This window comes from Chelonoidis abingdonii, chromosome 2, assembly GCF_003597395.2.
Source record: "Chelonoidis abingdonii isolate Lonesome George chromosome 2, CheloAbing_2.0, whole genome shotgun sequence".
NCBI lineage: Eukaryota > Metazoa > Chordata > Testudines > Testudinidae > Chelonoidis > Chelonoidis abingdonii.
Genome location: NC_133770.1, coordinates 177,762,385 through 177,888,960, shown reverse-complemented (window position 1 = coordinate 177,888,960; position 126,576 = coordinate 177,762,385). Strand labels below are relative to the sequence as shown.

Below are 126,576 nucleotides of genomic sequence, written 5' to 3'. Positions count from 1 at the left end.
CTTTCCTGACGTTATCATATCTAGGGTCCTCTGCCTGGTCCCTCCTGAAAGTCTCTCTCCCAGGACTTAACCTGCCTGAGCTCCCAGGGGGGCCAGCTTCTGTTTCTTCAACGCTCATCACCATCATGGCTGGGGCCAGCCTCCGGCTCACCTTCCGTGTTGGTAGTTTCTCTGATGGCTGCTCGTGTCCATTCTGCCTACTAGCGCGGTCTTCTGGCCCTGGTCAGGATCCGGGTTCCCAAGCCTTCGCGGCCTTCTTTCCTTTTGTCTTCCGGGCCTTTGGGGGGCTGAGAATAGATCCTGAGAAAAACTCTGAAAACATTGGGGGTTGACATTCCCAACGATGAGTCGTTGCCAACAGGGTCCCCATCTCCTCCAGCCTCTCTAGGGGAGTAAATTATCAAACCCTGGATAGTCCCTCCCAATGACTACAGGATATGGGAGTTAGGAACTACGCCCACTGTCACCTCAATGGGGTTCCCCTGAACCTCTATCTCCACTGGGATGGTGGGTAATGACTCACGGCCCAAGCACGCATGTCACTGCTACGCGTTTGGCTTGTAGCAGCTGGCTACTTTTTTTACCAGCTTACCCGATATAAGGGTGATAGCACTCCCCGAGTCCACAAGTGCTGTAGTCTCTACTCCATTTATCTTCACCGGCCTGGTGTAGTTATGGCGGGGCTAATGCGATGCCCGCAAGTGTGGATAAGGAGCATGGACTTGCCAATCCCCCAAGTTGCATTGCATAGGCTCCTCGGTGCTGGGACACTGTGCTGCTATGTGTCCCCACTCCCCACATGCATAACATCTATAATTGTTTCTAATCATCCCCTATCATGTGGGTTAGGGGGTTTAGTCTCAGGGTTTCCCCACTCAGGGCCAATCCCTTCCTTCTGGGGTCTCCGCTGGTTTCGGCCCCCCTCTTCCTCCACCTAGGACTCCCCAGGGTTTGGCTGTCCCACATTCCAGGGCTGGGGTTGGGTGTTTGCTACGAAGGGGCTTTCCTTGGGTAGTCGGGTCAATTCCCTGGCTGTCATGCGTCTTTTCTTTCTACCAGCGTGATCATCTCATCATAGGTGGACAGATCGTTCTGACCTAACCCATTTGCGGAGATCTGGTGGCAGTGCCCTCATGTACCGGTCGATGACCAGAACCTCTAGTATCTCTTCCGGACTCCGGACTCTGTTTGCAACCACTTTCGTGCAAGATGTATGAGGTCATACAGTTGGGGACGCAGGGGTTTTGTCTTCCTGGTACCTCCACTCGTGATACCGCTGGGCCCGCACTGCAGTTGTTACCCAGATCTGGCCAGGATCTTGCTTTCAGCTGGGGTAGTCTGCTGCAGCCTCTTCAGGCAGATCATGGTAGGCCTTCTGGGCCTCCCCACCATAGGAATGGGGCAAGGATGCCAGACCACTGATCTCTAGGCCAGGCCTCCCGTAGGCTGTCCTCTCAAAGCCAGAAGGTATGCCTCTACATCATCCTCCCTGTCATTTTCTGCAGCCAGTGGCTGGCCTGTATGAGCCGCGTCCCATCATGGCCACGGTTCAGCTCTGTAAGGGTCTTTACCTGGTTTACCAGTCCCGCAACATAGCTCGGTTTGAGAAGCCTGGGTCCTGCGCTTATTGGCGGATTTGTTCACCTCAGTGATCTTCCCTCTTGTGGAACCCACAGTCTGGGTCAGCTCCTCCTGTGTCTGATCAGGAGTTGGGAGTTTGGGGGAACCCAGGCCCTGCCCTCTACTCCGGGTTCCAGCCCAGGGCCCTGTGGATCGCAGCTGTCTATAGTGCCTCCTGTAACAGCTGCATGACAGCTACAACTCCCTGGGCTACTTCCCCATGGCCTCCTCCAAACACCTTCTTTATCCTCACCACAGGACCTTCCTCCTGGTGTCTGATAACGCTTGTCCTCCTCAATCCTCCAGCAGTACACTCTCTCACTCTCAGCTCCTTGCTTCTTCTTGCTCCCAGCTCCTCACACACGCTCCTTCTCCTCTGGCTCCTCCCTGCCTGACTGGAGTGAGCTCCTTTTTAAACCCAGGTGCCCTGATTAGCCTGCCTTGATTGGCTGCAGGTGTTCTAATTAAAGTAGCTATCTCTACTGCTTCTAGAAAGATCTTAATTGGCTCCAGGTGCCTTGATTAACCTGGAGCAACTGCCATTTGGTTACCAGGGTACTAGGGATTTGTTTAGCCTGGGGCTAACATACCTGTTTCTCAGTACTTTACTGTAGCCATATGGCCTTGCCCCATCACATCAGTCATATCATGTATGTCACATAGCCACAGTATATCACCTGTAGCAAAAAGGAAAAGATCTCCATCATCCAAAAACAACCATAGATAAGTTTGTGATAAGAATCAGCAGATTACAAAGAAGTAAAATTGATGAAAAAATTGCCTTATTTATGCAACAAACTCTCGTTTCCATATGATCGAGAACCCACACTTCATTAACATGGTTCAGTCATTAAGACCAGCATACAGTCCACCCACAGAGCAGATGTCGCAGGCAAATTGCTGGATAAAGTGTATGAAAGAGAAATTGAGCAGTGTGCAAAAGGTCTAGAGGGTGAAATTGTTAACCTCAATCTTGATGGGTGGAGCACTCTCCACAATGATCCTGTTGTATGTGCTTGTGTGACAACAGAAGAAGGGAATGTCTTCTTTACAGAAACTTACAGGAAATGTGCACACAGCAGAATACTTACAAGAAGCAACAGTAAAAGCTATAACAAACTGAAAAAAAATTTAAATGTCTAGTATGCAGCTTGATCACAGACAATGCTGCAAATGTATCCAAGAGAGAGTGAAGAGAGTCCCAAGCTAACAACATACAGTTGCAATGCTCATTTGATGCACCTCCTAGCCTACCTCAGTGTTCCAGAAATAAAGGCTAATGTTGAAATTGCAAAATGCTTCTGTAACAACCACTTTGCAGCAGCTGCTCTGAAAAAAGTGTGAGGAACCAAGACATGCAAAGTGTACTGTTTTGAGCACTATATCAAGAACTGGCCTAATCTGATGACAGTTTGTGAACAAAATCGTGAAAAAATAGTGGCAATGTCACAACCAAAGTTCTCAACATTCGGCTTAAGAGAAATGTTGAACACTTGCTGAGTACCCTGAAGTCTATTTCTGTAGCCTTGAAAAAATGCAGGGAAATAGCTGTTTTATTGCTGACACTGTTGAAATTTGGAAGGAACTCAGTGAGATCTTAAAAAGAAAAATATGCAATTCCAGAGTTAAATTACAAGCATTAAAAAAATGAATGGGACAAGTACTATCTCCAGCTCATTTTCTTGCAGATATTCTCAGTACTCGGTACTAGGGTCAAACCTTAATTGCTGAAGAAGAGGAGTTGGCTATGACAGGGACATCTAGCAATCATCCCTCCATAATGTCAGCTATAATAAACTTCAGAGCTAATGGTGAACCATTCAAGAAATATATGTTTGCTGCCCATGTTTTAAAGAAAGTCACACCAGTGAACTGGCAGAAGTCACTTAAGCAGTTGGATTCAGAGACTGCAGAAGTGATCATCTCACTTTTAACAGCAGTAGCTTCTTCTGCCAGTGTAGAAGGAGTATTCTCTTCCTTTGGACTAATTCATTCCAAATTGAGAAATTGTTTGGGACCTGAAGAAGCAGGAAAACTTGTTTTTCTTTTCCAGATTATGAACAAACAGGAAAATGAAGGTGAAGACAACTGAGTTAGCTGCAGAAGCCAGTGTTTTAAGTTTCTCATGTTGACCTGGCTGACATAGTTGATTTAAATGATATATTTTTTAAAAAATTAACTATTTGTTAAAAGCAAACAAAAACAAACCTGATTTTAAAAAACTTGAATGTTTAAATTCAAATGCTTGTTTTGTTAAATTATTATATGTTTGCTGTTGATGAAAAAAATCCTGAATACGTAATTGTTGTTTTATAAATAAAAATTTAAATGTCTGTCTAGTGATCTCCTCCTAATGCAGCATAGCAAGAAAATCCTCCAAATATTAATGATTAACTTGTTAAATTGGTGATAGTTCACCTCCCAGTAACTTCATAAATATCTGCTTCAGTTACCTTTGGTAAATGAAATAACCAAACAATCATTCATTTTCTGATATAGCTGTAAAACTAATCTGAAAAGTTTTCAAAATAAAATCACTTAAAAATGTATAGTGTTACTGTCTAAAAATGAAACCATCTATCTCTGAGTTGTGAAGAATATGTATTAAGGTTATAACAACCAACAAGAATGCACTTTTATGTAGAAATCCAAGATTAAATAATCAAATCCACCCTGTTTTATAGTTTCAAAAGGATTAATTATTCTTCACTTCCTGCCCAAACCTGCATAGTATTGTTGTTTAATGTTAAGCTGTTGTAGCACATTTCATTGTGGGTGAAGTGATTTGTGTGTAAAAATAAACAAACACTCCATTTTTCAAGTACCTCGGAGGTATTTGTTGAAAGGTGCTCTATAAATGCTATCAAGCCTTTCCTTTAAAAATCTAATACACATCTACAAAAACCCTTTTTTGTTTCACTTTTCAGATCCAAGAATCACTGTCTTCAGATTCATGATTTACTGTACACCAAATGTGCAGATACCTCTCAACATGCATGCAATATTTATATCTTAAACATATGTGACTGCATGAATCAGGGTATTAGTAATGAAGCAGTTTCTCAAATTTTAAGGCCTAGCAAATCACGTCTAAAACTCAAAATACTTGGCATATCACCTGTGTAATTTTAATCAGTGTAGTTCTTTATTCGAATACACTTTCAACCAACCTGCATGACATCTGATTGTGGCTCACCTACCATCAGCAGTAAACGTAATAGTTTGAGAACTACTGAAGTGGCAAGATATGGAACTGTTCATCTTTAGTTTATCAATTAAAATCTACCCTGGGTCAATAGTAACCACTTAGTTGATGGTGTTCGTTCAGTTCGTAGTGAACAGGTATTCACATCACAACATGTATTAACTCTCATGAAAATGTTAGACAAAGTGAAAAACAGATTGCTATTTAGATGTCTATAGTATATCACAAAACACTACTTCTTCTTCTTTGAGTGCTTGCTCATATCAATTCCAATTAGGTGTGCGCGTGCTGCGTGCACGTTCGTTGGAAGATTTTTACCCTTGCAACACTCGGTGGGTCAGCTGGGCGCCCCCTGGAGTGGCGCCACTACGGCACCAAATATATACCCCTGCTGACCCACCCGCTCCCCGGTTCCTTCTTACCACCCGTGTCGTTGGAACAGTGGAGCGCGGCTTAGCTGATCTCCACCTCCCTAGCTATTCACTCGTTTCTAATACTTATTGTGTATATAGTTAATTCTCTATAGTTCTAGTTAATAGTTTTAATAGTTTCGTAAACATAGTTAGTGTATATAGTTCAGAGGGGTTCGGGATTAGCCCCTTTCCCTCACCCAGTGCCCGGGCCCATGCCTGGCTTACCAGGTTTCAAACCATGCTCAGCTTGCCACAGGCCGATGCCCACCGGAGACCCTCACGACTCCTGCCTCAAGTGCTTGGGGGAATCCCACCTCGCAGACAAGTGCCAGATCTGCAAAGCCTTCAAGCCACGGACGAAAAAGGAGCGGGACTTTCGCCTCAAGCAGCTCCTAATGGAGGCAGCCCTCACTCCTCCACCTTTGGCACTGAGTGCCGGACAGTCCGCACCAGGGAGAAGCGGCTTGTCAGCACCGGAGCACGCCGGCACCACGAAGTCCCCTCGGCACCAGCCGTCACTGGCCCAGAAACCTGCCCGGCACCGCTCCCTCTCCCCACGAGCCAAGAAGCTTAAGGCTTCTGCAGCTCTTGTATCTACACTGCAGTCTGAGCACCAGCCTAAGTCGGACCGCCCACCACCAATAACTGCCGCGGCACCGACAATCTCAGCATCGTTGATTCCGGCCTCGCAAGAGCCATCGAGTCCGGTGCCTGACATCTCCCCGGCGCACGCCACGGTAGAGCTCATAGTTCCCACCATGCTGGAGACATTCTCTACGGCAAGGGAACTGATTGCCTTAACAGAGCCCATGCTGCCTCAACCCCTGGCACCACCGGTGTGGGTTGTTCAGTCAACAGGCAAACCTGCCCTGATCAGACCATCCTCGATCGGCATCGCCAAGAGACACCACTCAAGAGCGAGGTCCCGCCAGCATTCTTAATCCCGTCACCGATCCCGGTCTCGACGCCGCTCGCAGTCCCGGTACTGCTCTCCTTCTCGGTACCGGTCGTACTCGCGGCATCGCTCGAGATCCTGCTCGCCGGCCCAATACTCTAGGCACCGATCTAGCTTCCAGCACCGTTCGCGCCGCAGCCGCTCTCATCATAGAGCTTCAAGATCCCGGTCGACCTCCTGGCACCACACCAGTCGCAGGTCCTGGTCCTACTCCCGGTACCGGTACGGAACCCGGTACTGCTCTCCAGTGCGGCACGGAGAAAGGTTTGCTGGATACAGGGATCCTCCCCAAGCGGTCTCCGCTCTGCCATGGCCATCGCAGCATGGTTCTGTGTCATTGCACGCCGATAGTGCCTCCTACGGGGATTCAGAGGTACACAGCCGAGTCCTCCATGAGACCCAAGGTCCAGACCAAGGTCCTCAACAGTGGTCCTTTTGGACGCCTTGGGCATATCACCAAGCCCAAGGTGAACCCATGGTACCATCACGCTCTGCCCCATCGGAACACTGCGCACCGGAGGCCACAGTCAGCCGCCCCCCTCCAGCGGGTACAGAGGAAGCTTCTTTGGCACCGGACTCTCAGGTCCCCCCGGACCCTGACATCCCTCCTGACCACGAGTCCATACATGAGCTACTCGTCCCGGGTCTGTTGTCTTCCTCTTCCCCAGACGAGGCGGTAGCCGAGACATCCTTATCGGGCCCGCCCCCTATTGACCTCCGATCTCACCAGGACCTTCTGAGGCGAGTCGCCCTAAATGTCAACCTCCAGGTAGAGGAAGTCCCAGAGGTTGAAGACCCGGTAATAGACATACTGTCGGCGGATGCGCCAACTCGAGTGGCTTTACTATTCATCCGCTCCATACAAGCCAAAGCGGATACCATTTGGCAATCCCCGGCATCTATCCCTCCCACAGCCAGAGGGGTGGAATGGAAGTACATGGTGCCCTCCAAGGGGTACGAGTACTTATATGTCCACCTTCCTCCATGCTCTCTGGTGGTTCAATCCGTGAACGAACGGGAGCGCCATGGCCAGCAAGCCCCCGCCCCAAAATCAAGGGAGGCTAGACGTATGGACCTGTTGGGACGTAAAGTCTACTCTGCGGGGGGCCTCCAACTCAGGGTGGCGAACCAACAGGCCCTGCTTAGCAGGTATAATTATAATACCTGGGAGGCGGTGGGCAAGTTCACTGAACTGGTCCCACAGGACTCCCACCAGGAATTTGCGGCCCTTCTGGAGGAAGGGAAGAAAGTCGCACAGACCTCCCTCCAGGCCTCACTAGATGCTGCCGATTTGGCAGCCAGAACCGTGGTCTCCGGAATCACGTTGAGACGGATATTGTGGCTGCAAGTGTCAGCCCTGCCTCCTGAATTGCAACACACCATCCAAGACCTGCCATTTGAAGGCCAGGGCCTCTTCTCTCAGAAAACAGACCCTAGGCTGCAGAGTCTAAAGGACAATCGGGTGATTATGCGTTCCCTTGGGATGCATACCCCACAGACCCAACGAAGGTCCTTCTGTAGCCAGCCTCAGCGCCCTTATCCCCCACCCAGGCCAAGATAAGACTGTGGCAGAAGGCACGGTCGTGGTAACTGCAGGCGGAAGTCTGGAACCCAAGGGGGCCACAATAACGGTCCCACCAAACTGACAGGCCCCAAACCGAACTTTTGAAGGTGTGCCCGAGAGCAGAGCACCAGTCCTTCCCCAGGATCCTTTTCAGTTTTGCAACCACCTTTCCTCCTTCCTCCCTGTATGGACCCAATTAACCTCGGATTGTTGGGTCCCACGCACGGTAGAATTTGGATACCACCTCCAATTCATTTCTCCCCCTCCCTTCCACCCCCCTTCCCCGTCCCTCTTCAGGGACCCCTCTCATGAGCAACTCTTCTGGCAAGAGGTTCAAACGCTCCTCTCGATCGGGGCTATAGAGGAGGTACTGGAGGAATTAAGGGGCAAGGGATTTTATTCCTGATATTTCCTAATCCCCAAGGCAAAAGGAGGCCTCCGGCCCATCCTGGACCTGCGAGGACTCAACATGTTCATGAAAAAGTTCAAGTTCCGCCTGGTATCCCTGGGGACCATCATCCCATCCCTGGATCCCGGAGACTGGTACGCTGCTCTCGACATGAAGGACGCATATTTCCACATCGCCATTTACTCTCCGCACAGACGGTACCTACAGTTTATGGTGAACCGCCAACATTTTCAATTTGCGGTCCTTCCGTTCGGCCTCTCCACTGCCCCTCGCGTGTTCACGAAGTGTATGGCTGTAGTGGCCGCCTCCCTCTGTCGTCGTTGAATACGTCTTTTCTTACCTAAATGACTGGCTTATTCGAGGGACCTCCGAGGCCCAAGCCACCAGGCACGTGTGTATCGTCAAGGACCTATTCAGGCGATTCAGGCGAATCTAGAGAAATCTATTCTAGTGCCCGCACAAAGAATAGAGTTCATTGGGGCCATTCTAGACTCCAAACTCGCAAGAGCCTGCTTACCACTACCCCGATTTCAGGCAATAGTTTCAATTATAAAAAGTCTCCAAAGCTTTCCGATGACCTCGGCTCGCAACTGTCTCAGCCTCCTCGGTCACATGGCCGCATGCACCTTTGTAACCAAACATGCCAAACTACGCCTGCATCCCCTTCAAACCTGGCTCGCTTCAGTTTACTGTCCAGGCAGAAATGCCATAGACATGGTGGTCACCATTCCTCAGAGCATTTTAGGCTCCCTCGACTGGTGGCTAACACCCTCCCTGGTGTGTGCAGGACTGCCGTTCCATCCGATGCAGCCCTCAGTGTCCCTAATGATGGACGCATCATCTCTCGGCTGGGGGGCTCACCTAGGCCATTTTCGTGCGTAAGGCCTCTGGTCATCTCAAGAGCTGGCATTGCACATAAACGTCCGAGAACTGAGAGCAGTCCGCCCGGCATGCCAGACATTCCAGCAACATCTGCAGGGTCGTTGTGTTTCAGTGCTTACGGACAACACAACGGCGATGCACTACATAAACAAGCAGGAGGGACTCGATCCTCCCCCCTTTGTCAGGAGGTGATCCAATTGTGGGAATTTTGCATAGCCCACACAATAGACCTTGTAGCGTCTTTTCTCCCAGGGGTTCGGAACACTCTGGCAGATCAACTCAGCAGATCTTTTCTGTCTCACGAGTGGTCGATTCGTCTGGACATTATACATTCTGTTTTCTAGAAGTGGGGTTTTCCCCACATAGAGCTCTTCACTTCTCACGAGAACAGGAAATGCCAGAGGTTCTGCTCCTTCCAAGGTCTCGCCCTGGGCTCAGTATCGGACGCCTTCCTAATCCCATGGAGGAGCCAGCTGCTTTACGCCTTTCAACCCTTCCCACTGGTGCACAAGGTTCTGCTAAAGCTCCGCAGGGACAGGACTCGCCTGATCCTGGTCGCCCCTGCGTGGCCCCGGCAACACTGGTACACCACGTTGGTGGACCTCTCGATAGTTACCCCGATCTCCCTGCCTCTTCATCAAGATCTTATAACTCAGGACCATGGCAGGCTTCACCACCCAGACCTGCAATCCCTTCATCTCACAGCGTGGCTGCTGCATGGTTAACTCAATCAGTTACGCTGCTCTGCCCCAGTGCAACAAGTACTCCTGGGTAGCAGAAAACCTTCCACTCGATCTACATACTTAGCCAAGTGAAAGCGATTTTCCTGCTGGTGTGAAACACTGAATGTCCCGCCCACGGAGGTCCCCATCCCCACTATATTGGACTACTTTTGGTGTCTTAAACAGCAAGGCCTCACTATCTCATCATTGCGAGTGCACTTGGCGACTATTTCTACTTTCCCCCCAGGCGAAGGTAGTCACTCCGTCTTCTCCCACCCTATGGTTTCAAGGTTCCTCAAGGGTTTGGAGCGTGTATACCCCCTAGTATGCCGCCCCGCCCCTTCCTGGGACCTCAACCTGGTCCTGACGAGGCTTACGTCTCCTCCATTTGAGCCATTGGCAACCTGCTCGCTCTTATACCTGTCATGGAAAACAGCTTTCCTTGTAGCCGTCACATCGGCTAGACGAGTCTCTGAGCTCCGGGCTCTGATGGTGGACCCACCGTATACGGTGTTCCACAAAGACAAGGTGCAGTTGCGTCCACACCCAGCGTTCCTCCCAAAAGTAGTATCGGCCTTCCATCTCAATCAGGACATATTCCTCCCGGTCTTCTTTCCCAAACCACATGCATCTCAACGAGAGCAGCAGTTACATTCCCTCGACGTCTGTAAGCTGGTGAAGAATGTGGTGGCTTACTTGTTAATTGGAGTTTCTGACTCAAACACATGAAATTGGTTCTCTGTATTGGCTGTCTGTAATTGCCAGGTGAAATTTAAGGTCTTGGTATTGACCTGTCAGTTTTTAAATGGGTTGGAGCTGCCTACTTGAGACCATCTCTCTCTCTAGGTGATACCAGTGGTGCAGTTTTCATTAGAAGTGGTTGAGCTGAAGGTCCCTCTGTTTATAAGAGGAGGGAGCTGCTGGAAGGGCATTGTCTGTGAAGGGCCTTGAACTTCAGAATTTATTTCAGCCTTGACCTTGGGTCAAAAATCCCCTGAGAGGAGATGGGGAGGCCTTTCATCCAGTCCGCCACTGCAACGAAGAGTTGGGGCGATCTGCGGAAGGGTTTCATCCGGTCGATATAAAAGGCAAGCAGCCAGGGTGTGGTTGGGGGCTGGGGGCGGGGCCAGGAGCTGGGGCTGGGGACACGGTGGGGCTCCCTCCCCATCCCCAATGGGGCTGGCCTGGGCCCCACTACACCCCTCTGAACATTCCTTCGCACCCCCTAGGGGATACACCCCACAGTTTGGGGACCTCTGAAATAGAGAAACAGAGAAACCAGCACAGGGCAGAGTTATGGAAGCCAAGGGAGGACAAGATTTTAAGAAAGGCATGGTCAACAGTATCTAAGGCAGCTGACAGGTCCAGGAGGACGAGGATGAAGTGAAGGCTAGGAAAAGGTCATTAGAGACTTTAGTGAGTGCTTTCAGTGGAGTGCAAGACACTGGATTGGAGAGTCAAAGATGAAACTGGAGGAAAAATGCCAGAAAAAGATAGTAAAGAGCACATGCAATGAGCTTAGAGATGAAAGAGAGAATGGGTGTTAGTTGGAGAGGCAAGTGGGGTTAAGTGTGGGATTTTTTTTAAGATGGGAGAGACTACAGCATGCTTGTGTTCTGATGGGAAAGAGCCAGAGTAGAGTTTGATATTAAGGGGTGAGGGAGGATATGAGAGTAAGTGCGAGGAAGATGGAGCTTACTGAGGCAAGTGGAGATGTTAAGAGGAGGGAAGGCAAGCTGAGGGGAGGGGGAAGGTCATGTCGTATTTTGTCAATTCAGGGCTCCAGGCCAAATATTAGAGATATAAGCATTCTAGTACAGTAACTCCTCACTTAACGTTGTAGTTATGTTCCTGAAAAATGCGACTTTAAGCAAAACGATATTAAGTGAATCCAATTTCCCCATAAGAATTAATGTAAATGAGGGGGTTAGGTTCCAGGGAAATTTTTTTCACCAGACAAAAAACTATATATTATATAGATATATACACACAGTATACGTTTTAAACAAACAATTTAATACTGTTTACAGCTATAATGATTGTGAAGCTTGGTTGGGGTGGTGAAGTTAGAGGATGGAAGAGGGTGGGATATTTCCTAGGGAATGCCTTGCTGCTAAATCAGTGGTTCTCAAACTTTTGTACTGGTGACCCCTTCTACACAGCAAGTCTCTGAGTGCAACCCCCCCATATAAATTAAAAATACTTTTTTATATATTTAACACCATTATAAATGCTGGAGGCAAAGCCGGGTTTGGGATGGAGGCTAACAGCTCATGACCCCCTATGTAACAACCTCATGACCCCCAGTTTGAGAACGCCTATGCTAAATGATGAACTAGCACTCGGTTGAGCCCTCAAGGGTTAACATGTTGTTGTTAATGTAGCCTCTCATTCTACAAAACAGCAGGAATGGAGAGGAGGGGAGATAGCATAGCAGACAGAGACAGACACACACCCTGTGTGTGGGAGAGAGAAATGCACACTGCCCCTTTAAGTAAGCTGACCCACTCTTAAGTGCATTGTCTTTTGAAGTTGATCAGGAAGTTGAGACAGCACCTGGGGCAACAGCTGCTTTCTGTCTCTCTCCCTCCGTGTCCCCTCCCTGCTCTATATGGAAAAGAAGGGGTAAGCGGGGTGTAGGAGCAGCGGGGAGGGGGACACCCTGACATTAGCCCCCCCAACTCCCACCCCGCACAGCAAGCAAGAGTCTCTGAGAGCAGCTCCAAGGCAGAGGGCAGGAGCAGCACATGGTATTGGGGGAAGGGAGACAAAAGCTAGCTTGCTGGGCAGCTGCAGCACAGGGAACTTAGGGGGGCTGCCGCTCCACCCTAGTTCCAAGCCCCCACCAGCTAGCTGCAAGGGGGCTTCTCTTCCTGCAAGCAGTGGACAAAGCAGGCGGCTGCCAAACGACATTAGAAGGGAGCACTGGAACTTTAAATGAGCATGTTCCCTAACTGATCAACGTAACAACCAAACAACATTAACCGGGACGACTAAGTGAGGAGTTACTGTACAGTCAAAAATAAATACAGACTCATCAAAATTAGGAAGTGGGGAAAAAGTCCACCCTAGCTGCAAACACCATCCATTTGCAAGTAGATTCCAGTCCAGACTGCACACTTCCTCCTCAAATGCCTCAAAATGTTTTTTTGCAACATGCCCTGAAGATCATCAGATTTGGGTGATTTTTGACCCAAGGTCAAGGCTGAAATAAATTCTGAAGTTCAAGGCCCTTCACAGACAATGCCCTTCCAGCAGCTCCCTCCTCTTATAAACAGAGGGACCTTCAGCTCAACCACTTCTAATGAAAACTGCACCACTGGTATCACCTAGAGAGAGAGATGGTCTCAAGTAGGCAGCTCCAACCCATTTAAAAACTGACCGGTCAATACCAAGACCTTAAATTTCACCTGGCAATTACAGGCAGCCAATACAGAGAACCAATTTCATGTGTTTGAGTCAGAAACTCCAATTAACAAGTAAGCCACCACATTCTTCACCAGCTTTACTTTTAAGTTGATTTAAGGTATTGTCCCATCTAGATTACATTGCTTTAGCGTAACCTCAAAGTGACATGGTGAATAAGATCTGCAACCAAGAGAGTTCGAACTTCTTGGCTAGATGAAGACAGTCAGCCATCCTGTCCAAGAAGCTAGTGAATCAACAATACACTTAAAAACAAATGGCAAGCACAACCCCTGAATCAGAGGCAACATAATCCTCACCATTTCATCAGGCTGCTTTTCCCATCCTACTATCTTCATGCTCTTATCCTGATTAAGCTACAGCCATCAATCTTAGTCACTAACATGGTCCCCATGAGAGTAATATAAATGTTAATGTGTTTATCCTCACAAAATCCTGTGCACTATTACCCTATTTTACAGATGGGGAACTGAGGCACAGAGACTAAATGACTCTTGCCCAACGTCACAAAGAAAGTGTGTGATGGAGCAGGTAACTGAATACCTCTGGTACCCCAGTTGTTGATACTGGCCTAAACTCTAGCAGAGAAAACGGAATCTGAAGCACTACATTGGCATGTTATGATTTAGTGCAGAGGTGGGCAAACTATGGCTCGCGGGCCCCTCCTGCCCGGCCCTTGAGCTCCTGTCCTGGGAGGTTAGCTCCCAGCCCCATTGCTGCTATTCCTGCTCCCCAGAGTCTCTGCTCACCCTACCGCCGCCATGATGCTCTGGGTAGTGGGACTGTGAACTCCTGGGTCAACGCAGCTGCAGAGCCCGGCCTGACCTGGTGCTCTGTGCTGTGCGGTGGCATGGCTGTCGCTCTGCTAGCCACCAGTGCTCCAGGCAGCGTAGTAAGGGGGCAGGGAGGGTTGGATAGAGGGCAGGGGAGTTTGAGGTGGTGGTCAGGGAACAGGATTGTGGATAATGGTCAGGGCAGTCAGAGGGCGGGAAATGGGGTGGGGGTTGAATGGGGGCAGGGGTTCTGGGGAGGCAGTCAGGAAGGAGAGGAGGGGTTGGATGGGGCAACGGAGGTCTGGGAGCAGTCAGGGGACAGGAAGCGGGGGAGTGTGGCAGGGAGGGTTGGATAGAGGGCAGGGGAGTTTGAGGTGGTGGTCAGGGAACAGGATTTTGGATAATGGTCAGGGCAGTCAGAGGGCGGGAAATGGGGTGATCCTGATTAAGCTACAGCCATCAATCTTAGTCACTAACATGGTCCCCATGAGAGTAATATAAATGTTAATGTGTTTATCCTCACAAAATCCTGTTCCCTATTACCCTATTTTACAGATGGGGAACTGNAGGGGGTTGAATGGGGTGGCAGGGGGGCAGTCAGGGGCTGGGCTTCCAGGGGCTGTCAGGGACAGGGAACGGGGGTTGGATGGGGCAGGAGTCCCAGGGGGGACTGTCAGGGGACGAGAAGCAGGAAGGGTCAGTTGGGGGTGGGGCTGGGCCATGCCTGGCTGTTTGGGGAGGCATAGCCTCCGCTAACCGGCCCTCCATACAATTTTGGAAACCTGATGTGGCCCTCAGGCCTAAAAGTTTGCCCTTGATTTAGTGTATGCAAATATTTGAAAAAAGTATTTAAAAGCTTTATATTATCAACTTTATAAACAGAGCAAAAGTAAAAAACACAAGATGCAAATAACTTCCAAAATCTTATTTTATTAACTTGAAGCAATTGCCACTTTGAACATTTGCTGCTATAACGATGAGTTACAGTTGGTGACTTAATACACTGTAGAAGATTACGTTATATCTCCTGTATTCTCACAGAATGATCAGCCTTCTGTGTATGGATCAATATATTCAAAGGTTCTTCAGAGGTTTACTGCCACTTACCCTGTATATGGACAGAAAAACATTATTAAAAAATGTAATGATTCAAAATCAAAATTCATTTAACAAATTTATTTTAAAATGGTTTTAAATTTTGTCAACCTATATGTATTCACCTAAGCAACATACATAACAAATATAAGTAGTAAAGAGATTTTTTAGTATACATCTCCAGTGCATTTAATTCGCATCTGGGGGTCCAGATTCAAAAGCACTTTCAGTTTGTTTTTTGTTGATTTTCAGTCACCATGAGACACAGATCATGGGTTAAATGCTTGGGTTCAGCCAAGTTTCACTTGGCACCAGACCCGAGGTGTGGAGGCAGCAAAAACAGCTGCAAACCACCCTCATCCAAAAGCCAACTGCGAATGGCAGCTTCAGAGATTCTTCTATTTTGTACCAGTTTGCCACAGCTGGGAATCAGCAGAGTTCAGCATCACTCCATTCACACATCCAACTCTCCCCTACACCAAGGGTTGAGAGGGAGAGGGGAGGCAAACAGGTAATTATGTCTCTACGCCACTCAGGAATCTTCCATGCTGGGGGAACCATTTGGCTTGATGTTCAAGCCAGAATTACAACTCCTTTGTTCTGCCAGAAAAGCACAAAGGGAGCTGGAGGAGGGCCAAGGACCAGGATCCACTTGTTTTTCAACAATTTCTCATAACCCACCCCCCTAGTTACAATGTTTGGTCTGTTGGCTAAAGGTAAGTAAGAGATAGTATTAGCATTTATAATGCACTTGCTACAATAAAATATGGGAACAAAATTTTATATCCTCTGCTAGTAAAATCATAAAAACGTCAGTGATGCTAAAATATATATTTTTTACTGACAAATTTGGTTGACTCTTTCCTAAAGGAAAAGTATCACCCCCAATATTTCTCTTATTAGAAAAAAGTTACAGATACCGTATTGTGTATCTTCCTACATTTGATCACAACAAAATCACATTGACCAGAAATGAAACAAGCACATCATGAATATAAATACCATCACAACAGGACTATTCTTAGAATTACCAATAGTGCTAATGAATGCTGTAAACAGAAAGATTAGACAGAAAACATGAAAAATATTTTCATATCTTTTATAGGACAGAAACCTTTGTTCATGTCTTCTGATGGTCGTCATCTTCTTTTGAGCTGCACCTACAACACAAAGAACAAGTAAACGAGCAACTTTATTCTTCTTTAGAATAGTTTTTAAAAGTTCTGTAGGTATAAGGTGCATTGTTTCTATTGGAGCTGACAACTCATTTCACGATTCTTAAATAGGGATACAAAATAATGGTCAAAATCAACAGAAACAATAGGATTTCACTACATCTGTGTAAAATTGCCACCAGAACTGCTGAATATGTTATAGGCATCACCATAACAGTGCAAATTTCTTTGTGTGAAATTAGCTAACAAGTATCTATCTAGTTCTTCATTTCAGTAGGAGTGAAATCTGCATTCTATTTCCTGTATGAACAAGAAACTTAATACGTTGAAGTAGGAACAGATTTACTTTTCATCAAAAATTAAAATAAAAACTGAGAAAAGACAGGTTGAAGGTTCAAAATAGGCATGTAACATCACCCATCACCTGCCTGCTTTGTAGTTCATTACATCTCCTTGGTGGGGAACACCCCACCAGCAGAATGACTGCTTAGTCTCATTTTCCATCCTTGATTGCACTAAGTGTGCATGTTTGTGCCTAGATGGATAAAGAAGTCCTATTTACAATTTGAAAAGGGTATTACAAAAAAACTCTAAATCCCTGTTTTTTCTATACCTTTTATGCAAATAATAAATGGAAATAAAAAGATGCATTTTTTACTGTCTCAAACTATATTTAAAACAGCAGTATGGATTGGGAAAATTTGATTCTGGATTCTTCATGTTGCATAGCTCACTCAAATGTTTCAAACTATTTTTAACTTGTTGCTAAATGTTTATCTACACATGCTGTCAGAAATAACCTTGTTAGGAAGGTGAAGTTGGTGTCTCATCAAATCAGACCCATGGAGTAGGCGTAGAGTGGCCTGTGCCTCGCTTTCCTTTCTCTCTTTCAGCACCATCAAAAGGAAAAGTGAGAAAAATAGCACAAACATTAGTTAAAGCCTGAATTCAATCATACATCCTACAGGAATAATTTCATAACAATGAAAGCAGATAGACAGTATCTGTAGGTTTTTGGTTTGTTTTCTTTTACAATGATGATAATTACAGATCTAATTAATATCGCCTTCCAAAGATCATAACTTTTAATAATCCCTTTAATTAAAGGATTTACAGAAAAATGAAGGGTTTCTTCTTATGTATTACCTGATTTACCAGCACTGAAGACAAAATCTTTTAAAAATGGCTACAAATGCCTTGTTCACAAAAGACTTTATTATCTAATGATGCATACTGAAAACATACAGAAATCTGCATGGTCCACTTTACATGCAGCAGAACAATCTTCACTTTACAATAAGTGAGTGTCAACTGTTTTATGCAAGAGACAACACTGTCACATTTCTTAAAGAAAAGCTTCATTTACAAAAGAAATAAAAGGTAAAGAAGCAATTACCGCTTTTAAAAAGCAGCTGCTTTGTTCAAGAGTGGAAGGTTTATGCCTGTATTGAAAGACAACATGATCACAAATAATGAAAACAATGAACAAATGAAACACTTTTAGCATAAAGCAGTACATTTTCAAAATGACATACAAATAGTTAAAAATTTCATTATATTGTCTATCTATCCTTTAGATATAAGGTCTTTCAGAATCAGATCCCAACATATGTAATTAGTAAATGAAAACTTTTCTGTTAAGTATTGGTTCTATGTCATAGTGAACTATATTTAACAAAATGTATACCAAGTCTATAGCAAGTTGATTAAAAAAATTAAAGTAATAAGAACAGTACACTGAAGGCGCTCTATCCATCAAGTGCGCATTCTCCAAATTTTAAATGTGATGAACTGAACAGAAGTCGTAACTATGCCACAGTTGCAATGCCAGAAAATAAAACATCATTTATCAAACATGCAGGGAATTCTGCCATAAAGCTATTGTCTCTCATTTGTCAGTTGTTCCAGTAAAATAACATCTTAAACACCGGTGATGTTGATGGTTTAGCTTACCTTCAGTGTACTGAAAGTTGTACACAACCTGCTTTAAAAGAGGAGACCATCCCTGCAGGCAGGCTCAAGAAGGAACAGACCCCCTTCGGCACTGACTACACCAAGGGCATGCTGCTGTGGCCTGCACACACACACCTAGGAAAACGTGAATATAAACAGCATTTATGCTGGCCATTTTTTAAAGACAAAAATGAAGCCAAGTCTGTTAAGAACAAATCAACCACCCAGTATTACTGTTCTTTTATAACAAGCTTTTTTTTTTTTTTTTTTTTATAATATATGAACTGCAACCATATACATTAGCATTGTACTTGTGTGCAGTCTTGGCAATTAAAACAGTTCTACAGTGAAAATTTTCACATAAGACACAAACAGAATTACTCTACCATTTCTAAAAGAAATATCAGCCTTGGTGTTAATTCAAATATATCATTCTTCCTCAACTTTGCAGGGGGAAATATATATGTTTATATACATTAATAAACTGCTGTGAAATTTCTTCAGTCTTTGTATCTTAACTACTCAAACCCTTTGGACTTCTTCATCTGATTTAAATTTTTTCCTGGATGAAGGCGTGTTGCAGAGCCTGGTTGATGCTAATCCGTTTGGCTGGGTCTAACATTAGGATCTGGTCCAACAAGTCCTTTAGCTGATGTACTTTTTTCCGCTGGTCTTCAGGGAGTCGTTGGCACCCAATCAAGTCTGCTAACAGGTCCTTGGTTGGATTAATGGTGCTCATGACAGTAACTTTTTCCTAATATAAAAAGAGCAACCAACATTTACTTCTATATAAATTAGCACTGTTAATAAAACCACTATGAGCACAATAAGAAGCACATATTCCAGTTAAAGAACTCTCTCTCTCTCCACTGTTATTCCTCCTAAATTTACTGCTGTTCAACACATATTTAGTGTTGTAACTCTTATTACTGTAAATGTTATTTAAAGAAATACTGAAAACTGAAGACTAATAAATGTGCTTTATGCCAAATGCATTCATTTTCTTGCACATCTCATTTAAGACCTGCTTCTCTACATTTGAGACTCAGTGGATTAGTATACTGAGAATTCTAAGTGAGAGAGCATGTTCTATATTTGCCAATTTGATGCATTTTTACGGTGCACTCTACTGTTCAATGGTACACATTATAATCCCTAAGAGGAGAGCTACCCTAGAAAATTACATTGGTCTAAGTTGCGTTGGCATATAGCCACCACAGTCATTTAATTGTTTTTGCAGTCCACACTACGCTCCTTGTGTTGATGGTGCATGTCCTCACCAGAAGCGCTTCTACTGACTGTATTGTCAGTGTGGAGCACTGTGGGATGGCTTCTGAAAGCCAGTAACAGTCAATGTAAACAACACAGTGTTTATATTGACACTGCATCGATCTAACATCAATACTGACTCTATGGGTATGTCTACACGTGGGTAGCGATCCGTTTATCGGGGATCGATATATCGCATCTCATCTAGACGTGATATATCGATCCCCGAATGCGCGCCCGTCGACTCCGGAACTCCACCAGGGCGTGCGGCGGTAGTGGAGTCGACAGGGTGAGCTGTGGCTGTTGATCCCATGCTGTGAGGACGGGAGGTAAGTCGGAATAAGATACTTCGACTTCAGCTACGCTATTCCCGTAGCTGAAGTTGCGTATCTCTTATTGACCTCGCCCCCTAGTGTAGACCAGGCCTACGCCTCTTGTGGAGATGGAGTTTTTAAGTCAGCATAGTGGAGCAGTTATGTTGATGGGAGCAAAATTCTAGCATAGACACTTACGTAGTTAGATTGACATAAGCTGCCTTGCGTCGACCTAACTTTGTAGTGTAGACCAGGCTTAAGGGAATATTATATAACAAACATTTCACATAAGAGATGCACATTTTCTAATTTTAACAAAACAAAGGAATGCAGCAGCATTCAGATTTATTCATAATTTCAAGTTAAATTTATACAAGGTTAAATTATATGAAGGAGTGTACTCAGTTTATGATTGAGAATAACCAGATTTTTTTTTTAAACAAATGCAAAACCATAGGGAAATTCCTTGTTGCTAGAACATTATTTAACCTATCACAATAAACTGTCTGCATTCTGCAGGAAAAAAAATATTTTCAACAGCCTTCACAATGTATCCTGGTACTAGTTAGAACATTAATTAATAGGCCATTAATTACTGAATTTCATAACTAAAACATTATTACAGTTAAACAACTTTTTAAAAAATTACAGTTCAGTTACTTCATTTAAGACTTACCCTTTCTGTTACTTTGTCTACTTCTATATACATGAAGTTGAGATTTTGATCAAAGTGTTGATCTTTGAATACACCTTTTCGGATCATCTGAAAATAAAACAGGGGCAGGAGTTTTGTAAAGTTCTTTGACTTGAAAACTTCAGATTTTAGACTTATCATAATGGAAGATTATATGTACTGACTTACAGTAATATGAATTACTTAATACTTTTAACAGTCTTTCAGAGACCAGTAAGAAATTACTAGAACGTAGGAACAGCCATACTGAATCAGACCGATGGTCCATCCAGCTCAGTATCCTGTCTTCTGACAGTGGCCAATGTCAGGTGTTTCAGCTGAACAGAACAGGTAATCATCAAGTGATCCATCCCCTGTCGCCCATTCCTAGCTTCTGGCAAGACTAGACTGAATAAAATGTCACTCAAACCAGTTGGTAACACACACAGTTATCTTCCATTTACTTACGTGTTTTATTTTTTCAGGTCAGTGTCTAAAAGAGGTTTCTGCTTTCACTTAACACTTAGTCTATGAAAAAGAAGTCATGTACTTTCACGTCATAGAATTTATAATCAATACAAATTCTACAGTCAAAAGGTTGTTGGCTGTTAAGACATCAGACCAAATTCAGTGTTTACTATGATGCCCATTACTGCAATTTCATATGAGATTTTAAACAGTTTACACATTTCTTACCTTGTTTGGCATCTTTCCTTTGAGGTCCATGGCAAGTTTCAGCATATGGTTATTGGTTTTGCCAGGAAACAGTATTTTTCCTGTATAAAGTTCATATAACGTGCAGCCTACTGACCACATATCTATACCATAATCATAGATTTTGCCTATAACTGAAACAGAAGAGTTTTTTGATTACATCAGTTAATACCACAAAAGCAGGCATAAACATAAAAGACTACAAGAGTAAACAGATACTGTAAACCCTGATTTAGGAGCTACCTTAAAACTCATATTCCAAAGAAGAGTAAAGTACCAAAGAAAGAGAATGAAAGTCTTTCCATTTTCCCATGACAGTGTGCTTTAACTGTAACTTGCCCTGGCCACCACAAAATAAAAAATAGTGAAAACTGTCAACCGAAATTCCCTCTCCCCTCCCCCCCAGAAAGGTCATATGAACTTCTGATCAGCAAAGTCTGTCTCTTCTGCCTTTGCAACATCCCAAATCCCTACTCCACTAGGACCAAACAATGAGCATCTCAAGCTCTCTTTCACCAAATACTAGTGTGTTCTGCTACTGACATACCATGGGACTGGCTACATTAAGATTATTGTTTTAACTTTGATTTTAGTTTTCAGATTATCTATGAAGCATCAATATTCCGAATACATATGGACATGTATGATAATTACCAGTCAAGTATTTACATAATTTAAATACAGAGAGAAATACCTCAGATAAACTTACTAATTTCAGGAGCTCGATAAAATCTACTGACAAGATATGGTGTGATGTCATTATCTGCAACATGTGAAGCTGATCCAAAATCACAAAGCTTTAATATGGTTTTAGATTCATTCACCTGCAAATTAAATAAAAACGTTACTGGCACAGTGACAGTACACAGATTGTCAAAGATGCTGTGATAGTACACAAACTGTCATACACCAGTAACAAGACAATATCAAATCATCCAATAATCCCCTTAACTAACTTTAATATTTATTCCTCTCACTCTATCTTGGTTCCTTGTATTCTAATAAAACTATAATATCCTCTTAAACTGGAAATGACAATGAATTGCACAATGTCATAAAAACGACTGAATTTAAAATTCATTTTTAACTGATCAATTTGACTAATTTTAGTTTGTCTATAAACTGAGAGACCGTTAAATAACATTTCCAAATTTATATTGTCTCTCTACTTATATCAAATGCATGTGTTACTAGCCCAGCAAAAATAATGAGTTAACATGACTGACAAAAAAAATTAAAACCATGGACAAATATGTCAAAGAACTGTGTGTTCATTTTTATTTTTATTTTTTAAAGATTCTTTTATGTACACAGTTAAGAATGACACCTGGTAAGAAAGGCTGGAATCTGCTCCCCAGGCTGCCATTCATGAGCCCAAACAATGTGCAGGATTAATAAGTGAAGACTATTTACATTCCAATGTGTCTTTCCCCTTCAAAAGAAACACATACACAAATTCTGAGCTGAGGCAAACTCAGAGTGCACCTCCCCCAAATACAGAACCAATACACATTTCAAGTAGTAGCAGAGTCCTTGTCACTCTTCCCCCAGTCATCAAAGAAATGGCTCTTTGCCATATCTGGCTTGATCAAAAGTTGGCCATATAAAAGGTCCTGAGGATCTGCTAAATCTTCCCCAATCTACTTCTCTAGAGCAAAGTTCCTCAAACTGGGGGTCCCAACCCAAAAGGAGTTCACAAGGCTACTGTGGAAGGGGGTCACAAGATCACCTTTTCCCTTGACTCACAGCTAGGCAGCCAAAAGCAGTGGCTGCTTGCTGGCCGCCCAGCTCTAAAGGCAGTGCTGCTGCCAGCAGCAGTGCAGAAGTAAGTGGGGGAATGGTATGGTCACTTAGCTCTATAGGGATATCCAGTAAAAGTTATGTCCAGTACCAAGAGTAGGGTGGCAAGGGTAATCACAGCCTGAAATATTTTCAAAGGGAGGCCCTGCAAAAAAAAGTTTGAGAATCCCTGCTCCACAGAATTAGACAGGGTAGCAGCCTGCACAGAACTAGACAACATTCCCTGTCTGAAGATCAGTCCAGAATGTGCATGTAATGAAGGCACATCATTTTCCACTCAGAGCCCGAGTGAGTCACCTCTGCAATGCAGCCAAGTTCCAATGATTCCAAGGAAAGAGCAACCAAAAGTCACTTCCATACCTGGATAGTATGAGCTGCAGCACTCGGCTCTATTGCCAAACCAGAGAGCTGGCTAAAATTCTCACTCTCTAAATCTGGTATTCATACATCTACTTCCTGTGTCGGTAATAGCAGCAGAGAATCCTGTGGCACCTTATAGACTAACAGAAGTTTTGGAGCGTGAGCTTTTGTCGGTGAATACCCACTTCGTCAGACGCAGGTAGTGGAAATTTCCAGGGTAGGTATATATATGCTAGCAAGCAAGCTAGAGATAACGAGATTAGTTCAATCAGGGAGGATGGGGCCCTGTTCTAGCAGTAGAGGTGTGAAAACCAAGGGAGGAGAAACTGGTTCTGTAATTGGCAAGCCATTCAAGTCTTCACACGGACTCCTCCTGAGGTTGAAATGACAGTCTGGACCATACATTGAATGCTTCCGCGACGTGCACCGCAGAAATCGTGGAAAACAACAGCGCTTGCGCTCATAACCTAAGTCTTGCAGAACGAATGCCATCCACAGCCTCAGAAACCAACCTGACAGTTATCATCAAAGAGCTGATAAGGATGGTGCTGTTGTAATCATGACAGGTCTGATCTACCAAAAGGAGGCGCCAGACAATCTCTCATTACCAAATTCTACAAGGCCACTCCTCAGATCCCGACTGAGGAATACACTAAGGAACTGGCACCATCTACTACAGGAACTCCTCTACACTAACACAGAACAACTCAGCATACCCTTAGAGCCCCGCCAAGGGTATTCTATCTACTGACCCAGATCTCACAAACCTGATCTGGACGCCCCCATCATGCTCGGCATTGCAACTCTCCACTGAGGACTGTCTGGAAAATATGTGGACTCTCTACTACAGACCCTATGCACCAGCACTCCCCAGCTATCTCCGTGACACCACTGATATTCACTGGGACTACAAGTCATTGGTCACCTCCCAGAAACACCATCCTAGCCACCATCGGTATTAGAGCGCTCCTCCTACCAACATCCACAGCACAGAGGAATAGACAAGCGGTCACGAAACAGTATCCTGATATGCCAACAGCACAAAACTGCTGCTGAGCTCTGTGCCTTTATACTCACACACAACTCATTCAAGTTTGATACAATATATATATCCAGATCAGTGCACTGCTATGGGCACCCGCTATTGGCCCCAACAATACGCGCAATATTTTTATGGCGACGCTGGAACAGACGCTTCCTAGCTCTCGTCCACTCATGCCCTTCTCTACCTACGCTACATTGATGACATCTTCATCATCTGGACCATGAAGAATGAGACTCTAGAAAAATTCCACCACATTTCAACATACTTCCACCCACCATCAACCTCAGCCCTGGACCATCTACACAGGAGGTCCACTTCTAGACACATGTGCAAAAAGTGATGGTCACATTAAACAACGCCCAATATCAAAAACCTTGACCGTATGCCTACTTCATGCCCAGCTCCATCCCGCACATCACACGATCCATTGTCCTACAGCCCACGCACTGAGGTACACCGCATCTTGCTCACCCCTCAGACCAGAGACCACCCTAAAAATTCACACCAAGCATTCTCAAACTACAACACCCGCACGAGCGCGCAACATCAGCAATCACCAAGCCGAGTGTACCCAGGACCTCCTATGCAAACAAATACCCAAGAAAGAAACCAACAGGACTCCACTGGCATCACAACACCCCCAGCCTAAAACCCATCCAACGCACCATCAGGGATCTACAACCCAATCCTGGACGATGATCACAACTTCCACCAGGTCTTGGGTGGCAGGCCAATCCTTGACCGACAACAACTGCCACCTGAAAATGTATTCTCACCAGCACCCTGCACACCATACCATAGTAACCTCTACCTCAGGAACTAATTCCATGCTACAAGAAAAAACTCGGAATGGCCAACTGCTGCCCACATATCTAAACCAGCACACCAATCACAGGACCCTAAACAGATACCCATACCATCACACTGGTTTCATTCACATTAAGCACGTCCCACCAATGTAATAATACGGCCATCATATGCCAGCAATGCCCTCTGCTATGTACAAATAAATTGCCAAAACGGAACAGTCACTTACGGAAAAGGAAAATGACAGACAAATAGATAATCAAGAGAATGGAATGGCAATATACAAAAAACCCTGTAGTTAGAAGGCATACTTCAAACCTTCCCTCGATCTCCTGGCCATACCCCACCCGTTTATAGCAGAGCCTTCAAGGTGGTCCAAATAAACCTACTGTGTGCAGCAAAAAAATTCAGACCAGAACGTTCAAAGAGAAACTGCTGAGATTCAGTTCATCTGTAATTTGGACAAGAACCATCAGCTCTGGACTAAACAAGAACTGTGAAGGCTGCCAATTAACAGACCAGTTTCTCGCTCACTCCCTTGGTTTTCACACCTCTACGCTAGACAACAGGGCCCCATCCTATTCCTGATTGACTATCGTTATCTCTAGCTTGCTTGCTAGCATATATATACCTGCCCCTGGAAATTTCCACTACCTGCGTCTGACGAAGTGGGTATTCACCCACGAAAGCTCACGCTCCAAAACTTCTGTTAGTCTATAAGGTGCCACAGGATTCTCTGCTGCTTTTACAGATCCAGACTAACACGGCTACCCCTCCGATACTTGTGTCAGTAATAACCATGCACATCGGAATTAGTAGTTATTAGCTAATTAATATTACATAGTTCATGTCATTTTTTGGGCAAATATTCTTATAGCTGGAAACATATAGCCTCTATTAGATTACCACACCACCAATAAGTCTTAAATACCTCATACGCAAATAAAATGAATCAACTATAAGCACTGGCCAAAAAAAGAAATATTCTAGAAAGTTCTACACTGTTTGGAATAGAATTCATGCCGCCAATATGAAGTTAGAACATTTGCTGAAGTCGTTTATGAACATAAATATTCATTTTGTATATACTGTAATAAAATTTAGAATCTTTAATATGAAAAAATATTCTAGTAGGACATATGTTCAAGTAGTCAGAAAACATGTTATTTTATTATTTGTTATATTATTCAGCTTTCACAAGTTGAACAGCCAGTTGCTAAGATTAAATCAATGCACTTCAGTACTTTTCACACATGTTTAAGTGTGAGACCTCACTGTACTCCAGAGCTTAACTTTAAGTCACTTGCCTCTGGAATTTTTTGATGGCGGGATTTTTCTAAGAAAAAAGGAGTAGGGTTGCATGTGCACGTAGTTTCTGTTTGTAGAATGAACGGAAAAGTGAAAACTAACTCATACACTGAAAAAAGCAAAATTCTAAATTGAGCCAGAACTTCTAGTATGACTAATGCAAAAAACACCAAAGGGGAAGAGCATACAAGAATTTTTCAAGTTGTATTCAGAAATATTTGCAAAAGCTGGAGAAGACCCTGAATAAACTGAAGATATCATTATAAAGGTGAGAACTTTATTTTTCTATTAGAACATATTGTCCTACATGTGTGTAAATGGCTAGATGCCATAGAGAATTCCTTTTATCAAAATGAGGATCACATTGATGGCTTGGATCACTGTAGTTGTAGGAAAGCTGTAATTTCTAGGGGTTGCTGACAACTCAAAAAAGGACATTACATTTTTTTTTTTTTAAATGATACTTGGATGTGAATTGAGGCCTTAAGATCTTTCACAGTTTGATTTCCTTTTTTAAAAAGAGTGCACTTAAGGCTTCTTGGGCAGAAGAACTGAAAGACAGAATGCTTATTTTAGGATTCCTTACATAAAGCCTTTGTTTTTCACAACGAGATTTAAAGATTAGCTTTAAAGTATTTGGACAACAGTATTCTTACTCTCGTGAGCAATTTTTAAAACTCAGTATTTTAACTATGTTATAGGTGGAAATCTCTTTTAGTCATTGTGTAAATAGGAACTTTTAGAAATAGAAAAAGTCTTATGATCTTGCCTGCTCACTTTTTTCAGACATCTATTTGGTTAAAATTATACTATATTGTCTGTTAAATTTATTACAGATTATTTCAACTATACTAATAAGAAGAGATATAATCATCTTGGGGAAAAAATCTATTCTCATTCTGTGGTTGAACAGACCACAAATCAGTTAAGCCAAGCTCAAACTTTGTAGGGAACATAGAAGAAAGTCCTGATTGAATCTTAGAATGTATAATATAACCTGTCAATCTAAGCACTTGAATTGGTTTCTGGATATTTGTGTGGAGAGCTAGAGTAGGTGTTTTTGGACCTATTCCATTTAACTTAATCCTCTTCATTATTTCAAGTCTTTATAATCCTTTATAATACTATTATAAATCATGCTTCTAAGCACGGAAATTATTTCTTAGTTGATACTTTCAAGAGAACAGAGGGAAGCCATCCATCAGTTCAAATTAGTCAGACTTCTCACCTTAGATAACATTAAGGGAACAATTCAGATTTCCTTCAGGGGATTCTAACTCAATATATTTGATTTTTAAAAATGTATTTAAGAAAAGCTAAGTTATTTTAACACAGTTCAGCCAGAGAGAGATATATCATAGCTATATAGTCGGGTTAGAAAAGAATCTCTTTGAATAGTCACATTAAACAGGATACTTAGGCAAACTGGATTTTCCATTTATGCAAACTTCAGAACTGGGATGGGAGAACCAAGTTAACACCAGCTGTGCCTTAAGGCTTGTCTACACTTATAGCACTGCTCTAGCGCTTAGTGAAGACGCTATCTATGCTGACGGGAGAGAGCTTCTCCCATCAGCATAGGTACTCCACCTCCCTAAGTGGCGGTAGATATGTTGACCAGAAAAGCCCTGCCATCGACACTGCGCTGTCTACACTGGGGGCTAGTTTGGTATAACTACATAACTTGGGTGTGGATTTTCCACGCCTCTGAATGACATAGTAATATCAACAAAAGTTTGTGGTGTAGACCAGTGGTTTTCAACCTGTGGTCCATGGACCCTGTGAGAGGATCCTCACAGAATACATTTAAGGTTTCCAAAGGGGTCTGGCACCTCCATTTGAAATTTGTGAGGGGTCTGCAAATGAAAAGAGGTTGAAAACCACTGCTGCAGACCAAGCCTAAGTTAACTTGACCATTAAAAACAGGTTTTAACGTGTTTTTATAGAATCTGAGCCAAATTTGTTACTGGAGGCTTCAAAGGAGTTATACACTACATATGAATTTGCCCCTCCCCCCCACCTTCTCTCTTTAAAAAAAAAAAAAAAGGGCCAGGGTATACATTTAAGACTATATAAGGGCCCTCAAGCCAGTGATTTGCATAAAGCTCAAGGGTAGAATATGGTTTTTACTTATTAAACTTTCAGGTATTCTCTATTATTTCTTCAGTATCTTATTGTTCTACTCAGCATCCCTCGATGAAAAAATAAGCTCACATTTAAAACTACTTCTTTCTGCCCTTTGTGGCTTGCTTAATTTTGTTTCTCTACTTTCCCATTCTTTTATTCTCCTTCTTTCTACCCTCTGCATTTCTTTCCCTACAGCAATTCCAAATTCCTGCTTTGTGAGTTTCACTTCCACCCCCCTTCCATCCACTAAAGTAATCAGCACTTAAATAGTTAATGTTAATATTTAAAATATCATGATTATGCTTTAGAGAAGCAATTCTCAAACTGAGTATGGACCCCAAAGTGGGTTGCAACCCTGTTTTAATGGGGTTTCCAGGGTTGGCGTTAGACTTGCTGGGGCCCAGCGCCGAAGTCCCAGCCCAAAGCCTGAGCCCAAGGGCTTCAGCCCTGGGTGGCGGGGCTCAGGTTACAGACCCTGCTGCCTGGGGCTGAAGTCCTGGGGCTTTTGCTTTGGCCCCTGCACCTAGTGCAGTGGGGCTCACGAGAGCTCAGGCTTTAGTCCTCCCTCCTGGAGTCGTGTAGTAATTTTTGTTGTCAGAAGAGGGTCGTGGTGCAATGAAGTTTGAGAACCTCTGCTTTAGAGTTAACACCCCAATACGATTAATGAAGGAGAACAGAGGGAGTTAATGGATCTCAGATATTGTTTCAAACTGGTGCACACTCAAAAGACAGTTCATTGCTTACACTAGGTTCATATTTAGGTTATTTTCACAACCAGGAAGACTAGAAACTTACATTTTTAAGTAACTGAAAGCTCAGATTCTCTAGTATTTGAATCTGTCACGTGGCCCACAAATACATCAAGTGAACCAGAAGCAACCTGCGTTCTGGTGTTTCACTCCCATGATGCCTTACCTATCCTCTGCTGCAAGGGTACAGCAAAGAGAGTTTAAGGAGTTCTTCTTACTGCCCTCAAACAAAAGGAACCCTCTCAATTTAGCTAGCTTATTTGCTTATTAGCTTAATGCCAGCTACCATGTTTGGTTCTTGCAGCAGACATGTCTTTGCTAGCACCCTCACAAAAAGGGAGCATTTGCTACCAATATCTCAAAAGAAGTCAAAATCTTTCTTCTTGGAAAGAGTGCTTCCTTACTTTGCAATACTGAAGCCCTTTTTTTAGAAGAAGTATGAGTGGAACATGAACGGAGATCTGGGCAGTTGCTGTGTTGGTTTAAAGGATAAAATCACAGGTTACTAGGTTACGTTTAGTGTTAAAAGTTTTTTAATTGGAAGCAGAAAATATTTGATTGAATTACAGTTGTTTTCTTATTTATTATTTGTACCATGATAATTAAATTTTGTCCTCATGCAAAATGAAAAGCTATTTTTTTTTTTTTTTTTTTTTTTTTTTTTTTTTTGGAGTAAAATGTGACAAAATTTGGACTTTAAAATTCAGATAATACCCTTTTCAAACATATATGTATTTTGTACAGGCTGTCTTACAGTGTTAAATATTACTTACCAATATATTGTCTGGTTTAATATCAGCATGTAGGATGTTACATCTTTTAAGTAGTTTTAATGCCAGGAACAATTGCTGGCTGTAAGACCGTACAGCTTTAATGTGGAGACCGACATCCTTTCCATACTTTTTCAGTACCTCTCGTAAATTCATACTATTTATGTATATAAAAAGTATAGGAAAAATATTAAACAAAGAATAGCATGTTCATATTTTAAACATCAATTTTAACATACAGAAACTAATTCTCTTTTAGGCAATAGGAAAAAAAATCACGTAAACCAGACCAATTTGAAATAGATTCCTTGTCATCAGGCCTTATACTGAAATAGAAGCTCAGCCAATCAGAGCAAGAGATGTTATACAATTACTGACATGACTGTGCTTATCTAACAGTTATGCAACTTCATTAGGATTCACTGAAGGTCTCGTGTGTAAAAACTATGATAGTTTCTCAACAGCTGTATGGTCTTTGTGTAAATTTTCTCAAGGAGCAAAATAGGGCAGAAAAACATTGACAAGACTGGGACTTGGGAAGGAGAAATACAGAAGTTGAGGTGGCCATGTTGGTTGTTGGCATAGGCAAACAGATTGGCTAATGTTTATAAAACTAGCAGAGCAAAAGGACAATCTCTGAATGTATCCTGTGTGGTTGTATACACAGGTAACATGTTCCCAAACATACTTAGCAAATGTAATGATGCATTCTGAACCTCTGAAACCATTCCAGCTGAAGAAGAAACTATGATTATTAGGAAAGAAAAATATAGCGGTAAAAAGAATTGCCAATTGTCAGGATGACTCAGGGCAGGAATACTAACAAACTATTTTTAATTCATGTTATTGTAATGGACCAGATGTCACCCTGACATTGTCATTTTAATTAGATTAAAATAGTGTGGCACTCCTCTGTATATTTGTGAAGTGTTTTTTGAACTGATTGCCTTAAGTAAGTTTACTGACATATTAAGAGCAGAATGTAAAAGAAGTCCAAATGTAAAGAAATTTTTCAAGTTAAGAGTAAAAAAGATTAAAATGCACTTAAATCTACTTTCATTTTTATACACAGTTTAGTACATATTCATTTTACCTGAGTGGTTCAAATACCAGACAGAGGTGCTGTTTGTGATAAAAATGTCTGAACAATCGCAGACAATGAAATTTGTCATCAGGATCTGCATCATTGAGCTTCTTCAAAAATTCCAGTTCTTTGAGACCAGTTTTTTGCCTAAAAACAAAGAAATACATTTTTGGCCCAGAACTTATTGAAATTCTACACATGACATTCAACATGAGCATTAAGTTGGCTGGCTCTCAAAAAGTTAGGAAGGCAGTAACAGTCTTATGTTTAACACAGCCCTAATAGTCAAAAGATCTAGGATTTAGTCTCAACATCTATTGTCTTTGGCAAATGACTTGACCTTTTTGTGTTTCATATGTCCATATAAAACCCCTCTTTGCCTTTTCCCATATGTAAAATGGAGGTAAGATTTCGTCATACCACACAGAGTTGTGAGGTTTGACTCAAATACTGGGTTTTGAGAGAGTTGCTGTTTATAAATAAATAAATAAATAAATAAATAAAATCTATCCAGTATCTATTTAACAAACTGTACTATACTTATTAGCAAATCTTTTGCTGAATGGGTTGCACATGATATAGAGAGTTCACTTAATATTATTTAAATTCACATACAGATTCACATTTAAATATAATCTGTGAGCTAATCGAAGTATCACTGTCACTATTTTATTTTAGAGAATTTTTAAGAGTCTTGATTCAGTACAATCACTTATTTTAATTAATGAAATAACAAAATAAGACATTTAAAACCCCCTAGTTAAAATAGATAAAGGAGGTTTACATTGGAAATCCTCTTCATGGAGAAAGGAAAGGAAATGACACAAGCAGTGAACTTTAAATTCACAGTATTGCAATAAGACTGGATAATACTGTTTACTGTAACATTTACACTACTCAACAAGGGACTCTAGGTCTCAAAACAGCTGTAAATAATTTTCTTTCCACATAGGAGTAAGACTCTGCCTCTGCTACCAAATATTCATTAAAATGTATAATTACGTATAGTAATCAATTGGATGTTGATTGCTATTGACTATAATAGACCTAAGATTATTTCACTTGAAACATCAAGTGGGAATAAAACCAAGTACTGGAAAATTTTATAGAAAAAAATTTCAATACAGATAATTAATAAGATTATTATTAGCCCCACCTTTATGACTAGATTATTAGTGCAGTAAATCTCATTATTTTACTATTTAACAAAACATGACTTACATAAGTTCATTGTTCCTGATTATTTTGACTGCCACTTCTTGGTTTGCTCTGGCCATATCTCTGGCTCGCACTACGTTACTGAAAACTCCCTGGCCAGTGTAACCATAAACATTGTAACGTTTATCTAGAACTTCACCTATGTTAACACCTAGGAAAGAAAATGAAGAGGGAAATAAGATAAATTCTGAGCTAAGCACACACAAGTAGAATAACTCACAAAAAGAAACTTTTCTGTGTAGTTCTGAAAGAAACAAAGATACACAGTGCAGTCACTTAATTATTGTGTCAAGTCTACAGTGCTTTGTAGCTAGGTTTGCGGAAATTGTGGGGAACTGAAACTGTGCTTCCTTTGGTCAGGAGTCTTTTCATAAACAATATTAGAAGCTGCATGCCCATTTCACCCCATTACAAGAAACGTTTCTGTTGGTCTTTATTAATTGCTGCTGAGTTTAACATTTAGTAGTGAAGAAATGTGCTCACTGAAGCGCTTCCATTCTGAGTCCTGGGTGACAACTACAGCACGATGGGCATCAAGGTTCTTTGCATGCTGTTTTTCTTGGTTTCAGATCATGGCAAGCGTGCTGACGTAACCCTTCCTTCTGGAGGGAGATCTCATGGCTGTAAATAACTTTGGATAGGTTTTAATTTTACTTTGACTATTAGATTCTGTGACACACCTGAGAGCAGTCTGACAGAGCACTATAGTGCAGGAACATGCAGCTGCTTTGGGTGAGCCACACTTTAAGTGATGGCACTGTGGTATGCAATTTCAAAATAATTTTGCAAATCTTTTTAATAAGGTGCTTTTACATTTAACAACCCTATTTTAGACAACAATTTAAATTAAGTTAGCAAAAAAATACTTACGATAATAGCCTTCTGCATCAGTCCAGTTATCCCTGAGATTGGGGTTTTCTTTGAAGTCTTTTCCAAAGCCAGCAGCCCTAAGACGAGCACTCTGAAATAAAGCGAAGAATTAGCTTTTCTATTATATTCGAAATACATTTTTGTATATAACCGTGATTTTTCATTACACTTGCTTATGAAAACTAGAAATCCATTCAGTTATTTATCATCTCATTCCCAACAATATTCTTCTATTTCTACAGTTCAAATAATAAATTGACAAAATATCCCTTAAGCATCAATGTATGAGAATTATGAGATAAAAATCAATAGAACTACTACGAAATAGTACAGATACATAAAGCTTTCATTGCTACCATAAGTAAAATTTAGTAAGTTATTAATGTACGCTCCTAGTAACACACAAGATTTGTGGTCTCTCTCCCCCAGCTTCTTGGGAAGTGTTAAAAGCAAAATACTATGGGATCATATTATTTAGAGTTCAATATTTTTTCCAAAAATACAACAATATATTTATCAGTAAATTATTGATTATAAATAAAACTAAAATATAATTGTCAAAATTAGAAAAGGATATTCTGAGGTGGTGATATGCTTGAATTTTTTTTGTGAAATTGCTTCTTACTTCACAGAATAAATTAATCATTCCTAATGGATATTACTATCAATACTGTGAATTTTTTTTTTTTTTTTTTTTTTTAGCAAGAGACAACTACAAGCAATATATAGCCATCAATATCAGCATGACAAATTTAAAAAATATATACAAAACTAAAAAAGCACTTTCAATTGAGTTTTAAATGGAACAATATCAACTACTTTTCTATTTTTTATTCTTTATTTCTGTTGTTTACATCATGGTTGTAAAAGCTTGAAAATAAAAATATTTTCCCAACAATTTTACCTTTTTTCCATTTTAAAGGGTTTTCCTTTACTGTTAATGGAATGCCACTACAGTGGCTTTTTGTTATCCCTTTGTTTGTGGTGACATCACTTATAATTAAAGAATTACATTTGGTAAGAATCATTAATTCCATGATTTTTAGGTTTTGTTTCCTTAAAAGAAAAATCCATCCTTGACACATTTTGGGATGTTTGCATGTAAATAAGCAGGTCATTGAATGTACATGCAAACATGATGCTTTCCAAGTCCCAAATATCCCACTAGATTGCATGTATGTATTTCAGTTATTCAGTGAAAATAGTGCAGAAATGACAACACTAAGGACTAGACTGATGTTTGCTATATGGGAGGCTGTGACAGAGTGCTGGGAGGGTAAGTTAAGCAGTAATTGGCTGCCACGCCTCCCAAAGGGAGGAGTGGCATATTTAATTATTTGATCAGACTTGGGGAGTGGAGAAGCTCATGAGCTAAGAAGCTAATTATCCCATTAGTTAAGAGGACAGTTAAAAAGCACTGGAAAAAAATAAGTGAAAGAGGAGAAGGCTAGCAGAGCCCAGAGGACATAAGATCCATGTGGTCAGATATCTTTCTCTCCCTCCCCCTGGAGAAAGGGCTAAGGACAGGAGAAAACTGTAGACACATTTGATACACAGGATCATGATGGCAGTTTTGTGGAGATAATATAAATAAAACTCACAGTGGTGCTAACAGGTTTCATAGTAGCAGCCGTGTTAGTCTGTATCCACAAAAAGAACAGGCGTACTTATGGCACCTGAGGGTACGTCTACACTGCACGATTATTTCGAATTAGCTTAAACCGATATTACAAAACAGATCTAATAAAATCGGTTTAGCGTGTCCACAGTGGGATCCCGAAATCGATTGTTGCGGTCCACGGTCCAAAGCTACCATCTATTCAGGAGCAGTGCACTGTGGGTAGCTGTTCCTCAGCTATCCATAGTTCCCACTTCCGTGTTGAGAGCACAGTGCCTGATGGGCAGAGAAACATTGCCCAGGTGGTGCGGGACAGCCTCACGCCCCTTGTGAAGGCAGCAGACAACCCTTGGCCCTTTTTCGCGGAGTGCATTGAGCAACGCCTAGTACACAGCAATCTTGTCCTTTTTTCCGGGTTGGTGGGGGGATAAACTGAGGAGCTGTTCCCTGAACCCGCCGACACTGTGTTTGAACCTACAGACATGGGAGCTCTGCAAAATGCAAAAATTTTCAGAGACTGCTGTGGACTGTGGGATAGCTGGAGTCTCAGTACCCCTCCCTCCCTTCATGAGCGTCCATTTGAGTCTCTGGTTCCCGTTACGCTTGTCACGCAGCGCTGTGTATCCTGGAGTTTTTATTACGCTTTGGCATTTCGTGTTCTGTAACGGAGCTGGATACAACAGATTTGTCTCCCCATACAGCGATCAGACCTAGTATCTCCCGTACAGTCTATGCTGGAACTCTTTTCGATTTCAGACTGCATCGCCAGCGGTGCTGATCAGAGCTCCACGCTGGGCAAGCAGGAAATGTAATTCAAAAGTTCGCGGGCTTTTCTGTTTACCTGCCCACTGCATCCGAGTTCAGATTGCTGTCCAGAGCGGTCAGTGCTGCACTCTGGGATGCCGCCCGGAGGCCAATAACGTCGATTTCCGTCCACACGAACCCTAATCGAGTTATCACTATCGGAATTTAGCGCTACTCCTCTCGTTTGGGAGGAGTTCCGAAATCGATTTAAGGATGCCGTTAACTCGATATTAATGACGACGTCGTGTGAACGGATACAGCGTTAAATCGGTATATCGGCCATTAAACCGATTTAAAGTCGCAGTGTAGACCTGGCCTTAGAGACTAACAAATGTATCTGAGCAAAAACTTTTGTGCGCTACAGCCCACTTCTTCAGATGCACAGAATGGAACACAGAATATGGAGATATAAATACATACAGAACATGAAAAGGTGGATGTAGCCATATCAACTCTAAGACGCTAATTAATTAATATTAGCAATTATCAGCAGGAGAAAAAAAACTTTTAGGGTGATAATCAAGATGGCCCATTCCAGACAGTTGACAAGAGATGTGAGGATTCTTAACACAGGTAAAAGATTCAAACTGTGTAACGACTCAGCCATTCCCAGTCTCTATTCAAGCCTAAGTTAATGGTATCTAGTTTGCATATTAATTCAAGTTCAGCAGTTTCTCGTTGGAGTCTGTTTTTGAAGCTTTTCTGTTGCAAAATGGCTGAGTAGCCCACGAAAGCTTATGCTCAAATATATTCGTTAGTCTCTAAGGTGCCGCAAGTACTCCTGTTCTTTTTGTGGTGCTAAAGAACAGAAAGCATCAAACATTGTGGGGGATCTCGGGTTAGGAGAGGAGCCTGCCCTGTTACAGAGGCACACCTCTCCCCTTTCAAATACTAAACCACCAGGGTAGTCCAAGACAACAGCATATATGAAAGGAGGCAGGATGATAAGTGCCGCCTAAAATATGTCATGAAGATTTTGAGAAAATAAAGCATCCTGAACCTATAAGAAGAACCAAGTAATTGTAGATTTAACTAAATCCTACAGCATCTTTCCAAAGGCAATGTTGTAACTACAGAACTGGTCTGTGACTAACAATCCTGTCACCCTTTTTTTGAGGTGTGATGATGCCCACTGCATTTCCCAATTATGACGACAAACTTACAGTCCTATTTATGACATTTTTGTACAAATTCTGGGAGCAACTTTTTTGTTTTTTCTTATATTACTTTGTGCTTCCTCTGCAAAGACAATGCACAAAAGCCACTGCAGGTCTTGCATGAAAAAATAGGCAAAATCCCCCAGTATTTATCCAGGGAAAACTTCCATTGACTTCAGTGAGAGATTTCCTGGATGGTACTTATAAGAAAGTCCAGATCTGGCTCAATGGACTTTTGTTAAAGTTTTCAGAAGATATTATCCACCTGATTTTACAAATATTAGTGAGTCAAATTCAGGCATACATGACTTGATAGTATCCCTTTAATAACACAGCAACGAGCAAATAACGTGTATAAATTATCCTTCTAAAATTACCTACATCAAAGTATGCAGCAAACATATCATCCGATTCCGTGAACATGTCAGGAGCTAATAGCTTCTTCTGAGCTGAGCCTGAAAAGAAAATTTATATTACTCAACTTGAAAATGAAGTAACAAACTAAAAGCACAGATTACCAATAAACAGAGGTATTCTGGTGTGTTAGCAGTCATCTTCTCTATATTAAGAATCTACATTATATAGCATTAAACTTATTTACTAGTTATACAAGACTGCAACCAGGCACTTCTATTACCATTTCTCTTATATTATGTTGGTTTATGGTATATTCTCTTATATAATTAACCTGTTAAAAAATGCAACACAGAGCTTAAAATCTTTCATTTGCTTAAAAAAAAAAAAAAAAAAAAAAAGGCAAATATCTCAATTGAAGACTTAACTATAATGGTTTTCCCATCATTCACATAATAGGAAAAAAATTCTGTATTCCACACATTCCTATGGATAACCTGTAGACTGAGTGCATAACTTAGAATAATTTTTTTGCCAATAATATGACGTACTTTATTAAAATTTTTAAACTCCCAAAACTCTTTTCCTGGAAGTTTTTCTCACGCAGTCAGAAAAAAAATCTTCTTGACAGGACAGATAAAATAGCTGATGGTACTTTTAATTGTTCTATTGAAAAGAAACGTTTTAAAATGCAGGCAAGATTACCCCTCTCTCATCATTTAATCATCTTTAATGTCCCAAAGACATTTTATAGGGTTGATAATGTAAAAGGAATGTAAATTAAGGGTACATATTAATGAAGACAGAACTGGAATTATTTCATAACATATTAAAGTAGAATAATTTTAATATTTTGGAGTAAGTTACATGCATCCCAGAGTATTGAGGAACCCACTTCCCCCAGCGTTACACCCCAAAATCCTGCACTTTCAAGGCCCATATGACAGCTACCAGCCTCCTTATGATAGATGACTGGACTGGAATCATTTGAAACAATGTAGGTCCCTTAATCAAGAAGAGAGCGCCGTTAAGAGTCAGAGGGCACTTCGCTATACTTCTCATTTTAGTCCCAAAGTTACCTACATTCCACAGAATTTAGTGTTCCCCTACACTTCTACTCTTTAACAATATTTACATCAGAAATAAAGGAGAATGAAACTAAGATTATACAAAAGCTGTTTATGCAAAATGATGAATCCAAAATATTAAGTTTTCTTCATATATAATTTTTGGAGCCCCTTTCATTCAGTTTCCCTCCCGCGCCCCCTACTCGCCCCATGCACATATCGCATCCTACATTTGAACTCTGGCCAGTTGCTAGTCTCCTGATGGCAGATCATACTGCCTCCACAGGAGGTCACAACACAGATCAAACTTGGCTCTGACAAGCAGCAGGGCAATCTTTTAAAATTGGCTTTCCTTTTATGTTTCTATTTATTGTAATATCCACCCCTAAAATCCTAGAACAAAATTATTTATCGCTTTTTAATTGTAAGTACTACTACTTTGACTTTCTCTAACTGTATTTTCTTCAGTTATTATATTGTGCATTTTGTATTTTAATTATTTAGTATTTTAATTGTGTAGCACACAAAAGTGTGCTTTGGCAGGGTGCTTTCTAAATACTATTATTTTTATTTATATACAATATATTTCTTATATTAGCTTTTCAGTTTATCAAACTGATGATTTGGTGTATTTTTCAGAGTTGAGACAAGATTATTCTTTCTATATAACCCTACCACAATCAGCAATATTTGACAGAATTGCACACAGCTCTATTATAAAACCAGCAAGGAAGCACTACATGCTGGAAATGACTGAGCTAAATTCTGCCATCTAGTCCCTCTTTTACAAATATAAAAGAGGAGGAAGCCAGTTTGTTGGGGTGAGAGAGTGTTCCCTAAACACACTAACAATAGGACAAGATCTTTTCAGAATATTCAATGGAGCGCTAGGCTAGACTACCAACCTCAATGATGTGCATCCCTAAGAGGTGTGCGGTCTGTAAGGCAAAGGGTGCACCTAGCCTCTAAACCAGCTAGTACAACTGCTGCATGCAATAGCAGGTAGAACTGCACTCTGATCTTGCTCAAAAGAACAAAGTGTGCTCCACAGCCCTAGTTAACATGCTACTCCTGAGGGAATTCTTTGCCAAAAAAATATAAATTCTGCAAAATTCCACACATTTTATGTGACAATAAATAAATGCGGAGGCTCCAGCATGGCTGTGGGGAGCACAGGCCACTGGCTGCAGGGAGATGGGAGATCACCATGCATACGTCCCCCACAGGACACAGACTTAATGGTGAGGCTGGACCTGATCTCAACACCGCGCAAGGGATGGGCCTGCCCCAAAAACACCCGAGGCCATGCCCCTTTGTGCCAGACGCACCAAGGTAGCAAGCGAGAGGGACAGAATCTTGCACGCACAACGAACCCTGACCCCCAGTGCAGCTGTGGAGCAGGCAAACTAAGCCTGGAAGGATTCAAGTGTGGAGGGCTTGGTGTGGGAGGATCCAGGTGTGGGATGGGAGGATTCTGTGTGGGGAAATCTGGGTGCAGTTAGCTTGATGGAGGGTCTGGATGCGGGGTGGGTCTGACTGCACAGGGGCTTGTTGGGGGGGTTCCAGGTGCAGGGGGAATGGGACTAGCAGGGCGTCCAAATGAAGATGGTTGGGGCTCAGCAGAGAGGGTCCAGGTACTGGATGGCAGGGCTCATTTCGGTGGGCGTTTGAGTGAAGGAGGCTCAGCAGGAAACAGTCTGTGTCCAGAGGTGGGGGGTCTGGAAGCAGGGGGCAGGTGCTTAGCGGGAGTCTGGATGCAGGAAGGTGAGGCTCGGTGGTGGGGGTCTGGGTGCAGGGGGACTCCGGATGCAAGAGATGAAGCTCAGTGGGGCTCTGAATGCACGGGGTTGGGCAGATGTGGGAGCAGCTCCCCATACAGTGACCCCTCCCTCCAAGGCCGATGAGTGATGGGGGCAGGAAGCAAGGGGAAGGGGGGTGGGGCATCGGCAGGGTGCAGAGCTTCCTGGGGATGGGTCTGACCTGGCTCTCGCCCAGCCACTCCGTGCAGGGGAAGAGGAAGTCCCATCCTCCCCCACGCCCAGCCAGAACTAGCAGCTAAGCCTGGTGTGCAAGGTAGCAGTCACCACCCAGGATGTCACCAGCCAAGCCCTGGCCCCCTGCAGTGATTTACCTCTCTACCAGCTGCTCCAGGTGCCTGAAATGACAAGCCTGTGCTGCTGATGAGGGGCATGTGACTGTTCTTGCAGTTTCCCTTTGCTTCCCTATCAGAAGTAATTTTTCTGTGGTGAAGCTAAGAAATCTGCGGAGGACATGAATTCTGTGTGCGTGCAGTGGTGCAGAATTCCTCCAGGAGTAACACACTTTCAATAGCACAGGCTGTACCAGACAGATGCTCTTTGTTTCTCTTGCTGAAGCAGCCATGGCAAGCTTTGATTCTATATTTATAAAATATATATACAATATTTATAAAATATATTTCTTCACACAATGCACAGTCAACCTGTGGAACTCTTTGCCAGAGAATGTTGTGAAGGCCAAGACCATAACAGGGTTCAAAAAAGAACTAGATAAATTCATGGAGGATAGGTCCATCAACGGCTATTAGCCAGGATGGGCAGGAATGGTGTCCCTAGCCTTTGTCTGCCAGAAGCTGGGAATGGGCAACAGGGGATAGATCACTTGATGATTACCTGTTTTGTTCATTCCCCCTGGGGCACCTGGCTGGCACTGGCCGCTGTCAGAAGACAGGATACTGGGCTAGACAGACCTTTGGTATTACCCAGTAGGACCATTCTTATGTTCTTATATTATTTTAAAGCCAACATTACTTTGCTATGAATTTTTTCGGGAACAAAACAAATCCTTCCACCCATAAAAGCCATTTTTTGTGTAGCAAAGCACAAGTTTCTTCTGGCTTTGTGGCAGCAATTAAAACATTCACAGATCTGTGCACATTCCTCGATGACAATGACTAAGATGAAAATAAGTCAAGGTTTGCCAAACAGAAACAGGAAGGAAAAAAAAAAAAAAATCAGCAGAATAACAATTTGCGATCTTCCAAGAACGTGTCACATATCATGGAGATTTAAAAATATATTAAACTAAACTAAATCGACAGTTCCTTCTTAAATATAAAGGAAGGCATTAATGTCTATTCTTCCTAATTTGCAGCACTGACTGCTTAACTGGTAATTAGGAACCCTGAAAACAAACTCACATTCACACCACCATTCCTGAGAAAGTGTTTTATTTTAACAGTTCCATTCTATAACTTTCTGGGGGGAAATTTTCAACACTGTCTAAGAATTAACTCTCTTCACAAGTCTGAAATTATGATATTAAGAAATCTGAACAAAATATGCCTGCAAAGCAGATTAGGCATTTCATTTCAAATTGCATAATGAAATTTCAGATTCTTACCATTATTCTGTTCAACTGTCATGAGGTTGTGTTTGGCTTTTACAGAGGCCTCAAATGTATCAACGTTTTCCCGTTCATACTCTTTAACATCAGCAGCTACACGTTCCAGAATGTCATCTGGTGAATTTGAACGACTACGTGTGCTGCTCTGAGGACTGCTTGGTTCAGATGGCACAGACATATTACTGTCTTCAGTCAGGTACTTGTATTTCTGCAAAGAAACTTTATAAAGTTATTCTCAGCATGACTTGTCCCAATCTAATTCTATTGTGTATTTTGGGGAAAACTTTTTCTTCAATCTAACTGGCTCATTCTAGAGCTTAATCTGTATCTTTTCTTTACACATTATCTGAAACACTAATAAAATTGTGCAGCATGCTAGTTGTGGGATACAGAAAGAAACATGTCTTGTCAAAATATACCGAGACAAGACTTTATTATCCAAATCTTCAAGTTTGATTTATAATATTTCAAAAATACCTTTTTAGACAATTAGATTTATTGATAAAACCTTTGTAACAACTGATTTACTGGTGAAGAAAGCAAGGCAAGAAGGATAGCACTTGACCATGTGTGGCAAAACGGCAGCACTGAGAAGTCCATTACTAATATTCTGACTTATAAGAAGTGAACTCATGCTTCAAGGAAAAAACAAGAGCTTTGAGTCTTGCAACCTAAATATTTACTATTCTGTATTAGTTTGAAAATGTAGAAATCTCAAGTGTTATTTGAAATTTTAGTATTTGAATTGGAGGATCTCAGTTAGTTACCTGTATTCATCTTAAGTTATTCAGTGCTTGTATAAAAATGTATCATAAAAATAAAATTTTGTAAATTATTTTTGCTGCTCTGAATAATATGGAGCCCAATTATTTGACTGATTTCCTTTTATTCTATCCCCTGTCCCAGAAGTTAAAAACAATTTAGGGGAATCTTGGTGTCAGATCCTGAGGTTATACTCTCGAGGATTAGCAGCACGGCTCTTTCAGTTAAGGGCACTAACCTTTGGAATTTGCTTCCCTTGGTGGGCCATGAGAATCTGAGTTGAGTGATCCTTTGAGTATAGTGGAAGGTATTTTTACTCCATTTTCTCTGATTTGGGGGGTTTGGCCAGTAACATTTCTCAGGTACCATCAGTGCATCTTTACATGTAACCACACAGGATGGTAACATTATTAATTATTATTCAACACCTATTGTCATTATTGCTTATTTTAAGGGTTTAAAATATAAACAACAGTATGCTAAGAATATCAGATAATCGCATACACAATATGTAACAGTTTCACAACGGGCAAAAATCACACCAATTCTGCTCAGCTTTCTGAATGCTTACATAGATGACAAACCTTTCATTTCAAATGAAACTGACTGATCAGATTACAATCAATATTTCTGAGCCTTAACCTCCATTCTACTGTCATTGTGGTATCAGCAAAATACCAGTGAAGACAATAAATGTATGATTTATCCTTTGATGCAATTATTACATAATTTTATAGTCTTTTAAGTTATACAAAAATCTAAAAAAAGCCAACTGTCACAAAAATGACTCATTTGGTGTAGGTTGCTTAAGTTTTTAAAGAACATTGTTGTGCCAAAAATGTAAGTTTCAAGGCACACAATATTTGTACAACCACATTGAAAAATGAGTGATAGCTTGTGACAGCCTTAGCTTTATTAATGTAAGCGTCCACTTGAAAAATGTCACTGTCTCCAATCTTATTTTAAAAGAAATAGTAAGACAAAAAAGGTTTTTACTCTACATGCACAGACGTCGTCAGTAGTCTGAGGGTTTTAATACAGTCGCATACCTGAACAATTGCTTGTCTCTGTAGTCTTCTCTGCTCTATCAGGGCTTCTTCATCTTCTTCTTCTACATCAAAGTCTTCAAGGCTGTGAATCATTAATTATTAATATTTGTATAGCACCATAAAAATATATGGCTCTTTATAGAACTTAGAAAAGATGTAGTCCCTGCCCCAGAGAGTTTACAATGTGAAATTAAGAGTAATTACACTTTGCCTCAAAATATTTGGAAACAAGAACACAGATTCTTTTGAAGCATATGAACAACTATAAAATTCACTCCTCTGTAGTCTTACTACAGGTTCAACTGTCTGAGGTAAAGCAAAGGAAATCCCCAAATTAGTTTTCTGAACCTCCTTTATGAGAAAACATATGCTCTTCAGTGTGTGGTAATTCTCCAAAAACAGCCATATTTTTGGAGTTTAATGTACCCTCCTTACATATACCCACATCATATATGATTTGAAAACTTATTGTATACATACTTAGGTGAGGTAAAAGGTGGACTTGTCAAGTGGTGCTGTAAACCTGTAGGTGAGGTGAAACAATGGTATCCAAAACGAAAGCCATTTTTTGCTCAATTCCAGAAACACTACAACATGACTAGGACTACAATTTTTAATCTGTACATTAATTATAATATCTTAACGGATATCTTATAATATCCTTTTAATCACAGCTACCAAATGACAATATATTAAAAAGATTTTATTGGTTTTGCTGGGGAAGCATTATTTTTTTCAGAAATGATGAAGGCTGTGCACTTGTAGTGGTAGATTGCATGTCTCTAATTTGTACTGCACAGTGAGTAGATATAAATGCATGCAAATTCCTAACATAATTCTTCTCCATTTGTAAGCTTTTTTACATAAGATGAAGCATCTAGTGTGCCTGGTAGAATGTTTTAATTTGTACTGCCTATGCATGCAGTACAAGCCTTTGAAATATTCCAGAAACTAGTTTTTTAATTCAGTGACACTTCGGCACAGGTCAGATTAGTGTTATAGATGACAATATACAGTTTCATATTATGAATATGCAAAAGCTATGAGAGAAAGAAATGGCTTAACAAGAAGTAGTGAAGACAAAGTCCACAAACAACTCCTTGCCTCTGCACTGAAGAGGGACGAAGAGCACGTTACAGCTCTTACCAACCATGTCATCAACAATATGACAAACCTATTTGACCCTGACTCACATCCAGAGGCACTTATCAACATATCTACTGGACTGCATGTAACATGAGATGTTCAAGAGTCTCTACTGAGAATAGCAAAGGGTGGTGAAGAACAAATGGAGAGATCTGTGATTCTGATGGGACATGCAGCTTTTTCAGCCTAGTCAAGAAATCTGGCATCAAAACATTTGCTGACATGGACAAGCAGGCGAAGTTTAAATCTGGCAAGGCAGGGACAACAACAGCCGCGATCAGTCCAGAAATTGCTTTCTGAAGAGCCCCCTCCTTAGCAAGATGCGCAGATGATATTTCAACACTAACTGTTCTTCATCCAATAAGAACCTGGGCCTATGTCCCTCTTCCATGCCGATGGAAACATAAGAACAGACAAAGCTGAATTAGGGTAACAGCTGGAAGCTCAACCTAAAAGAATCCATCAGCTAACAGCATCCAACAAAGAAACCATGGTGTACATCAGAGATGTCCTGGCTGTGAAACAAATAATGGCTGGAGACAAATTCCACACATCTGATTAACTGGATGCTAGGTACTTGAAGCAGGCCCTAAAAAGATTTGACAACGCTAATTCTATAATCAAAGTCTTTGAGAAAGATGAGAATAACTCTGTGAAAACTACAGAAAGACAGTGTCAGACAGGATCTAAGGTTGGATGCCAAGAAATACCAGGTGATTGGTGAGCATCCTGTACCTCCATGGAAAAAGTTTCTAAATACAGGACCCAACAGCCAGTAACCTGTAAAATTCCTCTATGAATATCATTCAAAATGCTCATGAGTGTGTAGGAGTACACCCAACACAAATACTCCCTATTGGGGGCTTTTCCAAAGGTGAAGTAGCAAAGTCCATCACCAGTAGAGGTGTTGAAAAATGCCCAAGACTTGTACAGTACTCACGAGGAAGCAGACACAAGGATGCTTCTGCATCCTGTATGTGGCAATATGGCTTTGGGGCTTGGAATATGTATACATTGCAATATAAGCCCAGGGTTAGTAGAACTCAAGTTAGCAGACCCTGGATTTGTTAATCTAGGGCTTGAGCATCTAACACTCATTTGTCACCCCAGGTTAGGAATTGCTGAACCCTGCAGCCCAACCTGAAGCTCCAACATCTACATTGCATTATTGTGGTCCAAAGTCCAACCACACATTTTCCAGACTTCCCAGCACCCTCCCAAAATGTGGCCGCTCTAGCCCTTTATTCTTGGTGACGTGTGGGAAAACTTGACTGTCCAGAAAACAAAAAGTTGGCCCTAGAGATTCTTTTGGCAGCCTCCCAGAGCATGAGTCTAGTGGGGCCATGTCTGCACTGCAAACTAATAGGGCTTGAACCCTAGGTCCCAGTTTGACTCAGGCTTGGACTCTCCACTCCCCTGGGGTCTGGGACCAGGCCACGGGTTAATGCAATGTGTGTGTAGACGGAAATGGGGTTAGGTTTGCGCCTCAGTTCAAACCCTGGGCTTACACTGCATTGTATATATATTTTTAGTGTCAAAGGAACCACAGTAATTAGGTCACCTGGTATAGATGTTTTAGTCCTTGCTGTACACTACTTTCCAAAAATAGAATACAGCTAACATGTGGATTGAAACAGGGACCATTACCAGCACAACTGACAAATGTTGCTTCATACGTGTGCATTCCTGTCCTGACTTCTGCAACATAATTGTGGCTGTAGACACATTAACAGGATGTGACAGTCATCCCTGTTTGGTACTGGGGGAAGAAAATCTGTGATAAATGTTGTCAAAACAAAAGGTGCTTACTGCTTCAGAGATCTTTCCAAAATTGGGAGAGAGACAGATAACCTGCTATTTCTGTGGCAAGGAGACTGGTAGCAGTGCTATATGACCAAAGCAAGAAAGAAACAGAGACCCACAGAGACCTGAATTTCTTGCACCTCAATCTAGCCACCAAAAATGGCAAGTCACTTGCCCAAACTCTCATCATGTGAGGACAGTCTGGAAGAGCATGTAAAAAGAACATCTTGACACACAAAGATTTAGATGTTTTCATACACAATACACCAGATATTGGATCACTATTGCAACATGGATGGAAAAATGTGGATGATGAACTACTTCCTGTATTCTTCAAAAGTCCAATAGTATCAGAGCTCCTACAAGTCCTTATCTGCATCTGCACCAATAGAGATTGCTGCACTATCAACTATGTCTGTAGCCAGAACAATCTTCCCTGCACAGAACTGTGTACATGCCGAGGACCAGGCAATGAAGACGGTGGTAACCTATGCACTCTCAACAGAGATCATAATGATGAACAAGATGCTAATGATGTTGACTAGAAATTTAAATGGTGCTATTACATTTCAGTGATACCTGTACAAATGTATTATCAGAATCTGATTTACCCTTTAGATTGTGGTTGTGACACTTCAGCTCACAAAAAAATCCAGCATTACGTCTTGAAATGATACACAGTCATTAAACTAATAGAAATGAATATAAATATTTCAAAGTGGTCATTTTAACCTATTTATCAAGCTACTGCTTATCTTTCCTCTTCTCTCCCCACCCCCCCAGCCCTATTTCTATGCTAACAACAGTCCTGGACAATTCCACATCATCTCTCATTTTAAACTAGACATAATAAACTTTCAAATGATGTATTATGTGCATGTGTGTAGAGAGGGTATATTAAGTTGACCAAATTGGTGGTGTCTGCTGCCCATCTATCTGCTATCATGTTATACATAGAGCTGGAAGGGACTCCCTGCATCACTGAGTACAATGTCCTGCTCTCAGAGGCAACCACATCACATAATCCCATTAATCCCAAACTTATCAAGATTCACCTTAAAACTAGTTAGGTTGTTTGCCCCCACTATTACTGGAAGGCTGTCCAGAACATGACTCCGCTGATGGTTAGAAATCTTCCTCTAATTTCCAGCCTAAATTCATTCATGATCAATTTACACCCATTTGTATTTGCATCAATATTGTCATTTAGCATAAATAGCTGTTCTCCCTCTGTGACATTTACCTCCAATATATTTACACAGAGCAATCATATCCCCGCTAAGTCTTCATTTTCTAGCCTAACAAACCAAGCTCTTTTAGTCTCCTCTTGTAAAATTAGTTCTCCATTTCCCTTATCACCTTACTAGCCCTTCTCGGTACCTGTTCCAGTTTGAATTCATCTTTCTTAACAACATGAGATCAGCCATAATGGGTCAGACCAACCATCCATCTAGCCCAGCATCCTGTCTTCTGACAGTGGCCAATGCCAGGTACTTCAGAGGGAATGAACAGAACAGGGAGCCATTGAGTGATCCATCCCATCATTCTCTCCGAGCTTTCTGCAGTCAGAAGGTAGAGGCACCCAGAGCATGGATTTGCATCCCTGACCATCGTGGATAATAGCCACTGATGGACCTATCCTCCATGAACTTACCTCTTTTTTGCACCGTGTCATTGTTTTGGCCTTCACAACATCCCTTTGCAACTGTGTGTTGTGTGAAGAAGTACTTCCTTTTGCTTTAAACCTGCTGCCTATTAATTTCATTGGGTGACCCTGGGTTCTTGTTTTAGGTGAAGGGATAAATAATACTTCTTTATCCACTTTGTCCATTCATGATTGTACAGACCTCTATCCTATCCCCCCCATACTCATCTCTTTTCCAAGCTGAACAGTCCCAGTCTTATTAATCTTTCCTCAAACAGAAGCTGTTCCATACCCGTAATCATTTTGTTGCTCTTCTCTGTACCTTTTCCCAACCAGAACTGCATACAGCACATCATGGATGTATATAATGGGAATATCATGGATGTATATAGTGGTATTATGATATCCTCTGTCTTATTATCTATCGCCTTCCCAATGGTTCCTAACATTCTGTTAGCTTTTTTGACTGCTGCACACTGAGCAGATGTTTTCAGAGAACTATCCATAATGACTTCAAGATCTCTTTCTTGAGTAGTAACGGTAAATGTAGACCCCATCATTTTGCAGATACAGTTGGGATTACATTTTCCAATGTGCACTACTTGCATTTATCAATACTCAATTTCAGCCTCTGGAAACGTGCCCTAATCCCCTTAAGTCAAGTGGCTACTCTTGTCATTGTTTTGAACTCCTGTAGGAATGTGGAAATGCCCCTTTCAAAGCTCTATTTATGACAGCCAGCATGCAAGCAGTTACTGTGCAATGCTGTGTGTGAGAGAGAGAGGTGGGGGGGGAGGGGGAGGTCTGCTGCTGTCTGAACTTACAAGACAGCATGCTGCTATGCTCTCAGCCCCCCCAAAACCCACTCTCTCTCCCCCTACATACACACAACACACTCCCTGTCACACTCCACCCCACCCGTGCCATTTTAAAAGCACGTTGCAGTCACTTGAATGCTGCGATAGCTACCCATAATGAACCGCTGCAAGTGCTGCAAATGTGGCCACGCCAGTGCACTTAAAGCTGTCAGCGTGGACAGACTGCAGCACTTTCCCTATTGCACTCTACGAAGGCTGGTTTAACTCTAAGCGCTGTACATCTGCAAGTGTAGCCATGCCCTGAGGCCATATCTACACGAGCACTTTTGTCAATAAACTTTGTCCGTCAGGTGTGTGAAAAAATACACTCTGACTGACATAAGTCTCACCAACAAAAGCGCCAGTATGGACTACACTATGTTGACGGGAGATGCTCTCCCTCTGACATAGCTACTGCCACTTGTTGGGGGTGGTTTAATTATGACAATGGGAGAGCTCTCCCCTGTCACAGAGTGGCTACATGGGAGCTGTGCTGCTGTAAGGTCTCTACTGTAGACATAGCCTAAGTCATTTGCCCAAGATACACAGCAACTCAGGATTGGGAACATGGCCCTCTCCTGCCCACTCTATAATTATGCAAAAAGATTATGATCACCACAAAACCGGTTTACCACAGAGATTAGTACTGAAATGATATAAGAGTCAGGGCCTTGGCTAACATGAAAGAATAGGTCATTATACTGGTTTTGCTTAAATGGACACAATACAAAGCTTTCAATAATTAATTCTCCCCATTAATGGAACCAAATCTTTACTTGTTAGGAAATATTAGAAATTCATTCTTACTTCTCATCTGATGAGGATTCCTGCTCAGCTTTCATGCCTTCAGAAAGACTTCCTTTAAATTTATCTTCCTTAACTTTGCTTCTACTGCTATGTCTACGACCACCCCGTGACCTAGACCTCCTCCGAAGCCGAGATCTACTCCTCCGACCTCTATCCCTGTTGAACAGAAGAAAAAAACAGGAAGAAAGGGAAAAATAGTATATGATTTAATTTGCTTATGATTAGTTTAGTGTTGATTTATGGCCAAATAATATTTAGTTGATATTGAAATATATAAATAGGCACACCAAACAACCCTTTATAATAGTAAGCTTTAACAATGAAACTAACATTACTCTGAAAGAGGCTAAGATGAGTGAAAGAATGTGCTAATGTATAACTTTTGGGGGCAGGGAGGATATACGCATGACAGAGCTGTTATGAATGAGATAATAAAAAAAAAATTTTTCTATCCAATTTGAATAATGGACCTGTATTTAAACAATACTGAAAAGAAAAGTTCCACTGCAAGATGTTTCTACCTCCTCCGAGGAGACCTGCTTCTCCTTCTTGGAGACCGGCTACGTCGGAGTGGTGAACGAGATCTCCTTCGGATGGGAGACCTAGATCTTCTTCTGGATGGTGACCATCTCAGTGGGCTGGCTTCTTTTGATCTCTCACGTCTAGAGAGAATATCATCTCTAGGTCGGGTTCTTGAAATAAAAAAAGAAGAGAAAGACACTAGTATCAGGGACAAACTGAAAACAAAAATTCACAATTCCCTCTTAAAGCTCACTTTAAAAGCTTACTGCAAGTGAGACTCCACCAGAGGGGTAAGTATACTTCAGCGCTGCCAGTCTACTTTGCATGTCTCCCAGCCCTGGAAATATCTGCCCAAACACAGGCCTAATTCAGCACAACTCTTGCAATAAAATTTGTTAATTACCATCACAGAGCTAGAATAAGTAAAAGAAAATTTTTGTTTAGGTATTGTAGATAGTGGCCTATTTTAAGTTAATGTGCAAAAGTGTTGAAATGAATATATACATAAAATAAAAACTGAATCCAGAGGATCTTCTCCACAACATTAGAAGTAATAGCTCAAATCTGGGCTTAAACTCCTTAGCTGTAATCACTGTAGAGTCAATTTTAATTTAGAAAACAGATGTGGCCAGCTGTGATTTAATTAACATTATGTGGTTACTATTGTAGCAGGAGCGTTCGCGATTCTGTGGGAGGCATCTTTTCACTTGGGACATTACTGAACCAGTTCCATACCGTTGGTAAGGGCCACAGTTTTATAAGTAACCATTTCAAATAAGCTTTAGTATTTTTACAATATATACCAACAATTCTACATGAATGGCAAGTGAATAGTTATGCAGTGTTTGCATGACAGATGCAACACAATGAAGGCATAAGATCTCAGCACATCCCTTGGCCCGCGCCGCTTCCCGCCACCCCCATTGGCCTGGAGCAGTGGGAGCCGCGATCGGCCGAACGTGCCAACACAGCAGGTAAACAAACTGGCCCGGCCCACCAGGTGCTTACCCTGGCAAGCTGCGTGCCATAGGTTGCCGACCTCTACTTTAAGATGATAGTACAAAATTCTGAAGCCTTCTGATTTTTGCACTTACTTGAGAATCTTTGGTGTTTCTTAATATTTTAAAGTTACCTGGGAGAAGAAAGACGCCTCCTTTCTGATTCTCTTCGTTTCCTTTCTGCTGATCTGCTCTTTGCTCTTCTACCAGGAGATTGAGTTCGAGAGGGTGATTTACTCTGTTTTGATCTGCGATCGTTAAGAAGAGGCGATCTGCTTCTTCGTAATTTGTCACGTTTTGGAGATAAGCTTCTTCCTTTAGGGCTACGGCCAGGTCTTCTACTAGGAGACCTGTTTTCTTTCCCTGAAGAAGCATCTTTTGAAGGAGATTTAATTTGCTTCTTCTCTTTGTCAGTCTCCGATCTCCTTGATTTCCTGTCTTTTGATCGTGACCTTCTGTCTTTGGATTTGCTTCTTAATTCTATTGGAGATTTGGATTTCTTGCCACGATCTCGACTTTTGCTTTCATTTACAACTGGAGACCTTCTGCGATCTCTTGCTTTACTCTTATCATCTGCTTTATTCTTATCCTCTGGAGGAGACTTAGACTTTCTGTTTTTCTCCTGAGACCGCCTTTTAAGGGTTGGTGACTTTGATTTCCTTGTTTGATCTTGAGATTTAGTTCTTTTAGATGGGCTTTTTGATTTTCTCCTCTCTTTTGATTTGCTTCTAGTTGTTTTCTCTTTCACTCCATCAATTCCTATCTTGCTTTTCTTTTTATCAGATCTGTGCCTAGTCCGTTCCTTTGATTCATTCTTACTTGCTTTTTTGGAACTTGTTTTATTGTCCACAAGCTCTAATTTCCCCTTAGTGTTTGATGATTTAGTTGAAGACCTATTGCCATTTCGCACCTTTTCATTGATTTCTCCCTCTTCTTCAGAACCTGACTCATAACCTTGTAATATTAACCCCATCCCAGACTGAACTTTTCCTTCCATTAACTCATTCTCAAGTTCAGCTTTCAATAATGCTCTTTGTTTTTCCAAATCTTCTAGAGGAGCTAAGAAATCAATTTTAGTTCTTTTTGCTGGTCCATCTTCTTTGTCAGAGGCATCAACAACCTCTTTCCGTTTATGTTTCTTATGTTTGTGCCTGTGTTTATGTTTTTTGTCCTTGTCTTCTTCTGAAGAATGTTTGTGTTTCTTGTGTTTACTTCGGTGTTTGTGTTTCTTTTTTTTGTGTCGGCTGTGCTTATTCTGAGGTTGTTCTCCTTCTGATATTTCACCATTTTCTTCATTGACACTTCTCTCAGAAATTTCTGCATCTTCAATTCTGCAAGTACATTAAAATGTACATCAGCAAATATCAAATACTTCTACTTACTATGTTCTTATACTTCTATCATCCTGACATAATTTCATTTACATGAGACTTGTAAAAACTTTCCAAAAATCAAGAAATCTAGACTACACTCCGATTTCAGGATATTGAGAAGTTATTTTCTGTCTATGGAATCATACTTGGGTGCATCATACAACCAAGTTGTAATGGCAAGTAAACCTCCCGCCCATTCACGTTATTTTGATGTCTAAATGATACTGATGATGGGAGATCCAGCAAGTATATTAGCAGATATATATCATACATGTTTATAATGCCATATTGTGTCAGTTTTCAAGCTTAACGTTTATAATAGCACCTCATGTTAGCATTACACATCTGTGCTGCAAAGTATTTTTATGTACCACCTTAATCTTATCTTTATTAAGCTCTTACTACTACTGAGGGAATTCTGCACCACTGCACAAGTGCAGAATTTATTGTCCCCCCAGAGATTATTTCCCTCCCCTGCAGAATAACTGATTCTGATAGGGAAGTGAAGGGAAGTTGCAATTACATCTTTCACTCATCAGGGACTGATGTGCTGCCAAAGAGAGGGCAGCTGGCTCACGGGCCAGAGCAGCCAGCCACAAAGAGGGAGGGGGCAGAGGCTGCCTTCCTCAAAGGGCCCTGCCTGTGGGGCCAAGTAAGGAGGCATGGGATATGGGGGCATGGACAGAGCAGGGCATATAAGGCTGCTGGGTGGAGAAAATAACAGACTGGAGTTCAGAAGTGTTATGGGGGAAGAGGGAGGACAGACCAGGGCAGGAGCACAGGAGCTAGTGAGGTGACAACATTGAGCCAGGGGCTGAATGGGAGTGGGGGTGCAGGGCCATCTGAGGAGGGGGAAGGGGACGGTACTATGCCTGACTGAGTAGGGGCCAGCTATGCTGGCAGAGTGGGGGGGCAGTGATACACAGAGACCAGGGCAGCTATGCTTGGCTGACGGAGGGTGCAGAGACACATGGGGACATGTGCAGATATGCCTGGCTGAATGGAGAGTGGGGATGCAGGGACACATGGGGTCAGGGTCATATGTGCCTGACTGAATGGGAGAGTCTAGGGGTCTGCATGGATGAGGATCCCGACAATCCCTCCCCCAACAAAAGAAACCTGTTCCATCCGTCTCCCATCTATACCCAAACACCTCTCCAGAATAGTTATATCTGTTGCAGCAATCATTAGAAGGGATGCCAGGCTCAGTTTGACTTTTGTTACATTTGTGATGCTACTTGTTCTCACGTTTGGCTTGACTATGTCATGAAACGTCTAAATTTGAACCGTCTAATAACTGTCACCATCCTGTCAACATTGCTTCATTTTTTTTTTTTTTTACAATTGTGTCAATATGGCAAATTTTGAACATTACTACACATTGTATTATGATAGTTATAGTGTTTTATAACTGTTTTCCCACAAGCTTCTTATATAACCTTACACAATTTTATACTCTTCACATCCTGAGTCTGATAAAACTCTGGAAGACAGTTTTTCCCCCCATTTTATTCTATTTAGAAGCTGAAATGGGTTCATTCTTGATTTTTATATATTATTTATTAATTGCAATCCTATCCCTCAACAATCACGAATGCAACATTAAGGTTACATTGTTAAAATTTAGAAGTCAGAAAACAAAGATTAAAAAAGAAACAGTAACTCTGACATACTGCATATATCATTATACTGTATATGTTTTTATTACATATATACTAAGGCCTTGGCTACACTGGCGCTTTACAGCGCTGCAACTTTCTCACTCAGGGGTGTGAAAAACACACCCCTGAGCACTGCAAGATACAGTGTAAACAGTGCTTACACTGTAAGTGCCAGTATAAACAGTGTGCGGCTCCCAGCGCTGCAAGCTAATCCCCATGAGGAGGTGGAGTAACATTTAACCAGGAAGCTGTATTATGCACATTGTGAAAGTTAAAATATTTGTTGGGTAACTTAAGATTTACATGTCTTGTCTTTAACTGTGCAAATGTAACACTTTAATTACTACATTTATTAATTTTGCAATTTACAAAAATACATGCCCTAACAATAAGACTAGTATTTACCCACAGTAAGTCATTCTGAAGCAATATATACCCTAACTATTTTCTAGCAAGGCCATTTAAACATACCCAAGCTAGCACTGCTATTCTGTAGTTGTTTTTAAACTACGTATTAGACTTAGGCTGTAGTATATTTTAGAAAGCAATAAATAAAAGTAGACCTGAAAAATCCATATACCCACTCGTCCCAGCAAGGGAAGGAACCTACATTATCCCATTCTGCAGAATCTAAACTTATTTAAAAATAAAGTAGACTTTATGACTGGCAAAGATAACTTTCCACCAATGTCTTGTCTAGATGAGGCTAAAAGGTGTTTCTAAAAAATGATGTTAGCTAACACAGTTAAACTTTAGTGTAAACAAAGCAAATCCTATTTTAAACAAGTTGTTGTGTACATGTTTGACTTAGGGATCACACAACTTGCCCTGTGTAAACTATGATTGTAAAATGTGTTAGCCAACACTTAAGAAGTTTAGACAAACACAAATAGGAAGTGAGTGCAAACCAATGTAGTGTCATCCTCCTGAGTTCGAAGAGAGACTGCTCCAGTGCCTCTGCTGCTGCTATTAGTTTTGCCAAGTGAAGGTAGAGTGAAATTAATTCATGTCTGGTATTCAGAATCCTGGGGACAGCATCAGAGGGAAATCCTAGAGTTATTCACTGAGGAGGAAAACCCAAAAAGTAAAGGCTGGGAGAAGTGTAGAATATCAGAAGTCTCTCTCCACCACCACTCATTTTAGCAGGCAAGAGGCTTTTGAGAATGCTGGAAAAACACAAAGCACCTTTTATATTTCTACAGCTGAAGAGGAACGGATGTCCAAATATAGAAGACACCTACTAGCCAGAGATTTATATGAAAGATGGAGCCTTCAAAGATAGCCCCGGTATAAATCCCACTACTGTTCCCCTTACCAAGAGCTAAAACTTAGTTAACAATTCTTTTAATACACGTGATGGAAGAGTCCAGATCACTTTCCAATAGCTGTACTGGTCCTTTAATTCTAACAGGAGAAAAATGATTAAAAGCAGTAAAAATTTTAGTCAGTAACAGTTATTACTTTGAGAACTAAACAGTCAATATAGCTACAAGTGAGCATATCAGTGGAGTTAAAAACATGCTACTTATATACGTCAACATCTGACTATATCCACACCTCAATCACATATTTTCTCTATATATTCTTTCCCGTTACCACTGATTATCAAAATATTTGTATGTAAATGAGCACCTCTCTATTTCTTATCAGCTTCTTCCACATGCTTATTATAATTTGTGACAGCAGCAAATTATGGAGGAAGTGGAGGAACTGGTCACAACAGGAGAAACAAATTTTACACTGCATCTGCCTCAACAGATACCAAAAAGGAGGAGGAAAAAAAAAAAAAAAACTAATTTACAACTTTAATTCCCAATGGCAAATTGGAATTTGAAGAGAAGAAGCTGCAATCCAAATCAGACACTGCTGTTCAAGAGATTCAGAGAGGAAGCAAGAACTATATGGTATGCTTAAGGCTGCGAGTTTGTGACGGAGGTCATGGATTCCATGACATTCCATGAACTCAGTGACTTTTGCAGCGGCCAGTACACCTGGCCCAGGTGCCGCCTAAGCGTCTCAGGCAGCCTCTGGGGCAGGCACGCCAGCTGCTGCTGGGGCAATCTCGGGCCACTGTGCCCACCTCCCCCAGCAGCAGCAGGAGTTTCGGTGTGGAAGGGGGCTTAGGGCTTGGGTACGGGAGGGTGTGAGGGCTCAAGGCAGTGCTTACCTTGGTGGGCTCCCCAGAAACAGCAACATCCCCCTCCCTCAGCTCCTAGCTCAAAGGCATGGCCAGGCAGCTCTGCACACTGCTTCCGCCGGCAGGCACCGCACCCACAGCTACCACTGGCCACAGTTCACAGCCAATGACAACTGCTGAGCTGACGCTTGGGGCTAAGGCAGCATGCAGGGTTGCCTAGCCACACCTCCACCTAGGAGCTGAGGAAACGGGATGTGTCCGTTTCCAGGGAGGTGTGGAATCTCCAGCTCCTGCCCACCCAGGCTGTATGCCCCCCCCTCGGGCCGCCCCCCTCCCCCCACGAGCACCCGCAGCATCCCCTGACTGCCCCCATGGCTACAGGTGGGCATGGGGGGGGGGGGTGAAGTCTACTGCTGGAGTCTCCAGCTGAACCAGGGGATAGTGGTTGAGGCCTGCCCCTGGAGCCCCTAGGCACTGCAGGGAGGAGCCACTGCTTTGCCCCCTCCCCCATTCATCTCTGCGCAAGAGGCTGTCGTAAACACAGGAAAACCCCCTGGTGGTCGCATTTGAAACACATTGCTTTAGGGCTTACAAGTCCACTCAGTCCTACTTGTTCAGTCAATCGCTAAGACAAACAAGTTTGTTTACATTTACAGGAAATAATGCAGCCCACTTCTTATTTACAATGTCACCTGAAAGTGAGAACAGGCATTCGCATGGCACTTTTGTAGTCAGCGTTATAAGCTATTTACGTGCCAAATATGCTAAACATTTAGAGAAGAAATCAAGGGCTGTTTATAAAGCAGCGGTAATCCCAACTCACTTTTTTCCAGACCAGAAGATCACCATAGGTGAAGTCAAAATGCCCACTGTGATCCTTGGAGACCTCGCTTACCTTTTAATGCTGTGGCTCATGAAACCCTATACAGGGAGCCTTGACAGCAGCAAGGAGCAGTTCAACAGGCTGAGCTGGTGCAGAATGACTGTGGAGTGTGCTTTTGGCCGTTTAAAGGGCCGCTGGCGCTGTCTGTATGGGAAGCTGGACCTGACCAATGACAGCATCACCGTGGTTATATCCTCCATAACATTTGTGAAAGGAAGGGTGAATGCTTCACTCAGGCATGAACCTGGAGGTTGAATTTGAACAGCCAGAGCGCAGGGCTATTAGAAGGGCCCAGCGCAGGGCTGCAAGGATTAGGAATGCTTGAGTGAGCAATCTGAAGCTGAAAGCCACCAGTAATGTCTGGTGCCCTGCACCAATGTTAGTAGGAATCTGTGTTTGCTAAGCTGACTTGCAGTGCCTGTTGCTTTCCTGGGCTAAGGCATCTTTTACTTTATGCAATAATAAAGAATGTTTTCAAAGCCAAAAAATCCATTTATTGAATAGAAAATTCATTTATTGAAAGGAAACAACTGCTTGGGAAACAGAAAGGGCAAGGGGTTGGGGTGGGGAACGGTATAATCGCAGATTTGCGTATGTCCTGTTATCATACTTGGCCTTCCTGTCTGGAGTGCTGTGCAATGAGTGCAGGCTGGCTTCACTTCAGCCACTTCAGGCTGGCTAAAATGCATGGAGATGGGGGTTTAGTGCAGTGGGTAAGAGTTGTAGTTTTCAGGGCTGGGTGGTGACGCTACAGGTGTTGGAGGTAGCTGGTGGTGATAAGAACCCAGATGTTGGGGAAAGTGGGTTGGAGGTGACATGGAGGCACAAGGGAAAAAGTTTTGGAACAAGGACTGCGGGGAGGGGCACGGCGTTGTAATGCTCCGCTTGCATGGCTATGAGCACCGGGATCGAGTCTGTTTGGCACTCCATGATACTTATCAACCCATCCATGCTTTGCTGCTAGTGATCTGCATTCTGCTGGAGGATCCTCCTTTCACTCTCCCTCCACTCCTGTACTTTTAGATTCTCGTTAAGTGACTGCTGCATTACTTCATGCAGCATGTCTTCTCTGCTTCTACGTAGCCTCTTCTAGATTCTTTGCAGTCTCTCGGCCGGTGCTAACATGGACAGCTGAGATCTCAAGGTTGCTTCTGTAAAGGAAAAATGCGACACTTAACAGAGGCAGCATTGTTCACACCAGACAGAGCAATGATTCCCCCAGACTATAGGAGGGCAATCACAGTCTACACAATAGCATAATTTGCCCGTCCCAAAGTGAGCGCACATAACCCATGGGAGCCCCAAAATGGTGAATAAGCACAGGGTCAAGGGGGACTGATTATTTCATGGCTGTACTGTCTTCTGAGTTTCTGTGCCTTGGGGAGAGTAAACAGCTGCAGGGGTCCCCTATACTCAACACTGTCCACACATTTTCCATAGGAGTTCGTCCTGGAAGATATCTCGCTGCTGAGGGTGCCCTGGGAAGCAAGGGAGGGTCTTCTACTACAATGCGGCTTCTGCTCTGGCCCATATGCAGCTTGCCTGTGTGCAGCAATGGTCCCTCCGCCCCTCACGGCACAGTGGTGTGGACACGTTAGTCTGACTGGGACAAGGACCACACTGGCTCTCCCAAGAAACCTGCGCAAGCGCATTACCCAAGTTCTGCCTGAGACCTTTGAAGAGATCACTGAGGCTGATTACCGTGATGTGAGAGAGCACATCAACACCCTAGTCTGCATCTAGGCATGCATGCAGCCCTAACCCTCCTCACCTCAGGAGTCCACACCGAATAACTTCCTTCCCAAAATAAAAGGTGCTTACCGGGAACCTCCTCTGGTGTTGGTCCTTCCCTAAGCATCAGCTGCTGTGACTGGCTACCTTCCTCCTGGCTTGAGAACAGCTCCTGGCTGCATGTATCTAGGGATTCCGGGGTGTCTTCCTCCTCCTCAGCACACTTACTCCTGCTTTGCTCCTCCTCCTCCTCCTGCCTTGTTGAACTGGGCTCTGAAGTGTCCATGGTGATACTCAGAGAGGAGGTGGGGTTGCCCCCAAGTATCGCGCCCAGGTCTTTGTAGAAACAGCAGGTCATGGGGGCAGCACCAGAGTGGTGGTTCGCCTCGCAGGCTTTGCGCTAGGCATTCCGCAGCTCCTTTACTTTAACCTTGTGCTGCAGTGCGTCCCTGTCATGGCCCCTTTTCATCATGACTCTTGATATCTGCCCAAAGGTATCATAATTCCTACGGCTGGAGCCCAGCTGGGACTGGACAGCTTCCTGCCCCCAAACACTGATAGGTCCAGCACCTCGCAACTGCTCCATACTGGGGATCGCCTGGCGCATGGTCACCTGGAAAGATTCACTGAGAGCACTCCATGCCTGGATGAGCAAACAGGAACGGGATTTTCATAACTCCCAGAGAATTTAAAGGGCAGGTCTGATTGTTGGTCACCTGAAGGCAGGGCAGTAGAGTTCAAACTGATGACCAGAGTGGCTAGAACATGCATTGTGGGACACTCTGGAGGCCGATCAGAGTGCATTAACAGACCAGGGCCTCCACACTGGCACCATGTGCTCCAGCTGGGGCGCAGCAAGCGTTATGCTTCTTGAGGAGGTGAATTACCAGGGGCTCTCCAGCCGTGGCATCCGGGCGCTCTACGTGCCTTGCCAGTGTGAAGACTGGACTGCTTTAATGTGCTCTAACTCGCAAATGTAGCCATGCCCAAAGGAGAAAGAAACAGGGAGGCCAAAAGAAATACTTAAAAGACACTGTCAAGATAACATCAAGAGGCGTGGCACTGACACCACACACTGGGAGACAGCAGCCCAGGATAGGGATAACTAGCAAAGACTTGTCAGAGAGGGAACATTCACTTTTGAGGAAAATTGCCTTGCCTTGGTCACAGAAAAATGCCAGAAAAGGAAAGACGGCTGTCACGCAGCAATGGTGGCCCAACTCTGTCTTCCAACACCACTTGCAGTGTCTGCTAACAAGACTGTGTCTCAAGAATTGGACTTCGCAGTCACCAAAGGACCCATGAAAAATAAAACCTGTGAAAGAGACCATCCTCGACCTTGAGGGATCGCCGACAATGCTCATCATTCATATGCCCTTTCATGCTTCAGCCACCATTCCAGAGGACATAATTCCATGCTGATGACACTTGTTAAAAATACAATGCATTAATTACATTTGTGACTGAACTCCTTGGGGGAGAATTGTATGTCTTCTGCTCTGTGGTTCTACCGCATTCTGCCATACATTTTGTGTTATGGCAGTCTCAGATGATGACCCAGAATATGTTGTTTAAGAACACATTAATTGCAGATTTGACAAAATGCAAAGGTACCAATTTGAGATTCTAAAGATAGCTACAGCACTTGACCCAAGGTTTAAGAATCTGAAGTTCCTTCCAAAATATGATAGGATAAAGTGTGGAAGGCTGTTAGAAGTCTTAAAAGAGCAACACTTCCATGCAGAAACTACAGAACCCAAACCACCAAAAAAGAAAATCAACCTTCTGTTGGTGGCATCTAAACTCAGATGATGAAAAAATGAACGTGCATCAGTGCACTCTGCTTTGGATCATTATCAAGCAGAACCCATTATCAGCACAGACACATGTCCTCTGGATTGGCGGTGAAAGCATGAAGGGGCATATGAATGTTCAGCATATCTGGCACATAAGCATCTTGCAGCGTTGGCTACAACAGTGCAAAGGGAATGCCTGTTCTCACTTTCACGTGACATTGCAACTAAGAAGTTGCCTTCCACACCTTATCCTATCAGCATTATCTCCCATAAATGTAAACACTCTTTTTCTTAGTGATTAAGTAGTAGGACTGAGTGGACTTACAGGCTCAAATTTTACAGTGTTTTATTTGAGTGCACTTATGTAAAAAAAAATTCCACATTTGTAAATTGCACTTTCTCAATAAAGAGATTGCACAACAGTACTTGTATGAGAACTGAAAAATACTATTTATTTAGTTTATATTTATCACTGCAAATATTTGTAATAAAAATAATATAAAGTGAGCACTGCACATTTTGTATTCTGTTGTAACAGAATTCAATATAATTGAAAATGCAGAAAACATTCAAAAACATTTAAATAAATGGTAGTCTATTATTAACAGTGCAATTAAAACTGCGATTAATTTTTTTAATAGTTTGACAAGCCTAGTTATAACCTTTCATTACTTTGCATACAAAAGTAATGCAAGAACTATGTTGGAAAGGAAAGTATATCAGTTTTCTTTTTCATTCTACTGTAAATAAGGATCTGACTGCTATTTTCCTTTATGCACTCCTGATTTATAAGTCTGCCATAAAATTGACTGCTGCTTGTATTCAATTATCAGAATCATTTCTTTGTATATAAGAGTATGTAAACTGACTCAGTCAAGTATTCCCAATTCGGAAGACTGATATTTTATTTCACATAGTTCACAATCAGACTCATAAAGGCTAGAAACTTTTATAAAATAAAATTTAAAAAAAACTGCAGACGAGTATGATGTAAGTATTGATCTCTCTCATGGAGAGAGTGAGTATTTCAGAAACTTCTTTTTCAGTTCTTTTTTAAATGAACAATGAACTTTCGACTAATCCCTTTGGAAGATTACTCCAGACTTAACAGATTTCACCATGAGAAAGATTTTCCTGATATTCATGTTAAGAGTTTGTTTATTTCCATCCTATTACTCTTTGTTGCAGTTCTCTGTACTACCTTAAACACTTCTCCCCACTCCTTGGTGTGTATTTACTTTATATATTTGTCAGAGTTGTTACATTACCTGTCCTTTTCTCCCTCCTCCATCACTGATTACTCAAACTATACATAGTTTATTCTTTTAATCTTTCCATGCATGCAAATCTCTATGCAAGCAGATCTTCCTCTGTAAATTTTTGATATGCACAAAATGCTCTCTACAAAATTAAGTTTTTGTTTATAATTTTCTGGCCCTTCTGGCTACCAGCGAGATTCACAAATGCACTACTGCAATTTCATTGTGACAGGTTTCTGTGGTAGCCATGTTAGCCTGTTTCAGTAAAAAAGAGGAGTCCTTGTTGCACCTTAGAAACTAACAAATTTATTTGGGCATAAGCTTTCATGGGCTAGAACCCACTTCATCAGATGTATGAAGTAAAAAATACAGTAGCAAGTATACATACATGAAAGGATGAGGGGTGCTTTACCAAGTGTTAGGTCAGTCTAACAAGATAAATCAATTAACAGCAAGATATCAAGGGAGGAAAAATAACTTCTGAAGTGGAAGGAGAGTGTCCCATTACAGACAGTTGACAAGAAGGTGTGAGTAACAGTAGTATTAGTATTGGGGAAATTAAGTTTAGGTTTTGTAATGACCCAACCACTCCCAGTCTTTATTTGAGCCTAATCTGATGGTATCTAGTTTGCAAATTAATTCCAGTTCTGCAGCAATAAATTTGTTAGTCTCTAAGGTACCACAAGAACTTCTGGTGTTTTTTTTTCTGTAATTTCATTAATTATTGTATGGACTCGTTCATTAGCCCATTTGTTTATAAACCGACCCCCCCCCCAAGATGGATAAGTAAAAGTAGCAAAAAATGTATGACCCTTTCATAAGCCAACCCTGTATTCAGGGGTTGGAAAACTTTGGCTCCCAGCCCATCAGGGTAAGCCGCTGACAGGTCAGGACGTTTGTTTACCTGGAGCGTCTGCAGACGTGGAGCCCCTCAGCTCCCTGTGGCTGCGGGTCGCCATGCCCAGCCAATGGGAGCTGCGGGAAGTGGCACCTACAGATGCCCCAGGTAAACATAACGATGATGTATTAGATATTCAATTCAATAATTCCATAGAGCAGGGATCTGGCGGTGCAGGCCGGTTTGTTTACCTGCTGCGTCTGCAGGTTTGGCCAATTGTGGCTCCAACTGGGCATGATTCGCTGCTCCAGGCCAATGGGGGCAGTGGGAAACGGTGACCAGTACATCCCTTGGCCCGCACCACTTCCCAAAGCCCCCATCGTCCTGGAGTGGGGGACTGCGGCCAGTGGGAGCCGCAATCGGCCAAACCTGCGGACTCAGCAGGTAAACAAACCGGCCCAGCCCGCCAGGGTGCTTACCCTGGCGAGCCGTGTGCCAAAGGTTGCCGATCTCTGCCACAGAGTTTAAAATCATCAAATTTTGATGCAGACCTGTTTATAAGCTGACCACTGCTCTTTGATGCATCACTTTTTTACCAAAAATATTTGGCTTATGAACAAGTATATACTGTAGTTACACCACAGCAAACCCTAATATAGATATGTTTCACTGAAAGAAAGCAATATTTAACCCCTATGTAGCTTCTATCCAAATCTGCAGACAGACTAAAGCTATGTTCACACTGCACTCTCATCATCAAAACTTTTGCCACACAGAGTGCGAAAAGAAACACACCTCTGAACAAAAGTTTTAACGGTGAAAAGCACTGGTGTGGACCGCACTTATCTGGCAGAGACTCTCTTCTGGCAACAAAGCTACTACCCCTCATTTGAGGTGGTTTTACTTTGTTTCCAGGAGAGCTCTCCCAGTTACAATGAGTGGCTACCCAGCACACCTTACAATGGTGTGGCTGCAGTGGCAGAGCCACACCATTGTAAGGTGCACAGTACAGACATAGCCTGAAACCATAGCTGTTAGGGTCTAATTCAGAGACTATTAAAATCAATGGAAGCCCTTCCATTAATTTCAATAGGCAGGGAATTAAACTCTGAGAAGTTTCAACCACTACATTCATCTCAACAGTGATCATCAGGAAGCCACAAATGAGAATTAAAGGTCGGCATTAACGACTTAGCAAAAACCACCCAACTAACAGGCTCAAGTATATCCAGTGGGGTCGTATTTTCCATTCATTCTAACACACAAGAATTTAAGGTCATCTCTATAGGTATAGTGCTGCAGTGGCACAGGTGTACCGGTACAGTTGCTGCACGTGTGGTGAAGATGTTCTATGCCTACGGGAGAGAGCTCTCCCATTGGCATAAAAAAAAACCCACCTCCGCGACTGGTATCAGCTATGTTGGTGGGAGAAGCTCTCCCACCAACATAAGGCTGTGCACCTGAGTGTTTATATTGGCGTAACTTATGTCACTCAAGGGGGTGGAATATTCATATCCCTGAGTGACATACGTTTTGCCAGCATACGCTGTAGCATAGACATAGCCTTACAAATTTTAGCTACAAATATATGTTCTAGTACAGGGGTGGGCAAACTTTTTGGCCCGAGAGCTGCATCTGGGTGGGGAAATTGCATGCAGAGCCACGAATGTAGAGCTGGGGCAGGGGGTTGGGGTATGGGAGGGAGTGCGGTATACAGAAAGGGACTCAGGGCAAGGGGTTGGGGTTCAGGAGGGAGCTCAGGTTAGGGAGGGGTGCAGAGTGCAGCAGGGGACTCAGGACAGGAGTGCAGGAGAGGTTCGGGGTGCAGGCTCTGGAGTGGCTCTAGGGTGGCAGCGGTGCCGCACTGCTAAGGCAGTTTCCCTGCCTGCCCTGGCCCTGTGCTGCTCCCGGAAGCAGCCAGTACCACGTCCCTGCAGCCCCTGGGGTTGGGTAGGGAGGGCAAGAGGGCTCCATGCACTGCCTTCACCTGTGGGTTCCTCACCTGAAGCTCCCACTGGCTGGGGAAAGGGAACCGCAGCCAATGGGAGCTCTGGGGGAGGTACCCACAGGCAAGAGTAGTGTGCGGAGCCCTCTGTTCCCTCCTCCCCCAGGGACTGCAGGTACGTGGTGCCGGCTGCTTCCAGGAGCGACACGAGGCCTGCAGTGTCACATGGATGGCAATCCTGCAGGCCGGATCCAAAGCCCTGAGGGGTTGAATCCGGCCACAAGCCGTAGTTTGCCCACCCCTGTTCTAGTAAGTTCTACTCCCAACACAGAACTTTTCGGTTGGTCTATATCTCCACTCTACCCCAGGAACCTTATATGGATTGACATTTGTACCATTTACCAACCTTTTAATTTAGGATTTTGAACCCTTATCCGCTCACTGTTTCTCAGTCCGATACAGAGAAAGACTAGGACTCCAGTACACAATTTAGGTCAGCAGAAAGTTGGGCAGGTTCTATCTCTAAAGCATGTGGACTCTTGGTCCCCAATGAAACAGAACAAAATAGAATAGTGGTGGGAGGAGCCACAGAATGTAAAAGGATGGAAACTGGAACCTCAGGAGAAATAACACCAAGCAGAGAGAATCCTCAACTTGATCTTCCACATTAAGATGTGCCCACCCCCACCCCCACCACCCAAACACTCCTGTGTTCTTCCAGCCTGAGCACCTGCTCCCCAAAATCCTCTTGTGCTCTCCTTTGCCTTCATCATCTTTCCTCTGTCTTAAAAGGCTGAAGGGACCTCAGGGTCCATCATCCCTCCTCATTGTTTTGCTATCCTGACTGCTTCAGAGGAACACGATATCTCCTCAGCACAGCCTGATCCTATTGCTTCTAAAGTGCACCCAGGCCATGACGAACACAAGGAAGCAAGAGAACAGAATTCATCTCTCTTGCATAGGAGGGCAATGTTCTAACCCGAGACAAAAACAGACAGACAGCCCGCCCTCATAATTCAAATAAAACAATATTTTAAGAATTTGGGTAAGTATTTTAGTTAATGAAAGTGTTGTGTGCATTGTTCTCAGTTACCAGATTTTGGGCTCCTATGTGTGTTTTGCATGGTGTTATGGATTTTCTATGAAGTTTTGTACAGATCAACAGGCACTAAAACAGGTCGGCAACCCATGGCACGCGAGCCGATTTTCAATGGCACGCTGCTGCCTGCCGGGACCCTGGCCCCACTCAGCCCACTGCTGAACCCAGGCCGCCGGGGCTGGGACCCTGGCAGGCAGCAATGTGCCATTAAAAATCCCACCCAGCCCAGCCTACTCTTCTCCGCCCCCTGCTTTCTCCTGAGCGGGCAGGAGCTTGGTCCTGCCGGCTGTTGCTGCAGGGCAGCCTTCACCGGCAGCCAAGCTCCCTCCTCCCCCGCCTCTTCCCCCAGCTGGGTTCCTGTCCCATCTCCTGTCCCTCCCTGCGGCCAAACAGCTGATGGTCCTGGAGAGGCAGGCGGAGGAGTGGAGCTGGAACCATAGTAGCCGCAGTGTGCTTGCTGTGCCGGAGAAGAGGTGGAGACGGGGCCTTGGGGAAGGAGGGTGGAATCAGGGCACATCCCCTCCAGAGCCGCTTAGGGCAGGGGCTGGGAGCATCTCCATGACTCCAGCCCACACCCCTGAGCCCCCTGCCCTGATCCTTGACCCCCCACATCCCTCAGTCCCCTGCCCTGATCCCTGAACCCCCTCACACACACTCAGCTCCCTGACCTGACCTCTCTCACGACCCCAGCCTGATTCTGGCACACCCCCCCCACATACCCAGCCCCCATACACCCAATGCCCTGACTCTTGCATCCCTCACATCCCCACCCTGAGCACCAAACAGAAGCTCCTGCACATACACCCCACATTCCCACCTGAAACCCTCACACCAAATGGGAGCTGCTCAGGTAAACGCTCCACACCCACACCTCCTGCCCCAACCCTGAGCCCCCTCCCTCATTCTAGCTCCTGGCCAGACTTTACACCCCAACCTGCTCCCTCACCCCCAGCCCTGTGCTCAGTGCACTCCCACCCTCAGCTCAGTGCAGAGAGAGAGGAAGAGAATGCACTAAAACCAGGGAGAAGGTAGGTACCCACTCTATGTGGGCAGGGCTGAGACTCCAGACTAGCAGCGGGGCTGGGCCGGCAGCCGAGACCCTGGCTGGCAGGAGCCGGAGGACGGAACCCCAGATCAGCAGTGGGCTGAGCCACTGCCAGTCTGGGGTTCTGGCTGCCGGCCCCTTGCCAGCCGGAGTCCCGGCCACAGGCCCCGCTCAGCCCGCTGCCGGCCTAGGTGAATGGAACCCCAGGCCAGCAGCAGGCTGAGTGGGCCGGTGGCATAAGATCCGCATTTTAATTTAATTTTAAATGAAGCTTCTTAAACATTTTGAAAATCTGGTTTACTTTATATATAATAGTTTAGTTATATAATATATAGACTTATAGAGAGAGACCTTCTAAAAACGTTAAAATATATTACTGGCACACAAAACCTTAAATTAAAGTGAATAAATGAAGATTCAGCACACCACTTCTGAAAGGTTGCCAACCCCTGCACTAAAACAACTTAATTCAAAACGCCTTCTGTCTTACAATACCAGCTGGAAAATTTTGAAATAGGACCAAGGAGAGAAAGAAGATACAACTAACTAACTAGCTGTCCAGCAGACTCTTACTAACTAAATTCTACAGATTCTGGCAAAAAATCCCAAAGCCGTTCTGATGGGAGGGATGTTGCAACAATTTCATAATATTAGAATCTCTCAGATTGGGGAAAAAGTTTTAAACACTTAAGTAAGCTAACCTTTTATATATACACCCATATAGAATACTTTAGGAAATTTACTATCAGGAAGGATAGCAAATATATACACAAACCTTGGGCCTACGAAAGTCAGAATCATGTTTTGCTACTAACTAGGTATTACAATAAAACATTTCTGCACCATTATAATGTTTTTAAATTAAAATTTCATGTGACCCAGAAATAGCATGTATTGTTTTTTATATCTTTGAAAAGCAACTGGTAAAAAAAAGCCCTTTGAACTATTACAGCCAAAAATCAAATTACAATTTAAGACAGGTCCAACACAGGGTCTAAAAAGCCTCGACCGAATCCGTTCCCCTTTATATTAAGCCAATAGTTCCCAAACTGCGGCCCATGAAGCCCTCATGAACCCCTCTCATGGTGAGTAAAATCACCAGAGTAAGTGACCACTGCAGGACTTAAGAGGCTGGGAGGGTATGACTGATGTATGGCTATATATTTATACTTAGGGGTTATCTATGCATAAAATAGTGCAGCTTCACTACTCTAGCACTTCATCACCTATACCAGTGGGAGGGGGTCTCCCATCAGCATAGGTTATCCATCTCCCTGAGACACAATGGCTAGGTCAACAGAAGAATTCTTCCACTGACCTCATGCTGTCTAAACTGGGAACTAGGTCTAACTACACCACTCGGGTATGGATTTTACACACCCCTAATCAATGTAGCTGGGTCCACCTAAATTTTTAGAGTAGCCTAGACCTTAAATCAGTACACCAGCATAACTGAGCTATGCTGCTGTAATATCTTAGTGCAAAACACTAGGAAAACTACCTCCCTGCGAAGCAATAGCTAGGTTGACAGAAGATTTCTATTGACCTAGTGCTGTCTACACTGGGGGTTAGGTTGGCATAATCACATCTCTCGAGGATGCAGATGTTCCACACCATTGAGACATGCACCTATGCTAATGTAAATTGCCAGTGTAAATTAACTCTATGTCCCCATGGGAGAAGCTGGGGGGCGGGGGGGGGCGTCTGGTTAATTGATTGCCTGTGATCTCAGGGTAGTTGACACCTGTGCAAAGGGCCTCTGGAGATTCCACAAATGTATGTTGAGGCCCAGCCTGTCTCTTACAAGAGTCCCAGCCACCTGGAGTTCAGTCACTTTTAACTCCAGATAAAAGTCTCTAATGAAGAACAAAGTCCGAGACCCCCTTGCTCTCTCACAAAACACTCTGCACCCTGACTGTAACGCCCACAGCACCAAACACAAGACAAGTGAGTATCGAACAGCCTCCAAGCTGCTGAATGCCCACACGCGGCGGGAGCCGGCCCCAGTTCTACTAGGGAAGAGCAGGCCGGAGCCCAGCAGCTCCAACGGAGGGGATTCGCAACACCCTCCTTAGGGTGAGCCGCCTGTGAAACATCGGGACAGCGGGGGGGGGGGGGGGGGGGAAAAGGCGCCTATACGGAAAAAAACGCACGAACATCGGGACTGACCCTCCCCCTCGCACCTTAGCAACCACCCCTGGGCGCCCGAGGCAGGAAGGGAGGAGCACGAGGAGCCCCGCACTCCAAGCGCGTGCACGGCCTCTCCCCCTCGCTGCCTGGCTCGTGCTCGCTGGGGCCGGGGAAACGGATGCCGCGTGCAGTCCCACTGCCCAGGCCCGCGACGAGTCTCACGCCAAAGGCCCAACCAGGGCCCTCGCGACTCCCCTCTCCCCCCAGCAAATGAGTCTTAGCGACCGTTACAGCCACTTCCCGCCACAAGGCGCCTCATAGCGTCTCCCTCCCACTTTCCCCTGGAAAGGAGCCTTCCCAAAGGGGCCGCCCTGTCTCTTACTCGGGCTCCCGCAGCACAGACTCCACCGCGGCGGCCATTTTGAACTTCCAAGCGCCTTCGCTGCTGCTGGTGAGACGGGGCCGCAGCGCATGCGCGATAGAGCGCCAAGGGTCGAGGCGAGGAAACGCGCCACCTCGGCGACCCACCGGAAATGAACCGCACCCTGCAGCGAGGGAGTAAGTTACTTCCGGTGGATCTTTTGCTAGGGAGCGTCTGTAAAGAGGCACCTCCAGGCCCAGCGGCGCAATCCCAGAACAATGGTTGGGGCAGGGAGTCTTCGCCAGTCACGATGGTGTTAGTGTCACCAGGTATAACCCTACGTAGTTCAGAAGGGTGGAAGATCACGAGTGTCAATGAAGCCCTCCTGTTGTAGGCCTCAGTGAACCATTGTGCCTCCATGTTTAACACTTTGTGTAACCTGGTGTAACCTAATGTGTTAATAACTGTAAAGTGTAATGTCAGCAGCTAGTTTTTGATTGTAACAGCCAGTTCCCTGCTGTAATACATTGAAGCCAGGCTAAAGCAAATTTCAAGGTCGCTTTTAGATACAGCATACATGTCTCCGCACTAGGGAGGGGGAAGACGAAGTGTGTGAGAAAAGAATGCTGCAGCTGGACAGAAGAGAGAGGGGGAAAGGGGGCTTGCTAGTCAGCGAGAAGAGTTCTCATGGATATAAAGGAACAGACTGCTTGTTTTAGGTGTGCTGGATCTGAGGCATGTCAAGTCTCCCAGCACCGCTTTGAGATCTCAAATAAATTTGGTTTGCTTCTCCAGCTTGGTGTGTTTATTGGCGTGGCACACCGGGCGACGGACCCCCCCCCTCCCCGCTGTTGTCCCCCTCCCTTCTCAGGCACTTTGGGCCGGCAACAATGGCTCAAGCGATCTGGACGTGGCGCCGTGACACTGGCAGCTGTGTGGTGCGGGCTCACCCAGCGTTTGAGAGGTGGGTGGATGATGGTGTCGGAGGGGACAGGAAATTTGGGGTGATTGTAGAACAAAGTGAGGGGGTGAACAGGAAGGTGCTCAGGACTTCTTGGGATGTGTGGCCCCTAGATGTCACACCAAATAAGAAATGGGATACTAAACACTGAAAACCAGAGGTACAACCAAAAACTACCTAGGCTGCCTAAAGTTGTGGGTATATGGAGTTAAGTAAAAGAGAAACTGCCAGGGAGGGTAGGCCCAAAGTACAGACATTGTGGCTATTGTTTATTTATGTTTTATGAAACTTAATGACTCATAAACAAGATTTCACCATTTGTTTTAATGTCAGAGCAGGCATAGTGATGAGCATCCGCAACCCAGATACTCAAGGCATTCACACCTTGCCCTAGTGTATTAGAAGAAGGCAATGAGACTATGTCAACACTAGCACTTTTGTCGGTATAATTTATGTCGATCAGGGGTGTGAAAAAAACGCACTGAGTGATGTGAGTTACACAAACAGAAGAGCCAGGGTGGACAGCGCTTATATCAGCATGACACACACTCCTGCTGACATAGCTATCATGGCTTTTTGGAGGTGGTTTAAGTATGTCAATGGCCATGGGAGGGCTTTTTCCTGTTGGCCTAGAGTGGCTACACAAGCAATCTTACAGCAATGCAGCTGCATCCGTACAGCTGTGCCACTGTAAACTCTCTAGTGTAGATATGGCCCTAAACTGAGTAGGAAGTCTTGCAAGATTGTCATGAAAATCTAGCAGCTAGTGATAATGTTTGGGGGTGGGAATTATATTTTGCAGACATTATTTTTAAAATAAATTATTCTGGATGGTAAATTGATAATTTTTTCAGCTTGGAAACAAAAATGAATCCCAGGTGTCTGTTTCCATTTTCAAAACAGGAAGAAATGCAGTAGGGAAACAGCATAAGCACAAGCAGCAAAGAATCCTGTGGCACCTTATAGACTAACAGATGTTTTGGAGCATCAGCTTTTGTGGGTGAATACATCTGATGCATCTGACATAGTGGGTATTCATCCATGAAAGCTCATGCTCCAAAACGTCTGTTAGTCTATAAGGTACCACAGGATTCTGCTTTTACAGATCCAGACTAACACGGCTACCTCTCTGATACTTGACAGCATAAGCACAGAAAATTAAACTAGAGTTTAAAAATGGTTTCAGTTGTGATAATCTTGGGTGCTAATAATGCTAATACTTAGTATGCTGCTATTATTACCTAGCATTCATTATAGGTACTAGATAATACTTAGTCCTGCCTTGAGTGCAGGGGGATGGACTAGACTAGGTGGCTTCTTGTGGTCCCTTCCAGTGCTAAGATTGTATGATTATGGCCTAGTTATTACTTAGTCCTGCCTCAGTGCAGGAGACTGGACTAAATGATCTGCACCTGGATGATTATATTCTGAAAGACTAACCAAGAACTGTGCTAAGCACTATATAGAGTACTAGACGATAATATCACTTTCCAATACCTGCTTCAAAGAGCTCATATGCAACCATAAATTACCACGTGTTGGATTTAAAGATGAAGAACCTGAAGCACAGCGCGTTTAAATGACCGAGCTAAGCTCACACAAGGATGGGAACGGGGAGGCACTCGCGGACCTCGAGCTGTCGCTGGTGTTTAAAGCGTTGAGTTTTGGATTTCAAACGAGTCCTTCAGCAGCGCTCTTGGGTGTGTCACTTTACGCACAGTCCCTTAGAGTGGGGCAGCCCGGTGTTACTGGAGGGAGGAGGCGGGAGGGCTGAGCGCCCGCTCTAACACCGCCCTCTTCGTTCCGGGCCGGAAGCTGGAAAGCTAGCGGAGAGGGGCGTGTCTGAGCCGTGGAGGCCCGGAAATAGGGTGAGACTAATTCAACAACAGAGCCACTGACCCCTGCAAAGCGGAATGGAACCGTCCTCCCTTCCATTCACGCGCCGCTGACCCGGGCAGTGAGGGAGCGGCACGTGCTTTCAGCAGAAAGTCCGTCCAAGCAGCAGCGGCTTCTGCCGGGGGGTGGCTGGGGTGGATGAGGCGCAGCTGTTGTAGCTGTAGGTGGCGCTTTGAGGTGACCGTGTGCCCTTGGCAAAAGCGTGGGGAACGCTGCAGGAAAAAGGAAGAGCAGGGAGGGGGGTCGAGCTGTCAAACAGGCGCAAGAGGGACACGCCACTGATTGTCCTCCTCTGGCCCTAGCCCATGCTGCTACTACCGCCCTGGTTTTGCAGTTGAATCACTGTAGCAGGTACGGTCAACTGGTTCTTCGCCATTCCCTGTGTAAGGGGAATTCACAGCGCCCGAAAACAAAATATAAATAGAGCCCTGGAGTGGATACAAAATTTGTGTGTCATCTGATCTGTGATCTGCAAACGTCACTGGATATAAAGTGGATATTTGCAGATTTGCAGGGCTCTAGATAAAAGGCGTGATACTGCACTGGTAGGAGGAGGGGGAAGGTATGCAGAAGGATGTACTACAGATTATCAGATATAGGGCTTCTAGCTGCTGTGATGCATTCTGGATTATTTTATTGTTTGTTTTAAAAGAATCGGGGAGGTTAACAGACTGTAAATCTTTGTATAAAAAGGTACAGCCCTTTGTCAGTAGTGGATGTTCTGTGTATATGTCAACTCTATAAGATTTGTGGATGAATGTATGCTGAGATATTTGTATCTTAATGATGTATTTTTCTATGAAAAAGGCTTTGCCATGGGATTCATAAATGTTATGCAAATCCCAAAATGAATACACAACAAAAATCCAGTAGAGGAGAAAGTAACAAATGATTTGGGATTGTTTTTTTAAACATAAATAGTTTTCTAAAATCTCAAGTTTGAAATTACAGAATAAATGTTTCATCTGTAATAATGAAGTAAGAAGAGCTGTGTTGTATGAGGCATTTAGGTTTAAATTTTCTTCTGGCAAAACTTCTACTGTCTTCCAAGAAGCTATGATTTCACCCTTGAATTTTATATAGACTGATGCAATTTAGATTATAATCTGACCCTAGGGCCTCTTGTAATTTCTGAAAAAAGGCAACAATAATAGTTGAAATATTAATATACCAGAGCATAGTATGCATCCATCTCTACTTGGGAAAATGTAAATAGGCACTTTATGTATATCTTGCTTAGTATTACTGAAGATTTAGGATAAATTATCTTCTGGAGAAGATTGCTGATATACGAATTTTGCAGATTATAGAACAGCTACTAACTGCTTTATTTATGTTTCTCTTATAGACTTGTGTTCTTGCACTTTCTGAAGATGAATGAATTTAAATATAAATACCAATACATTCCTTCCACAAACCTACATTTACCTGAGGAGATTACAACATCCCGATTGTATGCCTCTGTGGCAGAGGGCTTTGAAGCCCAAATTGCCAGCCGGTGGAAACGTTTTTGGTTGAAGTGTACAGGTGCAAACTTTGTCAGTTTACAAACAGTAGCGAGAATAAAATCAGAACTCACATGACTAATGTTCACAAACAAGGTAGAATTTGCCACATTTCTGAGTGCCTTCAGATGGGCCCAGATCAAGATGAAAATGACTCATACAGCATTGGGGATGAAATCTACCAAGAAAATGAAGAACACCTTGCAAAGACGTCATTTCTGTTGCCGATGTACCAGATGCTTCATAACATGAGTCCTGAATGCTGTGATGTGAGCCTGGGAGTCAAGGTGATAATCCTAATGTCTCTCATTCTAGTAAGATAAAGACACTGTTTGAAGAAGAAGCAGGTCAGTTTCAGCTTGAGGAGCCCTGCTCTGTGGTGCCTAATCCCCTCTCATATTCCACAGACCCCAAAGAATCTAAAAAAAGCAAAGATGAGGAGGAAGCCCAATCTGAACATCTCATGTCACTTGGCCTGTGTCGCATTTTCAGCATTAAAACTCAAGCCTTAGAGGTAGAAGTGAAAACAACTAAAGTTGAAGTCAAACAAGAAAATAGTAAAATTCCGAAGACAGTCAGACCTGCAAACAGTGGCTTAGCTCAACCTTTGAAAGGTATTTGCACCTTAAAACCAAGTGCTGAAAGAATACAGCACTGCAACATATGTGACCAAGAACTGAAGTCAAAGGGTGCTTATAAAATCCATGTTAAATGTCATGATGGAGACGAGGGCTTCAGATGTGTTTATTGCAATTGCTGCATGACAGAATGGAACTTAATGGAAAATCATTTAAAAACACACAAGCCAATAAAAGAGAGCTACCAGTGTCTGATTTGCAAGAGAGTTTTTATGTCACCAAGTGCATGGAAAATGCATGGGAACAACCATCATGGAAAATGTAATCTGTTTCAATGCACAAAGTGTTCATCTCTTTATGAAACAGAGCAAGTGAGAAATCTGCACGTATCTTGTCATTATGGTGACTTGTTTAAATGTCTGCACTGTGATTTTATTGGTAAGTCTCAAACAATTATTTTTCTCATACTTTCACCCTCTTTGTAAACCTGTCTGTAAGCATAATGTATATTGGGACTTACAAAGATGTACTTCTAGAGTTTCAGCATGTAGTATGATACCATCTGTGATGAGCTATAACAAATAATCTTAGTGTTACTGGGAAATTTGTTACAGGCAGGAGCAATACAAATCTATGTGTTTAATAAACGTTTGCAAATGAACCTTTTTATGAAAATGTTACCACGCTCTACAGAATTGCCGCTCATTTTCAGCTGTAATCTGTGGATTCTAAATATTTGTTTAAAAAAAAAAAAAGTTGGAGTTAACTTCTTTTAGGACTTGGAAGTCACGTCACATGCAATGAGAAAAATAATTTTACGTGAATTTACTCTGTCTCCAGTTTAATAACACTCTGCTATTTTTATCTTTAAACCACTACATTGCCGCTGTAAAATTAACTAATACTTACTTAGCTGTGATGTAGCTATTACTTATATTTTATGAATAGGGAAACCGACAAAGACCAAGTGACTTGCTTAGAATGACAGATTTCCTAGCTTCCAGTATGGTTCTCAGTCCAATAGACAACATTGCCTTCTCTGACTCCAAATATTATTATATCAAATCATGGCATATAATGCAAAAATTCTTAGTACCTATGTCAGTCTGCTTTCTGCCACTTAAGTTTCTTCCTTCTCACTTTTTTGTTGCAGTCTGTCTGAAAGTGCAAACTGAAGCTATCTGTGTGGGTGGTATTTGGAGAAGGTGCTATGGTGTGTGTAGCTGTTGTCGGTAGTCATTGTAATAGCTTGTAAATGTAGCAAATTAGAATATCCATTGAAGAATGAGGTGAGTATGGTGGCCCATCTAAAACAAGTTCCTGTGATAATGACTAGGTTGGAAAACTTGCTTGGAGTGAGATCTTGTATAGAAAAGGATTTATTGCCCTCAGCTTATGTGTTGATCCATGTGAGATTAAGGCGCTAGTTTTGTCTGTTTTGGTCGTGTTTGAGATTGCATGGATTTGGAGTTGGACCTCATCTACAGAATTCCTGCAAGAAGTAAAAATGACTGCTGAATCTTGTTACTTTCAGAATCAATTTCAAAACTCACTACTCAACTTTCTCTTGGTAGTTTCTTCATACAAATACACAACACCTCCATTTATTCATAGACAAGCAAGAAGTATATAAACTAATCAAACTGTTTCTCTTACAGGGTGGAAAGGAAGGTGGGCAGAGAAAGGAAGATTGTTATAGTTAGTTATTTCTGTTTTAAAATAGTTTTGAAGGATTCCGATTCTACAGTTATAGGAGTGATTATAAGTGCATATATAAACATGCAACTTGCTTCATTCAATGTAATGAGCCATTCATTTCAAAGTCTAATTTTGTGTTTTTAATGGAGACTCTCTATCCAATTAGTGTTTTTGTTTGTTTGTTTTTAGTTTTAGCTTAAGTGACTAGACATGGTTTGTTTATGTCTACACTGTGCAACTTTTAGTGACACAGCCATGCCGCTAAAAGGTGCGCATTGTAGCCACTGTTTGTTGGCGGTTCTCTTGCCAACAAAAAAACTTCCATTGTTAACGAGCAGCAGTAGCTTTGTCAGCAGGGGAGCTCTCCTGCCGACAAAGCACAAGCACTCTGGCGCTTTTCCTCAGCAAAACTTTTTTTGTCATTCAGGGGTGTGTGGGTTTGTTTGTTTGTTTGTTTGTTTGTTTTTTCACACTTCTGAATTCTGCTTTCAGATACAGTTGTGTAACATCCATTGAATCTGATGAGGTGTGTCTGTCTGTGTTTTTTAAGGGCAGAATGTGTCCCTTAATGTTAAATTAAAATACGATGTAAATATTTTTTTGAAGTGGACCTACCTGTTAAAAGATGTCACCAGTGTCAGCACCACATAACAGGTGATAATGTAGCATTATAACATGTTTCATAAATATTTCAGATATTCCCTTTTTTTGCATTTCTCACAAAAATGCAAAGTGATCACAAAACTGAGCTCTTCTAAAAGGATATTGTATTTTGTTGAATTCTGAAGACTCTGAAGTGGAGAAAGGCTATAAAAATAGCAGTACCTGTGGCACCTTAGAGACTAACAACTTTATTTCAGCATAAGCTTTCGTGGGCTACAGCTCACTTCTTACAGCCCACAAAAGCTTATGCTGAAATAAAGTTGTTAGTCTCTAAGGTGCCACAAGTACTCCTGTTCTTTTTGTGGATACAGACTAACATGGCTGCTACTCTGAAACCTATAAGAATAGCGAGAGTTTTTTTTATTTTATTTTTTTCCAGATTATTATCTCTTAGTCATAATAGCCCATAGCAGATAATGGGGCTCACGCTAATATTTAATCTTGGCAGAGATGCCAAGTCTACAGTTCTAATGAGTTTGTATAACTGAGATAATAGAGACCTGCTTTTTCTCTATAGCAATGATTTTGGAAACTGTAGTAAGTTTTAATTGCTGTGAAGTTTATTATTAGTAAGCTCTGAACTTGCTTTGGTCTTAAATTGATTACTTGAGTTGCCCAGGAAAGTGAAAACCTAATAACTCTGTGCTGCATACTTGTTCTGACTTTTAACCTCAAGGACAATTACAATGGTGACAGGGAAATATTTGTACAAGAATAAATGTTTTCTCTCTTTCCTGTACTATTTTTATCAGTTATGTTAAAATTTACATTAGCTTCATCCCATACCTTTATCCTACATCAAAACTATAGACTTGTCGCACTTTTGGCTTCTTTTGGTATACATTTTACATTGATTAGTGTTTGTACTTCATTTAGCACCCCTTTCTGTCCCCCTCCCCCAAAATAAGAAAGAAAAAAAAAGGTAGTTATAAACTGGCGTTATCATTCTGATTCTCAGTATAGACCTGTGATGGAGGACAGAAAGGCCCAAAGAACAGATAATGGCACTAGCTTTTCAATATTCTGAATCTGGCCTTAATCAGTTAGACCAAAAGTTACCACCATGTACTGTCTGTTCAGTAACTATGTATAATAATTCTTTGTGTGAAAGGAGTTAGTGCTCTCAGTTGTGTTTCCTACTGAACAGGTGTTCACATCACAAAAAACACCCTACTTTGGCATTTTTCATAGCAGTCTTGGAGAAGAGCCAAGAGCAGAGCGAGAATGGAAATGGAATTATTTTCTTTCACCCCTAAAGATGATCCCTTCAGATCAGAACTGGTGCTCTTGTAAACCTCTTGTGTTGTTTTGTTGTGTTCTTTTGTTCAGCACTTCACGTGCATGATAATTCATGTAAAAAGACAAAGATGCACCCATGGAGGAGTTGATGATTCATTTCAGATGATGGCTTTGCAATCTTTTTGAGAACTAATTCTTTATCCCCTATTACTTGGCATGTTTGGGGCTTTTGGGTCCCTAGCTCACTATATTATATAAAATTAAAAAAGTAGGCAAAATTTTGTGTTTTTGATGTTTCAGTTCCATCTTGTCTTTCAGTAATACATTAGCCACTCAACTTTGCCATTATGGCTTGTTGTTACCAGCAGAACCCCATGATGGAATTATAGCTACATAATTCATAGTCCCTGTCTATTCCAGTCATACAGCTAGTGTTCTTCCTGAATTACTATACATACATACTGCCAAACCATATTCACCCAGTGTAATATCACTGAAGTTATTGAAATTACACCAGTGATGAATTTGGCCCTCTCAAACAGCTGTATAGCTGAAAACAAGAAAGATTATTGAACATGGTCAAATGTATAGATTTAAAAGAATTAGTGATATTTTCTGTATTTACTTCTATTTCTGTTTCCTCTGACACGGATACATTTCAATGATCTGTGGCTTTTTAACACAGAGAGAGAGAGTGGAGCAAGGTCTACAAGCATCTTCGTACCCACAACTACAGTTCCAAACCACATCAGTGCACTGAATGTGAAAGATGATTCTTCCAAATGTGGGTAGCTCTTTAATTTGTATGCTTTACTAGTTGTTTCTCTTTTTCTAGTTTCTTGGTTATTAAAACACAGCTAACTTTTTCATAAACGTTTTTATTAAAATCAATCATTTGTTGGGTTTTTAATGCTGTATCCTGTTACTGTAAATAGTGATGGTGAGTGAATGGTAGAGCCCTACTTATGAGTATTTAATATAAAAGGGTGAGGGAGTGGGAGTGTTTAACAGAAAAAACAGGGTTTTAAAAATAACATGGTGGGTTTTGCTGTGTTTAGGAAACCACCACATCCTGCTACTGGTATCTGAGGGGGAGAGAGCTCTATAGTGGCTCCTTATGACAGTGATATGAGGTTGGGGAAAAGGTAACTTGGGTTCTGAATACAAAGGATCTTATGTTGTTATGGGAAAGAGAGGTCATGCACTAGAGGTCCCCTATGGCCACTCTGGACATTGGTGATGGGGGTGCGGGACCAGAACAGGTACCTTCAGTACTCCTCCCTTAGCCCTCCTCCCCTTCCAGATACCAATAGGCAGGGCAGAAAAGAACAGGCACCACATGATAGTGGGATGTTGGTGGCCAGGAGAGGAGAATGGTGACATGACACCCAAACTACAACTCCCATGAGAAACTGGCAGCATTTCCAAATCAAAATTTTAAGTTTTCAGCTAAAAGTTTGTGATTTTTCTGGGTGTTGGTTTTGTTTTGTTTTGACAAAGTCAAAATTTTCCATGGAAAGCAAATACTTTTCATGGAAAATTTAATTTGTCAGAACCCAGTTTTCTGTCTAAAGAGCGTTTTGAATAATAATTAATAATAATAAAAAGTCATCTAGCCCTACCTGGTAGTGACACATTTACAGCCAGACAGCTTGTCTTGAGGAGTCAAGCTGCTTTCTACTACCAGCAGGTAGCTGCAGTAGGCTTGCTTTCCATCATCAGCAAGAGGCAGGATTTTCTTCTTATCTAATAGGCAGAAGGCCCCTTAAAGCCCCACAAATATATTATGGTCTTACAATCAAATTTTATCACATGCTTTTTGTTATCCTTTTGAAAATTTGAGCAAAAAAAAAAAATTACAGTTCACATAAGTTCAATAGAGACTTCTTAGATTTTAGCAGTTAAATTCCTCAAAGATTTCATCTGCACTGGGCACGCTCCAGCAGGGCTTTGGAGCGGCGCCCAGAGCTGGAGCGCGGAGCAGCTCTGGAGCAGTGGAGCTGCAGGTTTTTGCCTGGAGCTGGAGCACAGCTCCAAAGCCCTGCGCTCCAGCCCAATGCTCAGCAGGACTTTCCTCGCAATTGCAACCATGGGCTGCTGCATACTGTGCTGGGTCCAGCTCTGGGCACCTGAACTGAGAGCAGGGAACCTCTCTCTCCTGTGACTTCCTGCTGAGCCCCAGTGAGGAGAAAGAAGTTACCTGATACAAATGCAGAGCAATCAAGAGTGGTCTGGTTGGGCAGGGGGGAGTAGACTGGGACAAGAAGCTTGGGGAAAGGGGTGAAAACTGGGATTGAGATTTGGGGTGAACAAAAAGACTGGTATTGGATGGACGAACAGACTGGGACTGGGAACCAGAAGGGCCAGGGGATGGAGGGGAGAGAATTGGGGTAACATATCTGACAAGGGGAAAATTTGTCAGGAGAACTGGGACTGGCTGAGTAGAAAGACTGAGACAAGAACTGAGTGGGGGGACAGAGATTGAAACTGGGAGCCCATGGCGATGGGACACCTGGGCAGAGGAGGCAACCAGTGGCCAGGTTGAGGGGAGAGACAAATCAGATATGGGGCTGTGGAGGAAGCTGGGGCTTGCTGGACAAGGCACCTGAGGGTGGGAGTGGGTTGGATGAGGGGGGTCTGGGATGGGATTCTGGAGGGATGAGACTAACTTGGCAGGGATTCTGGCATTTTTCTAACTTCTTTCTCTTTCGAGCGCTTAACTTTGCAACCTTAATAATCTTTGAATATAACATTTGTGTGTGATATATTAATATTAATAGGAGGAAATGGCAAGATTAGTAACTTTTAAAGGAATCTGACAAAAATCCATCAACTTTAGCAATATGTGCTGAATGCCATTAGCAACCAGGTTATGAGAGGCATTCAGCACGTTGTTAATTAAAAGCTCACATATTTCTTCCTTAGATCCTGGGACATTCAGACCCTCTTGGGTCGCCGGCTTCAGCTCCATCATGACACCTTGTTGGTGATGTCATATTGACCACCGCACCCCGCTGGAGCATGGAGCTGGCATATATTGTGGGTGGAGGATCAGGTTAAGTGCCTTTTATTTTTAACGTTATCTTGAATAGTTTTTTAATATTTTATCCCCAAATGAATAAAATATTTTAAAATCTTTGCAAAACTATGTAATACAATTAAAAATAGGCATTTTTCTGCCCCGTCTACTACAGTAATAGGCTGAGTAATCCAGCCTTTGTGATACTGAATGTACAATGTCTGCTGGGGCATCACACTAGAGAAATGGCAATCCAGGTGAGGCTGGATGGTATTGGCTGAAGTGGGGGAGAAAGACACAGTTTTTACCCCCTAGGTAACAATGTGCTGAATGCCTCTCTTCTTCACCAAGCTGTTGGGGGGCATTTAGCACATATTGCTAAAGTTGTTGGAATTTCACAGGTTACCTCCTAACACTGTTGTTTTGTCTTGGGTTGGTTATATTAATCATTAATATTAATGTAACAGCTAATATCTTATTTTGTTTTTCTTCACTTCCTACACTTTCAAGATTTTTGTTGTTGCTAAAATAATCAGCTCATTCAAGTGTGATAACCACAAATAAACTCTCAATGAATACGCTATGAACAACGAAAATATAGTTATGATACCAGGTGTCAAATAAAATAGTTCTCTATGAAGTTATACTTTACTTGCCACAAATGAAAGTATTCTTACTCAGATTTGTTTGCTTCTGTTTTTACTCTGACATGCAAACATCGGCTTCCCCTTCCCTCCAAAAGGGCCATTGCCAGATCTTTTTAAGCATATGATATGACTACACTGCAAACAAAATAAGCTTATCTGTGTTGGTCCTGGGATATTAGAGACAAGGTGGGTGAGGTAATATCGTTTATTGGACCAACTTCTGTTGGTGAAAGAGACAAGCTTTTGAGCTTCACTGAGCTGCTCTTCAGGTCTGGGAAAGATAGTGTCACAGTTAAATACAAGGTGGAACAGATTGTTTAGCATAAGTTGTTAACAACCTTTCTGAGGAGCCATTCAAGGTGAAGTGGCCCATTAACATCTTTTCAGTTATATGACAAAAAACATGCTAAGCAATCTGTTCCACCTTGTATTTAGCTATGACAATCTGAGGGTATGTCTACACTGCAACAGCCCATGCTTGAGCCTGGGCTCAAGCGTAACCCTCTTGCATCTACACTGAAAGTGTGCTAACCCAGGGCTGGAGGGGCTGAGCTTGAGTCAAGCTAGCACCCGGTGGCCGAGCCCTTTTGCTTTGCAGTGAAGATGCAGCTTAAATACCTTTCCCAGACCTGAAGAAGAGTTTTGTGTAGCTTGAAAGCTTGTCTCTCTCACCAACAAAAAGTGGTCCAATAAAAGATATTACTTCACTCACTTTGACTCTCTAAGATTATTTTACTCCTTCCAACCTTCACATACTATTGTACCTATGCTTATTTTCAAAGACAATATCTTTTATTAATGCAAAAATGTGCCTATCACCTGGTTTGATCTTGATGCCAGTTTTGCATGAGAGAGTTATTTCCACAGGCTTTACATGATGATTCAGATTTCAAATGCCATAGTGACAGTTTAGTGGTTTTTGGCAGTAATACACAAGTAGTATCCATATTTGAACAACATGATAAAATAATAAAAGTTTATGGATAAAATGGTAGGGCTAAATTAATTCCTATTGTAACTGAAGTAACCTCAGTAGAATTACACCAATAATAAATGTTGCCTGTCATGCTTATCTGTATATATGATTTTATCATTAAAGGTTAAACTGAAGATGTATCTAATGCTGTATATTGAAGGAAAGCTGAACACGTTTCCATAAAAATATTTATTTAAAAAATAAGTCATGAATTATCATGAATCAGTTGGGTTCCAAGATTGCAGCTGCAGTTTCAAAATGTACGTAAGACTCTCATCCTAAAGAGTTTCTCCTCCACTGTTGACTCTTTCTCCTGCTGTTTCAAATAGTTGAATTCAAGAAGACACTGTCTCTGAAAGAAGGGGTATACTTTGTATCTTTTTGTAGCCTCCCCCAATTTAAAGTGGTAATGTTTTTCTGACTGATTATCACAGTATTTTAAAAACAAAAACAAAAAAAAAATCCCCAAACATTTTTAAAGAAAAGATCACCACATGAGAGGTATTGAAGTCCCCTAGCTCAATAATGGCAAGTCAGAAGTAGTCATCTAACTGTGTATTATTGGTAATTGCATAACAGAAAAAGAAAACTGGTTTAGATTTAAAAGCAAAAGTTGACTTTTAAATAATTATAAAAAATAAGTCCAGAAAAGCAGAATCAGATAGCAATGTCCTGGTTCCTAAAACATGCTATTCTATTTGTAAGGGCTTGTCTACACTGGCAATTTACAGCGCTGCAACTTTCTCACTCAGGGATGTGAAAAAAACACCCATCTGAGAGCAGCAAGTTTCAGTGCTGTAAAGCGCCAGTGTAGACAGTGTACCAGTGCTGGTAGCTATGTCATAGTATTCTTCCCCAATCTGAACTTTAGGGTCCAAAGATGGGGTACTAGCATGAATTCCTCTAAGCTTAATTACCAGCTTAGATCTGATATGCTGCCACCAATCAGGACTTTGAGTGCCTGATAAACTCTGGTCTCCCCAAACCTTCCCTGGGGACCCCAAGATCAGAACCCCAGGGGGGGGGGGGGGGGGGGGGGGGGGGGGGGGGGGGGGGGGGGGGGGGGGGGGGGGGGGGGGGGATCTTAACACAAGGAAAGTAAACTCTTTCCCTCACCAGTGCCCTCTCCTAGGCTTTCCCTCCCTGGGTTATCCTGGAAGATACTATGATTCAAACTCCTTGAATCTTAAAACAGAGGCTTCCACCTCTACCCTCCTCTCTCTCTCTCTTCTCTCTCTCTCTCTCCCCCACAAAGTCCTTGGTGAGTACAGACTCAATACCTTAGCATGAACCAGAGAAAAAAAATCATTAGGTATTTGAAAGGAAGTTTTTAATAAAATAAAGAAAAATAAAAATCTCTGTAAATACAGATGTAATATTACAGGGTCTTTCAGCTTATAGACACCAGAGAGAAAAAGCCTCCCCCAGCAAAAATACAATTTAAATACTTCCAGCAAACTACACATTTGCAAATACAGAAAAACAATTTAAAAGACTTATAACCGCCTTTCTTACTTATACTCACGTATTGAATATATAAAGACTGTAGCAGGGAGATTGGCAAGAAACCTGGTTGCACGTCTAGTCCTTTTCAGGACCCAGAGAGAACCAACAAACCCAAAAACCACAAACAAAGGCTTCCCTCCACCGAGATTTGAAAGTATCTTGTTTCCTGATTGGTCCTCTGGTCAGGTGTTGCAGGTCACTGTTTGTTAACCCTTTACAGGTGAAAGAGACATTAACCCTTACCTATCTGTTTATGACAGCTACGCCCCTCTTGGAGGTGCTTTGTCTTGTTTTTTTAAGAGTGCTCCACTGCAACTGCACAAGCCATATTAAAGCACTGTTGTGGCAGTGCTTTAGCATTGCCAGTGTGGACTAGCCCTAATACTCCACAAGTACTCATTGTGGGTTCCTAATCATCTTCTGTGGTACTAACTGTTCCCAGATAGTAACAGTTGTTGGACCTGGTTTATCCTTCTTAGGTCTTCACCTTAATAATGGCACTATACTAGTATATTATGAAAGTACTACTTACAAGAATGCTAACCTCACCTTGTAGAGAGTGAATAAAAATTATGTATAAAGATCGTACTGTAAGACATTTGCTTATCCATATTTTTTGCAATATTTAAAAAATAAGTAGTTACTAGATTAATATAATTTCAAGGAAACAAGTTAAATATAACTTGTGTCTAAGTAGTAAATGTTTGAACATCTTATCTAGTTGCTTGTGGGAGTCTTCTTTTAATAAAGTTTTATATATTTATTTAACTTCATGTATATAGCATGGAATTGTGATATGTTAACAAGTCACTTGCTCACTCATGAAACTAACTGTATTTCTAAAATACAATTGCATCTTCACCTACCTTTGAGAATGTTTTATCCCAAACTAATAAGATGTTTTACACCACTGAAGATAATACAGTTTATTTTGATTGACTTACACTTTTTTTGGTGGGGGAAGGGAATTCTTAAGTCTAATTCTGGCTTTAATTTGCTTATTTGTATTTCTTTACTGTCCACCCAGAGCTGAGCTGAAAGAGCATATGGCAAAACACAAAACTCCCAGACCCTTCCTATGTTCATTATGTGGCCAAGCATTTAAATACAGACGTCAAATGAGCAAGCATCACAAGCATGTCCACCAAAGACGGAAGGTGAAAGAGATGAAGAAAAGAAAGAGAACTGAGAATACTCTTGTGTGCTCGGATACAAAAAGAATAATGAGAACAAAAAAAAACTCAAATGAATTTGTCTGCAGCATCTGCAACAGATTAAGGCATATGCTATGATTAGGTTCAAACTCTGTTTGTTTTATGCTTGCAAGTAGTCCTATAGACTTCCATTTTAGGATTATTATTCAAGTACTTTTAGTCAACAAGGGCAATATTTTCAGAGTGCGGGGCCCACAGTTAATCTGTAAAAATAGGCACTCTCTTGCCATGGCTGTGTATACAAATAGGTCTGTAATTGGGCTACTGACATGACTAGAACAAGCTGGGAGGGGACTGGTACCACATATGCGTGACATGTTTTCTTATGGAGTTTTTCTTTTACATTTTATCAATAAACTTTTGTTATATATAGTAGATTTTCTAGTTGACACCTTTTAAAAATATTAACTGAATGTGAGTGAGATTTACTGTGAGATTGATGAATATGAACTCACCCTTCAATTAGCATAACATAAATACTCCCCCACCCCACCCCTAAAACAAAAGGGTTATGTGAACGTGCCCAAAGGTGTTAGGCTGGGTGGGCAGAGGGGCTTTTGCTGACTATTTTTTTGGGTCGTGGGTCGCTGGAGTGAGAAAGGAGAACAGAAACTGAGAGACAGAGGCAAAAGGCAAGCCAGCCAAGCAACAGTCTGTGAGTATGATATATGACCCTGGAAAAAGCTAGAGAGAGTTTTTGAGATCTGGTGTTGGCTAAAGAGGCTTGGGGCTGTAAGCTAAGAAATGATTTTTTTGTTACTGAATTCCTGAATACTCTATTTCAATGGTTATCAAACTTTTTGTGCTGGTGATCCCTTTCACGTATCAAGGCTCTGAGTGCCCCCCCCCCCAAATTAAAACACTTTTTTAAGTATATTTAACACCATTATAAATGCTGGAAACAAAGCGGGGTTTGGCGTGGAGGCTGAAAGTTCATGACCCCTCACCCCATGTAATAACCTTGCGACCCCCTCAGGGGTTCCAACCCCCAGTTTGAGAACTCCTGTGTGTATTTTCTATGAGAACCTTTGCATATTCCAGAAGGGGGCAGCAGAGGGCTAGTATTATTTTTTTCTCCCCTTACAAATACAGTTTTTATTTAATGCTTTACTCGTTATTACATTTTAATACAGAAAACACATAAGAATCACAAAGGTCCCATTTAAACATATGGAAATCCAGAGTTAAGGATGTACCTCTGTGCTTTTTTCATTTATGCCTTTGTATTTCAGTGGGCTTAACAGTGATTTTTTTTTTTTTGTTTCCCCCTTCCCTTAGTACAGTATGGCTGATTCAAAACCAGGGCAACTCAGTATGCGATCCACTAGTGTCATGTTCATTCAAACCCTGGCTTGCCATGCAGTAAGTCTCCATGTGGGCAAGTCCTTTAATCAGCTTGTGGAAATTTACCAAACATTAATTTGGAGTATAAATATTGTTCAGTGATCACACTGGCAGTTGCTAATTGATATCTAATATGATAAGTTTCTTAAGTGCCCTGGAGAGATTACTTTCCTATGCATGTCATGTAGAATTTGAAAAAAAAGCCAGGTGCTAGATTTCAGTGAAACATCTGGCATTAACTGAGTACTAACAGATAATTTCTCTTTCTGTGACTGAAATAATGTTAGCTGAATTTAAATATTTCATTGCTTTTATTTTAAATTGATTTTTTCCTGATTATCTTAAAAGAAGAGACATGCTATGATTCTGCTAAAAGGAACATATTTACATTTAACTCCATAAACCTACTTTTCAGAACAGCTTGTGAATTTTTAGCACATCATCACCAGTAATTTTGATATTCATTTATATTTTTATTTTTAAAAAGTTATTTTTAAGGAGAAATATACATACTTGGAACTTCGGTAAAACCCATATGGTAAAAAAGCTGGATTTCAAGTCACAGGATTGCATTTAAAGATGCCCTGGATCCAATCCTGCTCTTGTTGAAACTAATGGGAACAAGATCAGGCCAAATGTCAGGTCAGCTTTGACCAAAATCTAATAATTTTTTCTTTTTACCCCCAAAAAAGTCATTATAAAGTGTAAGATTAGAATTAAAAAAAAAACCATTTTATTTAGTGGAAACATTTTTAAACTAATAGTCTTCTATAATGTTAGCCACCCAGTTATTTGCAGTATCATGCAAATATATATCATAAAAATGAACCTGACGAGAAACTAACCAGCAACACAAATTAATCTATCTAGTCCATTCCATTGATCAATCTGAGAGAAATTCAACAGGTAAGCATCATAAATGATGAAAAGTAAATCAGACTTTAAATTACTTTGATTATTAAAACTGAACAAGTGGTGTTTTTAGCATAAATAAGGACATTTCCTACTTGCTAACTTACGTAAATATTGTACACACAGTCCATGACATTCTGGTGAATTTTAAGCTGTTTTGTTCGAAGAGGGGTAAGAAAAAGAAAGCAGAAGAAAATAACTTAATTCACTAGAATGCAAACCTTGCTTATTTGGAAAATGCTGTCTTTAAAAAATAAAAAGTTACTTCCTAGTATGGTTTCCCTTCCTCCAGGTTCCCTGCTTATTTTTCTCTGGGCATGGCTACACTTACATTTTTGCAGTGCTGGTAGTTACAGCTGTGTGTGTAAAGAGGGGGGTGGGGTGGAGTGTGACAGGGAGCTTGCGGGAGACAAGAGAGAGTGGATTTTTGGAGCAGACACCGTGACAGCTCCCTGCCTTGCAAGTTCAAAAGAGGAGGGTGGGGTGGAGTGTGACAGGGAGCGTCGGGGACTCAGAGAGAGTGGATTTTTGGAGCAGACACTGTGTGACAGCTCCCTGCCTTGCAAATTCTGGCCATTTCCCCCATCCCTCTCTCATCACTCTTAAATGTAAAGGCTTCGATCAGATCAAGCAGCTTCTCGACGGACTCCCCCCCCCGCCGTGCTGTTTGTCTCCTCAAGCAAACAGCTTTGAACATTCCAAAAGCCTCGCTTGCTCGCTCGCTGCAGCGAAGAGCAGCGTGTTGTTTTTTTAGGATAAGTAGCTCGGGGAGTACCTTCCGGTTTGTTGTAATACAGGAATTGTTGATACCTTCTAATACCCTGGAGGCCAATAACATGCTGGTAGTGTCACACCTGATTAGCCAGCGCTGCATGAGCAAGCGTGATTCGCTACACCATAGAGACCAGGTGTACAGCAGCGCTGCAGGAAGGGGAGTTGCAGCGATGGCTGAGCTCTGTAAGTGTGGACACCTGGTAAGTTGCAGTGTGTAACCCCCTCCCAGCGCTGCAACTTGCAAGTGTAGCCAAGCCCTCTGTGCTCCTATGACTCTAGCAGCGAGCTCAGGAGCTGGTTGGTTGGAACCAGCTGGAGGTGGCAGTCTTTAAAGTGCAGATGAGGTACTTAAGCAGGTAGCATTGCAGAGCTGAAGAGAGGTCTATAACTTAATTCCCCCTGCTGAGCTTTAGCTACTAACCTCTTTATGTAAAGGAAGGGCTTCCAGGGTTACCTGCCACCAGGGTATTGATGGGGGCACACTCACTAGGGTGAATGGCAATGCCTAGTTCTTTTGTGTAGGTATGACGTGTATAATTTCATCTTACAGCTGCCCCTTTAAAATGTGGTCTTATGGTGACTGTCAGAATGTTATGAATGCCTGAGATTTTGAGCAAGGCAACCATTCGCTGCTATGAAAAGGAAACATGGAATCTTATTTTAAATGCACAGGACTCTTTAAAAAAAAAAAAAAAAAAAGTGTCTGAAATACCCCTATGGTGTAGTGCTTATTTTCTTCTTAAGGATGAAAATTAGTTGTCCCTGCTGTAATTACATGTAATCCCAGTATTTTTCTCTCCTTATACTTACACTCATAAATCATCTCCTCTAGCATCATATTTATTTTTTTTTAAAAAACAGACACAGATCAATATCTATGGATCTTTGGATCATTCAATGCCACAAACACTGAGATGAGACCACAAAGTTATCGGAGTCTTCATGTGTCCCCTTAAACCAGTGGTTCTCAAACTTTTGTGCTGGTGACCCCTTTCACATAGCAAGCCTCTGAGTGCGACACCCCCCCCCCATTAATTAAAAATACTTTTTTATATATTTAACACCATTATAAATGCTGGAGGCAGAGCAGGGTTTGAGGTGGAGGCTGACAGCTCGTGACCCCCTGAGGGGTCTGACCAGGGCCGGCTCCAGGCACCAACCAAGCAAGCTCGTGCTTGGGGCGGCAGATTCTAAGGGGCGGCATTCTGCCCAATCCTAGGGTGGCATGGCTGCCCCTTTTTTTTTTTTTTTCCCCGTCTTCTTCACCACTCTGGCTGTCCTGTAGGGGGTGGCAGCACAGAGGAGGGGAGCGCCCTGCTGGGAGCCAGCTGCGCGCTCCATCTGCCCCAGCGGTGCTATGTCTGCAGCAAGCCCGACAGCCCACATCCTTCTCTCCCCGCTGACCCGAGCGGCACGGCGGGAGGGGTCAAGTGGTGAGCGCCCTGGCTAAAGGAAGCCCTGGCTGCCCCTCTTCTCTCTCTCCCGCCGCTCCCTCCTCCTCCCCCTTGCTCGCTGGGGCACGCACTCCACTGCCCGGGGAGTCCTGCTAGCCGAAAGTTTGCACCCTGGCTCCGGCTGCCCTACAGGGCTTTTTTTTGTTTGTTTTTTTTGCTTTGCCGCTCCAGCTGCCCTGCAGATTTATTTTATTTTTTTTTTTTGCTTGAGGTGGCAAAAAAGCCAGAGCCAGCCCTGGTCCCAACCCCCAGTTTGAGAACCTCTGCTTAAACCATTTACAACTGTTAGAACCGTGCATATAAACTATTTGTTTTAACTACAGTTCAAACCAAAAGAATCTGCATGGCTGATCGTTTTACTTCTCTTCAAGTCACATGATGGAGTGATGGAACTGGATTGCTCCACTAAATCATTGTGAAATAGGTATCTCTTAAATACATAAAGATAATGCTTTGATTGTGATTGCAGTGAGCAGAAGCAGTGACACAGAATTTTTTCCTATTCAGTGAATGAGAGTACTTATAACTTGGAATTACTGTATGTGCATGGCTGTTGGATTCCAAAAGACATTATGGAAATTAGACAGCATCTGTGTTTTTGAGCTGTGTATTTATTTTGTAGCTCTTTTAAAAAAAAAATCCTTCAAATTCTAGGTCTGTGAAAATCTACTATTTGCAGTAAGGCTTTACAGTTGAAAGGTCACCAATATTTAGGGGAAGGAAAAAAATTGGTGTAAAGAATATTATTTAGAATGGCACAGCTTGCTTTTCAGAGATGGCTGATGTTGAAATCTGCTGTTTAAATCCAGTTATTTCTTCTCAAGCTTTTGATTTTACTGAAATCATTCTTTTATTCAAGATTGCATATCTTCTGTGAACAGTAAGGTTTTTAACAATTTGCTTTTTTAAACACTTTCTCTTCCCCATGGGAATGATGCAAGCTTTTTTTCTGCAGTGCAAGGAAGTGTTAAATTACACACGTCTGAAAGTTCAGTTCATTTTTCCATCTTTTTGTTTTGAATTTTGATGCAGCCAAACAAACTAAACTGGAATATTTTTATTAATCTTCTGTTTGGTTTTTTTGCATGATTGACATCTCAGAGATAAGGTAAACTGGTGTATGTAGTACATTTCAGAAATCAGTGAAAGAGTGAAAGTAGTACAATATCAGACTTTTAAAATAGTAAATCTGCATTATGAAATATGTATGTTATAGCTTTATTTTCAATATATTGGGTGTAACCAAAATAGGCAATGGGTGCTAGTAATGTGTGATTTGAGGGGTTAGCATTTACCTTAACATTTAATGTACAAGAATGTCTCAGAATGAGAATGATTTTTCTATAATAGTGTTGATCAAGAAACTGGAAAATGTGGAGAGCCAAATTTTGAACTCTCTTAAATCAATTGGGAAGACTCCCATTGACTCCTGTGGGACCAGGATTTGACCCAAATCTTTTTTGAATTATATTTTTTCTAATAAAACTTACAATGGAGGTGTGTGTTACTAATTACAAATAAGTTGACTGCATTATAGGCTTGATCCTGCACTTCTTGCTTACCCACAGTTCTCGCTAATGTTGCTGGGAGTTGGGGAGTTTTAGGTGCTGAAAACATATAGATAGGCAGTTTGTGGGCATGAAGGATTGATGGCTCCAGAAGAAGTGCCAGACCCTGAATTCACATGAACAGCAATAGAATTTATGACATCTTTTTTACTGTTCAAACATTTACATCTATGGTTAATAGTAAAAACAAACAAACAAAAAAAAACCCCTCTCATTTCTTCTTTTTAAGAGGTATAAACACATATATCATTCAGAGGTGTACTCTTCAATGTAAATAATTGCAATGTACAAGAGTGAAAAAGTGAGTAGGTAGCTGGGAAGGTAGAACCTACCATTGATATTCACACCAATGGTTTTTAGAAGATCAGATTGGATCTCTACATTTTGCTGCCCTGTGCTGTCAACTGAATGTCACATTATGTGGATAGGCTGCCAGTAAATTCCCTGTGCATAGATTATGCATATTTGGGCCATTCTATGCATTAATATTTTAAAGGTAATACTATATTAAATTAAATATGTTTAACTACTGTGAGGACTGAAAGAAATCTTTGTTCTTCATTCTCCTTCCCCTGATTATATTACTCTATACTCATTAAACTAACAGCTATAAATACCAGCCATAACAGTCATTAAAGGGCTACAATAACACAATTGGATGCTATAACTGAGAAATGTCATCCTTCTGGAACGTTTATCCAGGAAAAAAAGATTAATTTTATTACAGCTGTGACAAGGCTTGTTTCCTCTCTGGCAGGAAGTGTTCTTCAAAACTGGCTGTACAGAGACACATCGAAATACATGCTGGCATCAAACCCTTTCATTGCCAGCACTGCGAGTACAAAACTAGGCTAAAGGCCTCATTGATACAGCATATGCGCATCCATACTGGTAAGCTCTGTGTGTGCATTACGTTCTCACTTACAATATACTGTAATTTTTTTTTTAAAGGATTGATTATTTTCCAGTAGGAGAGTTTGGACCTCTCTCTTTGTTCCTCAGCAAATACGTACAGTGGTTCTAAGGAAAGAAGGTCACTCACTAGTTACTCTGGCTATGATAGCGAGTATACAGCCCTTAGTTTATGTCCCTGATTCAGGAAAGCATCCCAGTTAACCATGTATTTAAATTTTATCTATTGATTTATTTAGGAATTATTATACGTTTACAAATCCTTGCCATGTAAATATTAAATACAATACAATAATCATTACAACAGTGAATCCTGTTTAGAGACATTCTACAGTAATACAGTTATCAGATCTGTCTATTTAACAGGATGTTAACTATATTACAAAGAGTGCATCATTATGCTTATGACATGTCATATCTAGTATTTAACAGACCAGGCATGTCTATAACGTGTTAATATTTTAAAAAATGGACAAGGCAAGGGTTTTTTTAAAATTATTTTGCGGGGTGTGTGTGTAGGTGAATGTACTTTTGATTACTGAATAAATGATAATCAAATATCTACACGGGAGTGGGGGAGAGAATCGATCTAAGTTTGGATTGTTAGAAAGTTGGGGAGCCTCTCCCATGCAGACCGTGGCTGACCCCTAGCCTCTCTCACTCATTCAGTCTGCCCTGTCCATGCGTGTCCCTGTACACCCCAGACCTCCTGTGGCCCTGCACCCCCCATTCCCATTCAGCCACTGGCTCAATGTTCTCACCCCACTGGCTCCTGTCCCAGTCTGTCCCGCCCCAGTCTGTGTGACCCATCCAAGCAGCCTCATGTGCCCTGCTCTCTCTCCCCCCTATATGCCATGCCTCCTCACCTGGCCCTGCAGGCAGAGCACTGTGAGGAAGGCAGCCTCTGTCCTCTTCCTCTCCGTGGCTGGCTGCTCCAGCCCATGAACCAGCTGCCCTCTTTTCTGGCACCACATCAGTTCCTAGTGAGTGTAAGGTATAATTGCAGCATGATCCCTCTTGCGGCTTCTCTTCGCCTCCCCGTCAGAATCCATTATTCTGGGGAGGGGGAAATCTGCAGCAGACATTAATCCTACACTTGTGCATTGGCGTAGAATCCCCCACCCCAGTATTAGGTGTCTAACTGTAAGGCCTGGTCTACACTAGAAAATTAAGTCAGCTTAACTGTATCACTCAGGGATGTGAAAAATCCACCTCTCAAGCAACAACAATTAAACTGACCTGACCCCCTGTGTAGAAAGCGCTAAGTCGACAGGTATATTCTTCCATCAGCTTAGTTACCACCTCTTGGGGAGGTGATTACCTTTGTCAGTGGGAGAACCCCTCCTGTCTGTGTAGATAGCACTTCAGCATAGACACTGTAGCATTTCAAGTGTAGATGAGACCTGAGTATGATTTTTGAAAATTTTGGCCTTAACCTTGCTGAGATTCAGTTTCCCCCGGGGATTAAAGATTCTATATACTGAGTCCAAAATGATGATCATTATTATTTTTATTATTATTAAAAACCAATACAGAACAAAATCTACTTCATGATGAACCGATACCAAAAGTACATGTAAAGCAGTGGAGATGGAACGTCCTGCATGTTTGCATTTATCATGGTTCCAATGCAGAATTAGAGAGAGACTGGTTAAAAATCATATATTTGAGGGGAAATACTACCTTACCAGTGTTGATGTTGTTAATAAGTTAGCTTGTTAAAAATCTATTAACTTATTTCATTTTTAAAGTTTTCACCGTTAACTTGAATTGTCTGTTTTTTGCGTTTGGGTTTGAACCATGAAAATAGACTTATCAGTTTAGTTTTTCTTTATAGTCAGTTTCACTTTCATGTTCTCCTCTATTAGATAAATGTAAAATATGCAGGTAAATGTTTAGATCAAAGCATGTGTGCAGATGGGCGTGCATGCAAAATTTCCATGTGCTCCAAAAGGAGGAAGCCCTTAATGTCCTCTGCTTTTTAAGCATTATTTTTTTCTGCTTGTGCTAAAAGGTGTGCACGCTACTTTTACAAAAAAAAAAAAAAATTAATATCCTGGCTTCACTGCTAATACTGTTTCCTAGTGCTTTTTGAGAACTTTTATTCTACCTCCTCTTCAATTTGCAAGAAACCATTTTTAACTGGTGTTAATCTAGTGACTTAAAGCAGGCTGAGAGTTAGCATTCTGTATTCATGGGGCTGATGCAGGAAAAGCGGCAAGGATAAAAATCTTTTTAGCAGAAAAGTAAACTGATCTTCAGTTTGGAAACGGAGTTAGTCGATTTACCTCAGTTCCACCTCATGTGATGATTTAAGGTTAAAGATATCTAGTCCCAAAAAGTGACCTATCTAGAACTAGAATTGTCCTGTTGTGCAAGAACATACTTTTTATTACAGATTTTATTTATTGCAACAGCTTTTACATAGATATTCAAGTCTAGTGTGTTAGATTAAATGTCGTAACCATTCAGTACCTGAGGGAAGGGTATTGTGCAAGTCCGTGTGAGAACCAAAGCAGCTCTTGCCATGGATGCAGCCTACAAGTATATGATCCACATCTTGTAACAGGCTAAAGAGTTAAGAAGGCCTCTCTTTAAGTCATTTGCAGTATATCTGATCACTCTACAACTGAAGTGATTGAGTTTTGCCCGCAGATGTAGTGGAAGGTCAAAACCAGGGGACTGATCTATTAGATCTGTCACAACATAGGCATTGACTGTGTTTGAAGCTTGTTCTTGTTGATGCAGCTACACTGCCATCACATACCCCGTAAGTAACCTGCTTTGGCAGTGGAAACCTAAGCTGCTACTAGCAGGCCAAACTTTCCATGTCCTGACTAGCATAGACTCTCAAGTGATCTTATTTCAGATGGGAATATGTAAAAGACAAGCCAATGGGTCTGAGGATATTTTTTTTAATGTTCTGGTGATTTCCTTTTGAATTCTCCCTCCCTCCAGCCCCTATGCCTCAGCTGTGTGAACGTGTCCCCTGCTTTCCATATTGTGATAGGTGAGAAGCCTTTCAAGTGTGAAATCTGCTCTTATACCTCAGTTGATGCAAGCTCTCTGCGCAGACATTTCAGACTCACACAAGTGAGAGGCTCTACAAATGCGAAGTGTGCTCGTACAGTTGGTATGTGTAAATAGTCCCCCTTGCTTGGCCAGATTTTTCACAGTATAACTATGCGGTTTTAAATAAAATATTGTTGCCTACATATTCTGTCCAATAAAAAAGCCAGATATTTAAATTCACTCCCATAGACAACTGAGTCATTTGATACAAAGAGCAAATTAATAGTTTTTTGAAGCGGATGTTTCTAACCCCTTTATCTCTGCTTCTGCTTAATTTCTACTGATATTGTACAGGCTACGAGGGAGGATATATGGAATTGGAAGACGATAAATCTAAAAATATCTGAGAGAAAATTGAGTTGATGTCTGTGTGTACTGGGATTATGACAGAAGAACATGTTTCTGTACATTCATTCAGTGAATAGGAGTCTCTTCCCACTGTTACATCAGCTTCACCAGGTCTTTTCCTCATATTGATTTCTTCTGCCAGTTTGCTTGTAGTGCCACCCACCTCACCCCCAAAATTTGGAAAACTGTCATATTACTTAAGGCATTTCTCATTGTGATGTTGTACACGTGTCTTGTTCATTTGACAGTGCTTGCACAGTCCTGTACATTGTATCAAGAATAGAAGCAATAGGTAATTTTGGTAAAGCTCAAATATATTTTGAAGTATGTTATAGAGCATTTCGTAACGTATAAGGTTACAAAAGAATAACTTAAATATTTTACATTCTTATGTCTTTGAACATGGTAATATATGTTAAGTGAAATACCATTTGCCTCTGGATGTTTAAACTGCAAAGATTTAAACTGAGATAGCTGAGAGAGGTTTTTGTCTGCCGTACCCATTTGTTGGTTTGTTTGGTGGAAGGACTATTATATAGTAAATAGTAAATCATTTAGCATTGTATAAGATTATGCTTGCAAAATTGAAATGTTACTTCCAAGTTTCCTTTAGTACCAAAGTTCAAACATGGAAATGTGTCCATCAAATAAGAGGTAAAATAACAAAAACACCGAATTTAGAGTAAACTCACAACCCCCTGACCTACATTGTGAGCCTTGCAGTAACTGAGCACAGGAATAACAACAACAAAAAAGTCTCTTCCTAATCTTCATGATAGCTACACTGAAATTAAGAACTCTAAACATTGTCGAGCTTTGGTGATAAAAAAATGAATTAAATTCAAGAGTTGGAGCAGGTAATTCACTGCCAAACTGAAACAAAAACAGGACACATTCATTAGCAGATGACTGCCACCTTGGAAGTTATAATAATGACATTTGTTCTACTGTGTGAGTTAGAGAAGAGCGCAGGAAAGAGTCAGAAAATAAATATTCTTGTTACATAACACCACAGAACTACAGAGCAGAACACTGCTAATCTGCAGTTCAGTAAACTACACACTCAATAATCTGCACAAAATCTTGTCAGATTCTCCTCCTGTCAAGTAAGATTTAACAGTAGAGCACTGTAGTGAATTCTCATATTATGAAAATCTTTTTACAAAATACGCTGCAGTATTTTTCTAGTGTATATTGTGCTTTATTTTAAATCATTGACAAAATAAGTACAGCTTTGTGACATGTTGGCCTTGATTCTAATCGGATTTACAGAATTCACTAATTCCCTGCACTAGTGCAGATTGCAAGGTTGGTTGGTTTATAATAAGGCCCTAATACTTGCCTCACATACATGCTTAACTTTAGGCATGGGAGTAGTTCCATTGAAGTCAATGGGACATTCATATCTTCAAAGTTGAGCATGCATGTACAGGTGTGCAGGAACAGAGCTTAAATATAATGCACAAATAAGGATGATAGTTCAAAAATTGTGGCTGAGTTGTGGACAAGCCATGGAAAAATCACGTAAAAGTAATAGTGGACCTTATTGTTTGTGCTTATAAGGTCCATTATTATTTTTCCATGATTTTCCGCTGTCAGTAGCCTGGGGCTGAGAGTAGGGGCTCCCACTGTCAAAATTGTGGTGGAAGCCTAATATTGCAGGATCCAGAATTTCCACAATATTGTAAATTAAGTAAGGCCTTATGCACGAGTAACTAAATTCAGCAAGTATACTGTATCATGTTCTGAAAGTGCTATTTACTTAAAGAACATTTCACACATGTATTTGTTATACAATTTCATTATACCAAATTACTTGCTTATCATCAGCGTAAGGAGCTGAATAATGTTCTGTACAGTTCGTATCTATTCCAAGTGGCCATTTGTATGAATTTGTGAATATACAAATTTATACAAACTCTTTCAATATTTTCTTAATAGTTTTTTTTAATGCTCCACTATGTTTTTACTTTAGAATACAACCCCTGCTACTTTAATTTATATAATCTTGTTCTGTCCTGTTAGTTGCCTTTTTTTTTTTTCTCCTCAGATATGTAAATTGAATCAGTATAGAATTCATTAGGCTGTTGATCTCAGTGGGCCATATTCAAAGAGGAAGGGCAGAGTGATGTAAGTTACCCATAAGTAAACAGGTACATGTGTTAGCAAATCTAAGGATATGTCAATACTGGGGTGCCATTTACAGTTTGTGTAAATACACCCATGCTAGCTTTAATTGAGCTAGCACACTGAAAACAGCAACGAAAGCACAGCAGTGCAGGCTTCAGCGCATGCTAACAATGCAAGTACATACCCAGGGGATCAGGTGTGTTTGTACAGTCTGCTGTGTTGCCTGTGCTGTTGTCATCCCTGCAGTTTTTTGCGAGATAGCTAGATTAAAGCTAATGCAATTACATCTACACAAGCTTCATATCACAGCTGCAGTGTAGACATATACCCTAAGTGGTATAATTGAAATAACAAAGGAGCTAGAAGAATGTGCAAATTACACCAACTTAGATACACCTGAGTTATACCCAATATGCTGATTTTAATTTAAAACTAAAATAAAGTTTTGGGTTGGGTTACCTATAGCTAGTCACAAAAAAGTTTCATGATTTAAGCTGTCACATGTGAAGACTGTTTAAGTGCCTTCGATTCAACAGACCCTAGTATCACCTTAGTCAAGTTAATAGGAAATGGTGGAATGAAATCTGCAATGACACCTGTCCATCTAATAGGAAGAGTCCACTGAGTAGTGGATTTTTAAAATGTGTCTCAAACGTCTTTCTCTACCATCACAATTTTTTTCTCCAACTTCTATATTTGGAAATTCAAGACCTGAAATGTTTCTGAACTGGACCGTTTTATATAATCTGAAGAGTAAGGCCCACTCAGATCAACAGCCTAATGGATTCTATACTGGTGCAATTTACATATCAGAAATAAAGCACCTAACAGGACAGTATAAGATGTTATAAGTTAAAGTAGTGGGGGTTGTATTCTACAGTAAAACATATTGGAGCATTAAAGGTTTTCTTAAAACTTTTTTTTAAGTAATTAGTATGAATTTGTATTTACACATATTAATACAAGTGGCTATTTGGAATGTGTATAAACTATATAGAACATTATTCAGCTCCTTAATACTGATGAGTGAGTAAAGTCAAAGGGAACAGGGTGAGAAGATCCATAATAAATATTGAACAGAGCTCAGTTTTAGTGTAGAATACTGACAGTATTTGGCTCATGGCTTAAATACTTATTTTGGAGACCTGCTCTTTTGTCATAATGCATAAATGATAAGAATTTGATTAAAAATACAAAGTCAAAACACGCACATTTCTCAATAAATTCATACTCTGGTTTTCAGCCTCTTACCCGCTGTCTTGTCTCAGAATATAAACTCTCCAAGCAGAAACTGATTATTGTTGTGTGTTTGTACAGTGCTTAGCACAATGGGGCCCTGATCTTAGTTGGGACCTCTAGCCACTACTGTAATACTCCTAGTAGTCGTAGTTACAATATTTTCCCAGTAAGCTCTCATAAGTTTCCATTACATTATAGCATCCAGAAGAAGAGCCTAGACCTCCATGTGAGACGACATCACACTGGTGAGGCGTTTGGCTGTAGTTTTTGCTGCTATTCTTCCCCTGACAAGCAACTCCTCCGGAAGCATGTAAAGAAATACCATCTCTGTTTGGAAACCTCACTAATCAGCACCCAGCCCACCCCTAGCCTCAAACCATTTCCAGTGGAGCATTAAGTTCGTCATGCTTAAATGTGTACTACAGCAGCTAATCAAGCAGTAGGTCAGACAGAAGAGAAGGAGAAATTGATCCAGTAAGGACATTAAAAGGACTAGCAAATGTGACTCAACCTGAGGCTCAAAGAGTGGTCCTTGCAGGAGGCTTCATATACACTGTATATGCTATAACTGTTTTTTCTGAGAGGAGCATGGCATGCTGTGAGTAATGAGATTTGTTTTACATGAGGACTGGGTATCTTGATCCTGTTTTCTGACTACCTCATGCTGACTTGTCCTTCATTAGGAGTTAGGGAGTTTGATAGTTAAAGGGGGAATTTACTGAAATGCCAACATGGGTGCATTGAATTCTGCAAATCAGTTCTTGGATGTCATCTTGCTCATTTTAAATATAGGTACATATTTTTAAATTAAGTAAATGATTTGAAAGTGAAATCTGCTGGTGCACTGGCTCTCAGAATTAGTTGTATTAGAAAATAGATCACTGCTCCCTGGCTAGTCTATAATAGATTATTATATGCAACGTGTCTCTCATCAGAACCTAGTCAATGGCAAAATAAAAATATAGACAACATATCCAATAAACTTGATTTTAAAAACTCAGTGGTTTTAAGTCTGTACTTACTTTGGAGTTGCAACAAAAAATTACTAAGTTTTTTGGAGAGAATGAAAATCAGACCTTTAATAGCCCATGAACAGAAACTGTTTTGCTGCTATTACTCCATATTTCTTTGCCTGTAATGATTTTGTTGCATCTGTTATTAGTAATAAATGTTACACTGGAAATACAACCCCAGCTACATAAAGATTCATACAGACACTTTCTATTGGACCAACAAGTAAATTATAACACAAGTGCGCACACATTATTTTCTCCTTAACAAATACAATAGTAGAGAATAGGGAGGAGTTGTTAAATGCTGTTCCACTTGTGACTTATTTATGTAACAGCTTAAATGAAGAATTTTATTCTCTGCAAAATCTAAGCAGTGTAGAGACTCCCATTCCTTTCAGGCAGAAAGGGTTTAGGATCTAAATTCTGACAAAAATGGTAAGATGAAGTTAAGGTTTAGAGAACATATTGATAATTCATGGGACAAACAACTAGACATTTCCTTTAAGATTATCAAAAAAAAATCCAGAAAACTGAGAGTTAAGGTTAAACTGCTGCAGACCTCCAACATTTGAAAATATAGAAATACACAGGTAAAGTCACTCAAACAAACCTTGCCACCTTCTATCCAAATGAAAGGTTCACTTTGCCCTTTCTAACACAAATATAGTAGTTTTTTTTTTTAAAAAACAAAACAAAACAAAAAACCTATCCTAAATGCACAATTCCTCCTCTGAGAAAAGAGAGAGAGAACAAACCATATGCTACAGATGTTAGTCATATTGCCTAATGCATTAGTGAAGGTGCTTATCTACTACACTGATTACAGCAATATAAGAACCTACATATAATGAACAGCTTTAGCTCTGCTCCCATACTGATATCAATCTCTGTTTTTCCTTCTGTTTCTTTTGTATCTATATTGTAAGATGTTCTAGTTGAAGTAATACATTTTCCTGTATATTTTTGTTCAGAAGAAGGAGATGGCTGCCCACTTAGTACCATCTTGTAGAAATGTATACATTAGCAATAGTTTCATCAGTTTCAGAAAGGTGAGTGGGTCACAGTGAACAGGTTAAGGAAACTCTTAAACACTGACTAGTTCATCCTTTGAGTCTTGCACTGCCTTTCTGAGGGTAGCCAAAGTAGTTCTTCACCTGTACTTGAGATTTTAGAGTGGTATCCACAAAGCTACTTAGGTTGGGGGGAGGACTTAGGGATCCCCATTCACCCACAAAACTCCGATTGACCCCTGTAGATGCCTAAACTCACTCAACTCAATTTTTCAAAGTAAAAGTTCCCTAGGTGCTGATGGTTCTGCCTCTGGGCCTGCTGCCACGTCATTCTAGGCATTCAGACATCTATCTCTCGCGTAAACCCCAAAGCAATTCATGAATTAGGTGAAGATAGGGGTTAAGTTGCTGAAGTGGCCCATTCTGGAAGGCATGTTCTGATCACCCCTACTGGATTGGGCCCTATTCAGAGGCCTGCCGGAGGTGGTGCCATTGCCCATCTTATAACTTTAGTGCAGTGGTTAGGAAGCCCACCTCCGGATATCCCATAGCCCACTGGTTAGCACACTCCCCTGAGAGGTGGGCAACCTTTGTTCAAATCCTTTCTCCCCCTCTGCCAAGAGGAGGGAAATGAATCTGGGTCTCATACATCCCAGGTGAGAGTTCTAACCACAGAGCTGAAAGTTACATGACTGCCCTCTCAATAGGCACTTAGCTTATTGAAACTATGTAGGCACCTGAGCCAGGAGGAGGGGTCCTCCTTCATGGATTGCTAGCAGAGGATGCCTGTCTCTGAGAAAGGGGTAGTTCTCAGTGCATTGACTTCTCCCATTGGCTAGTTTAAGCAGGAAGCTGCTGAGGATGCTGGCTTTTGTGGATGGCATTCTTAGGTGCCTCTTTCTCCCCATTCATTGCATAGGGAGCCTGGTGTCTGCCTTGGCTTTGTGGGTCAGTGTTCATCATACGATTTTCTAGGTATCCAAAAACTAGGAGCTGTGATGCTCAGCATTGCAATGCATATGTCCCTTTGTGGATCCCACCACTAATTACTAATGGGAAAAAGATTTCATTTCCTTACAATGCTAGCAAGTAAACTACCAAATAATTAGTACAGTATTCTTTTGGCTGTCTTTTTATACTGGAATCTTTCCAAATGGTAAATATCCAGCTGTCACAGTAATAGTAGCTTACATTTAATAATGCCTTTCTTCCCGAAGGATTCCAAAAGCACTTGACAAGTTATTTATGTAGGATTCATTTCACCCATCATTGACACTAAGGCAGCCATCTCTGGGGTGAGACATGTTAGCTATTTCAGAGAATTACACAACATTAAACAGTTTAAAGTATGAACTGAAGAAGAGTATCACATCTGAGGGAAACTTCAGAGGGAGTTTAGGTAGGCAGGATATAATTAAACAAATTGGAATTAGGCCAGAACACAGATTAACAGCCTGATTCTTGCAAAAAGTGCAAGGGGACTTTTAATAACCATAAATGGACATGGTTTTAGTTTTGCATGATACTTTTATGATTTTACCTTTAAGCTGTCTAATGCCCCTTAACACCTTCTTGTGGCACTGATTTACTAATGACTCAAAGGGAGAGGCATGCTACCTTAGGACTTAGTTACCAGACACCACTTCTTGCAGCATCCTGGCTCTTCCTTGAAAATTTCCTGTGCAAGTACTAACTAGGCCCAATCTCATGTAGCTTGTGAAAGCAGACAAGAGAACAGCCTGAAGCATTAGCTAGACAGTTTTAATATGTTGATGTCTCATTGTTGCCAGCACAGATGGTTTATCAAGTTTGATGAAAGTTTAGGAATTGGGTTCTGAGTAGAAAAATAGCCTTTTAGAAAAGTGTTTTCATGGATTTGTTATCTTCATTCTGATTATAGCTGGGGAGAACTATTCATCAGTTAATTAAAAAGGACAAAGTACAAGTATACGAATTGTCTTAAGGATAAAAGGTACTTTAAGAAGTCAGATTCTAATCTCTTCTGTTTACCAGCCTTAGGTAAAACATATGTTGTTCAAAGAAGTGAGTGCTTAAAAAGATACAAATAAGTGGCATGTCTATAAGAATATGGCACAATGTAATGGAAAGTCCTTCTCATTCTCGTCCTCTAGTTTTTCTCTTCTTCACTAGTCCCAAAAAGGAATTAGGATAGATCTAGATATTGACTATAATGGCCTTTGCAGTGTTGTTGTAGCAATGTTGGTTCTAGGATATTAGAAAGAAAAGGTGGGTGAGGTAATACCCTTTATTGGAACAACTTGGATCAACTTCTGTTACACATTTGCTAACTTAAAACATTTTAAAAGACAATTAGATGAATGAGCAGCTAGTTGGATGAATTAGAAGCTCTTTCTCAACTCTCCTACAATTGCTTCAAGCTCAAATTCCTAGGAAATCTGGAAAGAATGCCTGGAATGTGGTATCTAATTGACATATATACATGCACACGTTGTCAATATAACTCTTGTGTGGGTAATTTATACTATTCAGGTAGCTAAACTTTCCAGCAATAAAAATAGAGAAAATAGTTTCACTGTGTGACTGGCATTAAGCAGTTTAAGTGCAAGCAAAACTGAGTTCTACACACAAGCCCTCTTTTGTAATCACATTCCCTCTCCTTCCCTCCGCTGTCAGGAAAGACCGTTTATAAAGGACCAGTTCAACAAAGCACAGCCTCAGCAGAGGCTAGTGGCTGTAACAGTGAGTTAATTGTAAGTTCTTCTATGCAAGGACCTTGTCTTCCTACATCTCTGTGTAGGTCTTAGCTATATAAAAAACAAAAAGTTTTTAAATGGGGATTGTGTACTGTGATACCAGATTAAGCACTAATTTACCTCCCTGTGCAGTCCTTTTGTGATCTAATGCTGTGCAAATTGGTTTTAAACCCCACCCTTATGATTCATTTACATGCAAAATGGCACCAGTTTAATTCAAAGTTTAATTTTAAACTGGTGCAACCCCCTGCATGAAGACTCTGATTTTGGTTTAAACCTGGTTTACATTGCTTTAGCTTGTGTCAATAAACTTACAGGTGTAAACTAAACTGATGATACATAGATTTTAAAGCCAGAAGGGGCTATTATGATAATCTACTCTGATCTTCTGTATAATACAGAACATAGAATTTATCTGAATTAAAATTTGAACTAGAGCATATCTCCTAGAAAAAATCCCATCTTGATTTTTAAAATTGCCAGTGATGGAGGGTCCACCACAACCCCTGGTAAATTGTTTCAATGGTTAATTACCCTCACTGTTAAACCTTGTTTCCAGTTGGAATTTATCTAGCTTCAATTTTAAGCTGGATCTTGTTACAACTTTGTCCGCTAGACTGAAGAGCCAGTTATCAATTTTTTTTGTTGCCAATAGAACAAGCTGGGATCAAGTCATCCCTTAATCTTTTCTTTGTTAAACTGGATTAAGTTCCTTGACTCAGTCATATTTTCTAATCCTTTAATCATTTTCGCGGCTCTGCTCTGAGCATTCTCCAGTTTATCAACATACCAATCAGTTTGAAGTTGCTGTCAGAGTGCCCACACAGGATTTTGCATCAATTTAACTAAATTGGTTTTCAAATCAATTTAAGTTAAATTAGTGCAACTTTCTCATGTAGACAAGCTTTTATTGTCTGCACATGTAGCTAGGAAAAATTTGGGAATAAAGTGGTTATGGTCCTTATCAAACAGATGCCAGTGCACTTTTATTGCTCTCTGACTCGTGCACAAAATCTCCTGATATACCGTACTTGATGCATAGGTCAGGGTTGCACACAAACAAGCAGGGGACTTGTATGCCCCCATGTAGACAAACAACAGTTTGAAAGTTTGGGCTTAAAAGTAAAATATTTAAAAGTTCCTAAGTGACTTGAAAGCCAAAGTTCAATTTTCAAAAGTGATTTAGGTATGTAAGAGTCATTCAAGGTTCACTGAAATCAATAAAAATTAGCCTCTAAATGCCTGTCACTTACATTTGGACATAGGCTCCTAAATCACCTAGGCAGTTTTTAACATTTTACGTTAAATGACTTGTTCAAGGTTATAAAGTGAGATAGTGGTAGAATCTAGGAATAGAATCCCAAACTCCTGTCTCCTAGGCCTGGTCTACATTACGCGTTTAAATCAATTTAAAGAGCGTTAAATCGATTTAACGCTGTACCCATCCACACTACAACGCCCTTTATAGCGATATAAAGGGCTCTTTAAATCGATTTCTGTACTCCTCCTCCCGACGAGAGAAGTAGCGCTAAATATCGATATTAACATATCATTAGGTTAGTGTTGGACGGAAATCGACGTTATTTGGCCTCCGGGCGGATCCACAGTTGCACCACTGCCCTCTGGACAGCCATCTGAACTCGGATGACAGCGGCCAGTAGGTAAACCAGGGGAAAAGCCCCGCAAACTTTTTGAATTACATTTCCTGTTTGCCATGCGTTGTGAGCTCTGATATCAGCACGGGTGGCGATGCTAGTCCCAAATCCAAAAGCAGAAGCTCCAGCATGGGACCGTCTCGGGATGATACTGGATCTGATCGCTTATGGGGAGACAAATCATGTTGTATCAGAGCTCCGTTACAGAAGACGAAATGCCAAAGCGTTTGAAAAAAATCTCCAGGCTACACACTGTGCTGGGCATGACAGTGTAACGGAAAGCCAAAGAATCAAATGGACGCTTCATGGAGGGAGGGAGGAGGGTTACTGAGGACTCCAGCTATCCCACAGTCCACAGCAGTCTCTGAAAGTATTTGCATTCTTGCTGAGCTCCCAATGTCTGTAGGTTCAACACAGTGTCTGGCGTGGTTCGGGGAATAGCTCCTCAGTTTCTTTCCCCCCCACCACCACGGTGAAAGAAAAAGGGAAGAAATCATTTCTTGACTTCTTTCAGTGTCACCCTATGTGTACTGAATGTGCTGGTAGACGCAGATGCTGCAGCAGTGAAGAGCAGTATCCGCCTCTCTCCCCTCCCTGGTGGTAGACGGTGCAATAGGACTGGTAACTGTTCATCATGACCCTGAGTGCTCAATGGGGCCTTTTAAGGGGCTGAATTGGGGGCGCTGGTAAACAGGATGATCCTGTTCATTCCCAGTAGATAGGTACAGAACGGCTAGGATAACGTCTCTTACTCATAGCAACTGGGGGCTGAGCTTCAATCAGCCCCTCCTTTCCTGTGTAAAGAAAAGATTCTGTACTGCCTGGACTGTCATAGCAGCAGATGCTGTTGGCTTCTCTCCCCCACCGCCGCCTTATTTATCTGCCTGGACTATCATCGCGCTCGGGAAGGCTCCTCCCTCATTTTGATTGTCACTAATCAGTGTTTCTTATTTCTGCATTCTTTATTACTTCATGACACAAATGTTGGCAGGACACTGCCACAGGTAGCCTAGGAAGGTTTGGGGGAGGAGGAAGCAAGGGTGGGTTGTTGCAAGGGGCACCCCTGTGAATGACTGACACGGCAGCTGCTGCTCTTTGATACCCTGGTCTTCTAAATACACTTGCCTTATTCTAGCAGGGACTGACTCTATTTTTAGAAACCATAAGGGGGATTGACTCGGGGTCAATTCCCAATTTTGCTTTTGCGTTGCGCCCCTGGCGATTCAGCCAGGGCACTCATGGATAGCAGCGGACAGTTACAGAGGGGGAGAGATAACCGTCATTTTCATTGCCATTTTACTCCGGCAGTAGACGGTACAGAACGAACTGGTAACCATCTCTGCTATCATGCAAAGCAACATGAATGCTGCTGTGTAGCGCTGGAGATAGCCTCGTGTCCGCGGCATCCAGTACACATACGGATGCCGGAAAAAAAAAAAGCTGAACAGGGCTCCTGGTTGCCGTGCTATGGTTTCGTCTGCCAGGGCATCAGGGAAAAAAACGGCGCGAAAAAAGGCACTTGTCAGTTTCAGCTGATGGTTGTTTTTTCCCCGAGGCAGGACGGAGATGGATCTTGACGAACATTTCCCAGAACACGCCGCCCCCCCCCCCGACAATAATGATTCAACCCAGATTCCAAGGGGCGGGGAGACCTGGCAGGAACTATTGGGATAGCTCGCGAGATAGCTACCCACCCACAATGCAACGCTTCAGAAATCGACGTTAGCCTCGGACCATGGACGCACAACACCGAATTACTGTGCCTAGTGTGGCCGCATGAAATCGAATTTATAATATCAGTTTTATCAAACCGATTTTAGCTAATTTGATATTATCCCGTAGTGTAGACGTGGCCCTAGACTCATCCTCCAACAAGCTGGCAACATTCCTTTTCAATTAGACCCTGCCCAGTACAAAATGTCAGATCATATAAAGAGTTTACATTTTTGCAGCTTTTCCTTTTGGCCCGCATGCGGGACTCATTGTCTGGGGACGTGCTGGTGGTTTTTATAGAACCAAAAACTCCCAAAGATCTGGATCAGCACTTATAAAAGCACTGAAATTCTGGATGACAACTAAAATCAAAAGGGTAGAGAGATGAAACCTGCCTTTGATGGAATGGCACAAATCAGAGTTTCACCTAATAGGCTGTGGTTAAAAAATAAAATCTCTGCATTCTGCAAGCTCATCTGAGCACTCCTTTTTTAAGCATGCATTTCTTTCTTGTTTGTAATCAGGCAATCTTTCATGAAATGTGCAGTACAATTTAAAATTGCTGCCCCTTCAAAAATATTTTTTTAAGGTTAATTTATTTGAAATATAAATTGCACATTTTTAACTTGTCATCCTTCATTTACAAACTCCTTCTGTACACATAGCAGGAAATGTAAAAGACCAACTAAAATAATTTGGCAACAAATCCACCAACCCAAACCAGAAAAAGATATCAAAAACATATTCATGGGTTTTTCCCCTCCATTCATATTGTACTGTTAGTCATAGCAACTGCAGAGCTTTGCAGTGGAGAAAACAGGTTGCTGAGAGACTACACATGGGGAAGAAGTGGAACCTACGTTCCTGATTCAGGCAAAACTCACCTCCTTTGACGAGGACAAGACTAGGGGCATGGCCTTGTCTTTCTAGACATTTTAGGGGATGGAGGGAGCAACAACTGTGACAAGCCATTGCACTTTCCCAGTTATGCGCACCCAATGGGGGGATGTACAATCCGGCACTGAATCTTTAGCTTGGAATTTATTCTGCTCTCCATTACACAGGTACCACTCCAGTGATGTCAGTGTGAGATGAAAGAGTTCAGCTCTTCCCAGGCAGTGCTCAGGATCTTGCTGAATTAAGCCCTGGTAGATAGCAGATGAGCCTCCCTCATTATAAATTATTCCTAGCCCTCTGCACTGCTTCTTCAGCATAGCTTCTCTCTGTCATAATGAAGGGTTTGGCCAGAATCTTGCTACTTCTTACCAGTATTGATTGGCAGAAGCCTGTGGCTGCTGGTGCAGGCGCCCTACCCTCTGTTATGGGTCTATGTCCCAGGCACTGTTGTCCTCAGTGGAATTGCTCTGTGGTTTGTTCTCAGACATTTGCTAATATGAGGTAGCATCTCCCGCTGTCTTCTAGTTTAAGGAGTGGGAATGCTAGTTATTAGTGTTTTGCATACTAAAGGATTGGGTTAGAAAAATGCTATGTAATGTTTGGATGTCTGCATAATAACTTACATTATCTCTATATTTATAAACAAGCAGTGAACAGAAAGAGAACTACACCCCAGTATGTGCATTTTTACATGCAAAAACACCCTTCTCAGCACTGACTGGTGTAATGTTTTATGAGGTTTAATTGTTGTCTGAATTTTGGAGAGGATGAAAGGGTGACTGGAATGTCTTTTTTTCACGTGGCAACCACTAAGTGAAAGTGCAGTAGTTCTGCTGTAATGTACCAGGTTTAATTTCTGTTTTCCTTAAGTGAAAACAAGACGTGCAATACATCCTTTAACATACAATTAAACCTTCCTTAATTACCACTCAAGGGATGGAAAAAACAGTTTGCTTAACTATGCTTGTTTAACTTATCTAATAAAGGTGGAGCAGTATAGTTGTGGAGAGCAGTATAACTATTTTATTTATTATTTGTATTCCTGTAACACTTAGGAGCCCCATTCATGGACCAGGATCCCATTGGACATGGGTGGTCTCTTAAGGTAGTAATTTGCCTATTAAGGGTGGACTCCGTACAAGCCTTCATTTCACACTTTTTTCCTTTCTGTTGATAGGTGAAGTGAAATCCTGGCCTCACTGAAGTCACTGGGAATTTTGCCACCAACTTCAATGAGGCCAGGATTTCACCGATGAGGTCTGTATTTGGGACATTGATTTCACTCTGCTTTCTTGCTAAAAGGGGACAAATTGGCTGCTGCTGAGTCTTACCACAATGATTTCTTGTTCTTTCTCAAGCCCTGACCACACTAGGGCTTGTACCTAGGATTGAAACTCTTTTCAAACATGTCTACTGCCTGACACTGCAGTGACACAGTTTGTGACCACATTTTACACGGCAAGCCATTGCTCTGATCTTGCCAAGGGGATTCACAACGGATCTTACTTCAAGTTTGGCGTGCCTGTGACATCAAATGTATAAACAAACAGTTAAAACTGTAAAAAGTCTGCCACCAGTGCTGATATTGGTGAGGCTCCATGCAGGTACCTCCTTAGGATCAGGATCCGTGTGATAACTGACATGTGACAATAGTAAAGAATAACTGAACAAGAAATTCTGTTAAAATGAGGTAAGCAGTATTATCCCTAAAACTTCTCTCTCTGCTGCACTGTAGAGCTTATCCTACAACCTTCCAAGCCCTTTGCCACCTGACCACCTGCTATGGATTTAAAGAAACAGTAAATATATCCTTTCTTAAGGACAAAGGGATCATTAGATCATATAGTTTGACCTCACGTATAAGGCAAGCCGTAGCATTTCATCCAGTTTACCCCTGTATTGAGACCAATAACTTGTGTCTGAGTAAAGGATATCTTCCCGAAATGTATTAAGTCTTGGTCTGAAGTTATCAAAAAAAGGAGTAGCTAAGGGCTTGTCTACACTGTCAATTTACCGCGCTGCAACTTTCTTGCTCAGGGTGTGTGAGCGCAGCAAGTTTCAGCGCTGTAAAGCGCCAGTGTAAACAATGCACCAGCGCTAGGAGCTATGCCCCTTGTGGAGGTGATTCTTTTAGAGCGCTGCGAAAGTGTGGCAGCACTTTAGCATTGCCAGTGTAGACTAGTCCTAACACTTCCCTTGGTAGCTTGTTCTGATGGTTAGCACCTCACTGTTAACAATTTGTGTATTTCTAATTCTAATTTTTCCAGATCTAACTTCCAAACATTTATTCTTTTTATGCCTTGCAGCTCCTGCTTCTTCTGTGCCCTGGAGAAAAAGAGGGGAAGCACGTCACCTGCCTTCTGGCAGCGGACGGCAACCCCCTCACGGATCTGGCGGAGATGTGCGAGAGGGCCAGGACCTTCTATGCACACCTTTTCTCCCCAGATCCGACCGATCCTGCCGCTTGCAGAGTTTTCTGGGACGGGCTCCTGACGGTCAGCGCGGGTGACTGGGACCGGCTAGATCTGCCTCTCTCTCTGGCCGAGTTCTCGGAAGCCCTCCGCTCCATGCCCACCGACAAATCTGCTAGATTAGAGAGCCTTTTAGTACTTAGTATCTTCTCCTCAGGAAAGGACCTATACACGATAATCCAGTCATCTCTTGACTTTTTCTTTTTTTTGATAAACCTTTTTAAGTCTCATCTCATTGTAAGGGATCTTCTCCAGCAGTCAGATCATTTTTGTGGCTCTTCTCTGCATTCTCTTGAAGTACAATAACTGTGTTCAGAAACCAATTTATAAATTACATTAAGGGTCAGTCTAGAGCACAGTTTTGGCTAGAATGGTTGTCATTTAAAGAGAGAGAGAGAAATCCTGCTCCCTGTGCCAATAGCACTGGACTAGGACTCAGGAAATCTGGGTCCTATTCCTGGCCCTGCTACTGGCCAGTTGGGTGACCTAGGGCAAGTCACTTCAGCTCTCTCTGCCTCAGTTTCCTCATATGTAAAATAGGGCTAATGATAATGAGGTAAAGTACTTTGAGATAGACTGATGGAAAGTGCTGTGTCGGTGTTACCCCAGTATTATTATTATTATTATTATTTTTTGCCCAATGAAAATGGACTGTGGGACAATAGTGGCAGCATTAACTGGTTTTGAACACAATTGAAATTCTAGCACAGTTCATGTTGAACAAGGGCTGATTTCTAAGATTGCGCTTTTGTGGTTTTCTCTACTGCTTCTTTTACAGCTCTGACATTCATTAGCCAGCATTTGTCAAATCGTATCATTTCATCGAGAGATCTTCAAATACTCAGCCTTTATCCAAGCAAACTATGCATTCATTAGGATGACAGCCTATCACAACACATTTTTATTTCTATCTTTATAAAAATCCATTGAAATTTGTTGCTGCCAGCTGTTTCTTTATGCAGGGTAACTTCTCAGATTCTTAATGGTACTGATTGATTTGACTCCTTGTCCTGCACAGTGAAAGCAGGGGAGAAGTCATTTATGTTCATTACCCTGGCTCACTGGGTCTCAAGGGGTTAACGCACATGAGCCTCACATTTCTCTGACCAGTTTTCCCCTTTAAACAATGCCCTGGAAAGCCATGAGGAGTTTGTCTGCAACAATGATAAACCTGGAACAGGTTACAGATTGTGCCTATGTTATTCAGATGGCACATCCTGTCCTATTTTCTTGGGTAAATAATAGCACTGCTGTTTTGTTTACCTGTTCCTACCTGGTTTGTGAAAGCATCTTATTGTTCACTTTTGAACCCATGTGCACATTCACCACTGGCTGTTCAGGAGAGAAACAAAAATCTGCTTATCCCTGTCTTTGTGATGATGATCGATAGATTGAAGTTAACCATTTATTATTATGCGTAATAATTAGTTATGCAAAGAGTACTAATGCTCTTTTCCCTTCATAGAAACACTTTAACCTTATGCTTGAGGTGATTAAATGCCGGCAGGTTGCATAAATTTTTTACTACATTTAGTAGTTTGCTAAAGAGAAAAATTAAGCTGTCACCCAGCCAAAGAAGAGAAGGGTTATAAGTACCTTCTTAAAACAGCAGCAGCTGTTCCTGTAGTTGGATGACAAGTTGTGTGGGTTTAAGAAACAAAACAAAACACACCGCTGGCAAAATGCATGGGTGGAAAATCAGATTCTGTTGTGGCTTACAAAACAGCAAGCCTGAAAGAACCAGATGCTCCTTTCAATGAAACAATGGAGAATTGCACATCTGTATCACTAAGCAGAATTACTACAGGTCAGGTTTCCAGCACTGCAGGAGAGCTTCACCACAGATGTATGCTTTTTCTCTCTGTCTTTTTTTTTTAAATCACTTAGGAAAGAAGCTGTTGTCCCCCAAGATGGCATCATAACCTAGGAAAATACTCCCAATATAAAGGAGTACACATCACTAATACATTTTAAAAATATATGCAGCTAAACTTGAAGTGCTCCATCTACTCATTCTCAGTTAAAATGACAGAAAACAAAGGAACTGACTTCTGGTTCAATCAGAGCATATTTCCTGCAGAACTTGTAACAAACAACAAGGAATAAGAACCCCATTGCATGCCCAAGGAAGCAGCATTTTATGCATCATCCCAGACTTTCCCTTATGAACAATACTTCACAGATAGGGGGCACTAACCCAGCAAATCACTTAAGTGTGTGCTTAATTTTAAGCACATGATTAGTCCCAGATTAACTTTGAGCATGTGAGTTGTGACACTGCACCCCATATTCATCATAGTGATATTATTATGATATGATTATGGCATAACTGTAGTGCTCTTTGGATAAGATTGGTCATGTAAGGTGTCACTGGAAAAGTTATGATTTGCTGATTATCCTATTTCTATGCATGTATCTATTTTGGATCTGAAGTTATGAATATGAACTATGTATCTGTATTTCAAATATGGTTACACCTGCGTAGCACCCACTAAGCAAAATGCTTCCAGTCTAGATAGCTGGTTGTGAAGGGCCTATTCAGGGAAATGGGCCATTAGGGGACACAATAGGCTTTCGGATAAACTTATTCTCCACCTGGTGAGCCTGTCTGAGAATGCTCCAGACAGCCTATGAGTAATGGCTGCTATGACTCAGCAGGGCTGCAAGGGCATGTGATCAGGCCACACGATGCTGATCTACATTTTGGGTACCTGTATTTTTCCACAAACTGAGCTAGGAACTGTTTTTGTAACAATGGGTTTCTGCCATATAGTAAAACTATATAAGGTGGGGTCTGATATCATCTAGGGGCCTCATTCCTCATACAAGGATACTCCTGGAAACACCTGAGAAACAAAGAGTGAACTAGGGGAAGTGTTGGTCCCAGGCTAAAGGGATTTCTAGCCTATGTATGGAAACCTGGTGGACTACTTGTATCAGCGGCCAAGGTGAGAAACAGCTAATTCATATCCAATCTATCTAGTATTTCAGGTTTAGTTTGTGGTTTTATTACTAGGTAATCTGCTTTGATCTGTTTGCTATCACTTATAATCTATCTTTTGTAGTTAATAAACTTGTTTTGCTTTATCTAAACCAGTGTGCTTTTTAGTGAAATGTCTGGGAAAAATCTCAGTTTGGTTAACACAAGTTTGTTGCATATTCATCTCCATATTGAGGGAGAGGCAAACTAGGTAATATATTCATACTGGTTGGGGTTTTGATCGGGGCAGGATGGTACAGCTCTGGGGTCTTAGGCTGGGGATTATTTTGGGTGTAACCTCTCTATAGTTTGTTCACGCAATGGCTAAGTGCAGCCTGCATGCAACTACAGCTGGGTGTGTCTCTGCCTGTGCAAATGCTGGTGAAAGTGCAAGACGGGGAGCAGTCTACAGCTTGTCACAGCAGCACAGTGCTGAGAGGGAGCCCAGGCTGGTGTGTCAGAGGGCTCAGTGGAACCCCATTTCCAGGTGGCACCCCAGGGGGAACCTGTCACATGAGTAGTTTAGTAATATGCTTAAAGTGGTTTGCTGGATTGGGACCATGCTGTGACTTCTAGCTGGGATTCTCAAAGCACTTTATAAAATAAATAGCACATACATACACGTACACGGAAGGTAAGTATTTTAAGCTCCATTTTACTGATAGGAAAACTTCAACAGAGATGTTATGGGTCTGCAAATTCTTTGGGGCAGAGACCATGTCTCCTTCTAGCACAATGGATCCCTGAATCTTGATCAGGGCCTCTGGGTTCTAGAAATATTTAGCTAGAAAATAAAAGGCTGGGTGTTCATGGCCATATGTGAAAAAATGCATGTGCAATTACATACAAAAATTAAAGGTTTGCAAATGGCCAGTACATCATCTTGCTGGCTATTTGTGTATGCAAAATACCTCTGTGTCATTCTTGGTCATGTGCAAAAATAGGCTTGCAACAAGTGTTCCCTCTAATTTTTTACATTCATGTGCAGAATGAATTTTGTTATGTGCACCAATATGGAGGTGATGTGTGGTCAGGGTGGGGCCAAGGAGTTTGGAGTGTGGGAGGGGGCTCAAGCCTGGGGCAGAGGGTTGTGGTGTGTGTTGGGGGGGGAGGCTGGGGATGAGGGGGTTGGGGTGCAGTCTGCGGTGGGGAGAGAGGACTCCCCTCAGTCCTCTCTCGCCTTAGCAGCTTGGGGCCGGGTGAGAGGTTCCTCTCCCCATTCACAGCAGCTCCGGTGGGGCGGGGCTGGGCTGGGTCAAGCCAGGGGTGGAGCTCCTCTCCCCACCTGGGTGGCCCTTGATAGCCTTCTGTGCAGGGTTGGTGCTACCATTTAGGTGGACTAAGCGGTTGCCTAGGTTGCCAAAAAGCTGTGCTCCCAAATTATTTTTTAAGCATTTCAGCTGCTGATGAGGGAGAGTGAGTCTGAGCCGCAGCCGGCAGCCCCGGTGGTTCCCCTGGGTCAGCGCGCAGCAGCCAGCAGCGCTGGGGGTTCCCCTGGGTCAGCGCGCCACAGCCGGCAGCCCCGGGGGTTCCACTGCCCAGTCGCTGCTTCACTTCCTCTATCTCCCAGGCTTGTGGCACCAATCAGCTGTTTGGCGCCGCAAGCCTGGGAGGAGAATTAGAGCAGGACAGCGCGCTCGGGGAGGACGCGGAGCAGAGGTGAGCTGGGGTGGGGAGGTACTGCAGGGGTCCCTGGGCCAGGGTGTGGGGAGCTGCCACGGGGGTGGGGAGCTGCTGCAGGGCTGGGGGGCACGCAAGGTGGAAGTTTCGCCTGGGGCGCAAAACTTCCTTGCACCGGCCCTGCTTCTGTGCAGCCACGTGGCCGTGCAGCTTATGGGGAACTTAGCTTGCTGGTTCTGACCCTGGCTCCTGGCACCTTCCTTTTTGAAAATGAGGTTCTTAGTAACTTGGCCTAAGTCAAATAGGAAATTTGTGGCAGGATCTGTCAACAAATGCAGGGGTGGAGGATTGGTTTGATTGCAGCTATGTGTCTGTATGTGGAGGAGAAGCAGCAGAGACAATGACCGAAGCAGAGAGAGAAGGCACAAAGAAGCCAAGGCACAGCTAGAGATGTATTTGTAGCATGACCCCGAGAAAAGATGATTGAGAGCTTTTGGGTGCTGACTGGAAAGAAGGTGAGACTGTGAGCAAAGAAACTGCTCTTGTTTGAGTTATATTGTGTTCAGGAAAAAAGGATTTTGTGTACATTCTGTGTCAATAAAGAGCAGTGCATTAAAGAAATACTTGACTCTATCATTAATATCCCCTCCTGAGAGAGAGAACCCCCAAGACCCCAGATCCTGGCCAATCACTTAGATCAAAAGGGGCAACGATATTTACAAATCATTTTGTTTTTCATAATTTTACCCCAAAACTTCATAGAAAAATCTTCAGCATGTTTATTCAAGACCCCCACTCAGTGGCAGGTCTGCACAGAAGATGAGATCTTCTGCTGCTACCATTAATCAAGAAACGTCCTTAGCTCAGATATTAATGGCCTTTGATGAAGGCCCCACATTCTATATACTGTACTTTACCTTTTTGAAGCAGAGTGGGAGAGAGAATGAGTCAGTTATTAAGAAGACACTGAGGGAACAATGAGAGAGCTATTGTGAGAACCAGGAAGGCACAGGGTCACAGAATTCTAGGGAGGAGAGTATCCAGGAAGAAAGCCATCACTTTTTACATAGTTAATGATTCTAAGTCAAGCAGAATAAGACTGGAAAAGAGGAGTATCAGTTTAAACAGGAAGAGGCCTTTGACTTTTGTAAGGAACACTTCAACAGAGCGGAGCTGGCAGGCACAGATTATAAATGAATAAGGGGAGAGTTAGTGGAGAAGGAGTTGATGAAATGGGAATAGACAGCATGTACAAGAAATATAGAGGCAGGAAAAGGAGTGAGATAGGGCAGGTACAAGGGAAGTTTAGAAAGTTTCTAGCCTGATAAAGGAAAAAAACATAATTTATGTATGTGTATAATCCCCCTTGACATTAATGCACTTCATCCAGTGTAGCCGCAGCTTGGCTGTACCCATCTTGTAGAAGTCCTTGTCCTTCATGTCCAGAAACAACTTGAGTGCTGTGATCACGTCATTGAAGCTCTTTCCACAAAAGTCTTCCTTTAACTTGGGGAACGGGTAGAAGTCTGAGGGAGCCAAATCTGGTTCACAAGCTGACTGGGAAAGCAACTGAAAGCCACATTTGGTCGCTGTGCTCACTAAAACTTGGGATGTGTGGGGTGCATGGGGTGATGTGTTGCCATGGAGGAGCAAAAAGTTCACTGAAAATGTCAAGTTGCACTCCCTTCTGGTCAGCTCACATCATTCTGTGCACCCATCTTGCTGACACCTTTCATATGCCCAAGTCTTTATTGAGGATGACTTGCACTGACCCAGTGCTGATGCCCACTGTTTCAACTATGTGTCTGACTGTTGAGCTTCTAGGTGAGGTGATTTTTGGGGGTTGTTTTTTTTTTTATTGGACCAGCTTCTGTCAGTGAGAGAGAAGCTTTTGAGCCACACAGAACTCTTCTTCATTCATCACCATATTGCAGTGGCCTCTCTGGGGTGTGCTATTCTTGGCTCATTCTCTGTGCTGCTTCTCCTTTGCTTGAATTCAGCAGCCCGGGTTTTATTTTACTGTGCATATGAAGAGGCAGCATCCCCAAAGGTTGTCCTCATGTGTTTCCTTTGATTTTAAGCCTTTTTTATGGATGTACTTGAACACCACTCTGATTTCATTCTTCTCTATTTTTCAAATATTTGATGACTGAGTCACTTCAAAAGGTCCTTGTACAAGTTCTGCACAGATGGAAAAAATGGCTGCTAACAAAGAAATACACCAAAATGCCCGTACTTTGATCTGAAATATCTGTTGGGATCTAGAATATCATTAAATAGGTCAGGCTAGACATTTTTCTCAGTGACCGTCAGGGCCACCCAGAGGATTCAGGGGGCCTGGGGCAAAGCAATTTCAGGGGCCCCTTCCATTAAAAAAAAAAGTTGCAATACTATAGAATACTATATTCTTTTGGGGACCCCTGCGAAGCCCAGGGCAAATTGCCCCACTTGCCCTTCCCCCTGGGCCACACTGGGAAAAATAAACATTTAAAAACCTTTCGCATCTCAGCACAAACCCAGTTTTGAAAGAACTTCTTTTCAAGTCACCTTTACAAGGTATCAGTGGTTCTTAGCATCAGCTAGTGCTATAAGGCACTAATGCTCATTAAAAGGGTTGGACAAATATTTTCCATCAAAACTTTTTTTGGATCGAAAACGAGGGGTTTTTAAAAAGCAGAAAAAATCATGGACAATGTCTGCTTTCCTTCAAAATTTGTCTTTTTAACTGAAAAGCTGAAATTAGTCTGCCAAAACCTGAACATAGTTTGGGGTTTCAGAAGTGTGTGGCCAAATATTTGTTTAAAGAAACAATAAAAATATTCTGCTTAAAAAAAATCCAAAACTTTTTAACCTCCTCAGATTGTGACCAAATGCCTGAGCCCATCTAGTCAGAGATTTTTCCAGGTTTCTGATACTCTGCTGGCTTCCTTGACTCATATCTGTCTCCATAACTTTGGGTTCATTAGTTAGAACATAAGAATGGCCACACTGGGTCAGACAAAAGGTCCATCCAGCCATAGTAGCTGTCTACAACAGTGGCCAATGTCAGGTGCCCAGAGGGAGTGAACCTAACAGGTAATGATCAACTGATCTCCCTCCTGCCATCCATCTCCACCCTTGACAAACAGAGTTAGGGACACCATTCCTTACGTATTGTGGCTAATAGCCATTAATGGACTTAACCTCTACGAATTTATCTGTTTCCTAGATACGGGCTCCATGGGGTCCCTCACAAACTGAAAACAGTTACTGTGGCTTTGTCTTCAGTGTAGTTAATGTACTACTCCACAAACTGAGCATTAGAGCTTGTTCCAGAATCTGGGATTAGCCCATGTTGTAAAAACTGAAATGCTCAAGATAGCACATGCATGTGAATGGACACAGGGTGCTAAAATTAAAGTAACTGGTGGTCGGGATCCCTCAGAGGGTCACGAGGTTATTACTGGGGGTCACGAGCTGTCAGCCTCCACCTCAAACCCTGCTTTGCCTCCAGCATTTATAATAGTATTAAATTTTAAAACACTTTTAAAATATATTAAGGGCGGTCACATTCAGAAGTTTGCTAATGTAAAGGCTCACCAGTACAAAAGTTTGAGAACCACTGATTTAACCCCTCTGGAGCCTCGGGGAATGCAGGGAGGGTGGTATCCTTTGGCAGAGTTGGAAAGGAGGTAGATGGTGTAGGATATTACTCTATCATGTGACCCTCCTCCATGCTCTCTTGGCTCTATCACTGTTAATTCTAATTTTAAATGAAGCTACCCCCTGACATGAATCTCTCTAGACACTGAAATTAAATGTAGACTATAATTGGCATTTGAGAGTGAAAGGGATGGTAGCCTAAGGGAAATAGATACAGCTTGGCTTCTTTGCGTTAAATAGCTGTCTGGCACCTCAACTGCGGTATGAGCTTTAGGGTAGGGAAGGCTATGCCTCCTCAAGCAGCCTGTCCCTGTCCCTATTGATCCCCACTCACTTCCTGCCCCCGACTGCCCCCCTCAGAATCCCTGACCCATCCTGCTCCTTGTCCCCTGACCACCCCTTGAGCCCCCCACCATCACCTCCCGGGGACCCCCACCCCATGACTCCCCCTGCTCCCTGTCCCCTGACTGCCTTCAACCCCATCCACCCCTCATTGAGTTCTGACAGACCCTCCAGAAGCCCACGATCCAACCCCGCAATTCCTCATCCGCCGCTGCTCCCCTCCCTGTGTTCTGACTGTCCCCTGGACCTCCTGCCCCTTATCCAACCCCCTAGCCCTGGCCCTACCATGCTGCTTACCCCTCCTCCCCCCTCGACCGGAGCCTCAGTGCGCCGCGTCCAGGGAGCAGCCCTGTACAGTGCTGCAGCGGCCTGGCTCCGGTGGGACCTGAGCTCGTAGCCCTGCCCCTTACCACACAGCTCTGAGAGGGAGGAGCTCAGGCCTGCCCAAGCCACGCTGCTTTAGCTCTGTCCAGGGCCGCTCCTGGACGCAGCACTCGGAGGAGCCTGTGGATTGGGGGAAGACGGAGGCAGGGAGCGGAGCCAGGGGGGGCCTCCAATATTCTCGTGGTGGGCCCTATGTGGGCCGGGGCAGCAAATTGCCCATCACTATCTTGCCCCACCTCTGGCGCAGCCCGTGACCCTTGTAGATGAAAAGGCAGCTAGTATTAAGCAAGGGTTTGGCGGACTGGGGAGACAGTAGCATATTTGTCAAGTACCAGAAGGGAGTATGCACAATTGTTACTCTGTCATTAATACAACAGAGAGGTTCATGGCAGTAGTATCCCTTGGAGAGAGTTTCTCTGGATGCACGTCATCGGTGCCGCAGACATTTCCGAGGGCTAGGGATATTAGTTGCAAGGAAGAAGCAGGCTAGAGATAACGAGTTGAGTCATCAGCGAGGATGAGGCCCTCTTCTAGCAGCTAGGTATGAAAACCAAGGAGGAGAAACTGGTTTGTAGTTGGCAAGCCATTCACAGTCTTTGTTTAATCCTGAGCTGATGGTGTCAAATGCAGATGAACTGAAGCTCAGCAGTTTCTCTTTGAGTCTGTCCTGAAGTTTTTTTGCTGCAGGATGGCACCTTAAGATCTGCTATTGTGTGGCCAGGGAGGTTGAAGTGTTCTCCTACGGTTTTTGTATATTGCCATTCCTAATATCTGATTTGTGTCCGTTTTCTTTCTGTAGAAACTGTCCAGTTGGCCGATTATCATTGCGAGGGCGGGCTTGGCAGTGATGGCGTAGGTTAATTGGTGGACGTGCAGGTTGAATGAACTGTCAAGGTTTTTTCCCCACTTTGAACTTAGAGTACAAGAAGTGGGGACCTGCATGAACACTTCTCTAACTTAATTACCAGCTTAGGTCGGTATGCTGCCACAGCCAGAATTGATGTCTGGCACACTTTCTGTTTCCCAACCAAACTCTTCCTTGGGGACACCAAGCCCAAACCCTTAGGGTCTTAAAACAAGAAGAAATAACCATCCCCTCTCCTTTCTCCCCCCAGACTGTTTCCCTCCCTGGGTTTGCTTGGAGGCTTCACACGATCCAAACTCCTTGAATCTTAAACAAGAGGAATTAACACATCCCCCACATTCTTTTCCCAGCCATCCGGCGTCATAGACTCTATCTTTTGATTTTTCCTTGTTTTAAATCCAATCAGGTTCTTTAAAAGAAAATTTTTTCTTTTTCTTTAATTAAAGGCTATCTCTGCAAAATCAGGATGGAAAATGCAGCTTTACAGGTGCTGCAGATTCATAGACTAGGAGGGGACCCCCCCCACTAGCCTTAGATTAAGTTACAGCAAACAGAGGTAAAATATCCTTCCAGCAAAAGACACATTAAGTTAAGAACAAAGACTAATCCGCCTTGCTGGCTATTACTTACAATTTTGAACCTGAAAAACGATTCAGAAAGATTAGGGAAAGCTGGAATGAGTTCTCCTCTCAGTCCCGAGAGCGAACAAAGAACGGAAAAAAAAGCACAAACGACTTCCCTTCACCAAGATTTGAAAGTATCCTGTCTCCCTATTTGGTCCTCTGGTCAGGTGTCAGCCAGGTTTACTGAGCTTCTTACCTTTACAGGTGAGACATTAACCCTTAACCATGTTGACAGACCAGTGATGGTGTGGCTGATCGAGAGGCTGAAGTCACCGAAGGATTGTTGATATGTGGACTCTCTACTCAGACGCATGCCAACAGCATCCCCAGTATCTCCGGGATGACACCCACTGGTTCCTCGAAACTACAATGCGAGTGTGACTCCTTGACGCACCAGAACATCATCCTCTAGCGCACGACCTAGCAGGTGAATGTATCACGTTAGTATGTAGCCGGTTTCTGAGGACTGATACTTGTAAGAAGGCCCCAGTTGCTCAAAGATAGTCTTCTAGCAACGACAAGTCGGTGTAATCCACACCAGCGGAGCTCTGCCACGAGAATACGCTCGTATAGTGCCTATAAGGCTAGCAGGACCTCACTTGTTGCCGAGCTGTTAATATCAGGATAAGGCCATGTCAAGAGCCTGAGCGTTAATCACACATAATCACTGCTCGGAGCACACGAGATGAATAATCAACGTCCTGTCAGGAACTAGCAGTACTGGGCTCACCTGATCCATTGATGGTCCGAGCACGAGGGCATCAAATCTGCATTGCACTGGAGTTCTCTGTGGGCATTGTTTCCTACCCTTCATAATTGTGAGTAGATATATATTTTATTTTTCTTTACATCACACCAGCCAAGCAGCATATTTTGGCCCACACATTCTGAAACAGATCTCAGTGGCAATTGGGGGCACTGCAGGCCACCTCGCGATTGTGGCACTATTGCCGTATTACGGGAGGCTCTGGGGTCCAGCTGTCGTCGTCTTCTATTGCCCACCATTCTCACTCACACCTCTATTCGTTGAAAGGAACACGCCAAGTCACTTTGTTATTGCTCACTATGATTCTGGGACCTCATTCGGGAAGGCCCCGATCTCTTTGTGAAAATATATCACACCCATAAGCTTTGGAATCCACGAGTTGTTGCATCCGAACGAGATTTGTTTCCACCATCTATCCACCCCCTTCTCAACATTGACATATTCTACGATTCCTCGCGTGATCCAATTATCGTCAACTACAGCGGAAGTGTTCTCCAGTAACTCAGACCAGTGCGAGCGCATATTCGCGTTGACAAAATAAGATGATCGGTGACAGAGTTATCAACTCTCCTATTCTATTAGGTTGTGATGCCGATAAGCCAGGACTGACTTCACTTATCTACCATTTCCACCCCCATTTATTTCCATAGCTCTTCCGCTTCGCATCAGGCCGGAGCACCACGATGAGCCACGGCCAATTCTTGGGCTGAGGCAGGCAAGACAGAGGGTAAGAGCGATCTGCTCCACGTTAGGACGAGCGCGTCGAGCAAGAAATCGCGAGAGCACGCGTACAAACGAGATTGCGAGCACCGTAAGCTATTCTGCAATAACTACAACTACCCGCTACGAAGGAAAATAAGGAACAGATATCAACAGATGTCCAACGTGTAACCCGAAGCCCTCACTGTCTGCATTGATTGTTATCAAACACCAAGAGAGAGGAAACACAACAGACGCGCACCTGACCACATCAATAGTTCGCCACGGTCTAAAGTCCTCTCCACCATGGCATCATCAGGGATCTACAACCCATCTCGCAATAGGACATACGACCCACAGCTTCTCACAGGCCGGGTGCCGAGCCAGTCTTCGCTGCCACGAGAACAACCTGCAGCGCCTATGAGCATATTTCACCCTTCTACACCACGTACTGCAAATCACTAGGACATTCTAAGTTTGTTCCTTACCATAACCGTATCATATAGCGAAAAATACATATCAACAACCTTTCGATCGAAGTTTGCCCAACATGACGGCACCAGTGACACCATTACATGGTACCTATCAACCAGATTCTATGGCTCACAACCATGCACGGGTCTTCAATGTCTATGTGCACACCTGACTGCCTCTGCCATTGTCCACCAATGTAATATTATGCGAATCATATTCGCTCCCAGGCACATGCCACACGAGTCCCTGAGCTTAGTTACACCTCTGAGATAGCAGTAATCGTCAAACAAACTGGACACTAGGATATATACGGATCCACCTGGACACAACCTACTAGATCCATTAAAGGAATGGGCAATGAGTCAATATCATGCGCGTTAGAGCAACACTCTCAATCTGCTTCCTGTTCCGCGATGGCACAAGCACCACTATGCGCAGATCTTAAGGGGGGCATCCTACCGCAGCATAAATAAATTCTAGGACCAGACTTCAAAGAGAAACTGCTGAGCTTCAGTTCATCTGCAAATTTGACACCATCAGCTCAGGATTAAACAAAGACTGTGAATGGCTTGCCAACTACAAAACCAGTTTCTCCTCCCTTGGTTTTCACACCCTAGCTGCTAGAAGAGGGCCTCATCCTCCCTGACTGAACTAACCTTGTTATCTCTAGCCTGCTTCTTGCTTGCATATATATACCTGCCCCTGGAGATTTCCACTACATGCATCTGACAGAGTGTGTATTCACTTACGAAAGCTCATGCTCCTAAACGTCTGGTAGTCTATAAGGTGCCACAGGACTCTTTGCTGCCAATACCATATTTGAAAGCTGAGGAAAATAAGTCAAGTGACAGAGGGAGAAAGATGTTGAAGGGGAGAGAAAGGAATGAGGGGAGGAAGAGAGGTCCCAAATAAGAAGAGAGTTAGCTAAAGAAATTGGTCTGGAGGTCAGTGTTGAAAGTGAGAGAGACATGTCTGAATTGTAGTCGAGAGTGAAGGAGGAGAAAATCCAGGGCGGGGTGTGTGTGTGTATATGCGGGGTGGGGAATTGGAAGCTCATGATAAATTATTTCAGTCTTCTCTTTGAAGAAGGTTCTCAGCAGCGAGGGAGGAAAGCTGAGGGGAGGATTAAGGAGAAAGATAAGGGTAGAGAAGAGACAGCAAAGGTTGTAGGACACGGACTTTATCAAGAAGGAAAAGCATAGCTGTTTAGCAAGGAAGATCTCAGTGAGGAAGGCACTGAGGGGGGGAAAAAACCTAGTATGCCTTCCACATACACCATAGCTTTAAACAGAAAATATAGGCAAAAGCAAGAGTAATTCCATTAAAATAAATGAGGGTTAAATTGGTGTAAAACTAGTGTGAGAGGAAAATCAGGTCCATTACATCTTTAGGAATCATGGAAATAGAACACTAATTATTAAAATCACCAATATTCGTTCCAGATAAAGTCCACATTAGGCAGAGTGAACACTATATACCACAATTAACAGAGGCCTTAAGGCCTGATTATTTGGCCATGTAAATTAGCACTGAAGATAAACCCTAGGCTGTCCCATAGTCTTTATCTCAATTTGCTAACTCAGGTGAAAACTACAAGCTGCCTTGTCTTCAGTAGGATTTTACCTAATGTTAATTACCATGTTGGCTAACTTGAGTTAAGAACACACCTCATGTCCTAGTGAAGATAAAGCCTGTGGTCAATTTTTAAAAAAACACTCAATAAAATACTACCATTTTCAACATCAATAGCCCTGTGACACAGAGCCAGCAAGGGTTAAGCAATGAGCAGGCTGGATGACTTAGAAGCAACCCTTACAGACAGAAGAGTATTGAAATGGTAAATAGGGCCATTCCTTGTAGACTAGAATCCTTGATATGTAGGCCTGTATTGTTAGAGAATCACAAGTAGATACTCATTGTATTTGTCTGTGTTTACCTATATCTTGTTAGAAGTTTAACAATTTGATCTAATTAGCTTGTAGATGCTAAATTTTTATCATTGAGATGGGACTTGTAGTATAATAAAGTTATTGGCCTCATTTCTCTTTGAAATTTGTAACCCTATGTAGTGAACTACCTGTGAACTGTTTGATGGTTATTTGTCTTATGCTAATGAATACAACTAGTCCTATGCCTAAGAAACAGATTCTCTTCAAAGCAACAATATGCATTACCTATTCTTCATCCAAGAAAGGCCCTGCTGTGACCATGACTTGCTTCAGCTATAAAGAAAGATTTGGGCCTAATCCCATTTTTATCTCAGAGCTGCTTAAACTTTTGACCAGGAAAGTCTAAGCCCACAAGACTGAGGTCTCCAGGTCTACTCTGGATTAGCCCTAGAATTCTTATGGAAAAATTTGAACAAGCTCTGCACATGGACTGCCTTTTGAACTAGAACCCATAGAACTGATTCTAGAAGGACTTTTGCAGATCAGCAGCCTCACCATCTCTGCTCAGGAACTCATCTGTATGTATATAGATCTTTCAACCATAGCAACGCTCTCTTTTTATTAATAAATCCTAGATTTAGTTAATAAGGATTGGCTCTAAGCATGTATTTTGATGAGATCTGAAATATTCCAGTCTCCTGGGATTGTTCGAACTTTATATATGGTGAAGAAGGTATTTAGTAACCCTCACTATATTAGACTTGACTGTCTGGGTAGGAGCCAAAGGCTGGATTGCTTAAAGGAGACTGTATTTTGGCTGCTTGGTCACCAGTAAGATATTACAGAAGCTGTTTGGTTACTGGCTTGGTGAAATCTAATTATAGAATAAACCACTAGTTTTGAGGATTGTCTGTTCTATTCCTTTCAGTGTGTCCTGAATAAGCATTCTCAGTGTAGCCCTTCCATGGTCACAAGCCCCAAACGTAGTGACACCATTAAAGTAAGAAATGGGGTTTTATTATACTCACTTACACCATTGTACATCTGGATCAACTTCGGTGAAGTTATGCTGATTTTACACTGGGGGATGTGTGTGAGGTGAATCAGGCCTTTCCTTAATGGTGCTGTAGTGTTTGGGCTTTTGCTGTTAAATCTGGTATAATTTTTCTTTATAAAAGAAGATTTTGTGTGTTTGGTGCTTTATACATTCTCTTACAGCATGTAAGTTCCGCTATACTGTGTTATACAAACTGTCTCCTTGGTGAACCTGCAGTGCTGTACAGCAGGGGAGCGTATGGCTTTAAGTTGTGCCTCCTCTACCCCTGGAGTTAATAATTAGCTGGCTTCAGACTAAGAGAGTCTCTGAGACACAGTAAACAGTAGAAGACAGGTCAAGGCTGCCAAAACTCAGTCTGTGCTTCGTGGCACTTGTGAAGCAGCAGTATAATCTGTTCCTGGACGCTCAACATGGATAAAAAATAGATTTTTGGGTTTTTTTAGAAGCCAATAGTTCTATTTAGAAATTCATGGCCGGGTTGCCAGGAGTTACCAAAACACATGTCATATAATAGCAGGGGGCAAGTGGAAATGTTTTGCAGTAGAGATTTGAAAG

The 126,576-nt window shown here is 42.3% G+C and overlaps 2 protein-coding genes and 1 long non-coding RNA gene across 13 annotated transcripts; 2 read left to right on the top strand and 1 right to left on the bottom strand.

Moving 5' to 3' along the window:
• Positions 1 to 14,879: 14,879 nt before the first annotated feature.
• PRP4K (pre-mRNA processing factor kinase PRP4K) lies at positions 14,880 to 69,651 on the bottom strand. Of its 11 annotated transcripts, XR_012655313.1 has the most exons (19): positions 69,553 to 69,651; positions 51,408 to 52,604; positions 50,275 to 50,445; positions 49,754 to 49,909; positions 43,496 to 43,577; positions 41,682 to 41,892; positions 37,261 to 37,334; positions 33,301 to 33,391; positions 32,434 to 32,581; positions 31,222 to 31,359; positions 30,132 to 30,285; positions 21,872 to 21,986; positions 21,145 to 21,296; positions 20,452 to 20,538; positions 18,851 to 18,946; positions 18,193 to 18,327; positions 17,636 to 17,681; positions 17,040 to 17,125; positions 14,880 to 16,774 (listed from the first exon to the last, which is right to left on the bottom strand). XR_012655313.1 is itself a non-coding variant. In XM_075062826.1 (17 exons), exons 1-16 carry the CDS (start codon positions 69,588 to 69,590, stop codon positions 18,226 to 18,228), a joined length of 3,012 nt encoding a protein of 1,003 aa, XP_074918927.1. In that variant the 5' UTR covers positions 69,591 to 69,651; the 3' UTR covers positions 14,880 to 17,681; positions 18,193 to 18,225. The 11 variants fall into 11 exon arrangements, 3 of the variants coding, with proteins under 3 accessions (XP_074918927.1, XP_032654300.1, XP_032654299.1); XR_004376221.2 differs by having other exon boundaries at positions 14,880 to 15,077; positions 16,179 to 16,224; positions 17,040 to 18,327; XR_012655311.1 differs by having other exon boundaries at positions 17,636 to 18,327.
• A 2,664-nt stretch (positions 69,652 to 72,315) lies between these two features.
• Positions 72,316 to 78,962, top strand: LOC142045762 (uncharacterized). The gene is made up of 3 exons (XR_012655309.1): positions 72,316 to 72,739; positions 73,737 to 74,909; positions 78,757 to 78,962. It is a non-coding gene; the product is annotated as an uncharacterized LOC142045762 (long non-coding RNA).
• Positions 78,963 to 82,910: 3,948 nt separating this feature from the next.
• LOC116835507 (uncharacterized) lies at positions 82,911 to 100,186 on the top strand. Its single transcript, XM_075062825.1, is given in 6 exon segments — positions 82,911 to 82,973; positions 85,247 to 85,488; positions 92,239 to 92,376; positions 95,408 to 95,473; positions 95,476 to 95,530; positions 99,385 to 100,186. Coding segments are annotated over 6 exon segments (753 nt in total). The 5' UTR covers positions 82,911 to 82,920; the 3' UTR covers positions 99,584 to 100,186.
• The last annotated feature ends 26,390 nt before the right edge of the window (positions 100,187 to 126,576 follow it).

Bases quoted from the DNA above. Each gene is read 5' to 3' on its own strand.
- PRP4K (XM_032798408.2), bottom strand. From the start codon at position 69,590: ATGGCCGCCGCGGTGGAGTCTGTGCTGCGGGAGCCCGA. The intron at 52,605-69,552 runs GTAAGAGACAGG...ATGTACTTGCAG, and splicing joins TCTGTGCTGCGGGAGCCCGA to AATTGAAGATGCAGAAATTT. The intron at 21,297-21,871 runs GTAAGTTTATCT...CTTCTGTTTCAG, and splicing joins TTATCGAGCTCCTGAAATTA to TTATAGGCAAAATCTATGAT.